At 39.3% G+C, this 139,646-nt stretch overlaps 16 protein-coding genes and 2 pseudogenes across 22 annotated transcripts in view; 11 read left to right on the top strand and 7 right to left on the bottom strand.

Annotated features, from left to right (window-relative positions):
- LOC103421690 (magnesium-chelatase subunit ChlH, chloroplastic-like) overlaps nt 1–1,006 on the top strand; it is a 2,053-nt pseudogene extending 1,047 nt beyond the window's left edge.
- Nucleotides 1,007–27,985: 26,979 nt separating this feature from the next.
- LOC103442949 (glycine-rich protein-like) lies at nt 27,986–28,981 on the bottom strand. Of its 2 annotated transcripts, none has more exons than XM_008381731.4 (2): nt 28,877–28,981; nt 27,986–28,598 (listed from the first exon to the last, which is right to left on the bottom strand). In XM_008381731.4, exons 1-2 carry the CDS (start codon nt 28,953–28,955, stop codon nt 28,336–28,338), a joined length of 342 nt encoding a protein of 113 aa, XP_008379953.2. In that variant the 5' UTR covers nt 28,956–28,981; the 3' UTR covers nt 27,986–28,335. The 2 variants fall into 2 exon arrangements, with proteins under 2 accessions (XP_008379953.2, XP_028963347.1); XM_029107514.2 differs by having other exon boundaries at nt 27,986–28,565; nt 28,877–28,971.
- A 1,718-nt stretch (nt 28,982–30,699) lies between these two features.
- On the top strand, nt 30,700–31,399 carry LOC103442682 (uncharacterized). The gene has a single exon (XM_008381498.4). The coding sequence runs from the start codon at nt 30,779–30,781 to the stop codon at nt 31,190–31,192; it is 414 nt and encodes a 137-aa protein (XP_008379720.1). The 5' UTR covers nt 30,700–30,778; the 3' UTR covers nt 31,193–31,399.
- LOC103442948 (transcription initiation factor TFIID subunit 6-like) lies at nt 31,318–42,278 on the bottom strand. The gene is made up of 13 exons (XM_029108010.2): nt 42,047–42,278; nt 41,739–41,909; nt 41,382–41,468; nt 41,201–41,302; nt 41,006–41,114; nt 35,062–35,165; nt 34,837–34,974; nt 34,649–34,744; nt 33,928–34,052; nt 33,411–33,543; nt 32,693–32,818; nt 32,502–32,613; nt 31,318–31,839 (listed from the first exon to the last, which is right to left on the bottom strand). The coding sequence occupies exons 2-13, from the start codon at nt 41,862–41,864 to the stop codon at nt 31,457–31,459; spliced, it is 1,641 nt and encodes a 546-aa protein (XP_028963843.1). The 5' UTR covers nt 41,865–41,909; nt 42,047–42,278; the 3' UTR covers nt 31,318–31,456.
- A 2,334-nt stretch (nt 42,279–44,612) lies between these two features.
- Nucleotides 44,613–47,215, top strand: LOC103425979 (protein IQ-DOMAIN 33-like). Of its 2 annotated transcripts, XM_070804883.1 has the most exons (7): nt 44,613–44,768; nt 45,013–45,177; nt 45,265–45,579; nt 45,903–46,091; nt 46,174–46,287; nt 46,500–46,874; nt 47,001–47,215. In XM_070804883.1, exons 2-7 carry the CDS (start codon nt 45,106–45,108, stop codon nt 47,094–47,096), a joined length of 1,161 nt encoding a protein of 386 aa, XP_070660984.1. In that variant the 5' UTR covers nt 44,613–44,768; nt 45,013–45,105; the 3' UTR covers nt 47,097–47,215. The 2 variants fall into 2 exon arrangements, with proteins under 2 accessions (XP_070660984.1, XP_028963842.2); XM_029108009.2 differs by lacking the exon at nt 44,613–44,768 and having other exon boundaries at nt 44,770–45,177.
- A 216-nt stretch (nt 47,216–47,431) lies between these two features.
- LOC103425997 (eukaryotic translation initiation factor 1A) lies at nt 47,432–48,296 on the bottom strand. The gene is given in 3 exon segments (XM_070804332.1): nt 47,432–47,718; nt 47,720–48,010; nt 48,231–48,296. Coding segments are annotated over 3 exon segments (552 nt in total). The 3' UTR covers nt 47,432–47,523.
- A 1,383-nt stretch (nt 48,297–49,679) lies between these two features.
- LOC103444625 (putative F-box protein At3g44060) lies at nt 49,680–50,282 on the top strand. The gene has a single exon (XM_029108754.2). It carries the CDS (start codon nt 49,680–49,682, stop codon nt 50,280–50,282), a length of 603 nt encoding a protein of 200 aa, XP_028964587.2.
- Nucleotides 50,283–57,010: 6,728 nt separating this feature from the next.
- Nucleotides 57,011–60,512, top strand: LB (putative BPI/LBP family protein At1g04970). The gene is made up of 6 exons (XM_008381492.4): nt 57,011–57,512; nt 58,323–58,462; nt 59,059–59,434; nt 59,537–59,785; nt 59,880–60,005; nt 60,091–60,512. Exons 1-6 carry the CDS (start codon nt 57,096–57,098, stop codon nt 60,298–60,300), a joined length of 1,518 nt encoding a protein of 505 aa, XP_008379714.3. The 5' UTR covers nt 57,011–57,095; the 3' UTR covers nt 60,301–60,512.
- Nucleotides 60,513–62,141: 1,629 nt separating this feature from the next.
- Nucleotides 62,142–65,639, top strand: LOC103442679 (tRNase Z TRZ2, chloroplastic). The gene is made up of 8 exons (XM_008381493.4): nt 62,142–62,693; nt 63,463–63,625; nt 63,702–63,772; nt 64,154–64,249; nt 64,323–64,436; nt 64,919–64,987; nt 65,143–65,217; nt 65,376–65,639. The coding sequence occupies exons 1-8, from the start codon at nt 62,316–62,318 to the stop codon at nt 65,463–65,465; spliced, it is 1,056 nt and encodes a 351-aa protein (XP_008379715.1). The 5' UTR covers nt 62,142–62,315; the 3' UTR covers nt 65,466–65,639.
- A 2,046-nt stretch (nt 65,640–67,685) lies between these two features.
- LOC103442680 (3-oxoacyl-[acyl-carrier-protein] synthase, mitochondrial) lies at nt 67,686–71,838 on the bottom strand. Its single transcript, XM_029108008.2, has 14 exons — nt 71,671–71,838; nt 71,366–71,595; nt 71,054–71,161; nt 70,911–70,982; nt 70,717–70,803; nt 70,244–70,395; nt 69,953–70,033; nt 69,822–69,855; nt 69,648–69,714; nt 69,485–69,561; nt 69,126–69,186; nt 68,925–69,007; nt 68,722–68,793; nt 67,686–68,411 (listed from the first exon to the last, which is right to left on the bottom strand). The coding sequence occupies exons 1-14, from the start codon at nt 71,798–71,800 to the stop codon at nt 68,247–68,249; spliced, it is 1,419 nt and encodes a 472-aa protein (XP_028963841.2). The 5' UTR covers nt 71,801–71,838; the 3' UTR covers nt 67,686–68,246.
- A 6,822-nt stretch (nt 71,839–78,660) lies between these two features.
- Nucleotides 78,661–82,507, top strand: LOC103442677 (protein-tyrosine-phosphatase IBR5). Of its 2 annotated transcripts, none has more exons than XM_008381491.4 (6): nt 78,661–79,013; nt 79,179–79,464; nt 80,162–80,261; nt 81,322–81,379; nt 81,679–81,785; nt 81,958–82,507. In XM_008381491.4, the coding sequence occupies exons 2-6, from the start codon at nt 79,228–79,230 to the stop codon at nt 82,269–82,271; spliced, it is 816 nt and encodes a 271-aa protein (XP_008379713.3). In that variant the 5' UTR covers nt 78,661–79,013; nt 79,179–79,227; the 3' UTR covers nt 82,272–82,507. The 2 variants fall into 2 exon arrangements, with proteins under 2 accessions (XP_008379713.3, XP_070660719.1); XM_070804618.1 differs by having other exon boundaries at nt 78,663–79,013; nt 79,182–79,464.
- A 180-nt stretch (nt 82,508–82,687) lies between these two features.
- On the bottom strand, nt 82,688–86,800 carry LOC103442675 (uncharacterized). Its single transcript, XM_008381489.4, has 11 exons — nt 86,653–86,800; nt 86,026–86,274; nt 85,494–85,700; nt 85,323–85,403; nt 85,096–85,182; nt 84,903–84,998; nt 84,702–84,755; nt 83,661–84,604; nt 83,358–83,406; nt 83,214–83,253; nt 82,688–83,036 (listed from the first exon to the last, which is right to left on the bottom strand). The coding sequence occupies exons 2-11, from the start codon at nt 86,266–86,268 to the stop codon at nt 82,891–82,893; spliced, it is 1,947 nt and encodes a 648-aa protein (XP_008379711.3). The 5' UTR covers nt 86,269–86,274; nt 86,653–86,800; the 3' UTR covers nt 82,688–82,890.
- Nucleotides 86,801–87,787: 987 nt separating this feature from the next.
- LOC103442674 (mitochondrial pyruvate carrier 4-like) lies at nt 87,788–89,722 on the bottom strand. The gene is made up of 5 exons (XM_008381488.4): nt 89,487–89,722; nt 88,705–88,803; nt 88,362–88,414; nt 88,178–88,251; nt 87,788–88,028 (listed from the first exon to the last, which is right to left on the bottom strand). Exons 1-5 carry the CDS (start codon nt 89,539–89,541, stop codon nt 87,980–87,982), a joined length of 330 nt encoding a protein of 109 aa, XP_008379710.1. The 5' UTR covers nt 89,542–89,722; the 3' UTR covers nt 87,788–87,979.
- A 2,334-nt stretch (nt 89,723–92,056) lies between these two features.
- Nucleotides 92,057–95,442, bottom strand: LOC103442673 (probable lipid-A-disaccharide synthase, mitochondrial). Of its 4 annotated transcripts, XM_008381484.4 has the most exons (10): nt 95,317–95,413; nt 95,128–95,188; nt 94,743–95,011; nt 94,390–94,489; nt 94,165–94,270; nt 93,858–94,081; nt 93,574–93,649; nt 93,049–93,287; nt 92,581–92,807; nt 92,057–92,454 (listed from the first exon to the last, which is right to left on the bottom strand). In XM_008381484.4, exons 3-10 carry the CDS (start codon nt 94,997–94,999, stop codon nt 92,268–92,270), a joined length of 1,416 nt encoding a protein of 471 aa, XP_008379706.3. In that variant the 5' UTR covers nt 95,000–95,011; nt 95,128–95,188; nt 95,317–95,413; the 3' UTR covers nt 92,057–92,267. The 4 variants fall into 4 exon arrangements, with proteins under 4 accessions (XP_008379706.3, XP_008379707.3, XP_008379705.3 ...); XM_008381485.4 differs by lacking the exon at nt 95,128–95,188 and having other exon boundaries at nt 94,743–95,000; nt 95,317–95,442; XM_008381483.4 differs by lacking the exon at nt 95,317–95,413 and having other exon boundaries at nt 95,128–95,302.
- A 1,014-nt stretch (nt 95,443–96,456) lies between these two features.
- LOC103442943 (G-type lectin S-receptor-like serine/threonine-protein kinase At2g19130) lies at nt 96,457–99,224 on the top strand (annotated as a pseudogene).
- A 4,624-nt stretch (nt 99,225–103,848) lies between these two features.
- On the top strand, nt 103,849–106,677 carry LOC103442672 (GDSL esterase/lipase At2g42990-like). The gene is made up of 3 exons (XM_008381480.4): nt 103,849–104,540; nt 104,849–105,341; nt 106,177–106,677. The coding sequence occupies exons 1-3, from the start codon at nt 104,175–104,177 to the stop codon at nt 106,368–106,370; spliced, it is 1,053 nt and encodes a 350-aa protein (XP_008379702.1). The 5' UTR covers nt 103,849–104,174; the 3' UTR covers nt 106,371–106,677.
- A 15,269-nt stretch (nt 106,678–121,946) lies between these two features.
- On the top strand, nt 121,947–124,928 carry LOC103421569 (GDSL esterase/lipase At2g04570-like). The gene is made up of 3 exons (XM_008359614.4): nt 121,947–122,492; nt 123,797–124,286; nt 124,580–124,928. Exons 1-3 carry the CDS (start codon nt 122,127–122,129, stop codon nt 124,771–124,773), a joined length of 1,050 nt encoding a protein of 349 aa, XP_008357836.1. The 5' UTR covers nt 121,947–122,126; the 3' UTR covers nt 124,774–124,928.
- A 13,012-nt stretch (nt 124,929–137,940) lies between these two features.
- LOC103442670 (GDSL esterase/lipase At2g04570) overlaps nt 137,941–139,646 on the top strand; it is a 3,339-nt gene continuing 1,633 nt past the window's right edge. The window contains exons 1-2 of the mRNA XM_008381478.4: nt 137,941–138,527; nt 138,924–139,413. Of these exons, the coding sequence (XP_008379700.2) occupies nt 138,159–138,527; nt 138,924–139,413 (859 nt within the window). The 5' untranslated portion in view covers nt 137,941–138,158. The remainder of the gene's footprint in view (nt 138,528–138,923; nt 139,414–139,646) is intronic.

The raw sequence follows: 139,646 nt of genomic DNA, 5'->3' as shown, positions 1-139,646 counted from the left end.
GGATCATCCGCGGGCCGTTGAAGCTCTGATGAAGCTCGACGTTCCATACATTGTCGCATTGCCCTTGGTGTTCCAGACTACTGAGGAGTGGTTGAATAACACTTTGGGTCTGCACCCAATTCAGGTGGCATTGCAAGTGGCTCTTCCAGAGCTGGATGGAGGCATGGAGCCCATCGTTTTCGCTGGCCGGGATCCTAGAACAGGGAAATCACATGCTCTTCACAAGAGGGTAGAACAGCTCTGCATCAGGGCAATCAGATGGGGTGAATTGAAAAGGAAGGCAAAGGCGGAGAAGAAGGTAGCTATCACGGTGTTTAGTTTCCCTCCAGACAAAGGAAATGTTGGAACAGCTGCATACCTCAATGTTTTTGCCTCAATCTTCTCGGTTTTGCAAGAACTCAAAAGAGATGGTTACAATGTTGAGGACCTTCCAGAGACTTCAGAGGCTTTGATTGAGGATGTAATTCACGACAAAGAGGCTCAATTCAGCAGCCCAAATCTGAATGCCGCATACAAGATGGGGGTCCGTGAATACCAAAGTCTAACTCCATATGCCACTGCATTGGAGGAAAACTGGGGGAAACCTCCCGGTAACCTCAACTCTGATGGAGAGAATCTCTTGGTATAGGGGAAACAGTACGGAAATGTCTTCATTGGTGTTCAGCCCACATTTGGCTATGAGGGTGATCCGATGAGGCTACTGTTCTCTAAATCTGCTAGCCCACATCACGGCTTTGCAGCATACTATTCATTTGTTGAAAAGATATTCCAAGCTGATGCTGTTCTACATTTCGGTACTCATGGTTCACTTGAATTCATGCCTGGAAAACAGGTGGGAATGAGTGACGCCTGTTTCCCGGACAGTCTGATTGGGAACATCCCCAATGTTTATTACTACGCTGCTAACAACCCATCTGAAGCTACCATAGCTAAACGTCGTAGCTATGCCAACACTATCAGCTATCTGACTCCTCTTGCAAAAAAAAAAAAATCCATAAGTAAGTGAAGAAAGATAAAGATCCCATCAAGCTTACCTACTCCATCATGATCTTTGCCTCCGTGGAGTTTGTCCTCTACCATCCCCACCAACTTCAATAACCGCCGTCAAACGACTAGCCGGTAGTGAAGCTCAATGCCTTGCATTCTACCTCAAGCTCCAGCTGCTTCTGCACCTCCGCCATGGCTGCTGCTTTTGAATGTGATTGACAAAACCAAAGTTTGTCAACTCACACCCAAAGACCTTCTCTCACGAAGAACTTCAATAAACCGCCGTCAAACGACTAGCCGGTCATGAAGCCTCGACTGCAGCTCACCGTCCGTCGAGTTCCATCCCTACAAAGCACCATATATAAAGAAAAAAAAAAAAGGTTTTCAAATGGTGACCAGCCACGCTAGCCACCGAAAGCAAAGAAAAGAAGTGATTGACAGGCACCATCCAAAAGGAAAGGATAAAAAAAGAAAAAAACAAGAAAGGCAGGTCATGGTGTATGCTACTATTAGCAAGTATGAATAATTGAAAGGAAGAAAGCAGGGGGAAGACGACGAATTTCCGTATAAAAATAAGGAGTAAAAGAATAGTGCGCATCAGGTACCATCTAAATAAAATAAAATAAAAAGGAGTAACACATCTTAGTCAGATATATGTTTTAGCACAACATATTGAATAAAATAAAGCATGTCCATTGATATCTCAAAAATATTACAAGTGCGTAAAAAAAAAAAAAAAAAAAAAAAAAGTCAAATCAAATTTACAGGAAGGGATCTTCAAGGATGATCAGGTGGCGCCTCATCACTCGGCGGAGCTCCAGAAAGACGAAGCACCAGAGATTGATTATCCGGAGCTTCAACACTTGGTGAAGCGCCAGAGGACGAAGGCAGAAGTTGCCGCTAGAGTAACGTCACAAACCTCTGATGATCACTCTGAATCCGAACTTCGGACTCCTGCAGTTGGTCAAGTTTCCTCTTCATGCTTGTTGAGTAATTAGTTGCGAGCATGTGCAACTCTTTATTCTCATGCCTAAGCACCCTGACCTCTTGCCGAAGACTGGCCACCTCAGCCATCAACGACTCAACCTGACGAGATCGAGCAAGAAGGCGTTGGCCCATGTTTGAAACTGAACCTGCACATCGGACGCTGTAGGCCAGAGAGTCCTGAACAGCCAGCTCGTCGGACCGCCTGGAAAGTATCCTAGTGTTTCTAGGAGTGAGAAGATTTCTGGCCACCACCGAAGCGGTTGTATCGTTCATCATCATAGAATCCCCAACTGTAAGAGGACCATTGGGAGATACGAAGAACGGCTGCCAAATGTTGTTTGAAGAAGATATGTCACTATCTTCCCCGACATTCAAGTTAAGACGACGGTCAGAAGGGCAAGAAATTTTCGAAGGTGTGAAGAAAAAGAAGAGGTCGGACAAATCAAGTTCTTAGAAGTGCAAGTAGGGAGCTTCTACAGGCGGAAAATTCAAGTGTGCTTTGGAATGTGATGCATGCCTCTCTTTTAAAATCAGCACACAACGGAGCTTCAGAAATTGAAGAGGCGAGTTCAGAAATCGAAGACGCAAGCTCAGAGATCGAAGAGACGTTTGCTTTCTCAAAAGCTGGGCTGCTCAGAAACCACGGGCCTATCTCAGATATCGAAGAGGCGCCAGTCTTTTTTTCAGCCTCGTCAGCATCTATCACATGCACACTCAGCTTTGCGAAAATCATGGATAATTTGTTGAAGCGCCGATCTCAGATATCGAAGAGGCGCCAGTCTTTTTCAGCCTCGTCAGCACCTATCACATGCACACTCAGCTTTGCGAAAATCACGGATAATTTGTCGAAGCGCCGATCTCAGATATCGAAGAGGCGCCAGTCTTTTTCAGCCTCGTCAACACCTGTCACATGCACACTTAGCTTTGCGGAAATTACGGGCAATTTGTCGAAGATTTCTGATGAAGAAGAAAGCGCGTGGAGCCATACTGATCAATCACTCAATGGTTGCCAACACGAGTGAAAGAATAGTACCTCTACAGGTATTAAAGAACTTCCTATAACTGTCCACCTTCACCGTCCATAGCAAGGCAAACTTGCAAAATGCCCAACCCTTCCTCATTTCCGAGAGTACACTCTCAGCAAAGCCTCTCGAAATACCCAGTTTTCTTCCTCTCCTGGAGTACCTCTGCAAACAAATGACACCAAAGCAAAAGTATCTCATATCACCAGGGTAGAAAGCAAGAGTATCTCATATCATGCTTTCTCCCTGTCCTTTCCTTTGTCATTGTTCTTACCTGCAAAGAAAAGGATAAAGAAAGCAATATGTCGGAATCTCCACTCAAACTCCGGGCAAAGAACCGACTACCGGGAACCTTTGCCTGGTTGCTTACCTGGCTTTGCTCTTGAGTACTCGTCTTCAGTTGCTGATGTACTTCCGAAGAAGATGCCATATTTTCCCGGAGAACAGATAAGGCAAGTGAAAATGATACCTTGAAGCATGTGGAGACAACGTGCTGATTTCCTTCAAGATCAAGTCTCCCCTTCCTTGCACAATCAACTAACCCAGCAGAAGGAGTCTGAGTTGAATCCAAGAGCTCGAAAAGTTTCAACAAACATATTGGCGGCACCATCGTCGAAAAACAAAGCCTCGCTGTGCAACGCTGTCAAATCGCCACCACTTCTTCGAAAGCAAGAGTATTTCATATCATGCTTTCTCCCTATCTTTTTCTTTGTCCTTGTTTTTTACCTGCGGGACAAGGAGAAAGAAAGCAATCAGACAGCACTTGGTATCAAACTTCCGATCTGGAACCAACTGCTTGGAACCCTTCCCTGATTGCTTACCTAGCACTGCTCTCGAAATACCCATTGTTTCAACATCTTATGCTTCTAGAGAAAATACCACATCTGCCTGAAGAACAGATAAGGCAAGGGAAAATGATACATTGAAGCATGTAGAGACAAGCACAACAAAACACGAGTCGATTCATCCGTTACTTCTTCAAAATCAAAAGTATCTCATATCATTAGGGTTTCAATCACTCTGGGTTTGGTGGACCTGTTTCGACCCTCAAATTCTTGGGTCGACCCGCTAGACGTTGTGAGCTACACGTGCCGATTTACCACCCTTGAATCAAATCCTTAAAGATTAAGTCACCAACTGGAAGAAGCGCCTATCACTTTTGAAGATCATACCGTTGACCAAACTGCTCAGGGTTCATATGAAAATGCTGCGAACTTCCTTGATCTTTCAAAGCATACATGTCCTGAAACTACTCGTGGTCATGTTTAAGTTCGAGATCAAGCCTTGACAGCCTTTAAAGAAATTACAAGTCTGATTCAAGATCAAGTGTCCATCACCCTTGAATCAAATCCAGCTCAAGATTAAGTCTGTGGAAAGTCCCTTGGAGGAAACCAGAAAACCCTCCAACCAAGTTCAAGAATAAGCTGTGGAAAGTCAACAATTGGAGGAAACCAGAAAATCCTCCAACCAGTTCAAGAATAAGCCTGTGGAAAGTCAACAATTGGAGGAAACCAGAAAATCCTCTGAACCAGTTCAAGATCAAAGCTGTGGAAAGTCAACAAGCGCAACAAAATACGTGCCGATTCACCCACTACCAAAGCGAAAGATCATCTACCACATGAAGCTCCTTGTGGTCCAATTTCAACCTTCAAGATCAAGCCTCAACGGCCTTTGAAGAAATTTCAAACAAAGTTCAAGATCAAGCCCCAACGGCCCTTGAAGAAATCACCAACCCAGTTCAAGATCAAGCCTCAACGGCCCTTAGATCAACCTCTGCAGTAAGGGACTTCAAAAACGCATCTTCTACACGTGACAAGCACATGTATACGACGCGCCTTGAAGTGGGGGCATTTGTAGACATCGAAATTTCGGTAAAATAAATGTTGATCAATAACTAAAATTTCAATGTTTATGTGTCACATAAATTTTACACATAGCATGTGACTAAACGAAAAATCAAAATAAATCGAAAAAGTCATCAAACAGGACACGTGTCAACACCTGGCAGAAATGATTTATTTCATCTAATTATTTAAATCCAAAAAAATCAAGTTTTGGAATTCTATAAATAGGAAGCCAAGGCATTCATTTTGGGGGGACCAATTCATAACCAATTCACCTCATACCACAACCTTGAAGCTTTGAAACTCAAAAGCTCCCAAGCAAATCCCGAAGGATCAAGAAAGCTCTCTTCATTCTTCGTCAAATCCTCATTCAAAATCAAGCCCCAACGGCCCTTGAAGAACTTCCGCTGATTCAAGATCAAGCCCCGACGGCCCTTGAAGAAAGTGTCCATCATTCATCATTCGTGCATCCCTAGATCAAGCCCCGACGGCCCTTTGGATCCACGACGTCAACAAATCTACACAACTGTTTATCCCAAGATCAAGCCCCGACGGCCCTTTGGACCAACAACATCAAATCCACCCATTGCAAAGATAGAATCAGAGGCTAAATTTGTAGAAGAGATTGTAACCCCTAAATCATCAATACAAATATTATTTTGTACACGTGTTTCTTGTCTCGTTCATCGCAGGAATTTCCGTGTTTACAATTTGTCTAGGGCCAATTGGATTTGAATGGTCCACTTTACTTTAACAAATATTAATATAATTATCTAGAATTAAATATCGCAATAAGTCATGACTTCAAATGTCATCAAATTGAACCTAAGTTCTTTGACTTAAAAGTAATCTACAACTATGAAGGCATTCGACATGGAAGATTCTTGGCACTTATTTTTTCAAAAAAAAAAAAAAAAAGATTAAAGAAAAAACCAAGCCATTATCCAAATTATGGGGATGAAGATTCAAATTTGAGTTCAAAAAATAGAGTAAAATGCTCTAGCTACTTTAGATAATCTCAAGTCTGCGAGTCAAGCAATTTAGCAATTAGCTTTGCAAGTGGTCGATTGATTTAGATTTAACTGCAATATTAAAAAAGAATTCAAAGCAATCGATCACTTACGACGTCGGTTGGTATATTTTCATTTTCTTCCCTTTAGTTGGCTTGTAAAGTTGATTAACGTTTGTTTACAGTGGTATATTTTCATTTTCTTCCCTTTAGTTGGCTTGTAAAGTTGATTAAAGTTGACTAACGTTTGTTTACGGTGGTATATTTTCATTTTCTTCCCCTTAGTTGGCTTGTAAAGTTGATTAACGTTTGTTTACAGTGGTATATTTTCATTTTCTTCCCTTTAGTTGTCTTGTAAAGTTGATTAACGTTTGTTTACAGAAACAAATTCCATAAAACCTATGGATTCGAGAAGCAAGGGGCGACAAAACAATAGAAAATGTGAGCTCCATGTTAGATATGGGAACTTTCAATGCAAAACTAATCAGCAGTGGATGGACATGCACTGATTTTTCAAACACTGGAAACGACCATATTAGATATGGGAACTTTCGAAATAATTTATAGATTAAAATTGAGATAAATGATATGTAATTAGGATAAAGATAGATGAATACTGTGGATGCAAATTTTCTCCTCTTCGATCTTGGACGATTTTGCACCTACAAAACAACTAGCACTTTAGGTTAAGGCCAAAAGTCTCATGCACTTTAGGTTAGGCTTTGGTCGAAGAACCTCCGATGCCAAAGATAGAATTTTTAGAGAGAAAAAGTGTTTAGAGTGTTTAGCATTTTTTGCAAGAGGATTGGAATGAATTTTTGGTGAGAATAGGTGCCTATTTATAGAGTTAGGGCTTGACCAATTTTGAATAAAAGTAACCAGCCACTAAAGGTTTTTTGTGGGGTTCAATTTCATGTTTAATTAGCCAATTTATTGGCTAATTAAATATGAAAAGAATAAATGGGTGGTTATAAAAATGAATGACTATTTTAATAAGGAAAATGGGAAAGGTGAGGATGGGAATGGTGGTGGCCGGTTTTGACTATCAATTTGGGTGATTTTATTGACTATTAAGGATGATTGTAGGAGATATGGTAGGTATATATTATTTAGCTAATTGATTAGCTAAATAATGAAATAGAAAATACTAGGTTTTGGGAAATACCTTATAGAAAGGATTTGATGAAAGAGGTTTTTAATTGTTACCTTTTTTGGGCACTTTTGACTTGATTGAAAGATGATTGCCCGCTGCTCGCGCGTAGGAATCCTGGTATGCCTCAAGGGTATTTTTGTTCTCTTTTGTCCAAAAGTCCACGTGTCGCCTAGTGAATATTTTTGGCTCCACAAATGCCCCCACACCTGTTGGGCTGCTTGTAGGAAAGAGCAACAGGTGTAGAGATTTTCTTGCTTTAGGAAACTTAAGACTGCTTCCTATTTTGATGTTGATTATCTCTTTAATAGGAAATTAGATCCTTCTAGGAAAAGGAAATAAATTTCTCTCAAAGCCTATTTAAGTCCACCTTAAGTGGGTTATTAAATCAACTTTGGAGAGCGATTTATTCTACCCTACAAGAGAGAGATGGCTTGGAGGATATTTGTTCCCCCTCCTCTAGCAATCTTTTACATCTTGCCCGTGCAAAGGACCGTCTTTCGTTGCTTTCTTCGTCTTCTTCGTGCCGCACCGATGTAAGAAAAATTTAATTTTTCTTGCCTTATTCTTGGATAGTGCTATTGCGGGGTAGCAGTCGGGGTGGTGCGGCACGTCAGCTGGCAGGGGCCAGGAGCTGGCTCGGCATGGACTGAGGAGATGTCGTGGCAGGGACCACTGCTTGGGCAGCTTGGCTTGGCTTGAGCCAAAGGCAGCTTGTGCAGCTGGGGTCGAGGATTGTGTCGCTGAGGCGCAGTGCTAGGCGAGCCGCATGGCTCATGTCCTTTGGGCTCTTGGACCTGACTCGGGCCAGGCTGGCGATTGAGAGAAATGAGGAGATTGCGGGTCTCATGGGCTGCTGGAATGTTGGGCATGCAGGCCTCCTGCTTGCTGGAATGCTGGGTTGAGCTCCCCTACTGAGTACCATGAACGTCGTTGGCTGCTTAGTCCTCTTTGCTGAAAGAAAGGTGAGCTGCTCCAGAAAGAGGAGGTAAAGAGGATCAAGGCGGATGCATTGGCTTGTCTGATCGTTGTCGTGGAGCTTACTATGAATGAAGATGGAAAGAAGAGATCTTCCCCGCCTGCTCATGAGATGCCAGTTAAGAAAAAACTGAAGACTTCTTATGCTGCTCATGATGGTCCACTTCCTACCGAGAGGTATGAAAAATAAGGCTGCTAGATCTGAGCATGTGGCGTCTTCCATGTTGAGAATGGCTAGTACAATTGTGGATAAGATTGCTCAGCGTAAAGGTTTTATCATGCCCCCAGTGCCGAAGTCTGTACCAGGACGTTCTTTGGGAGCTAAGTCCGGTTCACCTTTGTAGAGACTTGCTATTATGAAGAGCGGTAAGGTGGACTCTGCTGCTAAAGTGGCGCCAAAGCCTGCTCCCTTTGCTGCTGAGATTGATTCGCCTCAGATTCAAGATTTTAAGCTTGCAATTTCTGAGCTTCGTTTCGCTGCTTATGCTAAGAAGGGAGTGGATGAGCTTCTCTATTTCTCCGGAAGACTTGCTTGCTTTTACTTTTAAGGCTTCCATTGGTGAAGTAGTTGGAGAAGTTAGTGCCCAGACTGGGGCAGCCGGGGGTGAAGCGCCTGATGATGCTGCTGCTAAGAGCGTTACGGCTGTTGAAGGTGTGGTGACCGAGTAGTCGTGGAATGTCCAAGCTGCTGTAGTGTAGTATTTTAGGTAGCCTTTAGGATTTTCTTTGTTTTTCCTTGTAGCTCTTGTTTTGCTTGAACTCCTTCAGCCTTTGCTAGTTGTTTATAAACATGTTTTCCTTCGTTTTTCTTCATATTCACTTCTTTTGTTCATGCCCTAACCTTTAGACTTGATAGACCAGTGGCAGGCATGCTACTTTTTTTATAAGCAGACAAGCTCGCGTAGCCTATGCAGCCGTAGGTGTTGGTGTAGAACTTTGCAAAGTTGTTAGCCATAGGATTGGCAGCCGGATGCCTTACTTACAGAAGCAGACAAGTCCGCGTAACCACTAGGCTATTAACCTTGACTTTCTTCAATTCCGTAGGTTGCGTAGCAAGTATCACAACACTCTAGGACTTGGTGTAGGTTGTTCTGCGCTTGGCAGAGGTGAAGCTTATTGACTACGTAGCATGTCAACAGTGGATAAAACTTCGTATATGCGCGCTAGCTTGTTTAACCTTTCACAAGAATGTGCGGTTGTATAAGTCTAGCACGACTTTACTGCTTGAAGGGCAAGCCGTAGGCAGTCTTCCGGAATCTGTAGGCTACCTTAGTGCACTCGGTAGCAACTTTAGGATTCCAGGGCAGCCGTCCGTCGGATGTACTGCGTAATGTGCCCTCTCCGTCTCTAGGGCCCGGTTCCCCACGGATTAGGCCAAGAGACCCAAAATCCTTCAGTTAGCTAAACCTTTAAAAAGACCATTGCGGCTACTTCTAGGAATCCCGGCGCAAGCCATCGTGCATCTAGTTATACTAGGGCAGCCAGGCTCATCCACGTCTGGATATTCGGAGTGTAAAGTTTATCCTCCCGTCTTGGAGAGCTGACCCATATGGGTGTCGGGGAATTAGTTTACCCTCTTGCACTGGAGAGCATGGTTGGTCCCTCGGGGGGCGCAATTCCTGCGATGGGTCCCTAAGAAGGGCGCAGTCTTCTTTTGAAGTGCAGGAGTGATCAGTTGTTGTAAGCATGCAGCCGAGCCAAGTTGTGATTACTTCTGAATTCCTCATTGAAAAACGAGTGAAACGAACGAGAACTTAGCTGTAAGGTAGGAACTGCATAACAACTGGATAGTCCTCGACTTGTGAGGTGGTGCCCGTCGAACTTCTTGAGTCTTCGGGCTTTGATGTAGTGGGAGGTCACACATGGTACTTCTTCAGATTGTAGGCGCTCCACTACTTTTCGATCTTTTTATCGTTTCATGGTAGCGGGGGTATAATTACTCTTGCCGCCTATTCTGCTGAGCTTGTACGGACCTTCCTAGATGAGATCCATCTTTTTGGATGTTTCGGCCTGCCTATTGCCTTGAGGATATCTCGGCATGGACATATGCTGCTTGATGCCATATTTTTGGAAGAACTTCGCCAAATCTTTGTCCACGAATTGCAGGCCGTTGTTGGTGACGATGGATTAAGGGATGCCAAATCGGTAAATGATGTTCCTCCATATGAAGCGCTCTATGTCCGTCTGAATCGTGGTCGTCATGGGCTCTGCTTCCATCTATTTGGTGAAGTAGTCGGTTGCCACGAACCACGACTACTCGTGAGCCTTTGTAGTTGGATGCGTCGTTGACATGTGAATGCCAGAAATCTCCATTGAGGGAATATGTGCGGCTAAAGTGTGCTCGACTGCCTTCGGGGTATCGTTGGGCCGAGTTGTTGCGTTCGTCAGAAAACTTTGCATCTGCCAGGGTCTACGCCTTAATCGTCGTCGGTTTGGATTCGACGGAATAGTGCGTCATGATGATGACTGCAGGTAACTATAGAATACAGGTAGTCGGGCCCCCAGCTCTTCTCGCATGATGGTAGAGCTTATTGCTACTTTAGATACCGTCAAACATGTGAATAAGTCCTCCGCTGCTTCTAGGGAGGTGATGTCGGGTACTTTTTCAAGTCCTTAAATGTGCATTGGCGAGCCTCATCCCAAAGTGCATGCTTCTCTGCTAAAGCAAAAGAGTCTGCCAGAGTTAGATCTTCTTTCATGATCAATTTTCCGAATAGCGGGTGGTCTGCTGGAAGTCCTTTTTGGAAGGCTGCTCTAGCTATCGAGTCGTTGCATCCGACTATTTTTGCCTTCTCTATTTTGAACCTCCTCACATAGTCGTGAAACGACTCATTTGGGTTCTTCTTGACGTCGAACAAATGGTCAGACTTCTTTTTGATCGAGCGATAGGATGAATATTCTTTGGTGAAAACCAAAGAAAGTTCGTAGAAATTCCAGATGGATTGTGGCGGCAGGGTGTAGAACCAATCTTGCGCCTCGCCTTGTATAGTGGTGGCGAATATCTTGCACATGAGATCATCGTTGTTTCGATAAAGGATCATTGCGCTTTGGTAACGTTTTAAGTGTCTCTCCGAGTCTTCATCCCATTTGAAAGATGTGAAATGTGGCATGCTGAACTCGCGTGGAGGCTCTACCTCCTCGATCTCCTCCGTGAAGGGTGACCTGCTTATGTTGATTATGTTCCGTCGTAGTGCCTCGTCGGTGACCTCGTTGCGTTGGAAATCATGCAATCGCTTGGTCAAGAGTCTCTCTACTTCTTCCTGAATTTGCCTTTGTTGGGGTAGCGGAGCTCTCGGCTGCCCCCAGTCATGACTTGCTGGTCTAAGCTGCTCTTCCATGTGTTTGGCTCGTCTATGCCGCGGATGCAGTGCATGTGGTGCGTTCCTAGTAGGCGAGCGAGTTCTTCGCAGGCTGCTGGTTGAACTTGAGCTGGATTGAGTGACTGCTTCTCTCCGTCCGTCGTGCTGCCTACTCTGATGTGAGGTGGAGGACGCTCATTGTGGGCTTAGCTGCGAATAGACACTTTGCCCGGAAGGTTGCTCATGTTGACTATCGGAGTATGACCCCAACCGTGAATGTACGCTCATCCGTGGGCCTAGTCGAGAGTGCATGCTCCCTCGCGCTCTAAGACGGGAATGTACACTGCCCAAACGTTCGGCTCGTGGCTGGTCGAGTGGTTGCTTACCGGGACATTGCTGGAAATGTTCGTCTGCCCTTGTCCTACTTCGGGATACCTCGTCCGGGGCACGTTGGATCCCGATACGTTGCAAAAGTTGATTCACCAAGGTTTTCTGTTGTGCAAGGGCGCTCGTCAACTCTATGACTTGTCGAGACAAGTGTTGTTCGCCATTTGGATTGGAAAAGCTTAGAAGGAATGCGCCTCCTTGGGCAGTGGAAAGGTGGTAGACTCCGGGCACGAGATTTGAGTTGGGAAATGTCAAATCTGCGAAAAAATATGGTGAGAATGCCCCCGGCTCGATGGTAGGTCCGGATGGTTGAGATAGTCTTGGGCCGACTTGGGCTGCTTGGAAAGCCATGGGAGCAGGCTGGGCCGTGAAAGTTGGCTGCTCGAAAGAAGCAGGCTGGACCACGGGAGTGGGTTGCTTGTCGGGAGCAGGCTAGGTCACGAGAGCAGACTGCTTGGCAGGAGCAGGCTGGGCCACGGGAGTGGGCTGTTTTGCAGGAGCAGGCTAGGCCACCGGAGTGGGCTGGTCGACGAAAGCAGGCTGGGCCACGGGAGTGGGTTGCTCGTCGGGAGCAGGCTGGGTCACGAGAGCAGGCTGCTTGGCAGGAGCAGGCTGGGCCACGGGAGTTGGCTGCTTGGCAGGAGCAGGCTGGGCCACCGGAGTGGGCTGCTCGTCGGGAGCAGGCTGGGTCACGAGAGCAGGCTGCTCGGCAAGAGCAGGTTGGGCCGTGAGAGTGGGTTGCTTGACGGGAGCAGGCTGGATCACGGAAGCAGGCTGCTCAATGCGCGGTGCATGTGAATGCGAGGCTTGGGCTTGGGTCCACGTAAACTTGGATGGCACAGCTTGGATTGTGGTCTTGGTACCGTGAGCCTTGGATGGCACGGCTCGGGCCGTGGTGAAGGCTCCGTGGACCTCACCACGAGTGGCTACCGAAGTAGCCACCGCGGTGGTTCCCATGGTGGCCGTGGTGAAGGCACCATGGACCTCGCCGCTGGTGGCTACCGAGGTAGCCACCACGGTGGTTCCCATGGTAGAAGCTTGTGGTGATGATGCCGCTCCCCTTATTGTCGCATTTTGCCTCACGGATCTCCGGGCCGTGGTGAAGGCTCCATGGACCTCGCCACGAGTGGCTACCGAAGTAGCCACCGCGGTGGTTCCCACGGTGGCCGTGGTGAAGGCACCATGGACCTCGCCGCGGGTGGCTACCGAGGTAGCCACCACGGTGGTTCCCATGGTGGAAGCTCGTGATGATGATGCCGCTCCCCTTATTGTCGCATTTAGCCTTACGGATCTCCGCAATCCCATTTCTTGAACATTAGAATTTTCACTTGTGGAATTTTCTAAATTTCTAGCCATTATATTTTGCTTATACGTTTTATCAAAGAACCTTTGCAAGTAAAAAATTCTAATAATAAGAACGTATGAAAAATATTCAAATGGACTAGAAAATAAAGAAAAAACCTTTTTGTGCGAGAGTCTTCTACGAGTATGGATTTCAACTCTCAATGAAAGCACCAATTTGTGGATGCAAATTTTCTTCTCTTCGATCTTGGACGATTTTGCACCTACAAAACAACTAGCACCTTAGGTTAAGGCCAAAAGTCTCACGCGCCCACGATAAATGGGGGGGGCTTTGGCCGAAGAACATCCGATGCCAAAGATAGAATTTTTAGAGAGAAAAAGTGTTTAGAGTGTTTAGCATTTTTTGCAAGAGGATTGGAATGAATTTTTGGTGAGAATAGGTGCCTATTTATAGAGTTAGGGCTTGACCAATTTTGAATAAAAGTAACCAGCCACTAAAGGTTTTTTGTGGGGTTCAATTTCATGTTTAATTAGCCAATTTATTGACTAATTAAATATGAAAAGAATAAATGGGTGGTTATAAAAATGAATGACTATTTTAATAAGGAAAATGGGAAAGGTGAGGATGGGAATGGTGGTGGCCAGTTTTGACTATCAATTTGGGTGATTTTATTGACTATTAAGGATGATTTTAGGAGATATGGTAGGTATATATTATTTAGCTAATTGATTAGCTAAATAATGAAATAGAAAATACTAGGTTTTGGGAAATACCTTATAGAAAGGATTTGATGAAAGAGGTTTTTAATTGTTACCTTTTTTGGGCACTTTTGACTTGATTGAAAGATGATTGTCCGCTGCTCGCGCGTAGGAATCCTGGTATGCCTCAAGGGTATTTTTGTTCTCTTTTGTCCAAAAGTCCACGTGTCGCCTAGTGAATATTTTTGGCTCCACAAATACCAGCATTACGAGTGACGTAAATTGAATAAGATTGTAATTTTAACTCTGGCAGGGGCTTCATGTTAAAGCCTATCTCCAGATGACTATCCTTGACTTTTCAAACAAAATAAAAGCATATCCAGGATTATCACATCATGACCAAAGGCCTAGCCTACCTAGGTTTCTTATCTCATCATCATAATTTCATCACCTTTAAACCCATCCATGCATGCATCCTGATCCCCGTCCAAATGAATTCAAATTCATTTTTTTACTAATTATCACCATATTTTTAATGGATAATAATCAGTTCAAAATCCAACCCCATTAGCAGCTTCCAAGTGACGTTCGCAAATAAACAACATTCCAATATCAACTTAATATCATTTTGCAGCATACCACTTGAATCCGTCAGCCAAACCAAACTTATCAAATCCACACGTCAATACACCAGACATCCCAAATCAATTTGAATTGTACGGCTTGCTTGGGGATATAATTTGAATCTCATTTATCCTGTATAAGAAAATGTCAAGATGAATCATATTAAAAGATAATTATTATGATAAAAACCATAATATTACCCTTCAATAATAACAAAATTATCTTCACTTTTTCATCCGACGGTTGAAAGCTGTGCTCACTCAACAACATTGATTGCACGGTGCAATTTTAGATCCAAACACAGCCACTCAATTTCTTTTAAGTTTCGACCCTTAAGCCGAATACTTGAGAAAATTTACATTTAAACGTTCGTAGCTGCCAAATAATTCCGCCAAATACATATTGAGTTGATTCGGCGAAAAGCATACAAAATCTTGAACCAACGCCGACAACAATGGCCTAGTGAAAATCGAGGCCAGAAAATATTGGCCTAATTCTTTTCCACCGAATGACCTCTATTCGGCCAAGTGCAAAGATGATATTATATATATATATATATATATATATATATAATTTGAAGTATATATATAATTGTTATTAGCACTTCAAATTTTTTATATTGAGAAAGAAAATTACATTTGTGAGAAGTGACAAATGAGATTTTTAGAACGCCAATAATAGTTATATATATATATATATATCACACACACAAATGCACCACTACATTATTTTTAAATGGCCAACCAATCAATTGCTAAGGAGCTATTGGCCTTTTCATTGCTGAGCGTTACCTCGACCGAACCTCTCCGGTGATGGCCTCTCGTCGCTCGGCCTTGATTGTAAGACAGCATTCGAGTTTAAGATCCTTAACAAACTCTAACTGACTGCTTTACCAAAGAAGGATATCCCACGTGAAAGCCTACCACTTGAAATAGGTGGCTGTTCATTTATATCATGAACCTGCCCTTATCTCCTTTCAAACTGAAATCATATAATCTTTTGCATGCCATCTTTTTTGGCCATAAAAAAAATATGATTCCACCGAATTTTCTTTTCCTGACAAATGCCATCGAGTGGACCAAATGCTGATGAAAAGATCCTTGGCCGAAAGACAACATCTGGCCGAGACTCTACCTCAAAAACTTGTGAAATTGATGGTACCACTTCACCATTGAACACCACTCTTTGAAGGAATGCCACTGATCGAATCTTGCCATCAAATGCTTTATAAACCACTAAATCACAGACTGTTGCATGAGAAACTGGCCGAGAGACAATAGGTGGCCGAATATACACCTCTTGCGCGCACTTGATTAATCCAAATGGCCATACATTGTCTCACTGAATGGGTCGTCCCAGAACTTTACTAGTTCAAGGCTTATCATCTTTATCAAGAAAATGTACGGGACTCCGCCGGAGACGCCCAAATAATCGAAGACTACTAAAGTTCAACAACACCAAGTGGTTGTTTTATTACTGATAGCAACTTTGTCTCCCCTTGTTGGGCTTCGATCAAGCATGACCAAACCACTGCCGAGTCTGTGTACGCAGTTAGCAAGAACATCCAAAATCTTCTTAAGTGGTCGTCAAGAGCTATCCCTGAACTCAGTAACTGTGTAAACTGTAGCTCGGTAGTGCACCTCCGCAAGTATAAATCATGTCCCAATTGATGGTAAATACTTCCCGACAGAAGAAAATGATGTGGGCACCAATCAAATTCGACCATATATGCACATAAAACATTGGAGAAACTTCTCCACTCATCTATCATAGCCAATATAAATCATGATTCTTGGACCCATATGGCCATTTGAAATTCCACCGACTGTAAAAATTTGAAGTCCATCGAGATAAACTTTGGTCCACCGTCGAAGTCCACCGAGATTTTCAATGCATTGCTCGGCAAAGAATTCGCCGCCAAGCTCAACGAGTACCAAACTTCAAGATCTTTGACCATAAAAAGCTCTCCTTTTTTATGTGTGCATGCCACAGAATGGACTAAAGAAATTGGACTATCATCAAAGCAGCCTTAATGGGCAAAAAGACTTGCAGTGAGCTTTCTTAAGACTTGAGAAATTTCACACTTCTCGGCAAAACTAATAAATTTTTTTTTACCGGTCAAGCTTAGTGACACTCCTGATCCCGATGTCTAAGGGACATTTGGATGACCACGTGTTGGCCGACATCCAAAGGTGATGCAAGCTATTTAATGAATGCATATACAGAGAACATGTAAATCACACATATAAATTTCGCTCGAATTACTAATATAATATAATAAAATAATATTCAACTGCCAACAATGAAAACACATTGATAATGCATGACATGTTCAGAGCATACATCTAATTCAAAGTACAAGCGGAAGATAAAATAGAGAGGTGTTATTACAATAGAAGTCAAGGCCGAGAGGATGACGCAGTATCACTGGTAGGGGAATGCCTCGTATCTCGGATCATATTCCTCGTTCCTATGTCTTGAAGGGGCGCAAAACAAACATGAGTGGACCAAGTTGATATATATAATACTAAAACAGTTATCAACATACTAACCCCCAAAGTTTTACGAAAACTAATAGCAAATTATGTAATAGGTTTCTCAAAAAAACTAACATGCCATAAAACCTTTCATAAAACATATCTCATATATAGTGTGTTAACTAGTGGTATCAGTATCGCCCATATGCACAGAATAGTGCCCTACACATGCCCTCCCGAAGGCAATATAAGTATCATCGCCCGTAGGTAGAACAGTGACCACTAGATACGCACAAAACATTGAATATACTCTTTCCAAACATAAGTACATATAACTCAAAATCATCTTCATAGCATATAGTCATCCATCATACATATTATGAAGAAGTGTAAAGAAAACATGTTCATAAATAGTATATAGTCATCCATCATATATACTACAAAGAACATAAGTTCGATAAAATATGATGTTTCAAAATAGTCGCAATAAAGCATGATATATCATAAGTATAAATTCAATTTACTTATAAAACGTTTCATAAAATGTAACCATTAAATCATGTTTTTCATGTATGCATTTATACTATTAAAACATGCATTTTATAAGAGGTCCACTCACAGATACTCTGTCGTCGAAGAGCCGTACGAAATAGGAATGACGGAATCGCCGCTAATATTTGCACCTAAGCACATAAAAGGTACAATTAATAAAACTATACTCAAACGATTGAATTTCAAAAAATAGACATCATAAATGGGTTCAGGACGTCGAAAAACATAAAAAATGACATCATGTACGGTCACGTGTCACAGCAAGGTGGCGACTCTAGCGGCCACGCGCCGTCGTGGGTCGCCGGAGAATTCGTCAGCGCCGTCGTGGACGATGGCCTGTGTGCTCCATGCATCGGCCACACACAGCTGGGCTACTAGGTTGGACTGGGTTTGGGTTTAGGTTCTAAGGCCCAAGGGCCTGGGGTCCAAGGGTTTTGGTTCAAAGGGTCTGGGCTTGAAAGCTTGGCCCAAAGGTTATAGTATTTCAGAAAGTAAATAAAAATAAATAATTAATTAAATGGGTTTAGGTTTGGGTTTAACGAGCCTAAAGCCCGAGTCCTATACGGCCCAAAGGCCTAACTAACAAGGGTTTTGGTTTTGGGCTTTTGAAAGGTTTGGGCTCCAAGGGTTGGGTCTAGCCGGTCTGCTTCTCGCCAGGGAAGAAGGCCAGAGCCTCCCGAGCTCCGGTAGCCATCGTTTGACCCATAAACCCTACAATCTAACCATAAAAAAGAAGGTAAAGACGAGGGGAAAGGATTTTGTACCTTAACAACGTCGAATGGTGGCCAGATCTTTGCTCGAAGGTCTCGGATTTCGTCGGAGTTTCTTTATGCTTCACCATGTTTCACAGAAACTAGGGAGGGTGAGAGAGAGTCCACAGGGAAGGGTTGGTGGCAGTGGTGAAATCGCTGATGGGTATGGGTGTGTGAATGGATGCGTGAGTGTAGTTCGAGGGGAGAGAGATAGTGAGAGTGAAAGAGAAAGAGAGTTGAGCTAAGAGAGTGAGAACCCGGGGAGAAGAAAGAGAGATAGGGGTGAGTTAGTGGGCTGCCACGTGGCAGCTAAGGAGAATGAGATAATCTAGAAAGAGGATCCGGATTGGGTATAAAGTGAAGGGCTAAATTGTAAATTTAATAAACCTTTTGGGAAAATTGTGAAATTTATAATAATTTAGGGGTGGGGTTTAACACTTAGTATATGAGGGACCACCATCTCAAGAATTGGCCAAAGCCTACCAAATGTTGTGGCCTTGATTCAAGACAACATATGATTTCTTCTCAATTTGGTCAGGTGATTTCTGCTCCTCTTGGAAACACAAACATGGAGGCCTAGCAATTCGCGACACAGAAACAAACAGTGGACACGTTAAGAAGCATGCAGCAATTCACCGAGTCTTTGGTGAAGAAGAAGCTCTTGATGAATCTTGATAAAGCAGAATGTGAAGACCACGATGAAGTGAACAACATATTGAGATAGGATCTAGAAACTTTTCAACGACTTAAAGCTTCGAATCGTCGATTTTCATGACGAAGTTGTTCAAATTGCCGAGCTCAAATCACCGTTTCTAGACTAAAAAAAACGTTGTTGATGCACAAAACCGGGGGGGTTTTGGAACACGTAAATCTGACCATGAATCTACAAGAAAGTAAAGAATAGAAGATGTATTGTGGTTCACCCCAATGTTTGGGCTACGTCCACACTGAGGTTGATATTGTTTCACTCTGAATGGTGAATATATAAGAAGACTAGAGGCAGTGTGCTCTCTAGCCTATTTTCTCTCTAGCCCATTTTCTGTAGCCTAAGCCCTGACCTCAACTCTCATCCCCCAATGAGGAGAGTGATGAGTCCTTTTATAGAATAAGGGCTCCCCACTTATTACATATTTGCCCTTTTATTTATTACATAATTACACTTGAGTCCCCCGAGCATTTATACGAGGTCTAAATACAGAGGCCCTAAGTATTGTACAAACAGTAGTCCCCCAAGTTTTCATTCAAAAGAGTATTTTGGCTGGAGACTTGAAATTCAGTCCATGTGTGGGCCAAAGTAACTAGATGTCGTCTAGAACTGAATACTCTATATGAGGCGGTGCTCAATATGAAATGATGCTCAACTAGAAGTAGCACATGTTGCGAGGCTGCTTGGCTTGTGGCTAATGTTGCTGTGGTTGGCTCGGCTTGTGGCGTTGAAGGTGAGGGAGTCCTTTTTATAGAATAAGAGCTCGTTCCTCAATACATAAATGATGACCTAGAGTTGATGCTTGCAGCAAAGCGGTTGCTCAGCAAGCGGCGATGCTCTTTAATGATGGTGAGGGAGTCCTTTTTATAGAATAAGGGCTCGCTCCTCAATACATAAGTGATGGGCTAAGAGTCTCTCTCTAATGAAGGTGAGTGAGTCCCTTTTATAAAATAAGGGTTGGCTCCTCAATACATAAGTGATGGGTGCTCTCTAATGAAAGTGAGGGAGTCCATTTTATAGAATAAGGGTTCGCTCCTTAGTATATAAATAATGGGCTAAGTCCCCCAAGTATTTTTTATGAGGCCCAGTTGTGGAAACCCAATATATGGTACATAGTATAGTCCCCCAAGTCTTCAGTCAATAGGGTCTGTTAGCTGGAAACTTCAAATTGAATCCATGTATGGGCCGAAGTGGTGGTTGTTCGAAGGCGGTCTTTGTATACCATACACTGAAGCTTTGTAGGTGAAGCTTTGAAAGTGAAGCTTTAAAGCTAGAGCTTTTCTAAATGAAGCTTTTGACGTCGGAGCTTTGTAATGAAGCTTTCGAAGCTGATTGACATGAGTGATGCTCATGCATGTTTATGTTGATTTGACATGAGTGATGCTCATGGATGTTGACATGAGTGTTGACATGAGTGATGGTCATGAATGTTTGTGTATGATTGACATGAATGATGCTCATGAATGTTTACGTATGATTGACATGAGTGATGCTCATGTATAATTTTGGAGTACTAGACGTACTTTTGATCACCTGGTTGGTGATAATAGCGGCAGGCTGCCGAATAATTTTTGGAGTACTGGGTGTACTTTTGATCACCTGGTTAGTGATAATAGCAGCAGGGTGCCGAATAAATTTAAAGTACTGGACGTACTTTTGATCACCTGGTTGGTGATAATAGCGGCAGGGTGCCGAATAATTTTGGCTGAATACTTGAAATTCAGTCCATGTGTGGGCCGAAGTAACTAGATGTCGTCTAGAACTGAATAATCGATATGAGGCGGTGCTTAATGTGAAATGATGCTCAACTAGAAGTAGCACATTTTACGAAGTTGCTCGGCTTGTGGCTTATGTTACCTTAGTTGGCTCGGCTTGTGGCGTTGAAGGTGAGGGAGTCCCTTTTATAGAATAAGGGCTCGTTCCTCAATATATAAATGATGAGCTAGGGTTGATGCTCGCAGCGAGGCGGTTGCTCAGCAGGCGGCGATGCTCTTTAATGATGGTGAGAGAGTCCCTTTTATAGAATAAGGGATCGCTCCTCAATACATAAGTGATGGGCTAAGAGTCTCTCTAATGAAGGTGAGTGAGTCCATTTTATAAAATAAGGGTTAGCTCCTCAATACATAAGTGATGGGTGCTCTCTAATGAAAGTGAGGGAGTCCCTTTTATAGAATAAGGGTTCACTCCTCAATACATAAATGATGGGCTAGAGTTGGTCGTTCTGCAAAAAGATATTGGCAGAGATAGAGCTGCAGCTGTGGCTACAATGGTCATGGCGTTTGAAGCTGACAGACTCATGGCATAGAGAGAGAAAGAGAGAAAAACGTAAGAGATATTGGTGTCACAAGAAAAGAGAAGGCGACGGGAAACACCAGGGCCTGGAGTCAACGCCGGCATTGAGGTTATGAAACGCAACGCAACGAGCGTTGCCATTGCGGGATTTAGTTATGGGAAGCCACGAGTCCCACGGGTTGAGTTTGGTGAGGTGGCTTTTGTGAAACCTTTGGAGAGAGAGAGATTCGTGGTTGGCTTTTGTGATTGAGTATCTAGGTGGATCTGCAGGGAAGCAGTTGTCCACAAAAAGTCACAGCTCTAAATAACAGCGACGAAGTGAAGACATTTGCAGAGAGAGGGAAAAGAGTGCTCTCAGCTTTTGAGACAGCGACTTGTAGACGGAGAACCGCAGAGCGTCGATTGTGATTTTGGGATTATCGATTGTGCACTGAAACTCTCTCTACACAAAACCCAGTAGAGCGTCGATTGTGATTTTGTGATGTCGACGGCCTTGATCCGAACTCAAACATCATGGGCCCCAACATTGGGAAGTTTGAAAGGTTGGATCTTGATATTGTGAACACCAAGAGGCCTAGCATCCATGTTTTCTGGCTCAGCAGCTTTGCCTCCTTTACCTATTTTTTGCTTGCTTTTTTATGTGATTGAAATATTGAGAGTAGATTTCACCCAAAATAAAAGAAGGCAGACATGAAGTAGGTTTCTTTTTTGTTTCTGGGTTTTGCAGATTCATGGTGGACAGTGGTGAGGTTATGAAGGTTTCACGGTGGTGAGATGAAAAATTAAGAGATAACTGACATAGCTTTTTGTGTCGAATCCCACAGACGGCGCCAAATGTTGATGCACAAAATCAGAGGTCTTGGAACAACGTAAATCCGACCGTAAATCTGCAAGTAATGTAAATAACACAAGATGTATCGTGGTTCATCCCAAGGTTTGGGCTACGTCAACACTGATTATGTATTTTTCTGAGAAGTGAGGGAGTGAGGGAGAGAGATTCAGAGCTTTTTGAGGGGAGTGAGGGAGAGAGATTCAGAGCTTTTGAGGGAGAGAGTGAGGCCTATCATGGCCTAGGAAATTGGCCTCCCCTAATTGTGAGGGTGATGAGTCCTTTTATAGAATAAAAGCTCCTCACTTATTACATATTTGCCTCTTCCTTTATTACATAATTACATTTGAGTCCCCCGAGTATTTATACGAGATCTAAATACGAAAGCCCTAAGTATAAACAGGTTGCTTGCCAAAAATGAGGAAACTGCTTAAGTTTGATTTCTCAGCTGCCGTAGATGGAGCAGTCAAGGATGAAGCTGCCAAGATCGGAGTTGCTGAAGATGAAGTGTCGGATGAGCGAACTGTTAAGTGTAAAAGTGGCTGCTACTCCCTAACCATTTATTACTTGATTGATATTTAAGCATTCGATCTTTTGAACTATGTGGTCTTCTCGCATTGGAGAGCTTACCTAGATGGGTGTCAGGGATTTAGTTTACATTCTCGCACTGGAGAGCAATTGGTTTACCCTCTCGCACTGGAGAGCAATTGGTTTACCCTCTCGCACTGAAGAGGAATTAGTTTAACCTCTCGCGCTGGAGAGCAGACCTATATGGGTGTCGGGGAATTGGTTTACCCTCTCGCACTGGAGAGCAATTAGTTTAACCTCTTGTACTAGAGAGCGGACTCTTTTGGGTGTCGGGGAATTGGTTTACCCTCTCGCTCTCACACTGGAGAGCAATTAGTTTAACCTCTCGTATTGGAGAGCAGACCCTTTTAGGTGTCAGGGAATTGGTTTACCCTCTCGCACTGGAAAGCAATTAGTTTAACCTCTTGCACTAGAGAGCAGGCCCTTTTGGGTGTCGGGGATTTGGTTTACCCTCTCGCACTGGAGAGCAATTAGTTTAACTTCTCGCACTGAAGAGCAGACCCATAAAGGATTTTGAGCAGTTGTTGTAGACAGCAGTTGAGCCAGACTTATGAATAACTTCTTGAATCTTCATTGAGAATAAAGAAATAAATCAACTGTGCTGGAAGGTAGAAACTGCATAACAAACTGGATATTCTTCGGCTTATGAAGCCTTGTTCGTCGAGCTGCTTGAGTCTTCGAACTTATTTGGAAAAAGGCCAAACGTGGTTCATGGGGTGACGGGAACTTTCCCTGCTTGTGTAGGCCGTTTTGTTGACCTGTCAAGATACTCATCATATCGGCCTTCATTTGTCAGCTTCTCAAGGTACTGCTTCCACTTCAGGCAGCCGTTGGTAGTGTGGCCTGGTCCTTGATGGAATGCGTAATATTTTGTATGATCCAGCTTGGTAAGATCGCCTTTCATGGGTGACGGCAGTTCGAACCAAGGTTCATTCTTGATCTTGCGAAGAATTTGGTCGATTGGAACTATGAACTTGGTGAATGTTTCAAGCGCTGAGTCTTCTCTGGTCGGGGAACATTCCATGTGCTTCTTTTCCGACTCGTTTTTGTTAGACTGCTTGGCTTCGTCCCATAGTGCATGCTTTTCTGCCAAAGCATACAAAGCTGCTAGGGTCAATTCTTCTCCCATGATCAATTTTTCGAATAAAGGATGTTCGGTGGAAAACCCATTTCTGAATGCTGTCGTTGCTATGTCTTCGTTGCAACCAACAATCTTGGCCTTCTCCACTTTGAACCTCTTGACATAGTCGCGAATTGTCTCTCAAGGGTCTTTTACGATGCTAAAGAGATGGTCGGATGTCCTTTTGATTGAGCGGTTAGACGAATACTCCTTAGTGAAAACAAAGGAAAGTTTGTTAAAACTCTGGATCGACTGCGGCGGTAGAGTGTGAAACCAGTCTTGCGCCTCGCCTTTTAAAGTTGTGGAAAATTTTTTGCACATAAGTGCATTGTTGTTCCTGTAGAGGATCATGGTACTGCGGTAATACTTGAGATGTCGATCCGGATCTTCGTCTCCCTTGTACGGAATGAAGTAAGGCATAGTGAACCCGCGAGGTGGATCTCATTCGTGAATGGTGACATGCTTATGTTGGTCATGTCTCGTCGAAGCGCATCGTCAACAGCCTCGTTTCGTTGGAAATTATGCAGTCGTTCAATTAGAAGCCTATCAACTTCTTCTTGAATTTGCCTTTGCTAGGGCAATGGAATTTTCGACTGCTCCCAGTCATAACCTATGGGTTTGGGCCGCTCTTCCCTATGCTCGACTCTTCCATGTCGCAGCTGCGGTGCATATGGCATGTATATGGCAAGCAAACGGGTCATTCATAGGCTTCCGATTGAACTTGAGTCAGATTAAGTGACTACTTCTCTCCGTTTGCCGTGCTGCCTACTCCAATGTGAGGTGGATAATGCTCCTTACAAGCCTAGTTGTGAATGAACATTTCACCTGGAAGGTTGTCCATGTTGATAATCGGAGTGTGACCTCAACCATGAACGTATGCTCGCCCGTGGGCTTGATTGGGAATGCACGCTCCTCCGCATGCTAAGACGAGAGTATACGCTATCCCAAGGACCTAACCGGGAGCGTAAACTACCAGAATGTTCGGATTGTGGCTGGTTGATAGGCTGCTTGCCGGGACGCTGGTGGAGAGGTTCATATGCCCTTGTCCTACTTAGGGACACCTCGTCTAGGGCACGTTGGATCTCGATGCATTTCAAGAGTTGATACACCAAGGTTGTCTGTTGTGCAAGGGCGCTCGCTAACTCTATGACTTGTCGAGACAAGTTTTGTTCGCCATTTGGATTGGAAGAGCTTGGAAGGAATGTGCCTCTTTGAGCAATGGAAGTATGGTAGACTCTAGGTGCAAGATTTGAATTGGGAAATGTCAAATCCGCGGAGAAATATGGTAAAAATGCCATTGGCTTAATGGTTGCTTCAGATAGTTGAGATATTCTCGGGCCAACTTAAGCTGCTTGGGAAACCATGGGAGGCAGGGCTGCGAGAGCAGTCAGGGCTACAGAAGCAGGCTGGATTACGATAGCAGGCTGGGTCGCGGGAGCAGGCAGGGCTGCAGAAGCAGGTTAGATTATGGAAGCAGGCTGGGTCACGGGAGCAGGCTGCTCAATGCGTGGTGCATGCGAATGCGAGGCTTGGGCTCGAATTGGAAACGCATTGGGCTCACGTTGGGCATGGAGTGACATGGTTCGGGTCGTGGCTTTGGTGGCGTGGGCCTTGGATATCACGGCTTGGGCCGTAGTGGTGGAGCCATGGACCTCGCCGTGGGTGATTGCCATGGTGGTCACCTCGGTGGTTGCCATGGTGGAGCCTTATGGTGGTGGTGCCGCTCCCCCTAAGATCACGTTTAGTCTCGTGGATCGCCATGGTCCCATTTCTTGAATATTGGAATTTTCACTTGTGGAATTTTCTAAATTTCTAGCCATTGTATTTCTCTTTTATGTTTTATCAAAGAATCTTGGCAAATAAAAATTTCTAATAATAAGAACGTACGAAAAATACAGGTGGACTAGAAAATAGAGAAAATAGAGAAAAAAACCTTTTTTGCGCGAGAGTCTTCTACGAGTGTGAATCTCAACTCTCAATGAAAGCACCAATTTGTGGATGCAAATTTCCACCTTCTTCTTCTTGGAAAAAATTGTACCTACAAAACAATTAACACCTTAGGTCAAGGCCAAGAGCCTCACGCGCCCACGATGAATGGGGGGGCTTTGGCCGAAGAACCTCTGATGCCAAAGTTAGAATTTAGAGAGAAAAATATTTGGAGAGTTTTTTGGGATTTTTGCCAAAAGTGTTGGAATGAGTGTTTGGTGAAAATAGGAGCCTATTTATAGGGCTAGGAGTGGCCGGTTTTTCAAGGGATTTTGTGGTTATGGTTTTGGCTTAATTAGCCAATTTAATGAAAGAAGTAAATGGGAGGTTACAAAATTATTTATTTGTATAAATGGGGCAATAAAATGGAGAAAGGTGAGAAAGGTGAGGATGAAAAGGAAGTGCATGGCCCTTTAACAATTTTTAGGTTAAATTGTATAATTTAATAGGTAATTAATGGATTAATTGGGTAATTAATCTATTAATTTACCAATTACTATTATTTTGGAGGTTACTTTGCAAAAAAGGGAATTTGATGAGATGAATATTGAATTGTTATCTCTTTGGAGCATTTTTGAGCTGCTCGCGTGTAGAAATCCCGGTGTGCCTCAAGGGTAGTTTGGTCCTCTTCTACTAAAAAATTCACGTGTCGCCTTATGATTATTTTTGGCTCCACAATTCAAGTTTATTTTCAAGGTATTTTCTATCCATGTTCTTAATAATAATTTGTTTTATGATTATTCATAACTAGTTTCATTTGTTAGGGCGAGGCCATGAGCCTTAGCAAGAATATGTAGTTTCTTTTCAATTTGCTTATGATATTATGCATGCAAGATTTGAATTATTAATCACTTGACTTTAAACTATCTAATTGTCTTGATGATTAGCCACCATTAGGATATTTAGAAAAGTAATTTGATGCAATTTTGGCACAAGGCTGTCCCTGAAATTGACGCTGGCTTCTTGTGGTTAATATGTGTAACTTCTTAGGATGGACAACACGTCTTAAGGGTTATATGGTTTTTCAAAAGGATTTCACAAAACTTAATGAGTCTTGCATGTTCACATTCGATTTGGACGCCACGGACGGGTTGCATGTTAGATATATGTTTTATGTTGGAGGTTCCAAGTAGGGCATATTTTAGGAAAACCTAACTTCAAAATATGCATGTGTAATTCATAAGTAATTGAAAGAATTACGTAGGATTGTTAAGGTGACGGTGGAACCCTAGTGCTCAAATTTATCTTCAAAACTTTTTTTTTTCTTTACTTTCCCAATTTATTTAATTGTTTTTAATTAAATTCGTTTTTAATAATTTAGGTCATTAAATCACCTTTTTCTAAACTTTGTTTTCAAATAATTAATTAAGATTTGGTATTTACATAAATTATTCATTCAATTCATGCGGAGAACGACCTTGCTTGAGCTACTATACTACGATAACCTTGTACTCTTGCAAGTATTTTTAAATGTTTTTATTCCTACCAACCGAGGGCCAAAGGGTCATAGGGCCAAACATAATTTATTATTGAAATTTAAAAACTACAACAACTTAAATATTTAAAATAAATTGTGAAAACACTTACTTCGTTGTAGTAATTGGAGCCACTTTCATGTCTACTTGCGGCTACTAATAGTGCTTGATGCCATTTGTTCAAACTTGGATGAAGATGTTTCTTCCATTTTGAAGAACAATTCTCTTGGAAGATGTTTCTTCCAACTTGGATGAAGATGTCTCCTCCCCATATTGCCAATTGATTTTACGGTGGAACCTCAACTTTCTTCAATATACATATAGCCATCAAAACTTAATCCTACTTGTAAACATAAAAGCTATGTCCGAAAATTCACACACATATTTATATATTTGGTTACAATAAAAATTAGTTTTTATTTATTAATTTATTATATCTTTGAATCTAATGTATGCAGATTGTGTCCTATATATTTACAGTATGGTGATGGTGTGGAGCATGAGTCCGGTGATCTCCTCAGGGATATCTGAAATCCACGATGAACAGAGATCATAATGTTCCTGTATGAGCTAATGAGAGCAGTGTGAGAAGGAGAATCCTCAAAGATTTCCATCTCCTCCTACAATTAGGATATAATTAATTACCTGCCGGAGTTGTATTTGTATTGTTATAAACCAAAGTTTTTTTTTTCTTTTTGAACAAATCTTATAAACCAAGTTACCGTGTATCTTATTAAGCTCTAGGGCTTATGTAAACTGGGCTCATGAAAGTTCCCATAATTTTATTTAATTCTCTAAATTCGGTATTATTCGTCTAGGTCTTTGATGTGCTCTCTCTCTAAACACATAAACCGTCCCACCATAATTTCCCAGCCTATCCCTAAAAATAAAATAAAGTAGAACAAAAGAGACTGAGCAAATTGGATACAAAACGTTACTTGTATATGTCATTGATTTCGTATATCATCAATCGATGACATGCATTACACATGTACTTGAATTTGTTCACGAAATTAATTAAAGAGCACTCAAATCATGAGATTATAACTGAGTACAGATACAATATTCCACCCAGCTAGCACTCGTGATTAACTTTATTTTTGCATGCCTCTCGCTAGTGAAGTTTTATTCGATTCATTCATAGGAATACGATCGAGGGAAGTGCTTCAAGCATGTTAAGCACATGCATTAGAACATAATTAGATAATTAGATAATTAATTAAGCACACTGCATATGCATGGGCATGCAGAAGCCTAATTAATTAATGAACTAGTTGTGAGGTTGTGCATCAACAGCCTGACCAGCATGATTGCAGCACCTTAGGCACTCTCTTCCATTGTAACTCCATCTGCAACAACCATAGTAGCAACGCCCTCCACGGCCTCCTCCTCCATTTCCGCCACGACCAGGGTTACCGCCATATCCCCCACGACTTGGGTTGCCACCATACCCACCTCGCCCAGGATCTCCTTGGTTCCCGCCACCATACTTGGCGTCACCTGCACCATTGAGATTTGTAGTAGTCTCCGCAGCTGAAAGTCATATAAGGAACATACGTTTAAATGAGGTGACAATATTTCATTTATTCAAATCATTGTAATTTTAGAACCTAATTTAATTTTAAGTAGCATGTACTTGTACTAATATCTATTTGGTGAATAAAGTAAAGTACACTAGTATTATGTTGTGGAAAGTACAACAAATTAAGCTCACAAATTGTATTTATAACTTTGCTTAGCAACTTTGGTGACACTAGGTAGCTAGCAATATATAATTTCTACAAAAATTAGAAGGGAAAAGTTAAGCTCACCATTTGCGGCCACTTCAGAGGAAATGAGAAGGACAATGGCAAGCAAAAGACCAAAGTAAATGAAAGTCTTGGAAACCATTTTTGTTCAACTGAAAGGAGAGTAGAATACTTGGGAATTAAGAAGCATTCTTGCTTCTATTTATAGAGAAAAATAGAGGGCAGTGTACAATAAATCTACAAGTTAATCCCATAGGCCACACCACCGTACACGTACAGTGTAGACTGTGTAGTTGGAGGTTGAGGAGTTGCCTTCCCAAGTTTATTAAATTTAAAACACGTATATCTTTTCTTAATTACTGATCAGTGTTCTCATTGCTTCTGATTTTCAGTTTATTTTTCTGATTAATAACAGTGATGAGTACAAGCTGTCTTAACGTTACGAAGCAATTTTGCTAGCTATTAGAAAGATCGAGAAAGTGCGCCAGGATTAATTAGTCTAATTCATTAACTAATCGATTTGTTAAAATGTGAGCGTCCAATGCAACACTAATCGACGGTGGATGGATATGCACTGATTTTTTAAAGACTAGAAAAGACCATATTTGATATGGGAACTTTTGAAATAATTTGTAAATTAGAATCAAGATAAATGATATGTAATTAGGATCAAGATAGATGAATATCGAAGCCATGAATAACGTAAATTGAAAAAGATTGTAATATTGACTCTGGCGGGGGGTTCCATGTTATACACATGCGTTGGACATATGTCAGTGAGAGTCAGAAAGATCATGACAAATTAAGTTGCATGGGGACTACTCTATAAAAATAGTCGTGGGCATACATGCATGCCTGCGTGTCTATCTTCAATGAATAGGTAGCATAGAGGGAGCCTGCAAATTGCAATTTAGACCACTCACTCATCTCATACAGCTTCGACCGACATATAATTAGTAAAAATTGTCTTGAATATATTTTCTAGTTTCATTGAAAGCCCTTTTTGGTAATACTCTCTTGTTGTTTTAAATACAGAAGATATTCAGAAATCTGAATTGAAAATTCGAATAAACGAAAAAGTACTCTTAATCAACTGAACTAAAACGATGCATGCAAAACATTAACCTTTTTATTTTTCGTTCTTTTTCATTGCGAGTGATATTATGGTTCATATTTTGTCTTGAGTGGAAGTGGGAGAAAGAATAACACAGCCACACAGAGAGAAGTGCAAAATCAGTGTGTTTTGTCACCGAAAGGTTATTTTCTGCTCAGTTTGACAACGCGTCCTCTGTGGTCAATTTATTCTGAATTTGACTTTTCAGACTTGTCTAGGGCCAATTGGATTTGAATGGTTCATTTTACTTTAACAAATATTAATATAATATGTTTGTGACTTTCAAATGTCATCAAAGTGAACCCAAGTTATTTGACTTAAAAGTAATCAACTACTATGAACTATGAAGGCATCCGAAGTGGAAGATACTTGGCACTTATTCTTAAAAAAATAAAATAATAATAAATAAATAATTAGATTTAAGAAAAGTACCAAGCCATTCATAGAGTCAAGTATACACTACATTTTTCTAAATTACAGAAACGATGATTCAAACGTAAGTACAAGTCTACAAGCCAAACAATTTAGCAATCAGCGTTACAAATTGTCGATTGATTAGAATTCAACTGCAATATTAAAGAAGAATCCAAAGCAATTGACCACTTATGACGTCGGTTGGTCTATCTTCATTTTATTTCCTTTAGTTGGCTGGTAAAGCTGATTAACGTTTGTTTTCAGAAACAAAGTCCATAAAACCTATGGATTAGAGAAACAAGGGGCCAAAAACAAAATAGTGCCTCATGCATGTGTTTATAAATAACTAACATTTCCACCGCTTATTTAATTTGCAACCAACATACAAATCAATCCTAATTTCCTTGTGATCAATTCCCAAGCTAGCATAAGAGAAGATGAGTGTAGAAGTGTTGGATGGTGCCACCATTGTCAACTTTGTGGAAGATGAAGAAGCATTCAGCTTCTCAATTCGCGACCGTTTTGCTCATCTCGACACCAACCACGATGGTCTGCTTTCTTATGCAGAGATGCTGAAGGAGTTTCAGTCTCTGAGGGTCTTTGAGACCCACTATGGCATTGATGTGAAGCCAGACCCCGAAGAGATTGCTCATGTCTACGACTCGCTGTTCGTGCAGTTTGATCATGACTCGAACGGGGCGGTTGATTTAGAGGAGTTCAAGGCTGAAACCAAGCGGATGATGCTTGCTATGGCCAATGGGATGGGGTTCTTGCCAGTTCAAATGCTGCTGGAAGAAGATAGCTTCCTGAAGAAAGCAGTGGAAAAGGAGTACTCCAGTACCAAAGTTTAAGCAGCTGATTAATTAAGCACTTTTAATAGATTGTACTTTTCCATTTAATTACGAAGAGCCTTCTGCATTGTTGATTTTTATGTTCAAGTTCCATAAAAAATAAATGAGGATGAAGAGATCGAAGATAGCTAAAGTAAATGTTTGTAAAATTCAATTACAATTTTATATAAGTTTCTACTGAATTTATACAAATATTTCATACCGAAATCTCTCGTTCTATTTTTACTTTGTACTCCTAATCATGAGTAAGATTGCTACAAATGGTTACAAAAATAAACACATCTCGGGAGCTGGAACGAAGGAGAGGATGTTTTCACCGAACAACTCAAACAATGAAACCAGGAGATGCCCAGAATTCAAGTCATCCTTCCAAACATGAGTGAGGAGAGCTGATTTCTTTAGAGACAGATCAACAGGCTTGCCCATTCTACTTGTTATGTGTGGAATGCTCTCATTCGGCATCTTCTGAGAAGACGACGAGGGGCCTGCATCAGTATCCCCTGCTGGAGCTGGAGCTGGAGCTGCTGTGTCTACTTCCATGTGAGATGGTGAAGAAGTAGTTGGTGACAAATCCGTTGGCCCATCAGTTGTAATTTTCTTCAGGGGTGGTTGCTCTTCCATGTGCTCCGCACTTTGCTTGCGCTTATCTTGATTATGTAAATAAGAATCAGAGTTAAGACTTAATCTAACTAATAAACCTTGAAAACTAAGGGTTTCTTCTCCTTCCTGGACAAGAAACCCTATTCATCAGCTTTCCAATCACACACATCCAAGGGGGTGCTTCCTTCATTATGCCCAAAGTCTACACATAAGAGCAGAATCCTATACCTGAAAAGGATAGGACGGGGCTATGAAAACGGAAACTCTTTCTTGCACCATTGCATGGCTGATTTGTTACAACCGGACAACATAAAATAGGCTTGTAGCTTAAAGGTACTCAACCCATAGACGTGATAGTGCTTATGCTTCTTGTATACCCGTTTGAGTAGTGGAATCTATTATATTGCAAGAAACTTACAAACCATTCTAGCAATTTAGGGTCACGAGTTCTTATTGTGTGCAAGAGATAGAGGAGAAACACATGGGAGAAAAAGAGGATATGAAGAGTGGAGGAAGGATGGTGGAAAGATGTAGAAGAAAGGTACAAGGAAAATTTTAAAACCAAAAACCCATTTATGCTGGTTCTATGCTTGTATAATACCATTAGGAAATAAGATGCATTCTAAACCAAGCAATATTAGTAGTGTAACTCATTTGAAGTGGTTGAAGTGCCATCATTTAAGAAAACATAAGCCGTTTAATGTCTTACTTGGCAGAGTAATATGGAGTCTCCCCTTGGTGTTCCAGTAAGATTGCGGCGCTGGAGATGGCAAAAGTGGGAACATCTTGAGCCTGTCATATATGCATTGACCTGCTGCATTCTGGAAAAGCGCAAGCTCTCATTAGGAAGCCTTCCTTAAGATTTTCCAACAGTATATATAGGCATGAAAATAGACTCACCAACAAGGCTCCATACACACGCCATGCTTCATGCCGCTTCATCTCATTCTTTTGCTTGTCAAGAAGAAGCTCTGGTTCAAGAAGTCGCAGATATGACTCCAGATTTGGCAGTACAAGAAGGCGAACCTGCAGTGAAAAATAATCACCCAACAGTTAAAAACCCTTACTTCGTGTTCAAAAAAAATATAAATAAATAAAGATTCACATTCCCAGAAAACCAAATCCTTGAAGATGAGTAAAACATGGAAGTAGATTTCTAATGAAAAAAAGATTGACAAATTACTATAGCCTAGAAAATCGAGGTAAATGAATTTTTAGAATAAGAGTTCATATGTTATACGGAGTAAAGGTATTGCAACATCTTCATTTTTCTAGAAACAAGTCATTAGCAAAGGAGAAATTCTTGGAAAAGGTATTGCAAATATCTTCCATTCCACCATATTGAACTTCTAGGACTCAGAATAAAGAGACTAAGAAGATAATGCAGTTGCAGGCAGTGCATAAACTTGCAGGCAAACAGGCCTGGAGCCACCTAGCTTTATTTACCAGTACATAATTCTCTATGAAAATAGACAACAAGAATATGCTAACAGAAACTTATGGGAAGAACACAAGAGATATTACTTCAAGTTGAATTTATATTCCAAAACATTTACTGCTTTTATATAGACTGTCTACTGAACTGATTTTCTTAGTTGCAAGAAGCATGAGGTATTACCACATTGGGCCCCAGAGCAGCTAAACCTTGAATTGCACCATAGTGTTGAGTCAATGTCCGCTTTGGGTCCAAAAATGCATTGACCAAAGTTTTCGTAAGACGCGACTGGAGAGTGTTATATACATGCCCAAACCTGCAACAAATTCAGATATTGAAACTCATAGGTAAGATGACAAATTCATACCAAAATATACGCATGGAATTTGAAAAGAAAATACAAAGCTTCCATGGTAAGGAGATATTTTTAAAACAACAATCATGCTAGGCAGATTGACTCTGCTAGTCCAGTTTCACTTAACTAATGCACAATAAAAACCTACTTTTAGTTGCTTAATACACAAGGATCACAAAAGTGCGAAAATAGGTCTGGATGTGACCAAGGTCAAGTCACAAGAGAAAAGTAGGAGGTGATATCTCAAGATGAGATGTCAGAGAAAGAACAAGAAAAGGGAAGCATGCCAGCTGAAAGATAAGCATGAAGGTAAAAGGAATTTTAACCAAAAATAACAAGCCTAACCTTTTGCAGATTGAAGCAACCAGTGTTGCAGTGAAGTCTCTAAGTTCCCAATGATTGTCAGCAAACCTGTTGCCTAACCTTTTTGCAACAAGGCAAGTGACCACAGATGGCATCAATTGGTGCAGCTGATCAAGAGCAAAAACAATAGACGTCTCAGAATAAAACTCCCATATAAGTAACATATTTTATCCTAATCACCACCTTACATCCTTCAGTCCCGTGATGGACAACTGAGTCCAAACAAGAGAACAACAACAAAGCCTTTTCCCACTAAGTGGGGTCGGCTATATGAATTCTAGAATGCCATTGCGCTCAGTTCTGTGTCTATCACGTATTCCGTTAGATCCAAGTACTCTTAAGTCTTTTCTTAGAGTCTCTTCCAAAGTCTAGTCCAAACAAGAGAACCCTTCAACATAAATAGCATGAGTTCCCAGATGATAATTTTTAGAAAGAAACTGAAAAGGGACAGGAAGAAGGCCATAAAAAGTAAAGGTGATATCCTTTGAAGGCCAATCCACCATATTAATGGGGTTGCATCCACCTAAACATATTTAGGGATACTGCCATCAGCCTACCCAATCGTCTAACCAGAAAATTACAGAATTCAACTAAGACATGACTATACAGATGTGCACATAACCCTATAAATACAATAATAGAAAATTAGTCACATACGGCTTTCCTTTGAAAAAAAGGAAACAAGGAAGAACGAAGCACTTACATAAGGTTCTATGTGTATGTGAGGATTCTGGAGAAGACTCTGAACAACTCGCATCAAAGCGAATAGAAGTGCATAATCATTCAAGCCACGAGCAACCTGATATACATTAAGAACAGTTGGTATAAGTAACCAATGGCTACATATCTTACCCTTCTTGTAGCTATCATTGACGGTTTCAAGAATTATACCTCGTCAGCGATAAAGCATGTGAAATAAGGAACTAATGGATGAAGTCCCGAATCAGTGGCCAAACTCACTAATGCCTCTTTAAACAAAACTAAATCAGACCTACTCACAACAAGCTCAGTGATTTTGTCAAAATATAACTGCAAAGACAACAAAGAGAAGGAATATGTAAACAAGCTGCAAAATGAAGTACTTCCAGTATAGGATCAGACAAGTGAAATATGTACCTGAAGCTCCCTAGATAATACATGCTTAACAGGTAATTTAATGTCAACAGGAAGTCCATCACCCTTTTGTTCATAACTTTTACCATCAGAAGTAGGTGCGAGTACTACAGAAGAAGAACACAAATTACACAAATTCCATAAGTGAGATCCCAAACTTGAGCTAACAAAAGTAAAAAAATGGAGTTAATTCTAGTTCCCCATAATTGTAATAAATATATATATATATATATATATCAGTGGATACAAAGATTGAATTCCAGACAACCAAAAAAGAAGAATGTGACACAAACTGCAGACAACCTTACACTCACAAAATCATGAAAAATGTCTTGTACATAGGAGATACCGAGTAGTTTTTAAGAAAGAAGATATTAGGCATTTCATGCTTCACACAACTTTAAACATTAGATAGTGCTACAAAACCCATAGCATGCTTTACTTTACTTTACTACAGCTAATTCCTAGAATACCAAAGTCTTAACCTTTTCATATTCTGAAGTAATCAAAACTCCTAAATTGGAAGTGTGATTTGTGATCAACAATTATTCGCACAATCTACAAACAACAACAACAACAACAAAGCCTTTTCCCACTAAGTGGGGTCGGCTATATGAATCCTAGAACGCCATTGCGCTCGGTTTTGTGTCATGTCCTCCGTTAGATCCAAGTACTCTAAGTCTTTTCTTAGAGTCTCTTCCAAAGTTTTCCTAGGTCTTCCTCTACCCCTTCGGCCCTGAACCTCTGTCCCATAGTCACATCTTCGAACCGGAGCGTCAGTAGGCCTTCTTTGCACATGTCCAAATCACCGGAACCGATTTTCTCTCATCTTTCCTTCAATTTTGGCTACTCCTACTTTACCTCGGATATCCTCATTCCCAATCTTATCCTTTCTCGTGTGCCCACACATCCAACGAAGCATCCTCATCTCCGCCACACCCATTTTGTGTGCGTGTTGATGCTTCACCGCCCAACATTATGTGCCATACAACATCGCTGGCCTTATTGCCGTCCTATAAAATTTTCCCTTAAGCTTCAGTGGCCTACGACGGTCACACAACACGCCGGATGCACTCTTACACTTCATCCATCCAGCTTGTATTCTATAGTTGAGATATCCATCTAATTCAACGTTCTCTTGCACGATAGATCCTAGGTAGCGAAAACGGTCGCTTTTTGTGATCTTCGCTAGATTGCTCCGGTCATTAGTGTGGATAAGTATATAAATGGATAGAGACAGGAAAGCAAACACAAGATGTACGTGGTTCACCCAGATTGGCTACGTCCACGGAATAGAGAAGTTCTCATTAATTGTGAAGGGTTTACACAAGTACATAGGTTCAAGCTCTCCTTTAGTGAGTACAAGTGAATGATTTAGTACAAATGACATTAGGAAATATTGTGGGAGAATGATCTCGTAATCACGAAACTTCTAAGTATCGGAGTGCGGTATCGTCTTGACTTGCCTTATCTGTCTCATAGGTAGATGTGGCATCTTCTTTGGAAGTACTCTTCCTCCATCTAGGGGTGGTATCTTTAACTGGTGGAGATGCACAAGGTAATGTATCAATTTCACTTGAAGCTTACTTGTAGTTTCAGGCTTGGTTAAGCGCGATACAAACCATGTAGTAGGAGTCCCCCAAGTCGCCGAGCTAGAGGATCTGCTGAAAGAGGTGACAGACAAGGTAAGCAATCAGAGCTCCGGCTGATTGTTCACATTCTCCCTATCTTGCAGGCAGCATGAAGGATAAAGAGAAGAACATGAGAAGAGATGATATGGGATACTTTTGCTTTTGAAGAAGTAACTTTCCACAGGCTTATTCTTGAACTGAGCTGGAGGGTTTTCTGGTTTCCTCCAGAGTATAAGGCCGACTGAAGAATTTGAGGGTCAAAACAAGTTCATCAAATCTAGAGTACGTTCGACCCTGCTGATATGTGATACTTTTGCTTTGACAGAGTAATGGATGTATCGGCACGTATGCTGTTTCGCTTGTCTCCACATGCTTCCTTGTATCCTTCTCCCTTGCCCTATTTGTTCCTCAGGCAGATGCGGTATCTTCCCTGGAAGCATAAGATGTTGAAGATGAGTACTCGAGAGCAATGGCAGGTAAGGGGTTCCAGGCAGTCAGTTCCTGGCTGGAAGCTTGATTCCAAGTGCTGACTGATTGCTCTCTTTCTCCTTGTCTTGCAGATAAGAACAAGGTCAAAGGAAAAGACAGGGAAAAAGCATGATATGGGATACTCTTGCTTTTAACCCTGATGATATGAGATATTCTTGCTCTAGTATAGCTTGTTTGCAGAGATATTATCGGGGGGAAAGAAAGCTGAATATTTCGAAAGGCTTCGTTGGGAGTGCCCTCTCAGATATGAGGAAGGGTTGAGCATTTTTGCAGGTCTGCCTGTCCGTTGGAGATGGAGGTCGACATATATAGGAATCTCCTTAACAAGTAGTAATGCTATTCCTTTACCCTACTTGGTCATAGCACGGTAGTGGGAGCTGCCAGCTTCACATGTTTTAACTCTGTCAGAGCACTTTGAAAAAGTGGTCTGTGGTATCTGGAAAGGTGATGTTGCGTGTGAAGATTACAGACAGCTTTATCCAAGGAGATCCGGCTCTTGAAGTTGGGAAAGTGTTGCCTCTTCGGTTTTCGAACAAGCAATCCTATCGGAGATCTGGCTCTCGAGATTCGGAGAACGATGCCTCTTCGATTTTTGAGAAAGCAATCATGCTGGGGGTCTGGCTCTCGAGATTCGGAGAGCGGTGTCTCTTCGATTTTTGAGAAAGTAATCATGTTGGGAGTCTGGCTCTCGAGATTCGGAGGGCGGTGCCTCTTCGATTTTGGAGCAAGCAAACTTGTTGGGAGTGTTTTCTCGAATGTGAGTAAAGGTTGGGCATGTTTGCTAGTCTACCTTGCCACGAAGCACAGAGGTTGACACATAGGGACTTTCCAATTATCCAGCAATGGTACTTTTCCTTTACCCTCTCTTCGATTTTTGAGAAAGTAGTCATGTTGGGAGTCTGGCTCTCGAGATTCGGAGGACGGTGCCTCTTCGATTTTGGAGCAAGCAATCTTGTTGGAAGTGTTTTCTCGAATGTGAGTAAAGGTTGGGCATGTTTGCTAGTCTACCTTGCCACGAAGCACAGAGGTTGACACACAGGGACTTTCCAATTATCCAGCAGTGGTACTGTTCCTTTACCCTTGTGGGTAATAATATGGTAGCTAGACCTTCAAAATTTATGTGTCTAAACTTTGTTAGTGCTGTTTCTTTGCTATTGTTTTACCCTTCTTGGTCAGAGCGATGTAATGGGAGCTGCAAGCTTCACGTGCTCAACTTTGGCAGAGAACTTTGGCAAAATTATCTGTGGTACCCATGAGCTACTGTTGCGTGTGGGAAGTGGGTGATTGAACAGTAAGACTCATGTGCTTTCTACTTCACCAGAAGTCTTCGACAGAATGCCCATAATTTCCGCAAAGCTGAGTGTGCGTGTGACAGGTGCTGACAAGGCTGGAAAAGTAGGTGCCTCTTCGATTTCTGAGATCAGCCCTCGTGGTCTCTGAGCAGCCCAGCTTTTGAGAAAGCAAGCGCCTCTTCGATTTCTGAGATCGGCCTTCGTGGTCTTTGAGCAACCCAGCTTTTGAGAAAGCAAACGCCTCTTCGATTTCTGAGATCGACCCTCGTGGTCTCTGAGCAGCCCAGCTTTTGAGAAAGCAAACGCCTCTTCGATTTCTGAGCAGGCGCCTCTTCGATTTCTGAAGCTCTGTCGAGTGCAGATTTTTATAGGGGCTGGCATTAAGTTCCAAAGCACACTTGAATCTCCACCAGTAGAAGCTTCATTCTTGCACTTCTAAGATCTTGATTTGTCCGACCTCTTCTCTCTTCACACCTTTGAAAATGTCTGGCCCCTCCGACCGTCGTTTTGACCTGAACATTGTTGAAGAGGCAGCTCCGCCTTCTCCAGACAACATATGGCGCCCATCCTTCGTCTCCCCTACTGGTCCTCTTACCGTTGGGGATTCCGTGATGAAGAATGATATGACCGCTGCGGTGGTGGCCAGGAACCTTCTCACTCCCAAAGATAACAGACTACTTTCCAAACGGTCTGATGAGTTAGCTGTTAAGGATTCTCTGGCTCTCAGTGTTCAGTGTGCAGGTTCTGTGTCTAATATGGCCCAACGCCTATTTGCTCGAACCCGCCAAGTTGAATCATTGGCGGCTGAAGTGATGAATCTCAAACAAGAGATTAGAGGGCTCAAGCATGAGAATAAACAGTTGCACCGGCTCGCACATGACTATGCTACAAACATGAAGAGGAAGCTTGACCAGATGAAGGAATCTGATGGTCAGGTTTTACTTGATCATCAGAGATTTGTGGGTTTATTCCAAAGGCATTTATTGCCTTCGTCTTCTGGGGCTGTACCGCGTGATGAAGCTCCAAATGATCAACCTCTGATGCCTCCTCCTTCTAGGGTTCTGTCCAGTACTGAGGCTCCGAATGATCCCCCTCCGATGCCTTCTCTTTCTGGGGCTCTACCGACTGCTGAGACTTCTCCTAAGCAACCTTTGTGAAGGCTCCCTCTTGTTTGTTTATTTTAACTTATGTATATGTACATATTTGTAGCTTATCGGGGATATCAATAAATAAGCTTTCCTTCATTTCAATGTATTGTGTTAATTACACCAAAGCCTTCTTCGCTAAGTTCTTTGAATTTTCTTTTGTTGAAGCTTTGTGAGTAGAGCATGTAGGTTGAGGTAGTGTTCCCTTAATTTCCTGAGTGAGGAAAACTTCTCGGTTGGAGACTTGGAAAATCCAAGTCACTGAGTGGGATCGGCTATATGAATCTTAGAGCGCCATTGTGCTCGGTCCTGTGTCATGTCCTTCGTTAGATCCAAGTACTCTAAGTCTTTTCTTAGAGTCTCTTCCAAAGTTTTCCTAGGTCTTCCTCTACCCCTTCGGCCCTGAACCTCTGTCCCATAGTCGCATCTTCTAATCGGAGCGTCAGTAGGCCTTCTTTGCACATGTCCAAACCATCGTAACCGATTTTCTCTCATCTTTCCTTCAATTTCGGCTACTCCTACTTTACCCCGGATATCCTCATTCCTAATCTTATCCTTTCTCGTGTGCCCACACATCCAACGAAGCATCCTCATCTCCGCTACACCCATTTTGTGTACGTGTTGATGCTTCACCGCCCAACATTCTGTGCCATACAACATCGCCGGCCTTATTGCCGTCCTATAAAATTTTCCCTTGAGCTTCAGTGGCATACGACGGTCACACAACACGCCGGATGCACTCTTCCACTTCATCCATCCAGCTTGTATTCTATGGTTGAGATCTCCATCTAATTCTCCGTTCTTTTGCAAGATAGATCCTAGGTAACGAAAACGGTCGCTCTTTGGTATTTCTTGATCTCCGATCCTCACCCCTAACTCGTTTTGGCCTCCATTTGCACTGAACTTGCACTCCATATATTCTGTCTTTGATCGGCTTAGACGAAGACCTTTAGATTCCAACACTTCTCTCGAAAGGTTAGAAAAAAAAAAACCTTCTAGAGGAGCATTTTCTGTACGTGTTGATGCTTCACCGCCCAACATTCTGTGCCATACAACATCGCCGGCCTTATTGCCGTCCTATAAAATTTTCCCTTGAGCTTCAGTGGCATACGGCGGTCACACAACACGCCGGATGCACTCTTCCACTTCATCCATCCAGCTTGTATTCTATGGTTGAGATCTCCATCTAATTCTCCGTTCTTTTGCAAGATAGATCCTAGGTAACGAAAACGGTCGCTCTTTGGTATTTCTTGATCTCCGATCCTCACCCCTAACTCGTTTTGGCCTCCATTTGCACTGAACTTGCACTCCATATATTCTGTCTTTGATCGGCTTAGGCGAAGACCTTTAGATTCCAACACTTCTCTCGAAAGGTTAGAAAAAAAAAAACCTTCTAGAGGAGCATTTTCTGGAATTGCAGGTTGTACGCCTTCTATAGCAAGCCAGTGACAAACAATTCCAGTATCAAGCGGTGCTTTTGGTAAAGGAGCTTCAATCACCTACAGTCAAACATAAATGTGAAAGATTAAAAGGAAACATACAAAATCAAGTAGAAAGTGAAATCAGATTACTCAGTAACACATACATCTTTAAAATCCACATCCTTTTCGTCAATGTAATACAAATCCCTGTGCCCAATAGCTCTTTTGAACCGCAAAGGACCTCCGGAAACATAACCATAGATTGGCTGGTGCAATCAAAGGAAGCAAAATGAGATTTCAAAGAATGAACAAAATCGTGCTAAAGAAACATATTCAAAACCTCACCTCTACATTTCTTATGTTGAGTGCACCATCAACGTCGTCAGCTGTCAATCTAGTTCTCCTCGAGTGACGCATGCATTTAATCGCCTCCTGTACTTCCATCACAATGAAATCATACTCAACCCTCCAATGTCTCAAATCCCAATTCACCAAAAAAGCATAACTACATTATCTTTTTCACCGACGAATCAAAACAAAACCACCCCAACTTCCAACTATTCAGTCCCAATCTTACCACATAAACAAGTAAACCCAATTCCCAAATCTTACATATTTTACTAGTTCAACCTTCAACGATCGAAAACGACAACGTCAAAACAAACCCACATTAGAATTAAGCCGGAAAAGTTGAAAATTTACCTGCATGATCTCACGGAGGCGGTATTCGACATCGGGGGCGAGAGCAAGAGCAGCATCTGGAGACAAGTTGTTGATTCCTATGCTCTGTGCAATTACTTCAACATTCTCTTTGGGCACAATGCTCATTATTCTCGACTGCTTCCTACTGAACTCAGTCTCACAGCAGTGTTTCTGAAACAAGCAAGCACGGTAAGCAATTTCCCATCATAAACTTCAACTTGTTTAGTAAAAAGTAAAAACGTAAACATTTTGTGAATCTTGGTGTGTAAGATCTTATGGAATGAATAAAAACGGATTTTCTTTCCTACCCTTTAAATTTTCTGGGTAGCCAAGCAGAACCCTAATACGCACGAATGAAAGCGTCAGCTTGAGCAACAGTGGTTGCAGGCTTCGGTCGTTCACTCGGGAAGGAAGAAGAAGATTCAGTCTGAAAAATAATAATAATAATAATAAGTAAAGGAAGGAGGATTTCGGATAAATACCCGGGTCGGGTTAGAAAGTCAAATATTCGAGTCGGGCCTCAAACTGCTGGTCAAAGAGCTAAACACCACCTTAAGGCCGGTTACTTCTCTAGAAAACGTTTATACAGTCGTGCTTATTTTCACTTTTGTTAAAAGTACTTTTATTAAAATTAAAATTACATTTGTATCGTAAAGTTAGTGCGATTTCTTAAGTTCAATTGTAATTAAAGGCGAATTTTAACCATATTAATGCTAATTCATTGTGAGATTATGCTCACTCTCCTTGTAGGATAAATAATAACGTTTGTTCAAAAAAAATATATGATTTTAAATAAAAAATACTTGAAAGTGATTGCTTACGCTTTTCTTAAACCTAATCCAAAAGCGGTCTCAAACATGTCCAAATAATTGGTTGTGTAGTGGAGCCATAACACCTCTAAAGAGAAATGCAGAATGCTTTCAAATTGGCATTTACATGTTTTGTTAGTTGGAAAACTCTCCAATGAAATAAATATATATCTTCATCGAAATTGTAAATATACATCTTTTTCTATGCTTTAGAAGATGGGCGCAATGAGTTACAGAAAGAAAAATGTAAATATACATCTACATTCACGTTTCATGTCTCCGAGATGCAAATAAGATGTAAATGTGATTTTTATTTCTCAAATTTGCATGTCTTCACTATAGATGCTCTAATCAAGGAGAGTAACAGACTTCTCAAATTGATTCACCATCGCAGTTAAAATTACATCAAACGCATCATAAACTACTTATGTCGGTAGAATACCCCAACTATCGAACTATGGTTCAAGTCTTGATGATTCTAGTGACCTTATAGATCACATATCGGTTTTACGAAAAATACTTCCTTATTTTATTGTCTGTATTCTTCATCCGTCCCTCTTTATTTATCTCCTCATGTATTGATTTTGGTATAAAGTTGTAACATGCAAATGGTTTTTTTTTTTATGAAAATGGGAAGACAGACACCTAAATAAAAGAGTAAATTGCAGCAATAGTTCCTCAACTTTAATCAAATTGAAGCAATGATCTCTCAACTAAAAATCCATTACCATTGGTCCCTCAATTCATCAAAATGTGTAATTATGGTCATTTTCGTCAACTCCGTCAAAATTCAGTCAAAATGAGTTATGTTAGAATAATCATTGCTACAATTGAGTTAACGTTGAGGGACCATTTCTCCAATTGAGTTAAAGTTGAGGAACCATTGCTTCAATTGAGTTAAAGTTGAACGACCATTTCTTCAGTTGAATTAAAGTTAAGGGACAATTGATACAATTTTTCTTATTTGATTTTCCATATTTGCCCTTTGATTTAGCCTCACGTGCATGACATGTAACTCATTTTGACAGAAGTTTTAACGGAGTTAAAAAAATGATCATAGTGGCACGTTTTGATGAGTTGAATGACCAAGGGTAATAAATTTTTAATTGAAGAATTATTGCTATAATTTACTCGGAAAAACTTGATGGTAAAGATTTAAAGGTCAAAAACTGTCCCATCCTAGTCCTAATATCATAAGCATCTCTATCTAAATTACTTAAAAATCCCAAACATTAATCTCCCCAAAAAAAAAAGGAAAGGGAAAAAGCCAATGGTCATTTTCCACTTTCAGCACAGCAACACCCCAAGCAATTAAATTGCTACAGATTGGTGTTGCATTTCACCTTTTCTAAACACATCTTATCTATCCAGCAAATTATAGTACGACCACATTCTTGGATGTTGGCCTCTCAACCAGCGCCTAAAGTTGTCGGCATGATTTTCATTTGGATTAAAATAAAGACCACCTAAGTTACAGTGAGCCACCAAAGTCACGTGAATAATACATATTAATCTTAAGGTATATTTTAAAGTTACGTAACGAGCGAAATAGTATAGTGGAGTTGAACTCACTTACATTTAAATTTTCATTTATTAGAAGACATAATAAATCATGTGAGGAGTGAGATAGAGTAATCCAAAATCATGTAACGAGTGAGATAAGGTGATAGACTCTAGGCGTACTCAAGTTTCTCTTCACTAGGGAATAGAAGAAACCACGTGATGAGTGAGAGAAGGTGATGTGTTAAAGGCAGGTGATTCTTACATTAGATGTCACCTGAAATAAAATGATAAAACTCTGGCCATATACTCAAGTTTCTCTTAATTAGAGAACATAAGAAGTCACATAATGAGTGAGATAAATTAATATGTTAAAGACAATGTGATTTTAACATTAGATGTCACCTAAGTATAGTTTAAAGTCACATGTTGTGTGTGATAGATGAACGTAGATAATTACACCCAATTTTTTTCTTCACAAAAAGAGCAGAAGAGTAACCAGAAAGTAATACATAGCCCTAATAGCAAGTAAGCTTTATATGAGGCCAATGTGCTGAACCCATGTGCAAAAAGTGGATGAAAAAGCAAAGCCACCATGCCCCCCTCATCATCTAATCTTCCACTTTTCATCTTCTATTATTTTTCTGATTAAATTACAGATCCATCCAGCTCTAAAGCCTTCTCTACTCTGCAGATCTTCTAATTTAATCCCATTTAACAAGTAATTTTCTCCTAATTAAATGTACTAGTTTCTAAGAGACGTATTAGAACTCTAAAAAAGTCAATCATGCATTCCTTGTCCGTAAAAAAAATGAGGAAGAGAATGTTGGAATGACTTTTTCGGAGTGCTAATAACAATCCCGGTTTATTTCTTCTCTTTATAAACAATTCTTCACTGAATCTTACCATAGTTAGTAGTATAATTGAGTGAGAATCTCAGTGCACTAATCAACTATTTCCTGAAGCATATATTATGTAGGAGAACTCAGCTACTCTGGATGGTCTCGTTGTAATTGGCAACACTCTTTTGAGCATCTTCTTTGAGCTTCCCAGTTGAGATGGGCATCAATGGAGGTTTGGTCAGGAGTGTTTTCTCGAGACACCGATCTTTCGGGACGTACGAGAGCAACGTGAGTTGCCGCCGTACATGCTGCAACCCTCTCCTGCTAACTGTGCTAAGTATTAATGTGATCTGTGTTTTTGTTTGATGGCATCAGGTGAGGAGCAATGTGACAGAGAGGAAAAGATGGAGCTCTGTTAGATGGTACCTATGTGGGGATGAATATAATTCCGTCACGGCGGAGAATGATTCGGCATCAGTCAAGAGCTCCGTGGCTACTGCCACCACGCAGTTTAATTCAGTTTTAGCCGTTGCAGACGAGGATTCTAGTTCGGTTAGGAGCTCCGAGGCAACTGTCACGCAGCCGATGCCAGAAGATGTGGTAGTGGCAAAGGCTGAGTCTTCGGTCTCCAAAACAATGTCTGAAGAGCATGCAGCAACCATCATCCAGTCAGCATTTAGACGCTTTCGGGTAATTCGACACTATCAGATTATTTCAATTTGCTCATCTTGCAGAAAAATAAGTTTTTAATTCAAAAGAAATTACAAGTATTCAAAGATCTTTGGTAGGATTTACGTTACAATTTTCTTTTGAAAGGACGACATCGGCTCTAGTCAATGTGCCTACACCCGCGATCTGCAGGTTTATGTTACAATTTAAGCTAGAGAGAAAACCGAAGTTATCTTAAAATTGTATCGAAAATGCTAAATCGTTCTTCATTTATTTCTTTGTGAAAATTTGCGTTACTGCACTGGAAGTTCTTGCTAATAGTCATTAGAATGCTTGGATATCAGACTAGGTGTCGAAATGGGGGAACTAAATCAAAGGATGGTGAGCAGGAAAGTCCAAGTAGGGGATCTCTGGGCACGTCGGTTGAAGTTCAAACAGGAAATTCTGTGGAAGTTTACTCGATTCAAGGAGAAAATTCGGCTGCTCACCACCGGGCACAACAGAAAGCTCGAGCTCAGGCGCTAAAACTGAAGGTATACCGCAAACAACTCTTCCATTCAATTCTTACAAGTTACAACTGTGTAATGCTAAAACCACATTCGTTAAAATTTACAGGAAGATTGGGATGACAGCACTGTGAGTAGTAACATATCAAAAATGAGAATGCAGAACAGAATGGAAGCAACAACAAGGCGTCAGAGAGCACTCGCTTACGCCTTTTCACAACAGGTACATCTGAAATTCATTCTATCGTGGAACCGATGATTCAACCTCTCTCTATCTCTATCTCACGCGACGCAAATGATAAGAGAAATCACGCGACTGAGAGATAGAGAGAGAGTGATAAATAACCGACTACACTCAAGATTTTGCCCTGAAAGAGGTCCTAAGACTTCTAGTATGGTTTGGAAACTATTTAACTTGGTATTATTTGTTTAAAGCTAAGGATCTGCTCAAAGAAAAGGCACACCACATCTGATGGCACAGAACAGAACATGGGTTGGAGCTGGCTAGAACGGTGGATGGCAACCCGCCCTACTGAAATCTCCTCCGCGGAAAGTCATATAAGCGACCAGGTTGAACCAATTCACAGCAGCAACCAAAGATTTGTCATGGGAAAGAGACTGTTCGACGGGGCAGGTGAAGAAAAAGAGAGCTGCGGATCTAATGAAGTCGGTGTCCTATTTGATAACTTTCCGGTAACACCAATACAGAGAGATGGCTTCACTCCAACTAAAAACAGGTTCAAGACTACAAGAAGCCTATCGAGGCAAAAATCAATGCCAAGCTATGAGTGGGGGAAGGAGTATCCCAAGGTAAGGACATGTCCATTATTTGAGCTATGATCCGAACTGAGTTTGTCAAAAGAGGATCGACATTTGAAGAACAAAATTACCAAGTTCCAGCGTTTGATTCAATGACTGGCTTCGACATTGATACAGGTAAGCAAGAAGGATTGTTCAAAGGAAGCCGATAAAGATGAAGAGCGCAACAGAAAGCGAACAGAGAGAAGCAAGTGCAGAAACTCTTCGTTCTAAGGAACATAATTCGCAACTAGAATCTCTGTTAAGTAAATAAGATTCTTGTTACTATTTACCATGCACTTTGTATGAGGATTCTAATGGACTTGACCTTTAATATAATCTGATGCTTGATACCTGAGAGTTAAAACCATTCAACTCACAGAACCTCGTCTTCTCCGAGGGACCAACGGAAGTAAAAATACTCGACGAATTAGGTAAAACATCGTCAACAACAAGAAGGCCGTAAAAAAGGGAAGAACCAGCGTGACGAAACCAGTTATTCGAAAAAGAAACAGATGTTAAACATAACCAACTTCCCATCTGGAAATACAGAACCATACAAAACCAACTGCCAATCGAAGTTTAGCTTATACTATTGACAAGTAACTGCCAATCATTAACGGTAAAACATAATATGGAAGTAAAGTTTGGATCTGAAAACCTAAATCTTATCGATATCTTCATCCTCAAACTCAATATAGTCATCAACACCGCCTTCTGTTTCTTCATCATCAATACCCCCAGCAATACCCTCGTTGAGACGTGTATTCTCTGGAAGCTCTCCATATGCCTTGAGGAGCCTAGCCTCATCAGGCATGTACTTGAGGATCACATCAGCTTTGTCGTCCTGACTCCTGATAGTCACGAAGACCGACAAGAATGATATCGCCAGCTGCAATCCAAACCTTCTTGTGCATCTTACCACGGATGTGACAAAGTCGCTTGGTCCCATCTATACACATGGCTTCACACCGACCGTTGCCAAGCATTCGGAGCACTTGGGCATACTCCTGTCCATCTTCCTTAAACACAAGCTCACGCTTTTCGTCATCAGCCTCGTTCTTACCTCTCTTCCTGTTCTTTCCTCCCTTACCCTTGTTCTGCAACCAAAGTAGAATCAGATACTCAAACTCGAAAATCAACTGCTTCTATAAGTTTCATAGATTATTTACAAACTTGATGGTTTACAACATACTCAAACTTCACGAAACCAAAGTTTCATCGGACAAAAACGTGCCATAAAGCAAACAATTTTCGGTTCCACCGCCCAGTTTTCAGGAGATAAAAAACAAAACAAATTTTGGAAAGCAACAAAGACTATCTTCCCAATCTTTTTTTTTATTTAAAAAAAAGGAGATTCGCCACGACAGCAGGGGGGCCAGAAGACTTGCGGCCACCATCGTTAGGCCTGGCAAACAGATCAGTGTTTGTCATGTTCGTGTTATTTTCGTGTAACACTTGTTATCTTAACAGGTCATGTTGTGTCACACCTGTTATCTTAAAGGGTCATCAACGGGTAAAGTGATCCGACCCGTTATGACCCGTTAAGAAAAATATATATTTTTTCTTAAATTTGCACATACCACATATTGCTACATAAGTATTACTTCAAAACATTAAAATACATTTGTCGTTTAAGTCCTACATCTACACTCGAAAATAAGAGTCTAAAAAAATATTAGTCTATTACAAAATATTATATATGCAAGGTTGTCCATAATTTTGCCATTGAAATTGGATATCTCGCACAATTTCTTCCTCAGTGCCATAATTTCTTTTTGGTGCCAAAATTTTTACACAAAATAGACAAAATGCACTATAATTTTCATCTCATCATCATAAAACGAAATCCACCGTCACCCAATTCCATAGACAACCCAACTTGCGAAAAATGACCATAACCTTCAAATACAAGTGTAAAAAGGAAAACCATATCCCTCAAATTTGATAGTAATTCGTATATACTGGAATATGCGAACAATTCGATTTCCAAAAAACAGAATAATCATAAATTGATCGAATCTGGAATTGGAAGAATGCTCAATCTATGTCCGGTTGTTGAGAAAAAAAAAACAATCAGAAAATCCTCCAGGTTTCGTAGAAACGGTGATTCTTAGCAGCCAAACACAAACAAAAATTCAAAACAAATTTAAAAATAAATAAATAAATTAGATGGAATGGTTGAAAGATAAGATCGGAGACAGAGTAGTAAGAAGCATACCAGCGCAAAGCCAATGAAGGACCCTCTTCAACCAACACTAATCTTTCTTAACGAAACTGAGACTCCACGGTTACTGTTCGTTTGCAGCTCCAGTGAGTCGCAAGGAAGAAAATCTTGAAATTCCTTTTTGGCGATACGATGTCGTTTCTCTTAGTGTTTGGTAACTTTAATTTATTTATGGAAAAATTGTTCACTTTTACATATAGGATGGAAATAAAATTACTTGACCCGAATCTTAGCTTTGGAATCGAATCGAGAGCCCTAGCTAGCACGCACAAAAGGTCAGGTGGGCCGAAGTTGGGCCGGGCCGAAATAAAATTACTTTGACCCAAAGTTTAGAGGTTTGGGCTTATTGGAAGAGAGAGAGAGGGTGCGTGACAAAGAAAAAGAGGGCTTAGAATATATTACTTGCTCGGAAAGTGATGCAATTATTTCGGGACATATTACTTGCTCAGCAAGTAATGCAATTACATATAGGATGGAACGTCTACATTTCACAGGTACCCTTACCTGGCATTCACAAATCCGGCTGGATTTCTATCATGTCTACCAAAAACCCTAACACAGATGACCAAAACGCCGACGACGTGGAAACAATGGGGCGGCCGCGGCATCACGTACCCGAAGGTGTTATCCACGGAATCCTCCGACTCCTCCCCACTATCCCTGCGGCTCGCATGAGCTTTCTTTCCAAGCAGTGGGAAGGCCTCAGGTCTTTAGGCTGTGTATTAGATTTCGTGGAGGACAACCTTGATGGCGAACTTGATGATCGACCAAGAAACTTCATCAACACTTGCGACAGGTATTTAGACCAGTTCCGTGAGTGCGACAAGATTTCCATACACAAATTCAGGCTTCACATGAGGTACTCTTCCGAAGACGCTAACATGGTCGATGAGTGGTTGAATTTTGCAGTTGAGAGAGGGGTGAAAGAGTTGGATATCAACCTTCCATCCGGAGGTAAACGGGACAAGAAATATTACTTTCACTTGCAGACCATTGCTAATGCTGCAAAAACTCTAACTAGCTGTAATGTGGAGAATGTCGAGTGTGATCCATATTTTTCTTTTAGAAAAACAATACCATCTACTACCTTTCTGTACTTGAAAAGTTTGTCCCTTAAAAGTGTGAAGTTGTCGTGCTCAACATGTTCTTCCAACGTAAATTCAAGTGCCCTTCCATCGAGTATTTGTCATTAACGTCATTAACGTCATGTGGTTATAACTATTTTTGTTTCTCAAGATCCAGTCTTAAATCCTTGGAAATTATGCTCTGCCCTGATTTGTGGAAGATCGGAGTACTTGATGCTGTAAATCTTGAATCTTTTAAATTTGTTTCAAGTTCGGAATTGGTTGAAGGATACAGCTTGAAACATGTCTTGATCAGTGGAGCTAAGCATCTGAGAAACTTTGAATTATATGGATGCAAAGATAATGTGAAGGCGACAATCATTACTCGGAATATGTCTTTATCTATGAGCGGTTTTCTGAAGTCTAGCTCTTTGGATCCAGAGTTATGGGAGGCTAGAATCACACTTCCAGATACTGAACTACCGGCCTTTGACTGCTCATCTAAACACTTTTCTTCTCTGCGAGATTATCTTGAATGTTTTGATTGCTTCAAAGAAATTACACTGGAAGTTGACGATGCTAAGGTATATAATAATATACATATACATATACATATGCGAGTGTGTGTGTGTGTTTATATATGCAGGCTTGATTGGTTTTGATTCCTTTCCAGTTTGTGTCTTTGATATATATATATATATATAGTGTATATTCCATGTTTTGCGTTTAATCCTTACTGACAATTTCCATCTTCAAATTTTTGTTTGTGTGAATGTCGTAGGCTCTTATCTTTCCAGAAAACTTCAGACAGACCCGCTCTCCACCGTTGCTGAATCTCAACATTCTTGAGGTCACGTCCAAGGTATCTCCACAAACAAGGGGGGACATATCTGTTTGGGTTAAAACTGAACTTTAGGCCCAAAGGTGGAGTCGGCCCAACAGAAGGTCCGGATGAAACTTAGGGAGCAGGAAAAAGGGCCACTTGCTTACCTACCCAAGGACCAAGTGGTGTAGACTGATCAGACTGCACAGCCCATAAAGTACTTTATGGTGGCAGTACATGTAATAAAGCTAATGAGTCATCACCCTCAGACCGCATTCGGGCAAAGTTGTCGCTACAGGAGCCAAACCGAGTTGTCTATAAAAGGAGGAAGAGAAGACAGGATTATGGACACTCAAACAAACAAACAAAAGCACAAACTCTGCTCAAAAAGCCAGATTTGCCTTTCAAAACGAAGCTATAGTCAGCCCAAGCCTTCATCCCCCTCGGGATAATCTTTTCTCCTAAACGTTGTAATAGCTCTGCTACCTTGTTCTAACTTGTTGTAGTATCGATTCACCCTTTTTGTATTCTCCTTTCCCCTTTCCACCTCTAAGCTTTCAGACCTTTGACAGAACCACAAAGACAGGGACCTGCAAGACGATCAGCCTTAATTGATAAGGTTTAATCTTGCCCGACCTGCTTTGCTCTGTCTTTGTCTTCTCTTTCTTTAAAGTCTAGCAATATGTTGTATATTTTTAGTTATATGCAAGTTGTTTCTAGCAAAATCACGATGACAAAGCTTTCTCAATACTTGGATCCGATTTAAATATATCTTCAATGCTTAAATCAGATCCGAGTCCTAAGCCCGCAGGCTATGAATCTGATTAGTTTAAAAGTCCTTGGCCTCAAGGCATAAAAAAGAACTTTATGTGGACTTAACCCATCCACGACAATCCTTGATAAACGAGAAGTCCGAAGTTACTTGGGGCGCAAGTAATCGACCTACCTTCTAGTTTTCTTTCTATTATATCATGATTATCATAGAACGCTTAAGCATGGGATGGACTCTAATGGGAAGCCTCAAGGCCTACACCTAAGGCCTCACAAAGGCATCCATTTGGATTCATCCCATTCAGCGATCTCAAAAGTCTAAGTAAAGAATGAACTCTGATGGGAAGCCTCAAGGCCTACACCTAAGGCCCCACAAAGGCACCAATTTGGGTTCGTTCTATTCCTTAGATTCGGGTAATCAGAAATATAATAGTTAGAAAACTCCTACAATCACGAGAATAAATATGATGCGTTCGAGCACTGGTTTAGTTATTGATGGGAAGCCTCAAGGCCTACAGTTAAGGCCCCACAAAGGCACCTATTATAACTAACACGGTTTCTTGGATACATACATATATACAATGAAAGAACGACAACCATTTTACATCTGCCATGCTAAAGATGGCAGTGGCACGCCTGAGCACCTAAATGTTAACCTTGATTGTGAGCCTCAAGGCCTATACCTAAGGCCCCACAAAGGCACCTCTCAAAGTTAACGTTGTCCTTCTCTTTCAGCCTTGCCCGACGAGTCTTGCCCGACGAGACTTGCCCAACAACGCCTAGAAACGAAGCAGAAGCCCGACAGCAGCCCTCAACCGGCGCCAACCTCCAGGGGAGCTGTGTGCTCGTCGGCCAGGAAACATCCCCAATGGAAATTCCTGCCATGAACAATATCTGCCTTGAGGAACTCCTTGGTTTGGATGGCACCTTCTGCAAAGATACTACTACCAGTACACCGCTGGAACAGAACAAGTAGATATCAATATTAGTTCTCTCTGAAAAAAACTCAATAGAGTTATGTGCGCTTTCTTCTCGATAATTCACAAATGCGGGAGCTAGCAGTTGTTGAAGACTAGTCTCAGTTCATAACTTCAATATGCGCAGACAGTTTCACCTGTTATTTGTTGGCAAAACAATGGTTTTTGTATTCCGTTTCTTAATGTTGTGCGACTTGAGGACGAATTTATGTATTGTATTTTTATAAGTATAAGCTTTTCTTTCCTTCTTTCACAGATAGTCTGCCGTTACGTATACACATACTTTATATAGATTTGTTAGTTTCTAACACCATTCCGTGGCCCTCGAAACTTTCCTCGAGATTTTGGCATAACGCTGTGAATTTGTGCAACAATATGCCAAGTTTTCTGCATGTTTCATTTTCCAGTCTCAAATTCTTTGGAGATTGCACTTTTGCACTAGCGGAGTTTATTAGAGTTAAACTATGTGAATCTTGAATCTTTTACGTTAGTTTGAAGTCCGATCAGAGCTAAGCACTTCGGGCATCTTAAAAACCCTCTGCAGTGCCCTAGTTGGGCGGTCCTCGCTAGCACAAGCATGTTGGAATTCATGTGATTTCATCACATTTTAATTCCAGTGAGTTCATCAAAACTCTGACAGCAAGCTAACTTGTAAATGAGCTATAACTCATTAGAACTTGTAAGGGTTTGTATCCAGACAAACATAATACATAATGGAGGGAAAAATGATATGACCCCATATGTTTGAATTAAGCCATAAGGCAGTTGGTTTGCAATTCGAAAACTAATGGTAACTGCCATGGTAATGGGATGAGGCAGTTACCAAAATTAATGGTGTGGATTGGTCCCTCTTCTCGGTATATAACCTTTGTGTTCATTAAGAAAGGATAAGCCCCATTGTGAATCCTGAACGTACAAGCACTTGTGTACAAGAGAAGAGAAGACGCCATCATAACAGAAAGTATGGCTGCAAAATCAGGTTAGTGCTTCTGGCGCTCAAGCAGTGGAATACCTGAGTTCTGCCGCTCAAGCTGTGGAATAATTATGTTCTGCCGCTCAAGCGGAGGATCCTACAAATGTTAATCTTTTATGCAAGCTAATAGGGTTCATGCAGATTTCTGCATTTAATACAGAAACTTATCAGGATGCATACATGCTATATGTATATATATATTTGATGTTCATGTAGTTTAACAACTTGGTTGATTGGATCCTTTTAGTTAAAGTCTACAAAGCAAACAGATGTATAAAGCGTTGGAGAGCCTTGTAGAGTCGAGTGCAACCCGATTTGTGAAATTGTGGCAGCACTCGAAGGGCTCTCGGCCTGTCAGCCATGAGCTTATCCGCGCGTGACCTTGAGATGTGGATCATAGATTCGGGGGACTGAGGCTTATGTTTTCTATAACACATTGATGCAGTAAATTGAACAATGCCATCACTATTACAAAGATCATTCGACTTTACTTTATACATGTACGACAACCACAAATCGGACTCCCTGTAATTCTCCGTCAGCAGAGAACAAATAAGTCAGAAATTACAGCAAGAATCAATATGAATTATGAAGGGGGCCCTTCATAAAATAAATCACATATGAAGAACACAAACCAAATAAATCATAAATCCGAGCCCATTTTGTCTCGGGTCAAAGAAATCCCAACTGGATATGACCGGTGTATTCTTCTTGTTATTTCTGGAACTTTTTCTCCTGGGAAGATGTTGGGATCATTCCTTTTCTTCATTGTCGGCAAAGAATTGTAGGCCCTAAAGTATTTTTCGAAGTTTAAACATGTTACAAGCAAATAAGAAAAGCATTGTGGAAAAAAGAAGCAAAAGAGGGTCAGTATACCTTGGGTGATTAAGGATTACCATCTGGAAAAGCCAACCACACGGTGGCCAAAAAAATCTGACTTACAGCCAATGTTTCATGCACATTCTCTAATTGTTTCGACACAGTTGTAATAGCATTTGCCATATTCTACCTTGTTACATACATCACATCAGAAAATGACCTGCCCTGTACAATATCACAATATACCCGTAGATCAGCTGATACAATTCCTTACAAGTGCAGAACTAAATAGGATGTGTGTGTGATTCCGACGACAAATTTTCAGAGAGGTACCTTCCACCACATGTAACAATATACCATTGCACCAACAGCAGCAGCTGGAACTAAATATGAAGCATAACTCCCTGCGCTGACATGAAATGCGTGAGCATATCTATCGAAATAAAGTCCCGATGATTCCAGTAAAATAACAAAACTTATACAAAGATTTATGCATCTAGCAAAATACAAAACTATAAAAATTCCAGTAAAATAACCTAGCACCTTCACCGTCAACTTCTAGTGCTCAAAAGAATCATAATTAAGACCTTTACTAATCACCCCCAATCATCTGGGTCTCACCATCTGACAGGAAAAGGAGGAGATAAAGGTCGTACCCAGTGCACAAGTCTCCCGCTTTACGCAGGGTCTGGGAGAGGTGAATGTCGGCTAGCCTTACCTCCATTTATGCTCAAAAGAATGATAAACAAATTTTTACACAATATACTTTTTGGTTAAAGTAGATGCCAATACGGATTGAGCCCTCAAATATTAACACTATTCAAACTGAAGCTAATGAAACTTGTAGCATTTGTCACCTATTGACCGTGACAAAACATCAGTATCTGAGATGATGAATGGTATCTCTACCAAACTTTGAATCATTAAGTATTAAACCTAACTGAACTCAAGACGAAATACCTGAGCTCTGATAACTGCACTATCAAACTTCTCCGGCAAGACATCAGCTTCATTTACACCCTTCAGTATATCCTGAAGCTGTGCAATAAGATCAGACAATCGCCTGCTCCTCAAAACTATCGAACTGGTCAAGCCTAAATCGCAAAAGATCCACTAGTTAGTGGAATATAGTAGTAGATGAAAAGGAACATAAAACTACATACAAACGGTGTTTCATAAACCATACAGTACTTTGGCCATAACCAATTACAAGGATGTACTTCAATGCTTATTCCTTTTCTTTGTTGATTTCTGCGTTGTTTCCGTTTCAGACACTAATCACATTCTTTTTTCCACTCTTTCCAGCTTAAAATTGTCATTAAAATAGAAGGGACTTAAAACTTTCGGAGCAGTAGGATAACTCCTTAAGAAAGGAACAAGAATCCACTTGGTAATCTAAATCTACACCCCCATAAAAGCATACGTGGGTTAGGCCAGTTGGTCAGAGAAGCGTGCCCGCACCATTGCACCAAATTCGAATCCCACCCCCGTATATTAGAAAAGTTTCTAACTTTCTAGTAAAAACAATAAATATCTACAACTCCAGAAGAATGAAAAATAGGTTAAACTCTGAATCTGTGTCCAGCAGCCATAGGCAATCTGCACTAAACTATCACTCAGTTCACCAACTGAACTGCTAACTGTACCTAAACTCACTTGCTACCGGTACAATTTCAGTTCCAATTAGGGTTTATATCCTTCAAATTTCTAGAGTTTTGTTTTTGATCAATCAAATTTCTGAAATTTACATCAAACTGGAAAGAAAACAAAGTGAACAACAAAAGGGTAAAATCCCAGTCTTCAACGTCGTCTTCTGCAATTCAACGCCAAAGCGTAATGTGTTATTCGCGGAAGTGTAGGGCGAAATTCCACTTTAGTCCCTCTACTTCATTAGTCAATTTAGGGAAGCAACGTGGTTTCCCAATTTGATACGATTCAACAACATTTATCTTTTTTCTTAAACTTTTTTGATAATTTCTTTTTAATTTTAAATATATACAATTTAAATTAGATCCCACAATACAATACAATAACAAAGCTTTTTTCTACTAACTGGCCTCGGTTATATGAATTCTAAAACGCAATTGCGCTCGGTTTTGTGTCATGTCTTTTGTTAGATCCAAATACTCTAAGTTCTTTTTAGAGTCTCTTCCTAAGTTTTCCTGATCTTCCTCTACCCCTTCAATCCTGAACCTCTGTTTCGTAGTCGCATCTTCTAACCGGAGCGTCAGTAGACATTCGTTGCACATATTCAAATCACCGTAATCGATTTCCTCTCATCTTTCCTTCAATTTAAAATTAAAAGCAAAATATTTTTTTTTGATAAAATTAGTACAATATTTAACAATTAATAAATCACATAATTTAAATTAAACAACAGAAAGTTTACCCTCTTTTATTTTTAAAATTTCAAAACCACGGACCCACAAAAAAAAACCAGATATGGGGGGTGTTTAGGACATTTCCTACCAAGAGTTTTGTTTAAGTTAGTTGAAGTTTGCGCCCTTTTCCACGTTTCTCCTTGCGCCATAGCCAGAACAAGAAGATAAAAATTTATCTCCTCTTCTCCAGAGACTTCAATGGCGTCACCGACTATTCTCTTCTTCCTCATAGCTTTCTTCTTCCTCGCACCGCCGCCCCACCTGCAAGTTCAAGCCGCTGACCAAGCCTTCACGTCTGTCGTCATCTCCCAAAAGGGTCTCGATTTTCTCAAGGACTTGCTCGTAACTCAGGCCGTTTCCTCCATAATTCCACTCCAGCTCCCCAAGATTTCGAAATCCAAGAGAATCCCGTTTCTCGGAAACGTTAATATGGTGCTCTCCAACATCACAATCTACGGAATCGATGTGGGTCCGTCGCATTTCGTGCTGGGAGACGACGGAATCGCCATTATTGCTTCGGGGGTCACCTGCAATCTAAGCATGAATTGGCACTATTCCTACAGTACTTGGATTGCTCCCGTTGTTGTTTCGGATGAAGGTCGTGCCTCGATTCAGGTATGGCTTAATTTTGCTTTATTAATTTTTTTTGGGGTTAATTTTTGGGTTTTTCTGCAAATTGATAGGTGAAATTTGTATAGTTTTTTATATATGCAATTGGGTTTTTGCTAATAAGTATGATTAATTGTAAATTAAGTTTCTTTATTGTTCTTTGTGTATGAATGGAGTTAGTGGTAGAGATTAGAGAAGAACATAATTGTCTGGTATGATGATGCAGTTGGGGAAGAAATTGATGCTATTACCATTGTATAGCTTGTGCATGTCCAGTTTCGAATAAAGGCGATGCTTTTTTTTTATAGTTTTTGAGTATTAAATGGCCTGTTCAGGCCAGAAAAAGTTGAGAGAGTGAACAGTGTGATTGCTGGTTTAGCTTGTTTGTCTCGTTTATTTGTTTCTTAAGATTTATTGGACTTTGAGAAAGAAAGACTGTATGCGTGTGTGTGCCTGCGCTTACACATATTTATTGATCGAATCATGCAGCTGTTTATTTTGAAACGTAGGAACTGAATTGCATATGAATAATGTTTACTGATAAGGAATTGTATACTTTATTGTTTTTAGTTTTCATCTTGGATATCATTTTTGGAAATATGATCGTTGTAAACCTTCAAAAGTTTGTATGAATGGCTTAATTTCATTTTGGTGTATGTTTCCTCCTTATTTGAATAGTAATTGAACATTAAAGATGTAGTTATGGCATGAAAACTTGCTTCCTTTTCCGGACTTTTTAATGCATATGAGTTCCTTTTTGGGAACTGAAAACTACATGAGATTTTCATATCACTGAACCCATTTCTTCCCTTGAAGGTTGAAGGCTTGGAGGTTGGGCTCTCATTAGGCTTGGGGATCGAGGAGGGAACTTTGAAGCTTACCCTTAAGGATTGTGGTTGTTATGTTAAAGAGATATCCATAAAATTGGATGGAGGAGCCTCTTGGCTTTATCAAGGGTATGCAATTATCTGTTTGGTTGTGGAGAACTGTGTACTCTTGTAATTGTTGTTCCCCTGGCTCCAGCAGTCAAAACTATTATTATGCTGGTGTTCCACAAACATCTAGAAAGAAATTGCCAGGATTTTTATGAGCCATGCTTTTCTTTCCATTCCATCCACCAGAAACGATCTTTTCAATGGCTACCACAAAATTTACAGACTCCGAAATCAATACTGTAATTAAGCAGCCGTTTCTTGCGAGTATCTCTTCCTAAAACATATACTTCTCTGGAACTGATCTTTTTCTGTTGTTTTGGTATTTCTTGAATGGAAAACCTTTTGCTTCTATAAAGCTAGAGTACCAAAGTTTGGTGTGTGCTTAATTGCTCTTTACTATGGACAAGTTTTTAGTAAACCACTTTCCTTGGATGTTTGCCTCATCACTGACTGGTTAATTTTTATGCTTAATGGGTTCAACTAATTGTTTCAAGATTTACCGGTATTTTGGTTTCCTTATCATTGTGTGCTGCCTGACTAATGCCCCTTTTAGTTCAAGAGAAAGATCAGACTTTAATTTACTTCCGTTAATAATCCATCTCCTTGTCATCCTTCAGGATGATTGATGCATTTGAAGAGCAAATAGGATCTGCAGTGGAAACTTCTATGACCAAGGAACTCAAAGATGGCGTTTTAAAGCTCGATTCTTTTATGCAAGCTCTTCCAAAGGAGGTGCCGTTGGATGATAATACTGCTTTGAACATGACTTTTGTGAATGATCCAGTATTGAGCAATTCTTCCATAGGGTTTGAGATTAATGGTTTATTTGGAAGAAGAAATGCTTCAGTCTCTGAGTACCACAATAAGCATTCACTTTCTAAGTACCACAATAAGGATTCACAACCATTAGTTTCCTGCTCAGATCCATCTAAAATGCTCGGAATTTCACTGGATGAGGCAGTGTTCAACTCTGTAGCAGGTGCCTATTTTAATGTAAGTATTGGAAATATTTGTGTATTTTCTTAGAGTTCTCTTGTGTTTATATGCCGATAAGCGTAAAAATGTCTTCATCATTCAGTGTCTATCTTTGGCCAGGCAGAATTTATGCAATGGATTGTAGATAAAATACCAGATCAGTCTTTTTTGAACACTGCCGGATGGAGATTTATTATTCCCCAACTATACAAGAAATACCCCAACCATGATATGGACTTGAACATATCATTATATTCTCCTCCAGTCGTGAGGATTTCAGAGCATAATATTGATGCTACCATTTACTCGGACCTGATAATCGATGTATTGGAAGAAGACAGAGTAATACCGGTTGCATGCATCTCATTGGTAATTATATCACATGATAATCTTTCCTTTGAATACGTAATTTTGCATGATAATTGTGTACAACATACAATAGTAAATTTTGGTGTTCTTTTAGGTCATTCGTGGATCCGGTTCAGTAAAAATCTCAGGCAATAACCTGGCTGGCAGCGTGAAATTGAACGACTTTTCAATGTCGTTGAAGTGGAGCAATATTGGAAATCTTCGGTTGTATCTAGTACAGGTATTCAGGTTTCACAAAAGCTTACTCAAACTAAAGTTAGTTCCTGCATTAAGTTATTAACCGTTGTATATGTCTTACATTGCAGCCAGTAATGTGGACAATTATTCAGACTGTTTTCTTGCCATATGTGAACTCGCATCTCGGAAAGGGATTCCCTTTACCAATCGTTCACGGCTTCACCCTTCAAAACGCTGAACTAGTCTGCTCGAGTTCAAGAGTCATGGTCTGCAGCGATGTAATATATGAGGCATCACATTCACACAATCTTAATTGGCTTCTGCACAGCTTTGTCTAAACGCAAACATCATCCTTGACTTGGTCTTTGCTTATGAGGATCAAGGCCTCAGCATTCCCTCTTTGTATGTCACAGTTTAATGTTCGTATGTAAAGTTCAGAGGGAAGGAGAACCCTTCCGCTCGTTGAATGTGAAATTGTAACATATAACTTGTTCAACGTTTGTAAAAACATCGGTGTACATGTTTTGGTTAGAGAAAACTACTTGCTATATGGCTTTACGCATGCTGCTAGAGAACAACGGAAAGTCTAAAACTTCGTTAAAAGAGAACAGTACTGGGAGTGTTTCGTTAAAACTCCCTTCTCTATTTGTGGTATATTTGCATAGGTGCCATCCAAAGCAAGGAGTCCCTCAACTCGGAATCCTCCTCTTCTGTTGTCGGAGTATCTTGGTGGTGAGCCGGTGACCACCAGAAGCTTGAGATTGCGGAAATTTTTAGTAAGGAATCAACCGCAGAACTTGGAATACATGAAGAAATACACAATGAAGCATGCATATATAGATACGGTTCATTTATACCTTGGCATCTCCAACATATAGGGACGGGGCAATCAAACCTTTCGAGATAATCTCTCAGCGCAGAAAATTGTTCCAATGAGCCTGCAGTAGCCAATTTGATCGAAGAGATTGACTTCATAGAACCACTAAAAGTGAAGCACATTTCGTCCCAAGTACTGACTACAGCCTCCACATGATCTTGGCATCCACATAATACAAAGTTTCTCAGGTGCTTAGCTCCTAAGATGTCTTCTAATCTCATTCTGCAGCTTTGATCCGAACCTGAAACGAATTTAAAAGATTCGAGATACATAGCATTGACTACGATCCCCCTCGCACCAGTGCAATGTATAATTTCCAAGTATTTGAGGCTGTTCCGCGTAACACATGACGTTAATGACAAATGCTCGATGGAAATGCACAAAGCAAAGGTGAAGAAATCGGAGTTTTCTAAATCCACAGTTTCTTGGATTTTTGTCGAGTGTATGATGAATGTTTCCCTCGTCGAAATCTAATACAGGGACTGAGGACTACACATCTTCCCATTGCTTGGAAAGAAAGCTCATTCGGACTGCGGATTCAGTGCGAAGAGAGTTGGAGGATTCGATGGATAACAAGGTCTGGTGATTGAGGCCGCCGTAGTGTGTCCACATCCTTGGTGCTTTGATCATCTTTGTCTTCCTGTATTTCGTCCCGTTTTCGGATCTTCGAACTTTTATCTGTTTAGAGTTCTTTGAGATGTTGCCTCGTGCTTTTCTCTTGGCAGACATAATTGAAATCCAACGGGATTTGAAGAGTTGGAGCTCTGATTATAAGCCTACCGCTACAATAAAGGGATAGGAGCCTTGAACTCCAAGCAATTGGTCATGTTCCACCAAACGCACCCCCGTGTCCCCATGATTGTTTCAAGCCCTCTCACCCTAGTAGCTGTGCCAAAACAAAATTTCACCCCAAGCCCTCGAGATTGAAAGATTCTCTTTTGTAACCAAAACATAGTCATATTGCTCGTTTAATAGATATTTGTCATGTATTTAAAAAGTGAGATGCGCTCATTTAATAGACGCTTGTCACGTGGTGAATCAGTGACAAAAGAGTATACCTCGAAAAATGATGTCAGGGTGTTACATTGAATATGTAAGTGAAGCCTTCGATTCCTAACAAGAAAAGAAGCAATTTCCCCCAAAAAATTTAAAAAATTAAAAAAAAAAAAATGCAAACTTCTCCAAACAAATTCTACTTATCCTTCATACTCGCAGCGAAACGCACCGTTTTGGGGTCCTTCCAAAATTGTGAACCCCGCCATTCAACAGCCAAAACGCACCGTCTGGTGTCTTCTCCCTCGTAAAATTAGATAAAGCTCCCCCAAAATATCTCCAGTTTACCCAGACAGAGCAACAAAATCCACTCTCTCCACTCTCAGAAAAACCTCGCTAAAACCCTCTCTCTCTCTCTCTCTCTCTCTCTCCTCGGTTTTGCTATCTTATGAGCTTCACTCTCACCACAAACCCACAAGAAAGATGCAAATTTCTCTGACCATTTCACCCTCCAAAGCCCCTCTAATTTTCCCCTTCCACCAACCCATCTCCCAAATACCAAAGCCCCAGAGAGCTTCACTGCAAACCCATGCCAATTCCGTAAATTCCCTCAAAGGGTCGCCTTTGCTTCCCGCATTCGGTCGGGCAATCGAGGACGAAGAGTACCGGCTGGCCCGGTCCCAGGTTCTCCGGAAAGGTATGGACTTGGAGGGCTTGAACATTGAGGGTCTCTCAATTGGCGGCCATGAGACCTGCATTATCATCCCGGAGTTCAAGTGCGCTTTCGACATCGGGAGGTGCCCCTCCAGAGCCATTCATCAGAACAATTTGTTCATCACTCATGCCCATCTTGATCATATTGTGAGCTCCTCATGCTTTGCTCTTTTGGGTATCCATTAAGTTGTTTGCTTCAGTTCATTTATACAAGTTAATGGTTGTGTTAATTTCTAGTTAAGTGAAAGTTTAGGACTTTGTTGTTATGAGTTGTGTAAGTTATGGGCTGGTTTATAAATGTTTCTCTGAAAAGCACTTTTACTAGAAACGTTTTTATAGAAGCACGTTCAAATTTTTAATGGAAAATTCAGTGTTTTGAAGTTTTGACACTTCGAAACACAGAAGCACTTAAGCGCTATGCGTCATCTGAAAGTGCTATTAGCCGTATTAAAAGCAACCATCTATGTATCCACAATTTCTTATAAGTCAGTGATTGTGTTAGTTTATAACTATTGAAAATTTGTGACTTTATTGGAAGTTCTGTTAAGTTATGGGCTAGTTTGGAAATTATTCTTTAAGAAGAACTTCTACTAAAAACGCCTTTATCATACAAGTGTTTTTCCATAAAGCACTTGGATACCTAGAAGCACTTTTAAGATTTTTCCATCAAATGTTCATAAGCATTTTTGGTTATGTGAAAGCGAATTTAGCCATTTGCAAAGCACTTCCAAACAGACTCATAGTTTAGGTTGGTGTAAAAGCAAATTTGGTGGCTTCCAAAATCAACCATGCATCCGTGTTCCGATGACTACCAGCATCCACATTTGATTACTTTTAATCTTCTAAGACAGAGCCATTTTGCTTCATTTGGAGGTTGACATGTTAGTATGTGCTTGAACTGTATTTAACGTTTCAGGGTGGGCTGCCGATGTATGTGGCCAGCCGTGGTTTGTACAACTTGAAACCTCCAACGGTATTTGTGCCTCCTTGTATTAAAGAGGATGTGGAGAAGCTAATAGACATTCACAGAACGATGGGTCATGTGGAATTGAATCTTGATTTGGTTGCATTGGATGTTGGTATGTAGCAATAGTTTAGTGGGATTGTTTATATCTCTTCATTCCTGAGGTGATAACATTACACATTTGAATTCAGGTGAAACATATGAATTGCGGAATAACCTTGTTGTCCGGCCATTTAGGACTCAACATGCTATACCTAGCCAGGTGCGTGCTTCATCAAATTATAGTTCATCTACATAGTTTACCAAAATGTTTCTGGAACTACAATGTAAATGCTCAGAATGGTAGGACTAGTTTATTTTTTTAATAGATTCATATGCAACAAATGGGCCATGGCTTCTTTCTTCTGACTATACGATCAGGAATCATTATTTCCATAGTATTGGATTCATGTGGTGGGTCTTGGGAGCATATCCACTACGTCCCAGACTTGTATTATTTGGGGTTATAAAGTCTTTACGAGTGAGGCCTTTCGTTCTTGATGTCGTTGCTTGCTAATATAGATAGTCAAATATAGCAAGTGTATGTAACCTAAAACTCAGAGTTCAGAATATCATGTAACTTCTTTTTATTTTTAATTTTCAGGGTTATGTGATTTACTCGGTTAGAAAAAAGCTGAAGAAGCAGTACATTCATCTAAAAGGGAAGCAGATTGAGAAATTGAAGAAGTCTGGTGTTGAGGTTTGTAATAGCTGCATAACAGTTTTGTGTTTATCTTGATTAATTAGTATTGATTTTGATTTTTTCTTTCTAGATTACAGACGTTATATTGTCACCAGAAGTGGCCTTCACTGGGGATACAACGTCAGATTATATGCTGGATCCACGCAATGCTGATGCCTTGAGGGCAAAGATTCTTATAACTGAGGTGTGAAGAAATCTTATCCTTTAGGAGCGCTTTCTGTTGGATATAAAATGTAGAAATATAATCATCTGCTTTTGATATGATTCAAACACTGCATATTTAGTTCCTTGACGGCTATTTCCGGAGTCGCATCATACATGTTTAGGAGAGTTCACTGACCAACATAATTATAGTTGATTCCATGCATAAATTGCTGGGCATTTTATTATTGGCCCTCAGTAGTAGACCGGGAATTTAATCCCATTAATCATCGTTTAGTGGCAGTCTTTAGATGCATTGTGGAAATTTTCTAGGTTGTGGTTGTATGCATTGGTAATTTTAGGTCTGTTGTGAAGAAGGATATATCGAATATGAATCTTTTCGGAAATGGCTCTACATTATGGTAGAGTGATTTCATATGAACTTATTTTCTGGAAGTGAATATACACAAACACAGTTCCATAATTTGATGAAAAATATGTTTTAACTGACGAGATCTTTGACAGGCAACTTTTCTGGATGAAGGGTGCAGCATTGAGCATGCACGACAACATGGTCATACTCATATAGACGAGGCATGTGATCAATTAGCTTTTTTCTATGGGTTTTTTTATTTATGATTTTTGAGATAGTTTGCTCTGTCCCTGCAGGTTTTGTTATGTTTTGACTAATGACTAGACTGCATCTTTTCACCGAAATTGTAATTGTAAAATTTACTCTGTTAACGCAGATCATTGAGAATGCCCAATGGATAAGAAATAAGTCAGTTCTGTTAACCCATTTCTCCTCCCGCTACCATCTAGAGGTAACCGCTTATCTGAACTATGTCTTCTTGTTTTTGTTTATATTGGTAACATTGAGTAAAAGTGTCCTAGCTTCATGTTGTTGCATATGGATATTCTGCATGTATATCGGATGATCATTTCAGAAATAACTCAATGAATTGTTCTCCTTCAATTGCAGGACATTCGTCAAGCTGTATCAAAGTTGCAGTCCAAGCTGTCAGCAAAAGTGATCCCTCTTACAGAAGGTTTCAAATCTATCCACGCTTAGATTCTTAAAACTTTTAGATCATTTTGTCCATTACTATAAGTAATATGTATAGCGATAGAGAAAAAATGTAATCGGATTTTCGGTAGATCAATTCTAGGCTTCTGTTTGAGTTATATCATTGCTAGGTTGTGATAGTGGACAAGTTTCTTATCAATACAAACCTCCATTCGAAGATCCTCGCACGCTCCTTTGAACTAAATTATAGTAACACCATGATACTTTGTGTGTCCTTGTGTGTGAGAACTCGTTCGCGTTGTATGTGCACGCAAGAAGATTAGGCGTTTAAGAATTGAGGAAGAATTATTTTGCAAGAGAAAATTTGAGCTGAATCTAAAGCAGTCTTCATTTCATTCAAAGTAGAGTTCGAAATCTGAAACCCAACTGTAAAACTATATATCAATCCGGTTCAGACGTCAAATTTCTGAGACTTCATGGAAGGAAACCGGCGCACTGGATATCATCGTGCTCTGTAACTTCAACACTGCATCGAGTTGATCCGGAAAATGATATATCGCCATCTTCCCCAAATTCGGAGCATGTTCGAGAATATACCTTGCAAACTCCGTCTAATTGTAGCGGCACGTAGGAGTCCATCGAGAAAGCCTGAAATGTCAGCAAATAAAACACTGCAGAAAACTGAATTCTGATTCAATTTACTAAATTTGTGAAGTTCAACGTCTACTACCCTGACAATTTCGTCGTTCAGAATAAGAACTCTAACCCGGTGTTCGCAATGAAGAATGCAAAACAAGACATCGAAGTCAACCACTCCACAAGTAGAAGAAATCTCAGCCCTCTCTAAGCCCGCGAGTTTTCCAAGTTCTACGTGAGTGCCGAAATTCCCAAGCCACTGCAGATGTTTAAGATTTGGAGTCGAAAACTCGAAGGATTTCTTGCTGGGATAACAGCTACCAACCAAGTTGATACATACGTTTTCAATTTTGTCACCTGAAATGTTAAGACTGCAGCCGTAGTCACTGAAAGGATCAAGAAACACAAAACTAAACGATTCCAAGTACGAGCTTTCTAAGTTAACGTTCTTTAAGCCGTGAACATGATAAAGATGCGAGTCCTTGAGGCATCGGCAGCAATGTGAAATCCATTTCCAGAACACATCTCCTACTATCACAACACTACTCGAGTTAATGTATTCGAGATTAGACGAAAAATCCAATGAAGCAGCCGCATCGCTGATGTAACACTCCATGTTGATCACAACCAGAGACCTCAAAGATGGGCAAAGAAAGAGCGAAGTAGGAAGCTTTGGATACCAAAAACTTGAAGCAATCCAAAGATCAACCACTTCAACATTGCACCTCACTGCAATCTCGATCCATTTACTCAGTTGAAACTTTTCTTCGTCACAAAAACAGCGTTCAATACGGCCAGCATTCTCATGTGTATCGTGATTTCTCCAAGAAAAATGGAAGCTCAAGAATCTGTCGATAGAATCCAGCACTCCTTTACTCGTGCTGCAGCGCAAACGCACATCAGAAAAATCGTTCAGGTTCAAAAACGGAGTTGACAGACAAAACCCTTGGCTTCTTTTGGACACGGAGCCAACCCGAGTGAGGTCTTTGAATGAGATGAAGGATAGAATATGATGAGCGATTTCTTTCGGAAGATTACTGAATCTGTCTGCCATGCTTTCTTCAGTACAACAAGATCACAGAGAAGAAGCAAAGGGCAAGTCACAGCTTCACAACAGAGGAAAATGCTGGTTTGATTGCCGGCCGAGATTCTTGTTAATGTTGCTCCAAAACACTTGAAAGTCCACTTAAATGGCTTGTCCTAATCTCGAATAGGATAATACTTTCGATCATTTCGAGTGCGAAAACTTTTGTCCCCAACTAATCCACCTGTTAGCCAAGCGGGTGTGAGTTTTTATCACAAAAGACATCGTACATTATAAGTGAAATCAGAATTCCGATGTGATATAACATTGGATTATATGCTGATCTCTACACTCTTATGAGTTAACGACAACGTTAGCAATACAAGGATATATATAGGCCAAGAAAACGTATTTGCAAAAGCTATGACAAGGAAATAGAAAGAGCGGGTGGATGACGAAGTTGATATTTCATCAACATAAATTATGGTACTAAAAAAATGAATACATGTTTTATATAAAAGAAGTGGAATAGTAGAACCACGTCACGGTTGTGTGTGCGCATTTGTATACACAAGAAAATTAGACGTTAGCGATTGGAAGAAGGATTGTCAGTGAGAAAAAAAGCGCTCTCATGATTTCTATGTGCCCGTTATAGCTTATTCAGTTACCCAACAAGTATTAAGGACATGAAATTAAACTCTAAGGGGAGAGAATAATACATGAGAGAAAACACACTAGCCGGCGTAGCCAAGCAGCAAGAGAAAACAACGGTAGTCCGTGGCAGGGGCACGGGGCTACGTCTCCTCCGTCTGGCGGCCGTTTACAGTCAAACCCCCGACATTCTGTTTGTCCGAGCAAAACATTTCACTTATTTCCGTTCATCACAGTTCCTCCTCACTGTCAGTTCTGTTAGTGAAGATATGTTGTCAAGATACTCTACCTAATCTCTAATCAAGCTAACCGTGATTACAGTGTACTACCACTACACTAAACCAGTCCAATTTTCGAAATCAAGGGGGAAAATTCAGAAATACAGCAATGACACTCGGGAATTCCATCGGCTTCAGTTGTACAAGATGGGATTTTGAGTGTTGCAGATTTTTTCCATTCGGAGAACCATCTACATCAAACACAATCTGGACAAGAAGATTTCGCCAACCATTTTGTCAAGGAGCAGATGTAAACAACAGGGATGCATTTGTTCCTCCGAAGCCAAAAGAGTTTGACAAAGCTGCTCTTATTGGCATGGTCTTTGAAGTTGTCAGAGGCATGAAAGCATCCTTAAATACTGGATCTGGTTGTGACAGATTAAGCGTTGGTGGTGCAATTCCCTGCAATAAAACAGGAAAGCAACAAATCAAAAGACGTGTAACAACACAAATCCACTAATATGCTCACATCATATGCAATAACTCAAGTCCACAAACTGTCGACTTTACTATATTATCCAGGTGAGAACACAGGTAATATAATTTTGTCTCGTTTATTTTAAATCGCCCTATTGATTCAGCATGCTAGCCCTACCGGGAAAGGTTAGGTGCATGACTTTGTCATGAATCTTCAAAGAAACTATATATTATCAGTCAGCTACGTTTTCTGCAGATATTTGTTTCCATCTCAATCAGCAAAGGAGCAACTTACATGGTGTATGGCCAAAATAGAAAACATTGCTTCAACAGCTCCAGCCGCACCAAGGAGATGACCAACAGCTCCCTGAAATTTAAATGTATACGAATAAAACAACTATACAACACCACCTAGATACAAGCAACAGGTTCCTAATATTGAACCTCATGAGTTGCGTTATTTTTTTTTGGAAGCTAAGGTACTTGAAAATACTATACCTTGGTGGAGGACAATGCTAAAGCACCTGATGTCACATGGTCAGAGAAAATGGTTTTGATAGCATTGGCTTCTATTGCATCACCTGATTAGTAAATTAAAACAAGATGAGCCACATCCATACTAGTTTTAATACATCCTGAAACTCTAAAGCGAATAGCTGAAAACACTAAGTTGTAGCAACTTCTAAAATAAACACTTACCCAAAGGTGTCGACGTAGCATGTGCATTTACATAATCCACTTGTTTAGGATGAAGGCCTGACTGCGAGTCAAGAGCAGGTGCATTACTATAAACCACAGAAACTTAACTACATGATGAAGAATTTGCACAGGACACCTAATAGATCATACCACAAACAATGAACTTTCTAGGGGCCAAGTTTAGAGCAATCGTACGGTACCTATCAACCTTTTAAAGTTTAATAGTCAAGTAATTTTTACTATCATCATTGGATATAGATTTTCTACTTTTGGAATGACATCCTCGGATATAAATTGTGCGACTCAGATGAAAAAAAAAAAAAGATTTTGAGAATTATATACACCCATCAAGGTTTTACCTGTCTAAGGGCATGTGTCATGGCCAGAATGGCACCTCTTCCATCAGTATGTGGTTGAGTAATATGATACGCATCACCTGTACAGGCTCACTATCTTCAGAAACTAGTAAATTACCGAAGCATTACAAAACATATACAATATATTTAGTTTATGACAAACAACCTGACATGCCATAACCACGAATTTCTGCATATATTTTTGCTCCTCGATTCTTTGCATGCTCAAGCTCCTTCATTGGAAAATATAAACCCAATAGTAAATACACCAACTAAAAACTGAAAGAAACAAGAGAAGACTTTAAAGAACTAATTTTTTAGAAATAGACGTCCAAACTACCTCCAAAACCACAACACCAGAACCTTCACCGATTCTGGGATCATAAGTACAGGTTAGACAACAGTAAGCATGAAGAAACAAAACAGAAACACACAAATCATGCAAACAAACCTTTAAGAATATGTACTTACACAAACCCATCCCGACCACAGTCAAAAGGTCGTGATGCTTCTTGTGGGGAGGAATTGTATTTCGTGGTCAAGGCCCTTGACCTGGAAAACAAGAAGAAAACTCCTTTAAACAAGATAAAAGTATAAACAAAGTACAACGTTTTTAAAAGTGAAGCTACTTTTGTAAGCAGAGCCAAATACGTTACAACAAATGCAGGTTAGAAATTCGGTATCAGAAGATTGTGTACATGTGCAGTACATGGCTAAGTCACATAAAGGCTTATAATATTATATAGCAGTGGAACAACATACTTGCAAAATCCTGCTATTGATAAAGCATCAATGCTAGACTCTGTGCCTCCAGCCACCATAACATCTGAATCTCCAAACTGAATCATCCTTGTGGCATCACCCAGAGAATGTGCTCCAGTAGCACAAGCTGTTACTGCAGCATGATTTGGTCCCTAAGCTTAAAAACAACACCAGATGCAGGCTTTACTACAAGAAAATATGTCTGCATGACCTTCAAACTAAGAAGAGACTTGTCGGTTTGAAAATTGAAAAGAGAAGAATATAATTCATGGCTTAGTGAGGGAAATGAGTTGCAGTCATTTGTGTTCTTGGCACTCTTTTCAACTATACCCTGTTGGTTACTTCAACGGTTAGGTGCCAACTTCAAACTTGAAAAAAGACCAACATGACAGCTAATGACCTACATCTCGGTCCACATTGGTCTTTGAATAATACATCAGAACAGAATGTATCTCAGAAAGTTGTTCACGCACCTGAAATCCATATTTCATGCTGATATGACCAGATGCCATGTTGATTAGTATCCGAGGAATGAAGAAAGGACTAAGACGTCGAATACGCTGGTTACACAATCAGAAACAGTACAAATCAAGGTTGTTCTTTCTACCATTCCCAGATCATTGCATAAATATTATGACAACCCAAAATGCAAAACAATCAAACCAACCTTCTCACAAATCATTTGTGCAGCATCCAATATGTCACTGATACTTCCAGTTCCCCCACCAATTGAGACACCCTGTCATTCTCCAAGTTCAAATATACCTCATTCTTTTTTAAATTTAAACAAACTTAAAAATTTGAAATTACCGTTCTTTCCCTCTCTTCGGGCTCAGTAGGCATCCAATTAGCATCTTTAAGTGCTTCTTCAGCAGCACACATTGCATACCCAATAAATCTAGCCATTGAACGATGATCCTGACAAAATATACACATACATTTCAAACATTTCAGTAAAAGCCTGAAACTTTCTATATTTTTTTATACAATGAGTCGGACATTAAATTGGTATCGAACTCACTATCCAACTAATACCTCCACTTGGAGTGCGAAGAAATATCAGTAAATCGTAGCACTAAATGGCGAAACGTTCAAATTTGATACTAAAATTAAGCAAATTACCTTGGAATTGAGCCACAGTTCCTCGTTGAATTCACCTGGTTCGGTTCCACAGGGTACGATTGCAGCAACTTTGGAGGTGAGCTGGTCGAAGGTGTACGATTGGGTGTCTGAATCAAAGCCGTTCATCTTGATATCTTGATGGGTCAGTGCCCTTATGCCGCACTCGCCTTCTATGAGTCTCTTCCACGTCGTCTCCACTCCGCAGCCCAATGGCGTCACCATGCCCAACCCTGCAAACCAGAGCTCAGCAAGCTAAGATTACAGAGAGAGAGAGAGAGAGAGAGAGAGAGAGAGAGAGAGAGTACCAGTGACGACGACTCTGCGAGAACGAAGAGGAGGAGGGGGGTCGAAGAAAAACGAGGACATGCGACGACTGAAGAGATTGCGCCAAGGGGGAGAGGCCATTGTTTTCTTCAAAGCGCCAACAATGGCCATGGCATTTTCTGTTCAACTCTTTTTGACGACTGTTGCATTGAGACATCTTAATGGGCCGCTTGACTTTGGGCCTTGCACCTAACTCAGGAGAGCTACTCATGTGTACAGTTTCAGTGACGATGTTCTAAAGTCTTGTAGACAAATATTTACATGTCACATGTCACGTTTTTGTGTTATTGATACATGACGTCAGAATAGTTTTAATCAATTATATTTTGATGGTTTCGCGTGAATCGCCTCAACATTGTAATTGAATTCTTAACAAAGAAGATCAGAACCACAGAAGAAAGAAGAAAGAAGAAATATAGAGAATGTAGAAGAAGACCTGGAAATAAAACTAGAAAGAATATGAAAAGTTTTGTATTGATAGAGTGGTTATTTCTTACACACATTAGACTACAATCGGCCTTTTATATCCCTCTAGTAGTCTAACTACCTTGCTTACTGTGTAAGCTACACATAACCCTCCTAACTAACTTTTAACAGAAATATTGATGACATGGCAGATTATGTGGCATTCACTTGAGTCAATATCAGTCAACATCCCCCCTCAATCTCAACTAGGGAAACCAAGTTTGAGATTGAAACAATGACGAGTGAACGACGGACTATGCAATCCTTTAGTAAGAATATCAGCGGTCTGTTCATCAGTTGGTAGATATTCAACCAACAAATCACCATGATGCACCCTTTCACGGACAAAATGATAATCCGTATCAAGGTGTTTGATTCTCGAATGATACACTGGATTAGCACTGAGTGCTATTGCAGATTTATTATCACAAAATATAGTTGGTTGAAAAGGTAATGCAACGCCCAAATCTTTCAAAATGAGCCGAATCCAAGCCACATCTGCTGCAGTATGAGCAAGTGCCTTGTACTCCGCCTCGGTAGAACTTCGAGAGACGGAGGATTGCTTCTTTGACTGCCACGAGATCGGATTCCCACCAAGATAAACCACATAACCAGTCACAGATCGTCTTATGTTTAAATCAGCAGCCCAATCAGCATCAGAGAATGTTGTCAAATGTATGTCAGTATCAGCTGCATATGTAATGCCACACTCTGCAGTGCCTTGAAGATATCGAAGAATTCGTTTGACAGAAATGAGATGTAAATCTGTCGGAGCAGTCATACATTGACACACTGAATTCACAACATACGCTATATCAGGACGTGTAAATGTGAGATATTGCAGGGAACCAACCAAACTTCTGTACAATGTAGAGTCCTGCAATGGTATTCCCTCATGCAAGAGCATTTGATTATGAGGTTTGCATGGTGTATTGGCAGGTTTACAAGATTCCATTCCAGCTTTATGAATAAGATATTTAACATACTTTGATTGATTGACAAATATGTCTCCATTCTCCTTGTAGTGAATCTGAAGTCCCAGGAAGTAAGTAAGTCTGCCCATATCCTTTAAGTCAAAAACACCTGCCAAATCATCAATAACTTGCTGAACTTTGCTAGGATTGGATCCTGTCAAAATGATGTCATCTACATATAGTAAAAGAATCACCACATCCTTGTCATCATTCTTCACAAATAAACTTGTATCCGATGAAGATGGTACAAATCCCAAAGCTGGTAAATAGGTCGTGAACTTTGAATTCCATGCCCGAGGGGCTTGCTTCAACCCATACAACGATTTAATCAACTTACAGACATAATGGGGTTTAGTTTGATTAACAAACTCTTGAGGCTGTTTCATATACACCTCTTCTTGCAAGTCACCATGCAGAAATGCATTTTTGATATCTAACTGCCTCAATTCCCATTTATTGATAGCTGCTAAGGACAAAATGAGTCTTACAGTAGTGTGTCGGACTACGGGACTAAAAGTTTCTGAGTAGTCAATGCCTGGTTCTTGGGAAAAACCTTGAGCCACGAGTCTGGCTTTATACCTCGATACACTGCCATCAGGATTCTTCTTAACCTTATATACCCACTTACTGCCAATAATGGTTCTATTTGGTGGAGAAGGAACCAATTGCCAAGTTCCTTGAGCTTTGAGTGCATTAAACTCTTCTTGCATTGCACTTTGCCAATGTGGACATGTAGAAGCTTTGCGGAATGTTGAGGGTTCCTCCAAATCCTGTATTGCAGCAATAAATGAAAACCCCCCAGTAAAGTCACACTCATTATCCATCTGGAGAGTTTGTAATTCTGGAAATGAACCAATATAACCTGTGTAAGATCTTCGGGAAATGGCACCTGACTTCAACCTGGTGACCATATTGTGAGCTGATTCTTCATTAGTTTCAACCACAGGAGAAGAGATTGGTAGGATTACCTCTAACTGAGAAGGACTATGGACAGGCAACAATGATATTGTACTTGGAGGTGATGTTGAGAGAGTAGGAGAGCTATGAGTATGAGCATTGAGATCCTGAGAAACTTGACTTGATGAGCTTGGAACCTGTAAGCTATCCATTGGTTGATCTTCAATAATATCTGGAGATATGGGATCAGGAGCAAAACATGGTATTTGAACCATGATTGGAAACATTGTTGTACTCTGGACCTTATTGAACTTCCCAGAAGACAACTGCAGTCTTGATTTAAATGGAAATGTAGTCTCATCATGCACCACATGTCTTGACAATACTAGTTTAGTACTACTCAAATCATAACAGACTACACCTTTATATCCAGCCACAAAACCAAGAAAAACACATTGCTTTGACCTAGGTTGCAATTTATGTTTAGTATACGGCCTTAAGAATGGATAAACTGTAGATCCAAATATCTTCAATGTATGCAACACAGGGTCTTGTTTAAACAGAAGCTGATATGGAGACTTCATCCCCAAAACCTTACACGGCATTCTGTTGATCAGAAATGCAGCATGAGTACAAGCATAATTCCAGAACTGTAATGGAACTTCAGCCTCGGTTAAAAGTGTGATAGCAGTCTCTACGATGTGCCTATGTTTCCTCTCAGCAAGACCATTCTGCTGAGGTGTGTAAGGACATGATATGGAATGTGCAGTTCCTTTGAGTGCCAAAAAAGACTGAAATCTGTTACTCATATATTCAGAACCACCATCTGTCTGTAAGCACTTAATTATAGAATTGAACTGAGTTGTAACAAATGCAAAAAACTTAACAAAGACTTGGAAAACCTCAAATTTATTGATAATAGGGAAGATCCATACAAATCTTGAGAACTCATCCACAAAACTTACATAGTATCTAAACCCTTCTAGAGACTTAACTGGAGCAGGCCCCCAAATATCAGAATGTACTTTTTCAAACATAGAACTAGCCCTAGTTTCTCTGACAGGAAATGGTTGTCTACACATTTTTCCAGAAAGACATGAAGAACAAACAGAAGGTGATGAATCTACACTAACAGGCTGTCCAACATTTTGAAGCATAACATCAAGCACTTCGGCAGAAGGATGCCCAAGCCTCTTATGCCAAACAGAAGTCTTTACAGCTTTCCCAAGTAATGCAACAACTTTATTTTGACCAGCAACCAATCTTCTTGAAAACACAGTCACAGGGATCTCATATAGCTCTCCCCTACTCTTGCCGTGGTACAACATCATTCCTGTTGCCTTGTCCTGTATAAAAAAGACACTCTCATCACATATAAACCAGCAATGATTATCTTCACATAATTTCTTAACAGATAAGAGATTAACAGTAATGGTTGGAACATGTAAGACATTCTTGAGAAACAGTAAATGTTGTGGAGTTGAAAGGGTTGTAGAACCAATATGAGTAACAGCCAAACCTTCCCCATTACCAATAGTGATTTTCTCATCACCATTATACTGCACAGGTTGATTGAGATTCCCAAGATTAGATGTCATATGGTGTGAAGCACCAGTGTCCAACACCCATGTATCAGCTGCAGAGAAATGTTGAACATTCTGACCATATTCTGCAGCAGTCATGTGAGATGGAGCTTGAGCAGAAAATGCAGTAAGAGAAGGAGGTGGAGGTGCCCCCTGATAGGAATAGTTATTCCTATGTTTACAATCCAGAGCATGATGACCTTTCTTTCCACAAATTTGGCAGATTAAAACCTGATAACCATCACTCCTATTCGAACAAGTTGCAGCAGTATGACCTCTGCGAGAACAAATCTGACATTCAACTATCGGACCTGTTTTGAAGGTAGTATTACCACTCCAAGAAGACCTATTCCCAGTAGGAGAATTATTATAGTTGTTTCCCCATCTCTGTATATTCCCATTGTAATAAGGCCTTGAATTATTGAAAGACCCATAACCACTTCTGTTATAGTTCTGAGAAGTATTAGACCCCTGAGAATTATTAAACCCATTTCTGTTTTGAAACCTGTTGTTCCCTTGATAGCCTTGAGTATCACCAGTTTGTGAACCAGCATTTGAACTCTCTCCTTGTGAATACCCGGAATTCTGATGACCACCTGTAACTCTATCTCCTTGAACATACATTGCAGCCATGCCACTGGCCAGAGTAGTGACTCTTGCTTCCATAGCAGATTCAACACCAATCAACTGCGCCCTGAAATCTTTCAGTGGAATAGAAGTCTCCCTTGCTAAAACTACAGCCTTGACAATATCAAACTCCGATGGTAATCCAGATAAAGCAGTAATAACAACATCATTATCAGTAATCCTCTCCCCTGCAGACACAAGCTGATCACGAATGGCTTTCAACCGAAGCAAATACTTGTCAATAGAATCACTGCCTTTTTGAATTGTATGAAACTCAATTTTGAGTTGATTAATCCTAGCCCTTGACACGGACGCATATCGGTCTTGTAAGTTTACCCAAGCTTCATGAGACGTTTTACACCCTATGACATATTCCATAGCATCATCCGACAAAGTAGCAATTAACAGACTCAATAGTGCCATATCTTTCTGAACCCAAGATTTATAAGCTGCTGTGATTTCTGTAGTCACTCCACTCTCAGTGTTAATCACAAACTTTGGTGGACAAGGAGACTCACCAGTAAAAAATTCAAAGAAATCATACCCTCGTAAAACAGACTGAAACTGATAATTCCACTTAACAAAATTGTCATCTTGCAACTTCACAGTTAACATACCAAGCAAACTTTCAATGCGTACTGATTTATCAGACATCTTTATCACGTATTACTAACACGCAAACAATCTCAATCACAAATTTGTTTAACTCCAAACTACAACAATGATCACCACTTCAAGATATTTGCACTACTTCTTGGCATCAGCCTTCTATATGTATATACTTCAAAAGCTAAAATTTCAGCAATGTCACAAATGAACAACTTCAACCATATCACACCACAAATATAAATCTGCTATTGTCTGGCATCAGCCTTAATCGAATCCAACAAAGAACCCATATATGAAAAACCACAAGAAACAACCCAAATCGCCATATATCTTCACTGAAGCAAAAACGCAAACACTTGATGTGCAAAGAATAAAGAAAGAAACCAACAACCTGATTGAAAGACCCTCGACCCAAAATTCATCAAGCCAACACCAATCCTCCAAGAACTCCAACAACGCCTTCAACGATCAATCTCCAAGACTTACTCAGCGGAAGAAAATCCCAAAAAAAAAAATCAACCTTGGCTCGATACCATCTTAACAAAGAAGATCAGAACCACAGAAGAAAGAAGAAAGAAGAAATATAGAGAATGTAGAAGAAGACCTGGAAATAAAACTAGAAAGAATATGAAAAGTTTTGTATTGATAGAGTGGTTATTTCTTACACACATTAGACTACAATCGGCCTTTTATATCCCTCTAGTAGTCTAACTACCTTGCTTACTGTGTAAGCTACACATAACCCTCCTAACTAACTTTTAACAGAAATATTGATGACATGGCAGATTATGTGGCATTCACTTGAGTCAATATCAGTCAACATGAATTACACCCTTATTATAAATTGTGTCAGTTTTATGTGTTTAATAGCATTACTCTCTTCATTAAATTAGACTAATATAGATATTGATACTAAACTTATTGAATTGAACAATAATCCGATATACAAAACAAAATAATCTTTTTATGTTAAATTGAACCAAATACTGATACCAATAGTCATAACTCGTATTGTTGTAGTCGGATTATTGTTTAGTTTAACAATAACCCTAAACTCAACACTACAACAATACAACTTGAGTTTTAACACAAAACGATTCAAGCAGAAACAATCGTAAAAGTGTTTTTTTTCTTTGTATTTATGATAAGAGCTCGACTCTCATATTTTCATTTTGTTGAATAAAACTAACTTGCATCATAAATTACAATGCAAGAGAAAAACCGGTAATTACAAGAGAAGTGATGCAGCTAAAGGATTGGAGGCTTGAAGATCTGGGCTTTGGTTGTGGGGAGAAAAAGTCCACCATCGCTGGAGCTTTAGAAGCAACAAAAGAAAGAAAGCAAATTTGACTTGGTGAGAGAACTCACTATTTCTCATTGGAATATTTGAAAAGCTTTGGTTGCGTAAATGTCAAACCGTGAACAATAATTAACTTGACTTTGTTACGGGGAAGTACCTTTGCATGCTTGGAATGTCACAGTGAAAGAATTACTTACCATGCGTAAAGATAAGCATTGAATACAGTTTTGTCACTATGTAAGAAATCAAACACAAATAAATACGTGATTGAGTTGAATTACCACTACCGGAACATCTAATTCCAAGTAAGTTTTTCCTATTATCCATGTGAGTTGTTCATGTCAAAAAAGCAAAGGACAATGAAAACACTGGGAGTTGTCATGAGTCGTGAACGGAACAATCCACATGTCATCGTGTGATTGGAGGAACGTGTAAATGGCTCCCAAACGATATGTGGTCCAAAGGAGCACTATGATTGGGTACTAATGTGGGTGGGGCTTTGGGAGAAATAAACCCTCCTGTGGATTGAATGATCAAGAGAAAAGGAAATCTGGGCTTTTCTGCACGGCCTTCAACAAGAACCAGGAAGAAGCAGAGCATCTAACAAAACCACACCTAAACCAAAATCTCTCTCTCATCTTTCTCTTTCCATTATAAATACGGAATGATATATAATATATGCAATAAGGATAAACACGCACTGCCGTGATCTCTATCTATCTCCTCTTTGCTTTCTTTCTCTTCTACTGTTCTGTCTCCCACCGCAGTAGGACAGCTTTGTCAGTGAGAGACGCCCAAAAGCCAAAAGCCAAAACGCGAATCCTAGTGCTCAATAACCTTCATCAATCTGATAAAATCGACGCTTCCTTGTAACGCCTCCTACTTCTCTTTCTACCCATCTCTCTCTCTCTCTCTCTCTCTCTATAAATCTCGCTCTTTTTTTCCCACTTTAGGCTTTATCAAAGACAATTTTTGGCGAACCCAATTCGATTTCTCCGGTTTTTGATCTGGGTTTTGCTTGTTTTGTGATTTAGAAGTCGTTTTCTCATCTGGGTCGGTGCGAAATCTCGCTGCTACTAGGCTATGAGGAAGAGGGAGAGGGAGAACCCATGTGGGGTTTGTGGGCACTATCACAAATACGAAGAGGGCGAGGTCTGTGGGGTCTGCGGCCATCGAATGCCGGCGGTAGCTGAGAGAACTTCGATCCAAGTTAGTGCTTTTCCGTCTGAGATCTTGCCGGAGTTTCTCTATTTGGGCAGCTACGATAACGCTTCTCGTTCTGAACTTCTCAAGACTCAGGGAATCTCTCGTGTTCTAAATGTAATATTTTGTACCCTTGATTTTTATGCCTTGGTTATAGAATTGTAGATACAAAATGCGTTTCTGGTCCGGTTTTTCTCTTTGGAATGAATCAATTTAGTTCAATGGTTCGATGTTTGTAGCCGAAATCGTTTTTAGTACGTTGGTTGTGCTAATTAGACTTTCATTTGGAGACTGTATTTAGGATGGAAGCTCTGATCTTATATATGATAGGGGATTGATCGAGGGGACTTGCAGTATTCGGAAGTGCATTGTTTATATAAATAATAGGGAAGTCAATGAGATAGCTACAAGATCATCCATTGTTAAATGGAATGGTTGAGATCAAAAGTTATCTTGTCTATTAGATTGAAATGGTTGGCTGTTGAGATAGATAGCAGAACATGAAGAAGCGAATAGTAGCATTCAAGGATATGCTGCTTAGTGGTCATCTGGATGGTTAACTCCTCTGCAGTAGAAAACTGATAATTCCAGATGAGGAGTAAGAAAGGCGGATTAAGGCTGTGTCTAGGGTTATGAATAGATATGGACTTGGATAATGACTTAGTTGTTCACTACTTGACATGAACTGATTTATGATCATTGGGTTGATTTTAATGATTTTTACCTAGTGTTGTGTTGGTTGAAATAGCAATTCAGTCTCCAACATTTGAAGGCTTGACATTCTTGTGTGATGATTTTCTCCTTCTATGTGCAGACGGTTCCTGCTTGTCAAAATCTCTATAAGAATTCGTTCACTTATCACTATCTCCAAGATGACAAAATTTTGCAATTTGAGGATGCAAATCAATTTTTAGGTGTGTACTCTCTTTGTGACCATAATGACACATATGTTGTTCAATCTATTCTAGATTTCAGCTCGTTGTATGGTTTTGATTCTTGGATATTTGACTCATAATATGTTTCACTAATACAGATTTGCCCCTTCAAACTCAGTCTTTATATAAAGCTGTTGGGACCTACTGTTTACATCAGTTACTGACATGCTCACATTTAACATATTGTTCACTGTCGCTTTCATTTTATCCGAGTACATTGGCTACTTCAATTGGTTCCTAGTTTTTCTATAGATTTTTCTCCTGACATAGTATTTAGGTCAAAGAATATACGGAGCCACTGAAACTAGGTTATGGAAACATTAAAATATTTGTGTTGATTGGTTATTCAATGCGGGATCTTCATAACTAAACGGATCGGTTTTTGATGAATAGGATTATTGATAGTTTTTTTATTTTTGGTAATTAGATTATTGATGGTTGAATTTGATATGTTTTGATCATTATGATAGCACGCCACTGAATGGTTTCTTGATTTGCATTTGCCTAATTGCCCCATTTTGCATTCTGGTACCGTCCACTGGTTCAGCGGATTTGCAACTTTATAGGTTTATGTGTCAGCATTCCCAATAGAGAATTAGAATCAAGATATGGACAAAGGGCCATAAATCAATCTTGACTTATGGAGGATTGGAATAACAAGACAGGCTTTTTTCGTACTACCTTTCTGATAATTTGTTGGAAGAAATCTTTCTAGGAATCTTAAATTGATCAATTTTAGATGAGACACATGAACCACACTCTACTAGGTTAAGTTAATACAAAAATTAACTAGTCCACGCTTTGCAGTTGCTGATCTATTGTGAATTTTGGTGGCAAAACATCATTCAAGTGTATTTATAGCATTTAATTACCGTAACTGACCTGAATTTTTTTAATGCTTACTACCGAATGGCTTCACTATTGAATTTCAGAATTGCGATGCTAGCTTGGATATTCTTAGTATAATTAGCAATTCAAAATTTGCATTGTTTGCTTAATTTTCCTACTGAACGAAGTGAAACTGTGCTTAATCTTGCAGAGCAATGTGAAAGGGACAAAGCTCGCGTTTTAGTGCACTGCATGTCTGGGAAAAATAGGTGAACTACTGAAAATCATGTTTTTTCTTTTTAGTTACAAGTGTACATAACAGTGCACTGACATGCACACACATGAACTATAGTGTTTCATAAATAGTGCATCACATAGCCAGTGCAATTAATACGGTGCAGTGCTATCCACACACCCACCCTCTGTTAATTTCTGTCCTTTGATCTTCTTGAATTCATTCGATCTGATGGCTGAAAATTGAGATGGGTGTGTGGAAGGTAAAAAAGGGTGTGTAAATGGCACCACCCTTATATTTTGCTAAACCACCAGTCTATGTTCATTCTTACAGGTCTCCGGCTATTGTAATAGCATATTTGATGAAATCGAGGGGATGGAGACTTGCACCGAGTTACCAGTGGGTGAAAGAACGGAGACCTGCTGTTGAATTAAGTGAAGGTATGCAATGAAGATTTGTTGCAGCATTTCTTAGGAGGAGCAGAAAACAAATGGAATTCCATGATTGTCAAACCTTCTGAATATTACCTAGCAATATTCATGCATAAAGGTAGTGCCCACTTGTTCTGAACAATTATACATCTCTGACTTTCTTTTGTGTTTATGGATGCAGCAAATTACCATCAACTGCAGGAGTACGAGGAAAAGATCTTTGGATCAACCGACAGTAGCAACCCAACCTTGCCAGCCTTTCCACCGGCTGCACCTTCGTTTAGCTTTGGCTTCCCAAGAGCCAATGATCCAGTTCCCCTACCTGCATTTAACAATGATGGTGCTACCTCCATTTTTGCCCGGCCTCCCATAGACATTCCTCCTCAAGACTTTACATTCGGAGCCAGCCAGCCTCAAAATGTCATCTCAGGAAGCGCTTTCAGGGCAAACCTGCAGAATTCAAACCCCAGTGATATTCCAATGGATAGTTCTTGAGTTTCCTGTTTTCTTAAACCCCGTTTGCGGATCAAAGTGTTGGAGCAAAGTATCCTGACTCGGATGAGTTTTATTAATATCTGGATGTAAAGTGGGAGTGACTGCTCATACTTTTTTAGCTTATAAGATTTCACAGGGTGATAAAAGATGGTGTCCTTTTTCTCTCTCTGGTTTCACTTCTGTAAGTTATATTTGTCCATGAACGCGTGATCCAATACAAAAGTTTTCTTTCAGTATATGCACCTTTTTTTTGGGTAGGTTATTTTAAACCCAAATGCAGTTCGAACTTGAGACCTCTTCGAATAAGATAAGTATTACTTCACCAAAAACTAGTTGGTGAGCAACGTTCGAATCTAAAATACAACAGCCGTACTATAATTGAAACGAGGGCGTTGGACCGGCAGTGAGCGGCGGCGGAGTCTAAAACAGCCATTTTTATTTACAATGTTGACCTGACATGATCTTAAGCCAGGTAATCATGTATTCAACAATGTTCAGTTCTACACGGATATGTTACAATGTAAGGCAAAAAGTACAGCCAAGCATGCATTGCAGGGAACACAATACAGTAGAGATCACACACATAGACAGAGCAGACTCTTTGCTTGGAAATGTGTCTTTAGGAAACAAATGTCTCAAGGGTGGACTTGGCAAGCCATAATAAGCCCGGATCATCTCGCTTCAGCACAAGGTAAGTCTCTTGCTTTCCAACTTCATCCACGACGCTTTCGTTGAAGCCAATCAGGAGAAGGAATTCCATGGCAGCTGATATGGCAAAATTGAAAAAGGGTAAAACAAAAACGGTTATCACAAAAGCTCCATCTTTAGATGTACAAGCATGACCGTCCTGTGATTATTATCCAACCCTTCCGGGTTCCATTTAAGGTTTTTCCCAAGCCAGGTCAATAAATACAGAATCTAAATGTACGGGAAGTTGCATACCTTTGTAGAGTGCCACATTCCTCTGGATTGTGGGGTTTGCCTGCAATGTATGTCCATCAGCTATTAGGAGAAATATTTAAGAGGAAACTCCACCTGTTCAAGCTAAATTTAATGAAAGACTATTAATGGTAACAATGTCCGTACCTTGCGAAGTTTCCTGTATTTCATCTCACCTGGGTGTTCAAGCACATTCCTACAAAAAAACGTGTATGGATAAGCCACAATCAACAACTCAATGCATAAAGGTCTACAGATGACCCAGCAATGCATTTCTATCTACTTCAGGTGCTACCTGAGTTCTACATTACTTCAGAGCAACAAGTTCAATATAGCCGTGACCCTATAACATGGTGATTCTAAAAAGATAAAACCAGCTGGTATGCACTGCCTGGAAGTTTTTACGTTTATGGGGAAAGGCTACAAGTTAATCAAATTAGATTACTGAACCTTATTATCTTAAAGAGAGTTTGGAGGACTGTGGTAGCCTGTGTGGGATTAACCTCAGCTTGCAGCATCTTAATGTTCTCCTGCAAGCGTTTACAAAAAATTGTAACAGGGTCTTGAATTCTCTGAAATTCTTGATCATCTGGATCGGGTTCATCAATCTGCATTCTGGATGTATCCTGTGGATGCACCAAATTAGCATCAGGATCAGGATCTGCCTGAGTGACACCATTTGAATGAGAATCATCAGGATCAGGTTCATAATAAGCCTTCCTTGGATTGTCTTCATGTTTGATGGTTTCAGTAACCAAAGAATTGTCGTGTTTAGGTCTTATAATATTTCCATATGAACCATATCCTAAATTATCTGCTTTTGCATCCAAGTCATCAGGATCAGGTTCGTCCACATTATTCCTTGCTTGACCCCTGCTTTCCATAATATCCATATTATCAGGATCTGGTTCTTCACGAGACTCAGTCCCCGCTAACTCAGGTTGACAGATCATAGACTCACTGAAATCTTTTCCAAATAAGGTCCCGCTTCCCGAAAATTGTGAGGATGATTCATTAGTTCCCTGAGAATCATCAGGACTGGGCTCAAACTTGTTCTGATTGTCAGACTGGGCATCAGGATCAGGCTCCATAGCAGGGTTCTTCTGAAGTTTGGATTCTTTTAGCATATCTGACCCGGAATCATCAGGATGTGATTCTTCATGTGCTTCAGAGACACTATCATGAGAAACAGTTGCCATACGGTGATAAGCAGCAACCACTGAAGCTGAACGAGCGCTTGGCAGCCGATTGGATATATTTCCTCCAAGCTTCTGAGAAGAATTACTTCTGTCTCCAACAATGAAGTCTTCTTCATACTGTTCCGGGTACCGCACTCCACTCAGTGTGTGACTTGTTGATCTCGTCCAATCTAAACTCTCAGCTTCTTGGTTCAACTAAACAGAGATAATATTAAATTAAAAAAATGGAGGCAACTACACTGGAACATTACCTTGGAAATTTAAAAGAACATGCATCCACTGTATTTGTTACCTGTTTATCCAAAGCATAAAAGTTCGCATCATGTTCAGAATATACCATGTGAGCCTGAAATAAATAGAAGAGTATAAGGTCCCAAAAACCACAACACCATGTAATGTCATAAACCACAAAAAGCTTCTGCAGACATAATGTACCAACACAAAATGCGCGCGCACACTGAAAATGTAGAGTACATAACTATAAATAGCTTACAAGTTCATGCAGAAGAGTTTTCTTGATACTTTCATATTTCCTGAAACCCTTGAGGTCATCTGTTCGAAGACGCAGAGATATCTCCTCTCCATGGTTCTGCAACAGTAAGCAAGCAACGCCAAGAAATGTAAAGCAAAGAAAATATACTTGTTCTACCATTTTCATAATTTATTATGATGCGTAGAGTGATTACCTTATTGAAGCCGAGGATGCATTTGGGACTTATGCCAACATAACCAACAGGGGCCATTTCAGTCATGATTCCCACATGCCAACGATGCTTTAAAAAGAACAATGCAAAGATAAATTATCAGCGGTGGCATCTGAGTATAAGGGAATTCAATTTATCAATACAGAGCAAATGCACTGCATACTGGACAGTCTGTTTATACGAGTGTGGGAATATGCATTCCACGGTACCTTGTTCATGACAGAAATAATTCCAGGATCTGCAGCAAGCATGTGCATTCTTTTCAACGCCTCTAAAGCCGGAGGGTTCAACTACAGACAATTAACTACTAAGTTGAAGTTCTACGCCTCTTTCAAAAATTGATAAAGCAATAAATTTGGTCATATATAATGTTAGAATACCTCAATTCCTGGAAGTTGAAGTGTCCGGAATTCACAAAAGATATAAGGTCCTTGCGGAAGTTTCAGACTCTGAGGCCTGCCTGTCATCCGCTGCCTCAGTCTCTTTTCCTCTTCATCAAATCCAGCTATCCTTAAGTTTGCCTTTGCATTTTGTAAAACTTCATCAACCTCGTTTTCAGACACTCCCATCATTCTGATGGACTTCCCCTAAAAAAGAACAAATCAATCAGTTAGCATGCAAGAACTCCAAAAGTTCAGTTATAGAAATTTAATCAAACAAAATCACATCCATCTTATCCCCTTTAATACATTCATTGCACATATTCATTAATGAAACTTGAACAGAAATTAGAAGGGTGCTAAAGTTTCCTTGTCGTCTAAGTCGCTGACATAAAACTTCTGATAGGACGGTTATCATGTCTTATAGACAAGTAGAACAACCAAACTCCAAAAGCAGTAGCAATATCTAGGTAACTATTTAATTATTCAGAAGACATGAACCGAATACACAAACACCAACTAAATACGATACCTCAACGATGGAAGCTTCCTGTAAACTCAAGTTCTGATGCCCATCAGAGAAGGGAGACAACATTTTTGAGCTTTTATCCGAGAACTGCGGAACAATTAGCCTCATCGTATCTGCTTTAACATCCGTTAACTTTTGCAGTTCATGCCCGAGATCCTTTACAGTAGCACCCGAACTGATCTCCACATTAAACCTTTTACCTCTCCATATGACCCAAATATTGTGCTCCACTTGTGGATCTTCCATGTTATCCTACAAAGCCAAAAATTTCAACTTTTAATACGTAACAATGTATCCAGAACTACCAATAAACCAAAATTACCAGCCTTTTCAAAGAAATAATCATTTTTTCAGTTCCACCATCAAACTATTGAAATAAAAAACAAAACCCACATCAAGTTTTCAACTTTATCCACTGAAAAAAAAACCCCAACAAAACCCACATACAATTAATATCAAATTTCAACGAAAACCAGCTCAAAGCTAAGAAATTTTAGAAACGGGCACACAGTTTTCACAGAAATGAACGAATTTAATTGAATTGCACATAGATTTTGGAACTAATCATGGAGATTATGGAAGCATAATCCGTAATTGAAGAAACCCAGATCGAGAATTGGGATGACTTACTCAGATTATGATCGAGCTCTCTGGTATTTTGAGAAGCGGATTTTCTGAGAATCAGGTAAAAATGTTTCTGCCGTAAAAAGGTAGAATAATTTGGACGTTCTAAGTACTTATATAGGCAATGGGAGCGTAGGATAAGAGGCGGCGCATTCTAGTATCTGTGATTGGGAATTATGCTAAAATTAACGGCGGTGGGTGGTTGACCGCCTGTTACGTATGTGCTGGCGTATAGCCATAGGGATTATTGAGAAGAGAAAGTTCATCAGATGCTAGTACACTGCAACCCTGTTGACTGAACACATTTCCTAGATTTTCTTTCTATATTTTTCTTTCGTTTTGATCAATTTTTCTAGCATTTTGTTGGGACGTAGGCGTATAGCCCTTAATACTAAACCATCCATATCAACTCTTATATAACGGTTTAGTGATTAAGTTGTCTTTTTCGGAGGATGCTAACAACCTTCTCATTTGAACCTTCTCATTTTACTTTTTTAACGTGTCTCTCTTTCTCATCCTGTAATATTGTACGGTGATCTGAACTATTTATTTTCTAGGCGAGCCTCTAAAGATTATCTATGAAAAAACATAACTAAATTCGTAATTGTTTAGCCATCTTTAAACCGTCAATTGAACGGTTAAACGATTTTTAACTTAGTTAATTTTTTGCAGCGTTAACCTTTAAAAGGTAAACCGAGATGATCTCAGTGAGAAGGTTGTCATCTTCTTCTTCATGATCATCATAAAATTCGACATACAAAAAAAAGAATGTTGGGTTGACCACCTGACAGCCTTCCCCTCCTTATTTGAGTTTGAGACCGACAATGTAAGATAAACTTACATAGGCGGAATAGCAAGTTTCATTCATCCCTAGTTAAGTCAAAATCTACGTGTTTCCAGGAATAGGTTTATGTAATAGGCAGATCATGCTGCAAGACAGCTTACATTGTTTTCCACAGGCATATAACCGTTTTCCACAGGCATATAACCGTTTTTAGTACCTGCATAACTGCAAGTCCAAAGCTATACAAGCGGAGATTCGGCTTTGAGTGTGGGGATAAATACTCCCTACCGCGTAATTAGGCTTCTCTCAGTGGCTAGTAAGCCCGCTGAGTAAATGTGCCGAATGAAGATGTCGCTATTTATAAACAGAATTTATGCTTCAATATATTTTTCATTGGCCTTAATTGAACCATGAGGTTCAAACATAATCCAACGTTAATGCATGAGAACGAATATGTTTTACTGCAATTGTTACAAGATTGAATCGGAATGCTTAACTCGAAATCAGCACGCAAAGTTTAATATGCAGCAAGTGGAATTGAGGTTTTATTCATTCTTCTTCTGCAGCAACTTCTTGGTTTTTGATGGACAAGTCATGCCTGGAAAATATGAAAATTGGTGATAGTCAATTCATTGTAATTACTTACGACTCAAAATAAGACAGATATGAGAGCAGTTAATTGTGCTATAACGATTAATTTGGAATGCTAATAACAATTTTCCAATATGAGGGTACATGGCAACATACTGAATTTTACGCGAAAGTTGATACATAGCGGTTACAGACATAGCGAAATTGACACTCACAAGATTCCAGTTCTTCTGCAATATACCAAAATGGACAACCATGAGAAGGTGAAAATCTATCTCAAACTTATACAGTAAATTATTTGCTATAATTAATGAATAACTTGAGGTTTAGAATCACTTACTGGTATAATTACGGTGCTGTATCTTGCCCATATTAGTCCACTGCATGCAAGGACTGGAGATCATCCAATGTGGACGCCAAAAGTTTCTATCAGTAATCAATTAATGAAATAATCACCAACCAGTAAGTAAAATTTTCGACAAAATTGGCAAGACGGGAGGTTCTTGACTTCCTCGGAGATATATCTATCTCTTTCTTCTTATATTGCTCAACACTCTCATTACGTGACAGTGGCTAAGTCATGTGATAAGATATATAAAAAAAAACAGAGAATATATCTCCAACGGTATGTTAGAATCCGGGAAGACGGAGGCCATCAAACAAATTAGGGAGTCATGGCCAACCTGACTGCTGAGGATAGGATAGTTTCTCTGGTGGTGTTGCTGAGTCAAGAATATTTGCAATGGTTAGACCCCATTTAAATGTTGGGGCCCAGAAATGGACTGCAAAATTAGAACAAATAGCAAACCTTTTAATATAAAGAGTTTTAACAAAAAGCTTCGGTACTGTTCATTTTAATAGACTGAAAAATCATATTTTTACACTAAAAAGTCAATCATTGTACTATTCATTTTACCTTTTATTTTATCCTTATCGTTAAAACTCAAAATTTTCAAATCATTTTCATTAGTTTTTCTTTTAATATATATGAGAAAATGGTATATCAGGTACCAAGTTATAGTGTTAATTGAGTGTTTAATTTTTTATGAAACGAAATAACTTCATCATCAGATAAACTTCAACTTTACATCGAAGTTAGGTACTAGATAAGACAACACATACAAAATTAGAGCGGGCAAACGCTACACAAACAACTAAACAGCCTACGGCACCATCAAATCATTGAGTTTCATCTTCAAAATTATAAGTAACAGGCTTAATGATGTCATAATATTCTGAAGGCAGATATTTGCTCAATTTTCTGTAAAATTTTAGTTTTCATCTAAGAAATCAATAATCTCGATAATATGTTGTTTAATCTCAATAACTTTGATGCTAATCAAGAACAACCTATCGGATTAAGATTAACTCTACCAACAATATTCTATTGAGAAGTTGAGAACAATATAAGTAAATAACCAACAGAAAATTAACATGTATAAACTTATGGAGTAAGTAAACAAACTCGTTTTGGGGCCAGCTGGGTGGTTCCAAAATGCTTGCAGCTTGGAATTTGCCATGAAATGATACTCGGATTCCTTCTGGAGATCTGATTGAGCATACAGCAAAACTAAGGAAGAAGAAGATAAGAACTTATATATAAAATCATTATTATAGTGGTCCTTCCAATAATTTGGGGTTGAATTCAAAGAAAGTGACTGTATAAATATATAAGCAAAGGCGTCTTTTGCAAGAAAAAGAAATAATCTAAGCAAAGGTATTCGACAACAAAGATATTTTAAAGGATAATGCTAGAAAAATCATTTGTTTAAAGCATATTTTGTAAATCATATGACGTGGTTATTGATTATTGAATTATTTTTTAAGTGTTGATTAACGTTTTCTTATAGGTGACATCTCATACAGTTATATACGTGATCTGAAAAGTTTGTTTACCGTATTGTTTTATTTTAAAGTAATTAAGAGAATAAAATAAAACGCAACCTCAATACTATTGGACACAGCTTTTAAACATTTGTATATCCATTTGTGAACAATGCATAAAGACCCTTTCAACCACATTTGTTGACCGTCATCCATTAGAGAATCACTTTCTTTTGCCAACACAAATTGAAATATTGCAGATTGAAATTTTGAAAACTAGAAGCAAATGAGGCTGCATTATTCGTTGGAGATATGATATGTAACACAAAAATGGGTTATTTAACTGCAAGAACATATGATCACTTTGATCATCTGTAACATCAAGAAACATGCCAACTTGTCTAGATATGCACCAAAAATCTTCATCTTCCAAGAAGAGTCTGACTCCGACCATTGCGGCATCGTTGTTCAGGTTCACATCCCCTCCGATATGAATTTACCATCTGTCTGTAGCAGTTTTCCGGATGCTTGAAGCTGCATCCAGGTATGCCATCTCTTAAAGTAACTCCATAGCCAATAATCCTCATGGCATCTACTTCTACTTCAACAAAAATTGCAGACATGAGGAGAGTGCCAAGGAACAAAACAGTAATTGCCTCGGACACGTTCATTTTTGCATTTGCATAGGGTGAGTTTTCTGGAATTTTTATAGGGAGAGAACTGCGCGTGTGCAAAAATATGGTGGAAGGAATTGATTGATCTTAATTTTATTCTAATTACCTGTGATTAAGCTGATTAATTGATTAGGCTTGTAATTGCTTTGATTGCTGCACTAAGAGAGAACTTTTTTGTGGGGATTGATAATTGAAATCAATCACTAATATGTGAATTAACTTACATACTGAGAGAGTTAAAAAGGTTATCGTTAGTTATTTGTACCATATTTACTGACAATATTAGTGACCGTGTCTCTGTTTGAGATGAGATCTACGTATACAAATGAGTCTCATCTCTATTACACAAGTGACGGGTGAGATTAAATGGGAAATGTAATTCAAATAGCGTGACTTGATCTAACGAGAAATAACTTGCACCTTAGACCAAGTATACATATGTGATCACAAGAATTGGAGCTACTTCACCTTGAGTTGAAGAATGACGTAACCAACAAGCGACCAAAAAAGAAATTTTTTATGACAGTGGACTCATCTCATATTTGTTTAATTAAAACCAGCTCTTGAACAAGAAAAGAAAACGCACTGCTAAAACAAGAAATATACGAAAGAAATGAAACAAATGCGAAAAAGATAACCCTGCAGAGCACTGCTGTAACCCTAGCTAGCTAGCTAGATTATATCAGTGTCCCATTACAATGACATGACTCGATTCATTGTCTTCAGTTTCATCTGCGTCTGGTAATTCGTCTGCATCTGGCTCAACTTCGCCGGTTCTGGCCGATAAAGTCACTGCAACCTTGTTCACAATCTTGTATGTGTCATCCACATCATCATCCCCGACTGCATCAGTCTCATCCTCCCGGCATTGGTCCCCATTATTCGGGTCACTGTGGCAGTCGCCATGGTTCTCATGAGCCTCAGCCACCTTGAGCAAGAACACACTGGCCAAGAGTGTCCCCAGGCAAAGCAAGAGCAGTCTTCTTGATACAGCCATTATAGTGACGAAACGGGATCTTTCGAGCTTTTTCGCAAGAGATTGCTCGTGGAAAATTCGGATTTTAGGGTTTGTGTGGAGTTTGATAGCGTGAAGTGTGATTGAAAGGAGTTGTGGGGATTTTAAAGTGAGTGTTGTTTACTATAATAAGAAGTGGGTTTTGTTTGTGGCCTTGAGGAGTTTGTAAGGAGTTGAGCTAGTCTTATGGCTTCGATGTGGAAGAATGCCCTATATGTCAGCCTTGTTATTCGAATCTGCGTTACCATTGTCTTAGATTTTGTGTTTCGTAGGTGTGATTTGGTCCAAATTCGTTATCTTACCAAATCAAACCGGACTCCAAATTAATCGGGTTGATGATAATCGATTCGACTTAAAATTGCGTACATGTCAGAGGACTTCAAGTTTTTGTATGAACTAGAAATATACCTGTTTATTTACTTGTACAAGTTCAAGCAAGCAAAGAAATTAGAGCTTATGTTCACGACATTTTTTCGAACATAGGTCAATCTCATCCATGACGGATCTGTTTAGATAAAACGATTGTCAAAAGAAAAACCGATCAACATAGGGTTGCTTATTAAATTTTGGAATTTTGATGTTACATTGTCAGTATTCATACACCTCCAATCGAGTGAAGAACGGAAACAAAACTCACCGCCTTCAATCTGAATCAAGTTAAAGGATTCATCGGTGAGATACAAACATTTGGATAACATTTTGTGCATAAATAATGACATCCCACAGATAACAATTATGGCTTTGCATGGTGCAGTATTGCAGTTGCTGCTATCACACTTGGTGTGTTATGGGGAAACCTCCCTCCTTGATGCTGCTCTACCAACTCATCTGAATTTCTGGCCGGAGTGCAAAGAAGTCTGATAACCTTGCCAGCGGCAACAATCTGCTTTTCTCGGAGGCCATCGTCATGTATCAAACCCCTGCGGTGGATCAAATATACTTGATTTATGTGCGAACTAGGGAAATATCAGGCTTTGTACTTATAATATTCGGTATGCCAGTAAGCACGCTAAAAATTGAAGAGATCATGCTTAAATGAAACTTACAAAATCAATGATGCTAGGTTTGTCGGAGTGCACGCTTGAAAGAGAGCTTCGGGTATAATAGGTGAATCCATGAGAATATTTGGGAGAGAGACGTAAGGTATCTTGGCCTTATAACGAATAATCCACTCAGTTAGGAAATGAGCTCGATAAGCGACTACACATGGTAGCCGTGCAAGCTGCATCTCCAAGGCAACTGTTCCAGAAGCACATAATGCAACACTACTTGCCTGCAAGTTAATATAAGTAACAAGTTTGAGCAAGAACAGACATATTCAAATATGCTCAGATATGAACATCCGAAAACTTGGTTTCAGATATGCTCAGATTCATGCTCTGTTAGATGGCGATGTTAAGTGCATCACCGCTATCAAACGAGGAGACAAATTTCACTGTGTAGGAGGTAAAAGGATACACAAGCAAACACAATTTATAGCATCCACAGTACTCTTTTAGGTTTTTTTCACTCACACTGAATGCATCATATTTTTGGTGCAGGGATCCTCCTGGAATCAATATAGAGGGCACAGGCCACTTGTTAGCGATTCCGGCAACATAGTTCTTCACATGCTGATTTGGAGCAACGTGGATGACTGTTACTAACTCAGGAAAGGACACTTTTAATAATCCCATAGCGTTTGCGAAGATAGAAAGCATTCTGGTGACCTCTTGTAATCTGCTTCCAGGAAGCAAGGAAATGACTTTTGCTCCTTTGCAAAATAAAAATCACAGAATATTAAATGAACGCTCCAATTTTGATAGAGAAAGAAATGTGTGCACACACAGAAAGGAGCGCCTTGGCAATGATATGGAGCTTGGAATAAATTTATTTAAAAAAGGAGAAGAAAGGGGAAGAAATAATCAATTGATGGAGCAAGAAGATTTCAGAAATGGTTTCATTGTGGAACCTCGATTCTTAGGCCACTATAACAGAATTATTCTTAGGTACTGCCAAGGATAATCAAATAAATATTACGAATGAAGATTAAATTTCACCTGCTGGTATTGCATATCTCCTTCGGAAATCTTCACAGTTTCCTTCTATCTTCCATTCATGGGGTGAAGTGTCCTTCTAGAAACAAAATTGTGTATTAGTACTTGAAACTTAAAAACAAAAGTCGATTTTAAAAGCATCAAATGGTTCTGAACTATGTTTGTATTATTTTCAACTGTTTAAAAGAACGAACATGAAGCTAAAGATTCAAGAAATCTTAAAGTATGATCTGTAATGACAATTATCAAGTACTTCTATTCCATAAAGGAGAACAAAAAAATCATACCGATTTCAGCTCCAAAACATCCTCCAAAATGGGGTGGCCCACAAAGGTCGCAGCCAGTCCATTTGATCTGCAAACTTCTTCTTCATTTGGAAGTATACACAAGACATGATCCACAAATCCAGCCAGGCCTCGGAGTCTTGCTTCACCCCCTTTCCAAGCCCAGAATGACGGTGCTACATAGTGGAAGTGTACTGGAGCATCGACTCGCTGCTGATTGTATCTAGCTGCAAAAAGCATGTCCCCATTTTCCAACACCATACGTATCACTAAAGTCTGATTATAACACCAAGAAGGTGGTGCATATTACCCCGTAGCTGTTTTAAGAGGCGGAAAGAGAAACCCTTTGAATCCACTGTCACAACAACATGAGGTTGAAACAGAAGAGCAGCCTCTAGTGTCTCCAGCAGCTTCACCTGACACAATACAATAACCAGATGCCAGAATGTAAAAACGTTTTTTCCCTTGTACTAAAAGATGAAACACTATTTGTCGTCGAATTTGTTCAGTAAAGTCTTATATAGCTCAAACTCACTCTGATCCTATTCAGATGAGGCAATAACTCCAATAATCCCATCACCGCAATATCCTCCATCGGAAACAGCGACTTTAATCCTTGCTTGGACATCATCAACCTAAACACATTATAGACACAAAACAAACACCTCCTGTTTAACCAATATCATTCAAACAACAAACTTCAAAAACCACAGTTTTGTCCAAAGCGTCTAAAATGTTATCCATGTGAAGATTGTATTCTCTTAAGAAAAGCAAGATAACCCAATTACTTAAATGCACAGACAGAGGCTGCTAACATAAACCTATGTAAAAGGACATCCGCAAAGAATTACAGTTTCCAATAAAACCGCAGGGAACGTAAAAGATTACCCTCCAACACCGGCAAAACGGACAGGAACAGGACAGAGATTCTTCAGAGACGCCATGAGACGAGAGCCAATGGTGTCTCCGGAAACCTCTCCAGAGACTATGAAAACCCTCAGCTCCCCATCTCTAACAGCCATGTCTATCACACTTGTGCTTGAAACTGATGCATATCTTCTGATTAGCCTTGAAAACCCCACAAAATTCTCACCATCCACATTCCTTAATTTTCTGAACCACATTCCTGAATATCTCCTGAGCATCCTGGTTCATGTCTACAAGAAAATAAGTATTTCAAAAATCTTGGGCAATGAAAAAATTAGAGATATCTCATAAATTAACATACACAATAAACCCCAAGATCAAAAGTGAGTGTGAAAATGAAACTTACCGAATTCAAAACCCCATGTAAGTGAAAGCAGCCATTAGAACTGAAGAAAATAATTGCTTTTCTACGACATTCAATGGAAAAAAGAAAAGGAAAATGCCCAGTAAATTGTTGGTTATGGAATATAAACACACAGCAATTTGAAATATTGAAACAATAAATGAGAAAAACAGTTGGAAAGGAAGAACTTACAGTTGAGCAGCCGAGGCAAAGCAGTAGGAAGAAAGCAAAAAGGGTTTCTTCAGAAAACTGCTGCAATTTTTGGGTGTACAGATCCTGGCTAAATTTGTGCAAGGCCCATATATTGATTTCTTTCTTCTCAAAGGCCCGTATATACCACACCAGAGTGACCCAATAGGCTAAGAACAGCAAAAAGAAATTGAAGAATCTCAGCAAAAGTACAAAAATAAAATAATTCATGCTTTCCACCACATCTTTGCATTGCATATCATGCCCTTGTCTCACAAAGGTGAGGTCATGGGAGGTCCAACGCGGTTTTACCCATTACATTAGAGGGAGTAGGATTCTTTTTCCTCTTATTACCATTCTCTTCCATCATTTCCTCTCACACTCTTCTTTTTGTCTTATTCTTTATATAAAAAATTCAAAACAAGATGTAGACATGACGTAATTGTAATCGTTTAAATAGGAGGGGATGAAAATAGAGAGAGATTAGGGGGTGTATTCAAATGAGAATTGAGGAGATTTTAAAGGATTTATGAATCCATGGATTTTTATGGAGTTTAATTGATTTGTAGAGATTCTATGTAAAATTTTGATTCAATTCCCTTGACATCTCATGGGGGAGAGGGGAGATTTGTAAATGCTTAAAACATACTACAAAATCTCTCAAATTTCATCTAATTCCTCAACTTTTTGAAATTCTTTAAAATCAAATTCTAATTGAATACACCTGGAATGCTATAAACTTCTTTAAAATCCTAATTGAATACATATAGATTTATAAGGATTTTAATCAACTATCTTAAAATTCTGATTGAATACACATTGAATTTCAGATAATCACTTAAAATCCTGATTGAATATTCCTAGATTTATTAAAAGAAATAAAATCTCTCAAAATCTCAATCGAATACAGGAGAGAATCCTACTTCTACAGTGAGGCTCAGTTTGTGTGTTGTCGGACAACCACCAGGTTTGCCGGTTTGCTTTACAATTTTCCCATGGGTAGGAGCAAAACTTACATATACATTTCACATGTGAACGGTTCAGATTTAGCGCATTGATTCATGAAAAAAAAATGTACAAGAGAATTTCAATGCATTTCATATATTTTGCAACAGGGATACTTGCATTGCAATGCCATGTATAAAATGATCTTTGTCTGGTGTGTTGGTTGACTTGGTAGACTTGCAACTTCCAACTAGTCAAAAAATTCATACTGGTGTAATCTACCGTAATTCTGGTTAAGCTCCATTCAAAGCAAGTTTGGCATCAGCTTGCAGAAAATCCGACTCTTTGAAGAGATGGATATCAGTAGCAACAATAACTTCATTTCTCGGTCTGTTATTCTACTTCTGTTATGTTTTACCTTCAATGGAACTTCCATGGCATCTGACACCGTCTATGCAGGCCGCTCTCTTTCGGGGAGCCAGACAATCACCTCTGCAGGTGGCATATTTGAGCTGGGTTTCTTCACACCAGGTAACTCTCGAAACTATTACGTAGGCATTTGGTACAAAACTCTCCGCCCTCGAACTGTAGTTTGGGTAGCAAACCGAAACCAGCCTGCTTCTGGTTCATCTCCTTTGACATTGCAACTCTTCCGAAATGGAAGCTTAGCGTTGCTGGAGCAAACGAAATATACAATTTGGTCAACTCATTCTATGTCAGCGGTTTCTAATTCCACCATGGCAGTGCTGCTTGACAACGGGAACCTTGTCATCAGAGATGAATTCGATTCATCCGCTGTTTTATGGCAGAGTTTCGATCACCCAACTGACACTTGGCTTCCAGGTGCCAAGCTTGGATATAATAAGCTTACCAAGGGAAAACTATTTCTTACTCCCTGGAGAAACACACAAAATCCAGCCCCTGGAATATTTTCTTTTGAGATAGTACAAGCTAGAACAAGTTATTCCTTATTTCGAAATGGTTCTGCGGCTTCTGCCTTTGGTGATTGGCCTAATGCAGGGGACATTTCTCTTCTTACTTTTTCTATTGATGGTATTGATAAGAATGGAAACTACATTCCTCTAGTAAATTTAACTTCTGTTGCAAATGAGAATGGAAGCCACCTATCCTCATTCATTTGTGAGATACAAACTTTTGATCAATGGTCGACTCAAGTTGTATGCCGGGGGTGAGACAAGAGACTCTTGGGGTGGTCAGCTTGGACAATGTACTGACGATGCTTCATGTGGTGCTTTTAGTATCTGCGACTCTCAGAATTTGCCTCGTTGTCGATGCTTGGAAGGATTTGAACCCAAAATCCCAGAAGATTGGGATTTTGGAGGTTATTCTTATGGTTGTGTGAGGAAAACTCCTTTTCAGTGCAGTGATGTAGGAAATTACAAATTTTTGGGAGTGCCTGACGTTTATTATTCGCAATATTCTGAGTCTTTAAAGGTCAAAAGCATTGAGGAATGCATATTGGCATGCTCAAGAGATTGCTCTATCACCGCCTTTGCTTACGATAATGACTGTAAGATTTGGAAAGGGGATATATTCAATCTGGTTCAAGTACCATCTTCCCTGACTAAACTAATGGATGACAGAAAAATGCATATACGAGTTGCAGATTCTACCAACAAGGTAAAGAGAAAGACTACTTGGATTGCTATTGGAGTACTTGGGGGGTTCCTTTCAATCTCAACCATTCTCATGGTGTTTCTCAAAAGGAAGCGGTCAAAAGGAGCATCGCCAATAGTTCAGGATTCCTTGGTGCTGTTCAAGTATAAAGATTTGAGAATAGCAACAGAGAACTTCTTAGAAAAACTTGGGGAAGGAGGTTTTGGTTCTGTTTTCAAGGGGATATTGCGCAATTCAACTGATATAGCAGTGAAAGAACTTAAATATCTGGAGCAGGGAGAGAAACAATTTCGTGCTGAAGTGGGAACCATTGGTGCTATCTACCACATTAATGTTGTTCGCCCTTGGGGTTTTCGCACAGAAACTTCAAAACGACTTTTGGTCTATGAGTACATGCCAAATGGTTCTCTGCAATCTCTTTTTCATCAAGAGAATGCACTAATGTTAGATTGGAATGCCAGATATCATATTGCAGTAGGGACTGCCAGAGGATTGGCTTACCTACATGAGGAGTGCCGAGACTGCATAATACACTGTGATATTAAGCCCGACAACATTTTGTTGGATGCAGAATACAGTCCAAAACTGGCTGATTTTGGTCTTGCAAAACTTGTCGGAAGACACCATAGCCGCGTTCTAACAACCATGAGGGGAACTGTAGGTTATCTTGCACCAGAATGGTTTTCAGGTGAAGCCATCACACCAAAAGCTGACGTCTTTAGCTATGGCATGTTGCTGATTGAGGTTATAACAGGAAGGAGAAATAGAGAAGGGTTAGATGAGGGGTTAGAAAACTACCGTCCTCTCATGGTTGCCAATGTAGTTAATAAGGGAGAAGATGTTGGTGCGTTGTTGGATTACAGGTTGGAAGGCCATGCTGACAAAGATGAACTTGCTAAAGCATGCAAAGTCGCATGTTGGTGCATTCAAGAAGATGAGAAGGATAGGCCAACAATGAGGCAGGTTGTTCAAATTCTTGAGGGAGTTTCAGATGTCAACATACCCCCAATCCCACAGTTCCTCCAGCGCCTTGTACAAAGTCCATTAGAAGACATTAATCACTTCAGGACTACTAGCAGTTCAGGCTCGTGGTCATGCTCTGATGATCAAAGTGCATTTCAAGCCAAAATCAACAACGGTGAAACGAATATTCACGAGGATGCACCTGAAGGGGAACATAGTCCATCTCTTTGTACGCGTTAAGATCGCATTTCCTTCTATAATTAGAAGCTCACAGACTCATAGAGTCGCTTGTTGAAGTGAGCACGATAAGCACTTTGTATGTACTATTGAAGAAAAACCTCTTCTTCTAAATAAGATCAGTTGTTTTTTAAGTTTTTTTTTTTACAGCATTCGATATATGTAGGACTAGACTAGACTAGCTAAATGACTAGATTTCATGTGCAATCAAAGAAGAATACGGATATTGTCTTCTAACTTGAAGGATTAAGACGGACAATTTGTACGAGATAAAAATACACATTTAACATTACAAACTAATAAACTTGATAAAGCTCAAGAATTAAAATGTGAGTAAATGAAGCAGCCATTAGAACGGAAGAAAAATAATTGCTTTATCTTCAAGAAATAAGCAGAACACAGAGAATCTAATAGCACCATTCAAAGAAAAAATGCCCGGTAAAGTGTTCCTTAATACATAGCAATTCGAAACATTAAAAGCAGTGGAGGAAAAAGCAGTAGGGTTTCTTCTGAACACACTGCTTCAATTTTTGGGTAATTTTTCACTTGATTTCGTGAAAATTTCAATTGGGGTTTAGGGTCTCTGTTTTAACCTAGAAATAACCTTTAATTTGTATGATTCAGGATTTAAACTTTGGGGGTCTCTGTTTTAAAGGTTTAAGCTTTTTAGATAAAGCAGAGCGGTGTGCACAAAAAAAAATTCAGTTTTTTATTAAGGCATTTCGTTGAACACTTAGTGAACTTGTTGTCATTAGCCGAACCATGTTGTGCACATGCCAACAAGTATTGACATGTCGGAACAATCTGATGAGTGTTATTGAGAGAATTGGTGGGCACAAAAATGACGCGTACCAAACATTCAAGGATCATCGAAAGACCTTCACATGTATATTTCTTAGACTCCAGGTGATGTCGAGACCAGTTTGGTTCCAATATGCATCCGCCACTTATCTGTATGCATCCAATGGGTAACTTGTGCTCCCCTAAACACTTTGATTTTATTTCATTGAGATGTTCATTCCCTAGTTTTCTAATTCTGTTTTTGGTCCGAAAAATGTTAAGGACATCACATTTAAAAAGACTTATACCATTTGTTTAATAAAAATGGGACCTACTTTTATTAATGAACCCTATCTCAATAGAAAAGTTGTTCACTGTTATATGTCAAACATCACTCAATAATTAAGCGAAAATTATACATGCATTGGAATTTATAGATGTGTATCTACAGCTACAACATTCATTATATGACAATGATACGTTGTTAATTCCCGATCCAGTTTCACGGTCTATAACTGTAACCCTCTCACGCAACCAATAATATATCGGAGGTGTCACATATGCTCAAATATTGATACACATCACTCTTTTTCCTTCTTTTTTTCTTTTTATTTTTCAAACACTAATATACATCATGCCACACATTATTTTCGACTCATTACACAACCAGAGACAGAGCAAGGGCGGACCCGCCTTGGGATAAGGTTCCTAAGATTAGAAATCTTCTATGGAAGAGTTGGGTGTTATCTTTTTAAAATTTGAGATGCCCTTAAAAGTTGCCCTCTAACTGATTGACGAATTGTCTGTATGGACACTGGGCAGGGAATCTACTAGCCTCATGCCATTATATGTGTTGGTACGGGTATCTGCCGATAGACTCACTCGGCATGCTCGCTCAAAAGCTATTGACATTTGTCGACATCATCACTCGTAAGTTGTTGGCATTTGTCGACAAGTGTGCAATATCACTTGGCAAATAACCTCATATCTACCAAAGATCGATGACATGCTAATTTGCACGCTATTCCGTTCACAAAGTTTTGCACCCTAATCGTGCTATTCTTGCTAACCACCTCTTCAAATAATATTTTTTGGATCCGCCACTAATAACGTAACCATGAATTTTTTCTCGGATGGCTGCAACTCTAATCTACCAATAACTTGTAACCCACGGGCCACGACCAATAGTGGATCCAAGAATGGAAGTGGTAATTTAAGTGAGTAGCGTGAAGTGAACGTTGCAACACAACGTGATGCCATGGCTTGGATCAAGAACATAGAGGTGGCATTTTTTCGAGCACATTGTTCGCGCTGTCGAGTTTCTGCCCGTGCCTACCGACTGATGTGCGCATGGCATGCCAAAAGTTGTCTACAGATGCGCCCCTGCGCAGGGGATCACAACTCACAAGAGCTGCCGACGTCTGTTCAGAATTTGCTCCATTCCATTTATATGCAAACATTCATTACAAAACCTAAATCATGTTTTCCAACATTTGGAGGTTAATGATCAACTATGTGTCTGTGTCTTACACCATCGCTATTCCGATTTCTGCGTGGTATAGAAAATATATGATTGATGCTTTCACAGAAAGGGTTTTGTAATTAGTCTTACTACTCTGATGTAACAACAAATATGCCCTTGAGTATTGGATTAACTAAGAATTTAATTATTGATTTATGTACAAGAGGTTTGATTCTGTAACTAACAAAGTTTATACCACTACCCACGAGATTTGTGTTCGATTTCTCTCTCAATATCGTTTGTATTAAAAAAAAAATGTTACGTACTAATTTTTTTTGAGAAACTTCCGCAATGCGAGAAATTTTTTATTGATAACGAAAAAAAAATGTTATACCTCATCAGGAAGACATAAATTTTACCTCTCATAATACAAAAATATAAAAAATACGTGAAAAAGAAGGGGGACAAATTTTTTACCCTTTTAGAAATGAAAACAAGAAAGATATAAGGAAAGGGGAGACATAAAACCTAATCCCTCTAAAACAAAACCCAAAAGATATAGTAACCTGCAAAACAAACAATCAAGAAGATTAGGCAAAAATAAAAATAAAAAAAAATCATCAAGGGAGACAAATCTGTATAGGTCGGGATGCCCAAAAAATTCGTGTGCAGAAAAGGGGGAGTCTCCAAAGATGGAATCGCATGCCACAAATGGAAAACTAAAGCAGCCCTAAATTTGCCAATTTATCAACGACCTTACTCCTTTTTGGAAAAATATGAGAGCAAAAAAAACCATATGCTTCAAGGGGGAAAGGCAGATTTTCCAATGAACATGAAGATGCCGAGGAGAACAAAAAAAAAAAAAAGTCAAGATATCACACTGGAAGAGTTGCTTTTGAGCCATAAATTTCACCAACTCCACATGTAAGCCAACTTCACAACAAGGATGACAGCATGAAGCTCAACATAAAAGGAAGGTATGTTACCCCAAACTCTAAGAGAAACCACCAGGAATAAGCGGCTGTGCTGTGAGAATAAGCGGCTGTAAAATAAAGCCAGTAGAGTGTTTGGTAAACTTTTTTGTAAAAGTGCTTTTGGAAAAAAAAGCAGGATGATAGTGTGTCTTTTCATTAAAGGAGCACTGTAGCTCCGTGTGCTTTGAAAAAACTGGCTTTTTTTCAAAGCAGCAAATAGCAGCTTCAGCTTTTCCTTTGATTTTCAGCTTATTCTCACAGCACCTTCCAAAATAAGCCCTTTTTTTTCAGTTTACCAAACACAAAAATGACCCTCAGCTTTTTTTCACAGTGGCTTTTTTTAAAATCACCTCAATCCCAAACGGGGCCGAAATACTTTACCACAAGTCACAGGACTTGGGTTACCCTTAGCAAGCCCATCTATATTCACATTAAGCCAATTATATGGAGGAGGATGCCAAAGAATGTGAATAATAGAAGGAGCATTACCTACCTTAGCGGGAATCTCAAAAGAGACTAAAATTTGCTCCTCTAAAATCCGTGGACATGGCAAAAATAGAAAAGCTTCAAACTGCCTAATCCAAGTCAAAGTACAACAACAAAAGCAGATATAAAAAATATATTTGTTAATCATGAAACAAATTTGTTTCATATATTTGTTAATCATGTATGATTGGAGTATCCTGATCACAGACATAAAAAATGAAGAGTCATTTATGTTCATATCTTTTCCAAGAGCAAGCAAATTTCTCACAGTTCATTGTGTCAATTTTCATCACCCCTTCGCATGTAACATTTTCATGTAAAGAGTGCTTCCAGTTTTTTCAGTAAAATGCAAATCGAATCAAACTCCCAACCATTTTTTCACCTCTGACAAAGTCTCACCCGCAACATGTGTTCAAACTTGATCAATCCCATCCAAACAAAAAGAAACTCACAAACTATAGAAAACTGGTTTACGATTTACAGAATCCTTGTAAATTGTAGCACCAATTCACAGCAGAAAACGTCAATAAATGAGCATCAAAAGAAAGCCAGCTTTGTTTTAGGGTTTCAGAACAATTTTCAGGTCACTTAACTAGGACCTGTCTTAACTAGGACCTGTCACTTTCTCAGCCCCATTAAATGTATTACAACCACCACCTCTATTTCTTAAAAAGTTATTTTTGATCAACAATCTCTCACCAATTATATAAACTCAAAATTAGTTGGGAATTTATATTTAGTTGCCTTCCTAACAATAAGGACCACATCGCTTGTTATTAATTCGTGTATTCATTTTTATACTATAGATTGCTTTTATATATCAACTTTGACATTCTTTGAAATTGTAAGTTATAAATTATTAGTAATACCACATGACAATTTGACGCTTATACTACAAAATTGTTGCACACTCTTGGTCTATTGAGTTTTGACCCAAAAAAAAAGAGCCTTGATTGGTACAAAACGTTGAATTTATTAACGTGTTTACTGAATCTAAAACGTTGTTTAAAATCGATTATAATTACCATCGCCTAAGTCTAGATTGTTCTTAACATATAGGAATAGGAGACCGTGCAAGGGTGTGGTGCTGCTCCACATCAACCTATAAATAGTGCCCTCTTGGAGCCTTCTGGGATGGGTAATTGTCTGAAATCTTAAACCACCAAGGTTAACCAAACATAACTGACATTATTGAATACTGTTCTGCAGACTCATGGCCTTGCAGCTTGCTTGCTTCTAGGTTTTGATTGCTTCCACAAATCCCACCAATTTCTCACGTTAGTATATTTATTACAATCCCATCTCTAAAACCATCTCAAATATCTTCCAACTTTTGCCAGCCACTAGCCACTGACACAAAAAGTAGCTAGCTAGCCATGGCATTCGTATACATTTCATGGTTTCTTTTAACTCAAATCCTGCTTCAAGTTGCAAAACATGAGGCTAAAGTTCCAGCAGTTATTGTGTTTGGGGACTCAACTGTGGACTCTGGGAACAACAATGGGATTTCCACACTTCTGAAGAGCAACTTCAAGCCGTATGGCCGTGACTTTGACGGTGGTCAGCCGACAGGGAGGTTCTCCAATGGCCGAGTTCCACCGGATTTTGTTTCCGAGGCTTTCGGGCTCAAAACTTCGGTTCCTGCATACTTGGACCCCAAGTTTGGGATTTCAGATTTTGTCAATGGTGTTTGCTTTGCTTCTGCTGGAACTGGCTATGATAATGCAACTTCTGATGTACTAGTAAGTCCCCTCTCTAACTGTATCATAATTTGGATTTGTCGAGTCATAGTCATGCATGCATGCACATATAATGGCCATGTATTCTTATATTTTGCTCAATATGTAGTACGTTATTTTATCAGACTATCAATCAAATTTCTTTGAAATCCTAAATTCATGATTCATACAATATAAATAACACAGTGCGTTCTGTTACCAACTTTCAATAATCTGTACAAGTTTTACCTGTTTGACGCTTCAGAATTTGAAGCAACTTATGTAGTTAAAGAAAATATACAATAAAAGAACTAAGTATGCCATATATGCAGAATGTGATACCTCTGTGGAAAGAAGTGGAGTACTACAAGGAGTACCAGAACAAACTCAAAGCCTATGTTGGCCATGACAAGGCAAAAGAGATTCTGACAGAGGCTTTATACTTGATAAGCTTAGGAACAAACGACTTCCTCGAGAACTACTACGTATTGCCCCGCCGGCGAATGCAATTCACAGTCCGGCAGTACGAGGATTTCCTCGTTGGACTTTCCGAAAACTTCATTAGGGAAATCTACAGTCTAGGGGTCAGGAAAATATCCCTAACCGGGCTTCCTCCGATGGGGTGTTTGCCATTAGAGAGAGCCACTAATTTCATGGCAAATAATGATTGTATGCAGGAATACAACAATGTGGCTGTGGAATTTAATGGGAAATTGAAAAATATGGTGGCAAAGCTGAATCAAGAGCTTCCAGGGCTTAGAATCCTATTGACAGAAAAATTATATCCGCTGTTCTACCAAATCATCAAAAGACCTTCATCATATGGTAAGTTTTATAGTAAATATTTGTATTTATCAACTATTGATCCACATAGATGCTTATAGAACTGCAATGATGCATTAGCAATATCTTGGCTTGCCTTAATTGTGTATTAACCGTAAGTCATGACAGCATCTTTCTACTTTGGCAAAGTTCCATTCAGGGCAAACTCATTGGAAGTTTTGTTGCCACACTTTCTCTGTGGAAATATCAGATCTTTGGTTTGGAACTTGTGGATATATACATGACACATCACATTATCATTTGTATTATATCTCCTGAACTTTTTAGAAGAAAAACTACGCGTCGCATAAAACAGGCATCTCACATTAGCACTTGACTTGAAGGTGTGAAGTCATCCAAGAGCAAAAAAATCCAGAACTTACTAGCAGTAGATGTGTGGTTATAAAAATTTAAAGATGTCCTCAATTTTTTATTTATTTATTGTTGAAATTTGAAACTCAATATATACTTTTTCACTTAATATTACAGCAGATTAAACTGTGATATATGGGATTATAAATAATCCTGATACTAACCAGATTTACCAGAAACTGGTAACAAAGGGGAGCTATTGGTGAAAGCATATATGCATGAACTAGACATGGAAGTAGTTGAAAATGTTTGGTGGGAAACTTTAATATGGGATTTTAAATAAGCATGCAACCAATTAATCAAATCTAGCTTGGTACACATGGCTTCTGTTTTTGTTGCAGATGGCAGAGTCTGATTTTTCTGGAATTATCAACTTCCCTTTTTAACAAAACATTTCCTATTAGTTCTAAATTAAATTAATTAATAATTTAATTATGATGTATTGTTTGTTGTTATTGATTGGCAGGATTTGAGTATGCTGAGAAGGCATGTTGTGCCACTGGGACATTCGAGATGAGTTACCTCTGTAATCAGGACAACCCATATACGTGCGCAGATGCAAATAAGTTCATATTTTGGGATGCCTTCCATCCAACGGAGAAAACAAATAAGATACTCGCAGACCATGTAATTGGCGATCTTTTAGACACCTTTAATTGATTTATTATTGGAAAACAAACAAAAAGGCCAAGTGGCACACGCGTGAACGAGCTTTCTTTTTGAAGAAAAATCATTTCTTCGCTGTGGTAAAATAGTAATGCGTGTGGTTTCTAAGGGTAGCAGTCTAGTAAAGTTTACGGTAGATCATCCATCTATAACCACTATCGTTACTATTTCATCTGAATTAATTATATCTCATAAATTATGTGATGATCTTTGATTGTATTGTATTAGTGTATATTTCATTGAGTTTTCAAATGGTAATGTATGAACTAATATTTTTGTGGTGTGTTTTATTTGTAAGCAATCATGTCTTGTAAATTAGATATTCACCATAAGAAAACAAGGTTTATGTGGCGATAGTGATTCGTCGTTAAATATGAAGATTCATCATATTTGATTTTATGTGACGAATTTTCAATGTAGTGGCTGCACCAAATCAAGTCTCACTCATTAGGGTTGCAGGTGCAGCTAGGACTTTAAATCAGCAGTGGAGGCAAAGTATAAACATGAAAGCTATAGCTAAAATCTATTGTTGTTTCCCTTAACAAACATGCTTAGTGCGAGTCATTGTCGTTCCCTAAACAAACATTCTTAGTGCGAGTCATTGTTCGGATAAAAATGTTGAAATATCTCACATTTACCGTATCTTTGAGAAAATAAGAGTTTAAATATCTTAACTACACTCCAACTAATACCAAGGTCTTTTGAGATAAAACCACACACATGCCGGACTGTGCAGATGGTAATTAACAAGTTGGGGACACTATCAGTGTTGTTGGAAGTGGGTCTTCGGCCCGTCTCTCTGATAATTCTATATGGTATCAGAGTTATGGAGTGGGCTCGTACTGCCATGTGATGGGTTGGGTTGGGTCTTCGGTCCATCTCTTTGATAATTTTACATGGTATCAGAGATAGGGAGCGGGCTCAAACTGCCACGTAATGGGTTGGGTTAGGTCCCACGTGAGGGGGCGTTTTGAAATTATCAAAGTCAAGGAGCGGGCCCGTATTGCCATGTGATGGGTTGGGTTGGATTCCACATGAGGGCGTGTGTTGAAATATCCCATATCGACCGTATATTTGATAAAAGATGAGTTTAAATATCATAACCTTACTCTAACTAATACCAAGGTTTTTTGTGATAAAAACCCCACACCTGATGGATTGTGCAAGTGGTAGTGGGTCTTCGGTCTGTCTCTCTGATAATTCTACATGGTACCAGAGCCAGGGAGCGGGTCCGTACTGTTATGTGATGGGTTTGTCCCCTTGGCCCTGCGTGTAGTGTGAGTCCCCTTAGCTCCACATGGTTGTCGATGTGCAGATCTCCCACATGTGACCCATTAATTTGATTTTTTGTAGCGAATTTCCAGTGTAGTGGCTGCACCAAATCAAGTCTCACTATCATTAAGGTTGTAGGGTGCAGCCAGGACTTTAAATCAGCAGTGGAGGCAAAATATAAACATGAAAGTTATAACTAAAATCTATTGTTGTTTTCCTTTACAAATATGCTTAATGTAAGTCATTGTCGTTTCCTTAAAAAGCATTCTTAGTGCGAGTTGTTGTTCATATAAAATTGTTAAAATATCCCATATTTACCATATCTCTGAGAAAAGAAGAGTTTAAATATCCTAATTTGCCTCAAACTAATACCGAGGCCTTTTGAGATAAAACTCCACACCTGTCGGACTGTGCATGAGATAAAACCTCATACTTGCCAGACTGTGCACACTTGCCGAACTGTGTTGCTGGAAGTGGGTCTTCGGCCCGACAGCTACTAAACTGCGCAAGTGGTAGTTTATAAGTTGGGGATAATATTAGTCCTATTGGAAGTGGGTTTTCAGCCCGTATTTGTGATAATTCTATACGCTATTAGAGCTAAAGAGAGGGGCCTGTACTGCCACGTGATGGGTTAATTGGGTTTTCGGCCCGTCTCTCTGATAGTTCTACATGGTATCAGAGCCAGAAGCAGGCCCGAACTACCACGTGAATGATTGGGTTGGGTCCCACGTTATGGGGTGTGCCTGTATTGCCATGTGATGGATTAAGTTAGATCCCACATGAGGGCGCGTGTTGAAATATCCCATATTGACCATATCTCAAGTTAAGGATATTATCAGTGTTGTTGGAAGTGGGTTTTCAGCCAGTCTTTCTGATAATTCTATATGTTATTAAAGCTAGGGAGCGGGCCTGTACTGCTACGTGATGGGTTGGGTTGGGTCTTTGGCCCGTCTCTATGATAATTCTACATAGTATCAGAGCCAGGGAGCGGGCCCAAACTGCCATGTGAAGGGTTGGGTTGGGTCCCACATAAGGGGCGTGCCCGTATTGCCACGTGATGGGTTGGGTTGGGTTCTACGTGAGGGTGCGTGTTGAAATATCCCACATCGACCATATCTCAAGTTGGGGATAATATTGGTGTTGTTGGAAGTAGGTCTTCGGCCCATCTCTATGATAATTCTATATGTTATTAGTCTGGAAGCAGGCTCGTACTGCCACATGATGGGTTGGGTTGAGTCTTCAGCCTGTCTTTCTGATAATTCTACATGGTATCCGAGTCATAGAGCGGGCCCATATTGCCACGTGAAGGGTTGGGTTGGGTCCCACCTGAGGGGGCATGCCCGTATTGCCGCGTGATGGGTTGTGTTGGGTCCCACGTTAGGGCGCGTGTTGAAATATCCCACATCGATCATATCTCTGAGAAAATAAGAGTTTAAATATCTTAACCTCACTCCAACTAATACTGGGACCCTTTAATTACCAAGTTAAGGGCCTCCATACCTGATGGATTATGCAGGTGGTAATTACCAAGTTAAAGACAATATCAGTGTTAAGGACAATATAAGGACCCATATACCTGCATCCCAACCCCACTCCAACTAATACCGAGGCTTTTTAATTACCAAGTGAATGACCCTATACCTGATGAATTATGCAGGTGGTAATCACTACTACAATATTAGCTTTAGGTGTCGGACGATCCTGGCAGTTAATTAGTCATTGTGACGGATAAAAGATTTCCGACACATAATTTATTTACTGTCGGATTAAAGTTACTTTCTGTCGGATTTTTCCTGGCGGATTTAACCGCCATAAAATTATTTTAACCCTCAGTATTTTTGAATTCTTTTTTTTTTTAATATTTTTACATATTCTGGCAGTTTCTAAGTTAATTGTGGTGATTATAACCGACATAAATTAACTATTTTATTATTTTAGATTCTGGCAGTTATTATTTTAGTATTCTACCGGTTATAACCGACATAAATTGACTATTTTATTATTTTAAAATGTTACATTGATTAAAAATAAATAAACAAATGGTGTAAATATTTGTTTTCACTCACGGTCCCATTACCTAATCTCTTAATGTATTTTTTGTTTGCGATTTTTTACACATGCTATCTTGGAGTATATACAAATATATTTGATGGTTGAATCGTTGAAACTAGTTTTGTAGAATGCATACCTATCAAATTGATAGATTTAACAAACACTGAAAGAGTTAATGTTATACTTCCATTAAGTATAAAAAATTATCCACTAGTGGAAATATTTTAAATTGAAGATCGAATTCGTTCAATGCATTCTTATAGGGTCGAGGAGTGTAGCTGTAAAAAATCATCAAAATCGAAGTTAAAATAACCGTTAAATTGTGATTTTTTGTTTATAACCATCGAAAATTTTAATTTCGTTACCTAATCTCTGAATGTTTGTTTTTTCACAATTTTGTACGTATGCAATCTCGGAGTATGTAAAAATAAGTTTGACGGTTGGATCGTTGAAAAAAGTTTCATAGAATGCATATTGCATCAAAACTGTAGATTAAACAAATACTAGCTAATATTATACTTCTATTAAGTATAAAATAAGATTTTGTGGTATCCACTAGTGTAAATATTTTTAATTGAAGATCAAATTTATTCATTACATTCTTATAGGGTTGAGGAGTGTAGCTGTAAAAAAATCATCAAAATCGGAGCTAAAATAACCGTTAAATTGTTTTCTTTTATAACCGTCGAAAACTTTTGTTCCGTTACCTAATCTCTGAATGTTTATTTTTTACGATTTTTTACATATAAAATCTTGGAGTGTGTATAAATAAGTTTGACGGTTGGATCGTTGAAAAAAGTTTTGTAGAATGGATATTGCGTCAAAACAGTAGATTAAACAAACACTTAGAGTTAATACTATACTTCTATTAAGTATAAAATAAGATTTGTAGTATCCACTAGTGTAAATATTTTAAATTAAAGATCAAATTTATTCATTACATTCTTATAGGGTGGAGGAGTGAAGCTGTAAAAAATCATCAAAATCGGAGCTAAAATAACCGTTAAATTGTGATTTTTCGTTTATAACTGTCAAAAACTTTTGTTCCGTTACGTAATCTCTGAATGTTTGTTTTTTACAATTTTTTACATATTCAATCTCGGAGTGTGTACAAATAAGTTTGACGGTTGGATCGTTGAAAAAAGTTTCGTAAAATGGATATTGCGTCAAAACGGTAGATTAAACAAACACTTAGAGTTAATACTATACTTCTATTAAGTATAAAATAAGATTTGTGGTATCCACTAGTGTAAATATTTTAAATTAAAGATCGAATTTATTCATTACATTCTTATAGGGTGGAGGAGTGAAACTGTAAAAAATCATCAAAATCGGAGCTAAAATAACCGTTAAATTGTGATTTTTCGTTTATAACCGTCGAAAACTTTTGTTCCGTTACGTAATCTCTTAATGTTTGTTTTTTACAATTTTTTACGTATGTAATCTCGGAGTGTGTACAAATAAGTTTGATGGTTGGATCGTTGAAAAATTTTTCGTAGAATGGATATTGTGTCAAAATGGTAGATTAAAAACACTTAGAGTTAATATTGTACTTCTATTAAGTATAAAATAAGATTTTGTGGTATCCACTAGTGTAAATATTTTAAATTAAAGATCGAATTTATTCATTACATTCTTATAGGGTCGAGGAGTGAAGCTGTAAAAAATCATCAAAATCGGAGCTAAAATAACCGTTAAATTGTGATTTTTCGTTTATAACCGTCGAAAACTTTTGTTCCGTTACGTAATCTCCGAATGTTTGTTTTTTACGATTTTTTACATATGCGATCTTGTAGTATCTACAAACAAGTTTGACGGTTAGATCCTGAAAACTAATTTCGTAGAATGCATAAATTTGCCAAAATTTTGAAGTGGGAAAAGTAATTTGTGCTAAATTTTTATTTATGTTTTTCAAGTATTGATTAGATAATATTTAGTTTGTGTGAAGATATTTTCATTGTACAATTCTCTTTTTGTTTCTTTATCGCATATTTTACATGGATTATTATCTATTAAACCAAAAATGTAAAAATTATCTATTAAACCAAAAATGTAAAAATTATCTATTAAACCAAACAATTATTTATTTAATTTTTAAAAACATATTCTATTTAAATACATATTATTTATTTATTTATTAAACCAAACAATTATTATTTTATTTTTTAAAATCGTAACAAGTTTGGGGAGGGGGGAATTTTAAAATTTGGGGGAAGTTCAAAATTTTCAGAGGGAACTTTGGGGGGGGGGGGGATTTTTGCCGCCATTTTTTGCTGTCGGTTATAACCGACATTAATGAAAAGTTTATGTCGGTTTTTATTTAAAAAAAAAAGTTCTGTCGGTTTTAACCGACAGTAATGAACATTTCCACATTATAACCCCTTCATCCCTTCTTTGCGCTGGTGCTTCTCCCTTCCCCATTTTCTCCTCTCCTCGTTTCCTTCTCATTCTCTTCTCTCATTTCCTCATTTACTTCCAGTTCGAACACTTGCAACCAAAGTTCAATAGCGAATATGGCGAAGAAGAAGGTAACACTCTCCTTCTCGCTCTCTCTCTCTCTCTCTCTCTCTCTCCTACATCGAGGTAAACGGTTCAAACAATTTCTTGACATTGCAGATTTTAGAACACTAACACAGAGACTGGAACATTGGAAAATAGCTTCACAATAATCTCTTCATTTCCTTGTTGCCAGGTCCAATGTTGAAAGCATTGATGATGATCAACAAAAGGTGGATAAGCTATCCTTGAAGAAAAAAGGTAAAACATGCACTCACTCTTTTAGATCTGAAAAACCCAAGCTTGGTTTTCCCTGGTTTGAATTTGTGGAAGTGGATGAACATGCAACAAAATAATCAGTTTTCAGCTTCTTAGTCTGGATTTTTCCCATCCATGATCCTCCAACCGGCCTGCAAAATAACCTTGGTACAGATGATCCATCCAAGTTATTGAACTTTCAAGCCCCGGTGCTGTTTGCACCCGATCTTTAGTCAAATAAATCAGCTCCACAAAACCAAGCTAGCCAAATGCAGCAGCCGAATGTGACATGGGCCCAATAGCAGCAGCTGCAGCAATTGATGCATAGTCCTATGAGCCAACAACAGCAAAGTAACCCCCAACAGCAGCAGCTGCATCAATTATTGAATTCTTTAGCGAACCAACATTAGCAAAATCACCCCCAGCAGCAGCTCTAGAATTACTCCCTGGAAACCTACTGCAGCATCAACAGCTGCACCAGGATTTCTATCGGTTTTTTGTTATTATTAATATTTTTTTTATTATTAATATATTTTCTGTCGGTTTAATCTGACAAGAATGATTTTATTTATTTTTATAATAAATTATCTGTCGGATTTTATTTATTTTCTGTCGGTTTTTTTCGACAGAAATTTTAATAAATAAATATATTTTCTGTCGGATATAACCGACAGTATTTCTGTCGGTTTTAGAGTATTTTCTGTCGGAAAATTTATTTTCTGTCGCTTATTATATCCGTCACTACATCCATTTTCTGTCGGATTTTGCTTAAAATCCGACAGTAATATACGTTTTTTGTCGATTTTTGAACCGCCAGTTATAGTTAATTTTGTAGTAGTGAATTACCAAGTTAAGGACAATATTAGTGTTAAGGACTGTTTGTACCATATTTGACCAATCCCGAAACTACTGAGCACCGGTCAACGTTATACCATCAAGGACCCAAAAGAGTTTCCCTCCAACCAGGAGGCCAATCACACCGCGACACGTGTCGACATCAGAAGCCAATCATAGCGCGACACGTGTTAACATCAGAAGCCAATCACAACACGACACGTGTCAATGTCAGAATAAAACTAGAAACTCTCTTCTATAAATAGAGATCATTCTCTCACAATATTTCCTAATGTCATTTGTACTAAATTATTCACTAGTACTCACTAAGGGATAGCTTGAACCTATGTACTTGTGTAAACCCTTCATAATTAATGAGAACTCCTTTACTCTGTGGATGTAGCCAATCTGGGTGAACCACATACATCTTGTGTTTGCTTCCCTGTCTCTATCCATTTACATACTTATCCACACCAGTGACCGGAGCAATCAAGCGAAGGTCACAAACTTAACATTTTCTGTTGTACTAAAGTCCCCACTGATTTTGTGCATCAACATTTGGCGCCGTCTGTGGGAAACGACACTTATTCCCACTTTCTTCAGCTTTGTCAAGGTGGTTTCCACCATTCATACACTCTCTTTTGACTAGGCATCCCTCTCCAACATGGGGAGCGAAAGAAGCCACAACACACAGAATGACACCCTTTTTGCACCTAGTGCGAAGTAACAAAAGAATGAAGGAAAGAAGGTTGCTCTTCAAGCTAAAGTCGATGAGCTAGAAACTCAGAATAATAAGATAACAATGAAGAATGAGGTCCTCTAGGAGCAGTGTGAGAAGCTCTTTGAGACGTTCCACAAAACTAGGCGTACTCAAACACGCGAGCTCGTTGCCCATGTGGACATCAACCATCATCTGGGTGCCCCCAACAGGGAGGGTTGCCTCACTTTGACATGGGTATCCCTGATGAGAAGTGAGCTAATCATCAAAACATTGATCAACATGAGACTTCTCTCAACCTAGATGCTTCGGCCCGAAGTAGGAGAAGTGGATGAAGAAACCTCCTTGCAGAAGGGTTGGAATGATCGAAAGCTGTTTATCGCGATTGCCGAGGCTTTTTAAAGCAACGTCGAGAGAATCCCTTCCACATATGCTCAAAGATCAATGACCCAAGGGTTTCTGAAAGACTCAAGTCTCATCCCACGACCCAGGCCAGCTGTCAATCTAGAGAAGGAACGTCAGGTCCCAGATGAACATGAAGGTACATGGGACGCTGAGGTATTCCAACAGACTCGCCCTAGAAGTCAGTACGGCGAGTCTAAGGAAAAACCACACGCTCTTGCTCAAACTTTCCTACTTCCAAGAGGTGATGGAGACTTACGAAAAAAAATTCTAGTGGTACATGACTCCACTCAGGACTCTATTGTCTTACATTTCATTGAGGAAGTAAACAAGATGAAGGTCGAACGTCAGGCTGAGATACCTAACTGGAACCAACCTAGGCCTGGCCCTCTCACAATGAGGATCCTCGACACCCCCCTTCAAGCGAAGACAAAACAAAAGCTTGGTTTACACCTCTATACTGGAAGGGAGCACCCAATTGAACACCTTAACCTCTTTGAGTCCACCATGGCATATCGGATGCACACCGACGAAGAGCGATGTCTTCTCTTCCCCTCCACCCTCTCTAGATGAGCTATAAACTGATGACTTATACACTATTCACCAGAAGCCGGACGAGTCACTACGAGAGTATACCGGTCGCTTCAGCCATGAGTATTCTCGCTGCGCTGAGGCAGATGACAAGACCACCCTCAAGGCTTTCACGGCAGGCCTACGTGATTGTTTCTTCAAGTACATGATCAATGCCAATACTTGGAAGACTTACTCTGAGGTGATGGCGTAGGCTTACAACCACGCCACCGCCGAAGCAAGGACATACCAAGGGAACCCTCATATGGTTAACCTTTATCAACAAGTGGGAAGTGGAAGTCAAGTTCTACCAAGTGAGGAGATTTTGGCCATTCAGACACCCATTGCATCATCTCCTGCCTCATTTAGCTACTCGCTAAGTCACCAAACGTATCTGTTTCTTGGTAAGAGGAATGATTTTTACTCTCAGCAAGTCCATTACAACAAGAGGGATAAAAGTTCGTATCAAGACAACCAAGGGTGAACATACCGTCGACTATTATGACTACGGGGCCAAGCCTCACTCTTTCAAAGTGGAGGACTAGGTACTGAAAGAAATGCTATTATAAGAAGGCATACACATTACAAATATTTTGACTCTTAACCGCTTGAGATCTTTTGTCACACAAGCCATTCGGCAAATATTTAAAGAAAAGGGAATTCAGACAACTTCTTCTGAGTCTTTTGCATTCCTAGCACTGGAACATTTGGTCTACGCTGACCTACCCTTATACTCCAACTCAGAGCTTCAACATGCGTACTTTGACACAAAGTATGTGATACTAAGGGTTACAATCAACATGGTTCACATATCAAAAGCATGGATCCCTTTATGCATAGCAAAACATTCATAAGCATCACTCATATCAATCAACATAAACATCATACATTCCAACACATTCATACATAAACATCATACATTCTAACACATCCATACATAAGCCAACTGTGCTTCGAAAGGGTTCAAAATACTTTGTCATTCGACACTTGCTACAATGTGCCTAGACACCTTGCCCTTATTCTCACCAACCAGGTGATGAAATGTACAACCTGTACTCTCTTTCATGCCACCAACCAGGTAATGAAATGTACAACCCGTACTCTAATATCATTTGGCAACTTGCCACTCATGCCGCCAACCAGATGAAGAAGGAACTCATCTTCATGCCACCAACCAGGTGATGAAATGTACAACCCGTACTCTCCTTCATGCCACCACCCAGGTGATGAAATGTACAACCCGTACTCTAATATCATTTGGCAACTTGCCATTCATGCCACCAACCAGGTGATGAAATGTACAACCCATACTCTCATTCATGCCACCAACCAGGTGATGAAATGTACAACCCATACTCTAATATCATTTGGCAACTTGCCACTCATGCCACCAACCAGGTGAAGAAGGAGCTCATCTTTAGGCCACCAACCAGGTGATGAAATGTACAACCCATACTCTCCTTCATGCCACCAATTAGATGATGAAATGTACAACCCGTACTCTAATATCATTTGGCAACTTGCCATTCATGCCACCAACAAGATTGCTTTCTCAAAAATCGAAAAGGCACAGTTCTCTAAATCTCGAGAGCCAGATCTCCGACATGATTGCTTGTTCGAAAACTGAAGAGGCACCGCACTTCGAACTTCGAGAGCCAGATTTCCTTGGATAAAGCTTATCTGCAATCTTCACACGCAACATCAGCTTTCCAGATACCACAGACCATTTTTTCAAAGTGCTCTAACAAAGTTAAAACACGTGAAGCTTGCAGCTCCCACTACATTGCTATGACCAAGAAGGGTAAAGGAATAACACTACTACTTGTTGTTAGGGAGACTCTTATATATGTCGACCTTCATCCTTCACAGCCAGGCAGACCTGTAAATAAAAAAAAATGCTCAACTTTTCTTCACATCCGAGAGGGCACTCTCAGCAGAGTCTCTCGAAATACTCAGCTTCTTTTCCTCTCGATAATACCTCTGCAAATAAGCCACACCAGAGCAAGAGTATCCTATATTATCAGGGTTAAAAGCAAGAGTATCTCATATCATGCTTTTTCCCTGTCTTTTCCTTTGGCCTTGTTCTTACCTGCAAGACAAGAAGAAAGAGAGCAATCATTCAGCACTTGGAATCAAGCTTCTAGTCAAGAATTGAGTGCCTATAACCCCTTGCCTGATTACTTACCTGACATTGCTCTCGAGTACTCATCTTCAACATCTTATAATTTTAGAGAAGATACTACATCTGCCTGAGGAACAGATAGGGCAAGTGAGAATGATACAAGGAAACATATGGAGACAAGCGTAACAGAACACGTGCCGATACATCCACTACTTTGTCAACAACAAAAGTATCTGATATCATCAGGGTCGAACGTACTCTAGATTTGATGGAATTGTTTTGACCCTCAAATTCTTGAATCGGCCTTATACTCTGGAGGAAACCAGAAAACCTTCCAGCCCAGTTCAAGAATAAGCCTGTGGAAAGTTACTTCTTCAAAAACAAAAGTATCTCATATCATCTTTTCTCCATTTGCTTCTCCTTATCCTTGGTGCTATTTACGACACATGGAGAAGGAGAACAATCAACTGGAAGCCGAAGTCGAACCTCCGATCCAAGTTGCTTGCTTGGAAGTTTGATTGCTTACCTTGTCTGTTACCTCATTCGGCAAATCTCCTAGCTCGGCAACTTGGGGGACTCCTACTATAGGGTTTGTATTGCACTTAACCAAGCCCGAAACTACAAGTAAGCTTCAAGTGAAATTGATACATTACCTTGTGCATCTTCATCGGTTAAAAATACCACCCCTGGATGAAGGAAAAGTACTTCCAGAGAAGATGCCACATCTACGTATGAGACAGATAAGGCAAGTGAAAATGATACCACACTTCGGTACTTAGAAGTTTCGTGATTACTCAATGGCTTGGATCTTGCAAGTCCCCATCCGAGGAGCTTCCTTCACTCAGGAACTTAGGAGAGCACTATTTGTACCATACTTGACCAATCCCGAAACTACTGAGCATCGGTCAACATTATACCGTCAAGGACCCAGAAGAGTTTCCCTCTAACCAGGAGGCCAATCACAGCGCGACACGTGTCAACATCAGAAGCCAATCATAGCGCGACACGTGTTAACATCAAAAGCCAATCACAACACGACACGTGTCAATGTCAGAATGAAACTAGAAACTCTCTTCTATAAATAAAGATCATTCTCTCACAATATTTTCTAATGTCATTTGTACTAAATCATTCACTAGTACTCACTAAAGGAGAACTTGAATCTATGTACTTGTGTAAACCCTTCACAATTAATGAGAACTCCTCTACTCTGTGGACGTAGCCAATCTGGGTGAACCACGTACATCTTGGGTGTGCTTGCCTGTCTCTATCCATTTACATACTTATCCACACCAGTGACCGGAGCAATCAAGCGAAGGTCACAAACTTAACACTTTCTGTTGTACCAAAGTCCCCACTTATTTTGTGCATCAACAAGGACAATATCAGTGTTGTTGGTAGTGGACTTCTGGCCCGTCTTTGATAATCTACAAAAGTTGTTTCAGGCCAACTCTACTACTTAATAAGTTAGGATTAAAGAGATTCGTAACTAAATTCACATCTTCAATTCATAACTCTATACATATAACTATATACATATGGTACTCCCTTTAATTTGTTTACCCTGTGCATTTTGGTTTGATTGTTTCACATTTTAACGGTTTTAATTAGGAGGAAGCTCATCTCCCTCTCGTTAATGTAGATAATATCATTTGTTCACAATTAGGAAAAAGCTTGTTCTTCTGCTGTAGCATTAGCATTATAATTAAGATATAAAAGGTTGGTCACTTAGCGTTTTTATACATTTAGATAGGTTAATTAGTTTGATTTTATTTTAATTTTTTCCAGTAGAATTTTGGGACATTTTTCAGCATTGATCCACAGACTAATTAATGTTGTGAAAATAATAAGCTGCCAGATTTGTTGGTCTATGACAGTTACATAAAAGGATTGAGATCAAAGAATATCTTTGGGTGATCCAATATCGTTTTAGATCTGTGAAATTACATTATTGCCCATCTTTTTGTTTGATAGAAGACTAAGTTGTCTTTTCATCATCTTTTGGTTGACAAAAAGGATTTCATTAATTAGTAGAGATTAGTAGAGATATGTGAGGATTAATTGATAACGATAACTGTCCAAATCTTCTGTATTTTTTGGACAAAGATGAACCATTCATAAGGGCAAAGCCCAGCAGCCAAGCCGCAATACAAGGAAAGGAAAAAAACAACAGGAACCGAACAGCATAAAAAAGAGATAGAGTCAACAAGGACTCACCCTAGAGTTAAGACTAGGAGGAAACAGAGCACGACCTAAAAGCGGGGCTAAGGTCCAATCTGTACGTCTCCACAGTCTCAACTCCAGGAGAATTAAGGAGGGCAGGGGAGACCATCTTTGGACAAAATATGAACTAGAGAGGATGGGGGTCGTATGACCTAAACATCAGAACACATCCCTCTTTTACAATGCGATGCAACCCAATAGGCTGCACTATTCGCTTGACGAGGAACCCACCGCCAGTTGAGCGAGCGAAACTGAGAAGATAGGTTTCGAATTTGGATGAGCAAGGGAAAAATGGTCCAATTGGCTTTCTTGAAATCATTTTTAAGCTTCTGTTAAGCTCCAACGAGTCGGATTCAAAAACCACATCGCTAAAGTTGCTATCCTTTGCTGAACGGACGGCAAGAAGAGCTGCCTTGGCCTCAGTTTGAAGAGCGGATGAAGATAGGCAAGGGGTGGAAACTCCATTAATAATAGACCCGTTGGATGAGCGGAAGACAACTCCCAATCCAGACTGAAGAGTATTGCTTGACCAAGCACCATCAAAATTTGCCTTGATAACTCCAATAGGGGGGGGCTCCCAAAAATGGGGATGAGAGACAACCAAATTCGAAAAAGGAGTACTGGAACCCTCTTGAGATCCATTTACCTTGAAAAACTCCGCCGCAGCCCAAGAAGCTTTCTCGGCCGTATACTCCGGAGAAGGAACTGAACCATGAAAAATACAATTACATCTAGATTTCCAAATCTCCCAACATATGAAGGATGCTGCGGTATAAACCCAAATTAACATATCTCACAGATGAAGCTCAGGCAAAAGCACTTATACAACACTGCACATCAAACATGTATGGCCAAAAATAAACCCTAATAATGATAAGTTTATCGCTTTAAAAGACACATAAATGATGTATTTAATAATCAAGCTTAGCACCTCCATTTCTGTTGGGAATGCTTCAGAAAACTAAACCCTAGGCCATTTTCAATGGAACTAGTCACTTTCATGTGAGGTAGCAACCACATGGTTTTTAACTCTAACTCTCTCTCTCTCCCCACATTTGGCTGTATTTTTGGTGTAGTAGTTGTAAAGGCCAGCGTAATCGTTAAAGTGAGTGACATGAAAAAAAGTTAGGTTTCCATTTAATTGGCAATTGGAAGTGGCCCAACTCACTTATAAGTTCATGCAAGATCATTCTTTCCATTATTGTGAGTGATGGGAAGCACGTGTAACCGTTGGCTTCTAACGTGGGATAATCTGCTTTGATAGATTAAAGAAGTTGAAACTCTACTATAAAACCAATTAACAAGATGTTGATTAATTCAATCTCTTATAAATCCTTGCATGGTTTAGTGTGTGGAATTTCGCCCTCACATTCTCACATCATTAATGATTTCTTAATCGAAATATTCATATGATCTTTTGATACATGCCTGCCATGATACTGTGCGATCAACATGATATTTTGAAAACTCGGCGCCTATTGAGAGAACTTTCTTCGTTACAATAATTTACAACTTCGTACTTACATGGTTTACGCGTTTGCATGGTTAATTGCATTTGGTAGATGTCATTCAATTCAACGTATCTTTACCCAAAGTCTAACCTCGTGAATGGAAAAAGAAGAGACGACATCAATCGTTGCAACATTTATTGGTACAACAATGAGGTCCCTCTGTGCTACGTTGCTTGCAAGACGACTCGTAAATGTATGTAGTACAAATATCACGTTATTGAAACAATAAAATTAATAAGGGTTCTGTTCACTAGACAAGATCTAGGTTTGAATTTTGTTGTCAGTTATTCTTTTTGTGGGCGATCTATAAAAATTGAAAAAGAGACTAAAACCCCTGTGTAAGCTCTCAAAGAGATTTGTGATACGATTTGCCCTGGGATATAGAGTAGTTTCCCCTCTCCTTGAACTTTTTCACTCACCTGAGAAAGTTAATAAGGGGAAAATCTTGAGAAATATTCTTTTTGGACTCGAACATCATCAAACTAAAATATTTTTATTTATAATTTTTAGCTTTTACATTTTGTGTTTGAAATATGGGAGAAATGAGAGACGAATAAGAGTTGAGGAAGGAATGTAGGAGGAAAGGTACACAAAATGAAAACTTAAGGAAATTATTATTGGCAGTTTGAAAATCTAATTATGCACAATTATTAGCTCCCAAACTTGAAAACAATATCTGTTTTAAGTTGTTTTCAATTTCAGGAATTTGATTTCATTCACTCATCTTTATTTCTTCACCTCCCCTCCCACCAACATTCTTCATCCATCCTTTCTCTCTATATCTCTAGCACCAAAGATGAAAGTTAAAAACTAAAACCGATATGGTTATCAAATTAACATCCGTCTAAACATACATTGTACTAGAAGCTTGGTCGTCTACAACAAATATAATAGAAAATATAGGTAGCCACCTGCCTTTTCTACCCTGTTTGAATTAATTGATTGTCTCAGCACCCTGCAGAAATATATATTGCTTTAAATATATTCTAGAAGCAATTTGACAATTTGTATTTTAGATTATATAGGACAGTGCGTTCAGTGGTTCAATTAATGGTACATCCATAGCTCTTGTAAAACAAAGATTTTGTTTTTTTTTTCCATTCTAGAAAATTAGATATCTCCTTGCAGACCAATCAGAGTGTAGTACTAGCGACAAATTTAAACTTCCAACCACTTCTCCACTCCGACGCCTATAATTTCGAACTTGTATTTATGTTCCAAACAAGGTTATTTATACACGAGAAGCTCCCCTCCTCATTCCATGTAATTCTTAATAGGCAAAGCAGCTGATCATGGCATACATGCACATTTCATGGCTTCTTCTAATTCAATGCCTACTTCTGGTCACCAGAATTGGTGCCAAAGTTCCAGCAATCATTGTGTTCGGAGACTCATCGGTCGATGCTGGGAACAACAACCAGATTCCCACAATTGCCAGGAGCAACTTTCCGCCTTATGGCCGTGACTTTGCCGGTGGCAAGCCTACTGGGAGATTCTCTAATGGCAGAGTTCCCACGGACTTCATCTCCGAAGCTTTTGGACTCAAACCATTCGTACCTGCCTACTTGGATCCTACTTATAACATATCAGATTTTGCAACTGGAGTCACCTTTGCTTCTGCTGGCACTGGCTACGACACAGCAACTTCAGATGTGCTAGTACGTGCCATATATTTAGTATAAAGATTCCTCGTATAGTTATTTATTTGTTCATCCTCTAAACATCTAGAGAATATTTTCTGGAAAATTTGTCCTATATCACCAATGGCTACCATAATGTGTCTATTACTCTCGTCACATTACTAGTCATATATGTGATTGGTTACTGACAACAGAGATAAACACATGGTTGTATACAACTGGTGACATCAAAAAATCTCTTCTATTGATTGTCTGGTACAAAATTAAAGTTATGTCTACTTGTAAAAGATTGTTTGGTATTGAGTGTCAATCTACAATATGTTATTACATTATCGGTATTAGTCAATATATTTTTTGTCAATACTCTATTTATTTGGTAATTAATAGCAACAAAAAATTAATGGTACCCGATACCAGTCAATCAATGGCCATCAACAGACTACGAACGAGGCAAAATATATATGATGTTCAAACTAGATTTTAATCATTAAATAAGATGAAATTTAGAAAAATGTCTTATACAAGATTAAAAATTAATTTTAGTCTCTATACTCTATTTAATGTCAGCATATTAGATGTTTCTCTTTTTTATTTATAATTTTATGGTGTTCATAAATTAAATTTTATGAAAATATTATAAATTTTAATTCTCATTATAATAAGTATCTTATATAAGAAAATATTTTCGTAAAGATTTTCTTGTACACATGTTTTTGCATATTTTCTTATGTGCCACTAATTCATTACAATATATTTAGATACAAACATTTCGGTATACTAGGTTAGTATAATATGTTTAGATACGAACATTTCAGTACACTAGTTTATTATAATATATTTAGGTACCGACATTTCGGTACATTAGTTTAGTAGCATATATTTAGGTACGGAATTTTTCGGTACACTTATGTTCTTGCATATCTTTTTATTCCACTAATTCACTACAATATATTCAGGTACGGATATTCCGGTACACTAATTTAGTAAAATTTATTATGATACGGACGTTTATGTACTCTAATTAGAGGAAGTAAAATAAATATAATGAATTAAAATGTGTATAATAAGAAATAATTTTAATTTTAATGTAATGACATTAATAAGATATCTATTAAATATTAAAACAAAAATATAATATAAGTTTGAATTAAGTACAACTAAAATCAATATCCAATCGAACACCAGGTTTTTATTGAATTTTAATCTTCTTCAAGGATTGAAGTTCAAAACCCCCAAAAAATTATTTCAAAATCTGAATTCATCATTGTAGGCCTTGTAATTCAACATGATAATGGTTTTGCACCTCCTACCCCTGTTCGCAGTCTGTGATACCACTATGGAAGCAAGTGCAGTACTACAAGGAATACCAGAGCAAACTGAGACTTCATCTAGGAGGAAACAAAGCAAAGCAAACAATCCATGAAGCTTTGCACATGACAAGCTTAGGAACCAATGATTTCCTTGAAAACTACTACTCATACCCCGGCCGGTCGAATCAATACTCTATCGAACTATACCAAGATTTTCTCATTGGAATTGCAGGAAATTTCATCAAACAACTCTACGGTCTCGGAGCTCGGAAAATATCCTTAGGAGGCCTACCTCCGATGGGGTGCTTGCCATTGGAGAGAACCACCAATATGATGGGTGGAAATGACTGCATTTCAAGTTACAACAATGTGGCCTTGGAGTTCAATGGCAAGTTGAAGACCTTGACTACAAGCCTCAATAAAGAGCTTACTGGGATCAAATTGGTTTTTTCAAACCCATACGATATTTTCATGCAGATTATAAGAAGGCCTTCTTCGTATGGTAAGTGACTAGTGACTTATGAAGTGTGCTGTGCTTACGGGAAACATCAATAATATGAATTTCACCCAACCACTAGACCAAAACTTTAGAGCCCCATTTTTCTCACTTTAGCATTTAAGTTGTCACATATTAATTATATTCTTTGGGTGGCGGACATCATGTGATAGTTAATTTTTATGTACTTTTATTTAACAATTCGACACGTATAAATAATTGTAAATATAATATATTATAATTTGTCTAAAAGAATGAATGACCATCTTTGGTTATTAAATATTCTTCGCGATTGACAGGATTCGAGGTGGCTGCGGTGGCTTGCTGTGCTACTGGGATGTTTGAAATGGGCTACGCATGCAATCGAAACAACCCGTTCACCTGTACGGATGCAAGCAAATACATATTCTGGGATTCCTTTCATCCAACTGAGAAAGCAAACCATATAATCTCTGATTATGTGGTGAAAAATGTATTAGCCCAGTTTCTTTAATTCTCTTTAAATTCAAGAGCACTGTACACCTCATATGCTTAATTAGTGATCATATATATGTTCTACAAAACACTCGGTTTAGTCACACATGCAGTTACTTGGTACACGTGTATTGATGTATTTATTAAATTATATCTTGGTCCTTAATTTATCAATCTTATTGTTTTTTTTTTTTTTTTGTCAAATATCAATCTTATTGTTTACTTACACCATTATAGGACATGTATTCGTAAGGCGCCATGTTAATTTTAACATGATGTTAAGTCTTAATTACAAAAAATGTAAGATTACATTATAATTATTGGTTTATTGTCCAATGTCACGTTACATAATAATAGTAAAATTATGAAATAATATTTTGTATTACATTACACGATACTCGTTGTTACATAATAATGTGCAACCTTCATGTTAAGATTGTTACAACGTGACATTAAGTTTCAACGTTTAAATTACAAGAAACATAAAGTTATATCATACTCATCAAACTTTACTTTCCAAGGTTCAAGGATGACGGTGTGGTTACATAATGTCGACATTGTTATATTATTGTAACAACATTAGTTCTTGCGCCGTGGATTACTACACTATCAACGTAGGCATAATGATGGTGAAATGATAGAATAATATTGTTATGATATTAATTATGTTGTTACGTAATAGCAAAGCAGCTTTCATATTAAGTTTCAATGTCTAAATTACAAGAAATCTTACTTTCCATGAACCGGGCCTGAGTTTTTGGGTGCCCAGTGCGAAAACTCAAAATGTGCCCTTTTTTAATACAGAAACATATGTTTAAAAAAATATTTTACGAAGGCTGGAACACAGTAGAAGCTAGGGGGCTAGGCCCTCACGCCCAAATTATATTACTTGAGAAAGTATACAATGGGGGGACATAGTATCTAAACCCCGACAATAAAAAATACAATCATATACAACCGTTCCTAGCAAAGCTCCTTGAAATTTCAACCTTTAAGAAATTGTCTTCTGACATTTTTTGAAGCAAAATCATCAATTATATCATCATACTCCAAGTCTTCAATCTCATCATTTTCAATGCATAAGATTACTAATCCATTTAGCCTATCTTGAGTCATAGTGGCTAATATGGCTTGTCTTCGTGTTCCATCGGCACCAACGATGATTGTGCGGCACTCATCATTTGCATAGCTTGTCTTGTTCCATTTATTGGTGTGCGGTCCTCCTCCTGTGCCATTAGAGTAACCAGATCTATAGTTGTGATCATAATCGGCCATTATTCAGCCCAAATTAAACTATATGATTTACTTGGATCTCTAGGACTTCTTTCTCACTTGCAACATTTGAAGCTTCTTTTTGTTTATATAGAAGGTACAATTATTTTACCTTTATATCACATATGCTTCTCTCTTTCTGATGCATTCCAAGATTCCTTTCAGGTTCTTCCATTACGAAAACAGTTGAAAGAATCATATTCCAGCCAATCCATGGATTTTGACCTCCATCATCTTCCCTTCCATTGACTGAAATATTTTCTTCCGTTAAGGAATTGAGTATTGAGAGAGAAGAAAAGGGAGTCAGGGTAGGACTGGGATGGCAGGACAGTGGGGGAAGTGGGGTGGGGAATCAGGGAAGGGTGAATGTATTTGTTGAAAGTTAGGGTTAATGGGACCGAGTGGTCCCTGTTATGATATTTTTTTTTTTTGTAATGCCCAAAACCTGGGCCCTTTTTTCATCTTTTGTCAAACTTAGGCTTTGCCCTCTAGCCCCTATTAGGGCTCTAGTCATTATTTTTTACTTTTATACCTATTTACTTGGTTTTTTTTTTTTTGGTGCCTTTTTCATTTTTGGGCCATTGACAGTTGCCCTGGTGGCATTAGGCCTGGGCCGGGGCACCATGATTCAAGGATAATGGTGAGGTTACAAAAAGTCGACGTTGTTATAAAACTGTAATAACGTTAGCGATTACGTCCTAGATTATTACATTTTGTCAAATGTAGGGCCTATGCATGGATGCGATGGCATTACAGACGAATCATGGTTCAAATCTCGTAGATTATTACACTATCAAAGTGACTAGTTGTTCCTTTAACTACATTTAAATGAAAGTGACTAGTTGTTGACCTATGTGTAACAATTAAACGAACACACACACACACACATATATATATATATATATATGTGTGTCAAAATCCAGCCATTTTATCCACTGAACTAGCTCGAAGCTATTATTTGGGGTCAAAGCACTAAAAGAAAAGGACCATAAAACGTGGCGGCATTGGAACCACAAGACCCCTTACTAGTAAAGGGAAAACGGAAGTGCACTCTTGTGCACCAGCCGATAAAGCTCATTTTCTTTAGTGCAAGCATTTAGTAAGCAAGTTAACTGCAGAAGTCAAGGGTTTTAATCAACTTGATGCCAACATTGGCGGAACCAACAAGGAGACATTGGATGCAATTGACCCCAACAATTTCAAATATCTCCCTTTTAAATTTTTATATGACCTTTGTAATAGTTAAGGCAAACAAAATAATAAGTTTATAATTGAAACATACCAAAACTGTTACTTTTTCAAAGCAGGGAGAGCTTTTCCAGTTATCAATATGTGGAAGAACATCCTATAAAAATTAATGGTCAAATGATAATTTAGTTATATACAATGAGAAATATATTTAATTGTATTGGTAATGATGTTGTGGTATGGTGTTTTTAAAATATGAGAACATGTCATAGACAATAAATGAAATGAAAGTATGATTAATTTTTGGAAGCTTCTTGTTTATGACCCCATTGTTGTAAATTCCGAGCTCTGTCGCTGGAAGCCGACCTTCGTGCATGATTTCTTTGTGAAGATGACAAATTCCCATGGTTTCACATAGAGGAGAGATGAGACTTTTTATCAAGCATTACCGTTGTGGATGCAAATTTCTTCCTCCTTATTCTTGGACAAAATTGCACCTACAAAACAAATAACACCTTAGGTCAAGGCCAAGAGCCTCATGCGCCCACGATGAATGGGGGGGGTTTGGTTGAAGAATCTCTGATGCTAAAGTTAGAATTTTGAGAGAAAAGTGTTTGGAGAATTTTGAGAATTTAGCAAGAGAATTGGAATTGAGTTTTGGAGAGAGTGATGGGGTTTTTATAGGGGTGTGGCCGACCCCCTTGGGAGAGGGAGAACCGGCCACTTGGATGAATTTGTGGGCTAGGTTCATGATTTGCGTTTAATTAGCTAATTAATTAATTGAATAATTTACCAATTAATTTAGGGGTTACCTTGTGGAGAAGATTTGATGAGGATGGATGCAATATGTTTAAAAATAAATACCTATTTGGGCACTTTTGACTTGATTGAGGGAGGATTGTCCACTGCTCGCGTGTAGGAATTCCGGTATACCTCAAGGATAATTTTGTTATTTTTACCCAAAAATCCACGCGTCGCCTCTTGATTATTTTGGCTCCACAAATGCCCCCACACCTGCTGGGATACTCACAGGAAAGGGCAGCAGGTGTAAAGATCTCCAACTTTGATGCAGATTGTCACTTGGACTTGGAATTAGATTCTTTTAGGAAAGGGCAATAAATCGCCTCCAAAGCCTATTTAAGCCTACCTTAAGTAGGGGATTAAATCAACTTTGGAGGGTAATTATTTATCCCTACAAGAAAGAGAGAAAGCTAGAGGATATTTGTTCCCCCTCCCCTAGCACTCTTCTTTGTTTGCCCGTGCAAAGAACCGTCTTCCGTTGATTTCTTTGTCTTCTCTGCACCGTACCGATGTAAGAAAAACTTAATTTTGCTTGTCTTCTTCTTGGGTGGTGATGCCACAGAGCAGCCGTCAGAGTGGTGTGGTACGTCTAGGGGTGGGTTCAAAAAATCGAAAACCAAATCGAACCGAAGCAAAAAAAAATGAACCTAAAAAAATCGAATTGAAACTGTTAAACCAAACCGAACTGAATCTAGGTTGGTTCGGTTTGGTTTCTAGGGTTCAGAAACCGAACCAAAGTTTTATAATTAATTATAAATTAATATTTTTATTAGTAAAACGGTGTCGTTCTCCTTTCAGTTTGAAAGGTAACCCTTACTCTTCCCTTACTCTGTATTCTGAAAGGTAACCCTGATCCTTACCAAGTTCCTAGTTCCTATTTCAGAAAGCATCAATCTTATTTGTTTAACTTAAGGCTTCAACACCATTACAATTAACATGTGCATGAATGTATAAGCACCTTTGCTACTGCAATGTAAATTTATGAGGCAAGAATAAATTCGTGCACAAGAGAAGGGAATAAGGTTTGTCTCACAAGTTAAACAAGAAAACTCTTTTACAGGAATGTCTAAGGTGCCAGATTAAGGTCCTGGTCTGTAAGCATTCTTAAAAAAGATATACAACTCTTATACAAGAACAAGTTTCTCAACTGTTTAATGTTTTGTTTATTTTAGGAGTGGAAGACTTAAAGTGTGATTGTGTTGGAGATGTTAAAATTTCAATTTTCATTTTTTTGAAAGAAAAAAAAACCAAAACCGAACTAAAAAAAAAATGAACTGAACCGTTTTGAACCAAACCCAGGCCTAGGTACGTCGGCTGGCAGGGCCAGGAGTCGGCTTAACATGGGCCAAGAAAGAGGTGTGGCAGGGGCCATGTACTTGTGTTGCTCGGCCTGACTGAAGCTAATGACTGGGTCGTCTGGGTTGCTTGCTGAAAATGAGGAAACTGTTTGAATTTGATTTCTCAGCTGCCATAGATAGAGCAGTTAAGGATTTAGTTGCTAAGATCGAAGCTGCTGAAGATGAAGTGACGAATGAGTGAACTGTTGAGTGCAAAGTGGTTGCTGCCTCCTGTCATTCGTTGCCTAATTAGTCTTCAAGCATTCAATCTTTTAAGCTATGTAGTCTTCTCGCACTTGAGAGCTTACCTAGATAGGTGTCAGGGAACTAGTTTACCTTTTCGTACTGGAAAGCAATTAGTTTACCCTCTCGCACTAGAGAACTATTAGTTTACCCTCTCGCACTGGAAAACAATTAGTTTACCCTTTCGCACTGGAGAGCAATTAGTTTACCCTCTCGCATTGGAGAGCTATTAGTTTACCCTCTCGCATTGAAGAGCAATTAGTTTACCCTCTCGCACTGGAGTGTATGGAAGTCGTTGTCGTGAGTGCAACTGAGGAAAGCTGGATTGTTGGACAACTGAAATAATCTTCAGCTTGCGAGGTCTTGTTTGGTGATCTACTTGAGACTTTGAACTACTTGTAGAACCCTCGTAAGGGTGTAAGTGAAGTGAGCTGCTCCTAGAATTATTGCGCCATCATTAGGTGTTTCGTTGTGTGCCCTTTTGAGGCTTGGTTGGTGTGAGCCACAGGACAAGATCAGCACGGCTGGGAGTCGTGGTGCAAGATTGGCACAATTATGAGCCATGGTGATAGATCAATGACTGCCAAGAGCCATGGAGCAGGTAGACACAGTTGTGAAAACAGGGTTTGGGCCAGGTTGTGCTCATAAGGAGAAATTGGACCACTAGGTCCGTGATGCTCGGCTACTGATGATGTGCTGGTTCATTATTTAATCGTCTGAAATGTTGAGAACAAGGCCTACCCTCGGTTCTTAGTAATTGGGTTGGTGTGTCATTCTAGTACTCGTTTGCCCCCATCGCGCCATTAGGCTGAGCTGTTGCGTTTGTCGGAACAGAAATAGTCTTTGTATCTAGTAATCTATATGGGGTAGTCCCGTTTGCTCAATCTTGTCATTGAAAGATGACTCGTTTATGTTGGTCATGTCTTATCGAAGCGCCTTGTTAGTAGCTTCATTGTGCGGGAAATTGATCAATCGCTCGGTCAAGAATATTTCTTCTTTTTCATGAATTTACCTTTGTTAGGGGTGGTAGAGCTCTCGACTGCCCCCGGTCGGGACCTGCTGGTCTAGGTTACTCTTCCATATGTTTGGCTCGTCTATGTCGCGGCTGCGGTGCATGTGGCATGTTCCTAGCAGGCGAGCGGGTAACTCGCAGGCTGTGGTTGAACTTGAGCCGGATTGAGTGACTATTTTTCTAATAAAAAGGGGTAAAGTAAAGTCTAAGCGCATATGGCACGAAAAGGAAATCCGATTTCGGTAAGACTTGATCTTAATCGTAGTTTAGATTCAAGTTCTGATAGGTGCACCTGACATGGCATTTCCACGATTAAATAATATTTCATTCTGGTTGTTACCACCTAGTCTCTTGCTCCTATTAAGCTCAGCCTTAGTAGAAGTGGGTAGCGAAAAATTTCTAAAGAACAAGGGCATGTGCCTTCATTTTCTTTTTTATTTCTCATCAAACGAATGGCATCTTCTTTGGAAATCCTAGCTATTCTTAGCAAGCCGTTGTGCTACCTACTCTGATATAAGGTGGATGATGCTCCTTGCGGGACTTGCCGCGAATGAACACTTCTCCTGGAAGGTTGCTTATGTTGATTATCGGAGTGTGGCCCCAACCGTGAGTGTATTTTCGTTTGTTGGCCTAACTGAGAGTGCATGCTCTTCCACACGCTAAGACCGGAGTATACTACATTAATACGCTCAGTTTGTGACTGGTTAAGTAGCTGCTTGTTGGGTTGCTACTGGATTGGTTCTTCGTCTGCTTTTGTCTTACTTCGGGACACCTCATTAGGGGCACGTTGCATCTCTGTGTGCTACAATAGCTAATTCACCAAGGTCGTCTGCTGTGCGAAGGTATTCGTCAACTCTATAACTTGTCGAAACAACTGTTGTTCTTCATATGGGTTAGAAAAGCTTGGACTAAATGCGTCTTCTTGAGTAGCGGAAGTGTAGTAGACTCCAGGTGCGAGATTTGAGTTGGGAAAATTCAAATCTGCGAAGAAATGGGGTGAAAATGCCCCACGTTCAATCGTTGGCCCATAAATTTGGAACTGAGTGTTGAAGATATGCCCTGAAAGTCAATCTTTGGAAGAAACCTTTCAGGACAATGAATGTGTGTATAGATGATTCTTATACATCAAAAGGCAAAGATACTAATTAGGACTATCTCAATAAACGATATATGTCCTAAATAGTGAATCCATGGATAATGGATCGATGGAATAAGTAATCTAATGATGTTAGACTATAGAGACCTTCTTCACATAACCATCATGTCCAAAAGGTTCCTGGTCATAGGATTGTCAGAGGGATATTGACAATGCATAGACTAGTACATACTATGTCCCCTTCAATTGGAAGGATGGAAAGTCTCATCCCATTCGTGTAGTGACACTAAGACAGGTATGTAGGTGCTCATTAAGGGAATGAGTTCACTGAACACAATCGAACGAGAGTACTTGCATGGAGGTCTACTCACATGTCAAGCAAGTAACTCTAATGGTTGGAATAATGTAAGTAATCTTTTGACCTGAGACATCATAGTTGTCTTGGGGATACGTTGCTGATCATTTTGATAATGAGATGTGACCACACCTCATCTTGGGTGTGTTCTATGCATTGTTGGGGTCAGTGATTTATTCTCAGAGGCATGTGAATGATCAAGAAGGGATCTTTAATCCTCGTTATGAGAGGATGAATACTCTAAGATATGATTCGGGAATCTTCGGTCGAAGTATCGTGGGTCATAAAGGAAAGCGTTCCTATACGACTCAATTGAATCATATAACATGGAATAATCATATTAGGGGTTTGACATTAAATATCCATACCCTAGTAATATGATTGTGAGTATTGTTTTAGAGAATGATCGAATTACATTGTAATTCCAACTGAATAGGTTCTCCGAACAAATTCTACATTAGCCTGGGTAGCCATGATATATGGTTAGATGTCACTCATGACTTGTGAGTTCTTCTAAATGATTAAATAAGTAGTCGTCAAAGAAGAAGGAGAATTAAAAGTAAGTTTTAATTCACTAAGTGATTGGATTAAATATAATCAATTGGATTGGTGTCAATCACCTCACTGCCTTACTAATTAGAACCTAAAATGATTGTACACCGATACACTCTTGTAGTGAGACAACTAAAGGATGATGGAATAAATTAATTGGATTAATTAAGTGTTAAGATTAATTAGAAAGTCTAAAGAAATCATAGAAACGATGAAAGATCGTTTTTGGACTTAAAGAAAAGTTCGGGTTAATATGGGCCCATTAAGCCCAAACCCATTGGGCTTTTATTTAAGCATAGGTTGACTTGAAATGATAAAAGCCCAAAGCTCAAACAACACAAAAGGGGCCGGCCATTGAAGAGAGAGAGAGAGAGAGAGTCAAGTTGTTGATTCATTTCTTAGACATTTATAAAGGACTTTTAGTGAAAAGTTTCATTAGGGTTTTGTGTGCTCATTTTTCACAAAAGAAGAAAAAACATATATCTCTCTAAAACACACACAAGGCCGGCCACCAAAGGAAAGAGTAGCTAATCATCTTCTTTCCTTTTGGTTATGCCCTTATCCATCTCACTACACTAGTGGGTGTGGATCTTTAGAGGTCTTCAACCTTGGAGACTAAAGGAGAACTAAGGAGCACTTACTCTAGCAAGGTGGAGGAAGCAAGGAGGGAAGCTAGGCTCAAGGAGTTCCAAGAACAAAGAGCTTGGAGGTGGTCCATCCTTGGTCTCAAGTCTAGATCAAGAGGTATAAAACTATACCTTCACTTTGTTCTTCAATAATTTCTTAGATGCATCAAATATGGACCTATGCTTCTTGAAGGGGATTTGCATGACTATAGCTTTGATATTATGTGATAACATGCTTCCGTTGCTTATGTATATAAATTTTGAATTGTATATGCATGCTAGTCACTAGAAATCCCACATAAATCTCATTATTTCCCTTCATTGAGATGGTTGAACCGGTCTTAGACTGCTTGAGACACCACGGGAGTGGGCTGTGGCGCCTGTGCATGTTGGGTCTGGGCTCGACTCGGGAGAGCGCTGGACTTGCGCTAGCCTTGGGCATGCGAGCGCTGGGCTGCTTCTCTTGCCACAGCTGCTTGGGTTTGCGCTGCTGAGGTAGTGGCTTGGGTCGGTCCACGCTAGACCTAGCTCGGCTGCCTTGCAGCGTGGGCTTGCTGCTGCAAAGTGGCATAGGCCTAGGCTTATGATTGCCCTACTGCTCGCTGCTCACCGTGGGCTTGCTGCCATGGAGCTGGCCCACTCCCCACTGCCACGATGGTCTCCATGGCTGCCATGGTGGTGGTGCTCCGTGGTGGCAAAGTTGAGCATCTTGCCATCTTTTTGAGCTTCGTGGATCGTCGTGGTAGGGCTATGTCTCATCCTCCATCATTTGATCAAGATCTTTGGAACGTAGGAAGTTTCGTTCGTCATGGTTTTCGAATTTCCCGTCATTGTATTTTTTTTCCTCACCTCTATTCAAAGAATTAAAAAATTCTAGGAATAAGAAAGTATGAAAAATTTACGAACGAACGAGAAACTTTGAATGCGAGAGTCTTCTTCGAGCGTGTGAATTAAACTCACAATGAAAGCACTAATTTGTCGATGCAAATTTCCACCGTCTTCAGTCTTGACGAAAATGCACTTGCAAAACAATCGACACCTTTGATCAAAGATCTAAGCCTCACGCGCCCACGAGGTGGGGGGTTAGGTCAATGGATCTCCGATGCCTAAGTTAGTTTCTCTGAGAGAGTAAAGTGTTTAAGGCTTTTTAGGGTTGCAAAAGCTCTGAAAATTTGGTAGAATATGGGGTATTTATAGGGATAGGGCCGGCCATATAGTGTTTAATGAAGAGATATTCTCTAAATATTCCCAAGATATTTAATAGGAAATAATATTTTGAGAGAATGAAGTAATTATCGCTAATTGATTTAAATTAGGATTACTTACTTGATTGGAGTCAATCTTCAATTGGGAATGTATTAAAGATAGTATTTGGGTAATTAATCCTTATCTTTAATTCCTTATCAAGGGCAGGTGAGTTGTGGGTAGTTGTATTAAGCTGCTGAGTCCTCCAGGGATGTGAGCTGCGCGTGAGAGCATCTGAGAAGTCTGCCCATTTATCGAGGACAATCTTGTCTTTCTTGAATAAAAGTTCATGTGTCGCATTTAGAATTTTTGGGATTATTTTTGGCTCTACAACCGTCACCAAAAAGCTGTTACTTATGTGAAACCAAGGTACCACACAACCCTAGCTAGCTTTGTGGCTTTACGCGGATCTTACTATTTACTACTAGAAAACCGAAGGAGCAAACAATGTAAACGAAGGGACTCACCAAGCGACCACTACTTTGTTGTGTAGGCAGAATCTAGTTTCAAATCATCAGATGACGAAGTGACTGCACCAACGAATCAAGCTGATGAACACTTGTTTGTTTGGTTGTAAAAATATTTATCAACCAAAACCTAAAATTTCCCAACTTTGGGGTTTTTGCATATTTTCTTTTTCTTCACTATAAATTTGGAGTATCGATTTTGTTATAGATAATACCTGTAATCAGATTTTTATAACTATGAATTTGAAACCAAACAGTATTTACTTATTTAATTTAAAGAACGACTAAACCTATTGTTCTGTACAAACTCTTTTATTAACGAAACTGACTGTACATAAATAAATAAGTAAACTCTTTTATTAACGAAACTGCATATAATTCAATATAAAAAAAGCCATTAAATATAGTTGGGGAAGGATTACTGTGCTAAACTTTAGCAAGAGAAACAGATTAACTCATCTCTCTTTTATGAAAAAAAAAACAAGCCACAGCTTGCAAATCTGTCCCTAAATGAAGAGTCCCAAAAAAGGGTTTTTCTTGTGGTGTTGCTAAAATTAAGTCAACATAATATACCAGATGAAACTCAAACCTATTTGTTTCAACAAAAAAAAAAAAAAAGACTAAAACCTATTTATATAATAATAGACTAATATATATATAGTGGAACCAGAAGTTAATTTTAGGGGACAATGCAACTCGTTTTCTAAGAACACAAACGTTGAATGTATTTAATCATCTAGCTTAGCGCCTCCATTTCTGTTGGAAAAGCTTCTAGAATTAAACCCTCTAGGTCCATTTTCAAAGGAACAACTAGTCACTTTCATAGGAGGCGGTAGCAACCACATGCTGTTCAATTACATTAAATTCAGCCTCTCTCTCAATTACCACATTTGGCTGTATTTTCGGTGCAGTAGCTGCAAGGCCATTGATAAGTGAATTTTATATTATATATTTAACCCTATTCTTAGTATATTTTGGTTAATATTTTGGAATCTTTTGATACTTTGAATTGTATTTTCAATATAGAACTTTCAACTTCCTTTGGAGCAAAACATGAACAAATGGACGAATTTTGGAGTAATTCCAGTTGGAGGACATTTGTGAGTCACTTAGCTTGGTCGTATCAAAATTTGGGATTTTTCCATCAAGTGGTTATTTTCTGGCGATAAAATAAAGGAGCGATGCGCGGTGCTGGAAAATGACGTTTTTGGGCTTAAATTGCGTTTTTTGAGCCCAAGATGACATCGGATGGTTTCGTGGCCTTCTGGAGATGTGTTCGCAAGGTCCTTATCTTTAAAACAAGCTATCTTGGGCCGGTTTTGGAGGAGATCTGAGGCTAAAACATGACTGGACAAGTACTTGGCAGATTCTCCTAGTTTAATTAGGGTTTTATTTTCTAAGATATTTTATTATTTTTCTTAGTTTCCTAGTTGGAATAAGAAACCTATGTCTTAGGGTTTGTGAGGGCTGAGCAAATATATTGCTTTGGCCGTCTACAATTTTTCGGTATGCTTATTATTATTCAACGTCAGAGACAAAGAACTTGGCTAGGGTTCTTGGAGATTTTATACTTGTGTTTTCATCCATTTTCTTCGTAATAATATTTTCTATGATTTCAATTATGAATATGCATAACTAATTCCGTTTGCTAGGGCGAAACCTTGAGCCTTAGCATGAATATGTAATTTTTATTTAATTGCTTATGATTGATTGCATGCACACTTTGAATTATTGATCACTGTTTTAAACTATATAATTATCTTGATGATTAGCCACCATTAGGATGTTTAGACAAGTAATTGGATGCAATTCGGTCGGAATATCACCGGAGGATTGAGTATTGCTTCTTGTGATTGATAATTGTAATTCCATCTAAGGCGAATATCACGTTCTTAGGGATTGCATGGTTCTTCAAAAGATTTTCATAAAACTTAATGAGTCTTGCATGTTCATATTTGATCTGAATATCACAGACGGATTGCATGTTAGATATATGTTCTTGCTTGAATATCACGAGGAGAATATATATTAGGAAAACCTAACCTTCGAAGTAGCATGTGTAAATCGTAAGTAATTGGTAGAAATTCATAAGATTGCTAGGTGATGGTGGAACCCTAGTGCCTTTATAAATTGGTATTTAAAAATCTTTTCTTCGATTATATTAGTTTTTAATTAAAATTCGTTTTTAATTTACCCAATCTCAAACTCTATTTTCTCAAGTTTTAATTCTAAGTATTTTGATTAGGAATTGTTTCTACATAAATTATCCAAATAGTCCTTGAGGAAAACGACCTTGCATGAGCATCTATACTACAATATCCTTGTATTCTTGCAACTATTTCATGTGATTTTTGACCCTATTTGCATAGATGTTAAAAATCCTATCAGCCATCGTAGTCGATCGTAGTTTCTCTCAGCTTCAACTTCAAAGTTGATCGGGGGCATATCTAAAGATTTGTTAATTGAAATATTATGATCTTCTTTGGCATGTGAAATTGTCTTCCGGCCGTGATACGGACTAAGATAATTGTGGTCACCCATTGTTCGATCTTAATCCATTGGTATGTGGGTATTTATTTTTTGTGTACTTTCTCCTCCACCGTTAGATTAAGATTGAATGGAGATCGAGGATACTTTTTCTGGTCTAGCAACGGGACTCGATACCATCCTATCAAAATGATATTTAGAAGATTCAGTGGCAATTGAGTGAACTTGGATTTCAATAAGTTGCCACTATGTACGTGGTTTATGCGTTTGTGTCCTACATGTAATATACCAAATGTATATTGGTACAACAATGTAGGTCACTCTGTTCAACTGACTTCGGCTACTTCTACATTTTATGGGTCAAATCATGATTTTAGTTTTTGTGGTTTCAACTTTTGCCATTTGAGGCTAGCTAGCTTGTAATTTACTAGGGTAATTTTAGAGAGAATAATTTTTAAGATCAAATTTTGTAAATTATATAATATGTCATCAACATAAAATAAACATGTTAATCAATAGTATTTAATGTCTTCATTTTGTCAAACTTTTCAGAAATGGCATATGAATGTATTTATGTTCCAACAACTTCTCTACTCCAATTTCCTATAATTCAGACTTGTATTTATGTTCCAACCAATATTATTTATACATGAGAATCCCCCTCCCCCCTACTCTCACCACTCGTCCAAGGTTCTTTTGCTATAACAAGAAAAACAGCTGATCATGGCATACCTGCACATTTCATGGCTTCTTCTAGCTCAATGCCTCCTACTACTAGTCACAAGAATTGTTGCCAAAGTTCCGGCAGTCGTGGTGTTCGGGGACTCGTCGGTGGATGCTGGGAACAACAACCAGATTCAAACAGTTTTGAAGAGCAATTTCCAGCCCTATGGTCGTGACTTTGAAGGTGGCAAGCCAACTGGGAGGTTCTCCAATGGCAGAGTGCCTACGGACTTCATCTCCAACGCTTTTGGACTTAGATCATCCGTACCTGCCTACTTGGATCCTGCTTATAACATATCAGATTTTGCAGTCGGAGTTACTTTTGCTTCTGCTGGCACTGGCTATGACACTGCAACTTCAGATGTGCTAGTATGTCCCAAATATTTATTATAAAGCTTCTCTCTCCACAGATAAATATAGTTACTATTAACTTGATCGATTAATTGGTTCACTTTCTATTGAGTTATAATGATTGTCTAATATGATATTAGATATCTAGCTAGTGTTGCACCGGCCCATTTACTTCACTTTATACCAACAAGGGAAAATAATAGTGTTTGATGCCAAGTACCAATTTACAATATCTATTACATTTTTTATAATTAGTCAATATTTTATCACAATTTATTTTACAGTATTTATTAATAAAAAAAATGTAGTAGGTATTGTATATTGATACTCGATATCAGTTCATGATTCTAATTAAGCCTTGTACTAATTCAGTATATATATCATACTAATGGACTGTACTACCTTACTTTGTAGTCAGTGATACCACTATGGAAGCAGTTGCAGTACTACAAAGAATTTCAGAACAAGTTGAGACTTTATATGGGAGGAAACAAAGCAGACCAAACCATCCATGAAGCTTTGCACATGATGAGCTTAGGAACCAATGACTTCCTTGAAAACTACTACACATACCCCGGCCGGTCGAATCAATACTCTATCGAACAATACCAAGATTTTCTCATTGGAATTGCAGGAAATTTCATCAAACAACTCTACGATCTCGGAGCTCGGAAAATATCCTTAGGAGGCCTACCTCCAATGGGGTGCTTGCCACTGGAGAGAACCACAAATTTCATGGGTGGAAATGACTGCATTTCAGATTACAACAATGTGGCTTTAGAGTTCAATGGCAAGCTGAAGACCTTGACTACAAATCTGAATAAACAGCTTCCTGGGATCAAATTGGTTTTTTCAAACCCATATTACATTTTCCTGCATATGATAAGAAGGCCTTCTTTTTATGGTAAGTCAGTTGACTTGTTAAGTGTTCATTGTTACCATGGTTTGCTTCTTTCATGCTTACATGTAAAATCATTAATGAATTTCACCCAACAACTAAACCAAAACTTTCTCACTTTAGCATTTAAGCAGTCACAATATCTAGGTGGTGGATATTAAGTGATATTAATTTCTATTACTTTTATATTGTTTACCAATATTTTTTTGGAAGACTTTGGATGCCGTCTCCATCTATCA

This window comes from Malus domestica, chromosome 09, assembly GCF_042453785.1.
Source record: "Malus domestica chromosome 09, GDT2T_hap1".
Classification (NCBI taxonomy): domain Eukaryota; kingdom Viridiplantae; phylum Streptophyta; class Magnoliopsida; order Rosales; family Rosaceae; genus Malus; species Malus domestica.
Note: the sequence above shows the minus strand (reverse complement) of the source record. Positions and strands in the feature narration are given on the sequence as shown.

Coding starts and splice junctions, on each gene's coding strand:
- LOC103442949 (XM_008381731.4), bottom strand. CDS start 28,955: ATGGTTTCCAAGACTTTCATTTACTTTGGTCTTTTGCTTGCCATTGTC. Junction 28,599..28,876: donor CTCTGAAGTGGCCGCAAATG/GTGAGCTTAACT, acceptor TATGACTTTCAG/CTGCGGAGACTACTACAAAT.
- LOC103442682 (XM_008381498.4), top strand. CDS start 30,779: ATGAGTGTAGAAGTGTTGGATGGTGCCACCATTGTCAACTTTGTGGAA.
- LOC103442948 (XM_029108010.2), bottom strand. CDS start 41,864: ATGAGCATTGTGCCCAAAGAGAATGTTGAAGTAATTGCACAGAGCATA. Junction 34,745..34,836: donor CATGCTTTATCGCTGACGAG/GTATAATTCTTG, acceptor AATGTATATCAG/GTTGCTCGTGGCTTGAATGA. Junction 34,053..34,648: donor ACATACACATAGAACCTTAT/GTAAGTGCTTCG, acceptor GCTCTTGATCAG/CTGCACCAATTGATGCCATC.
- LOC103425979 (XM_070804883.1), top strand. CDS start 45,106: ATGGGCATCAATGGAGGTTTGGTCAGGAGTGTTTTCTCGAGACACCGA. Junction 46,288..46,499: donor CTTACGCCTTTTCACAACAG/GTACATCTGAAA, acceptor ATTTGTTTAAAG/CTAAGGATCTGCTCAAAGAA. Junction 46,875..47,000: donor GGGGGAAGGAGTATCCCAAG/GTAAGGACATGT, acceptor ACATTGATACAG/GTAAGCAAGAAGGATTGTTC.
- LOC103444625 (XM_029108754.2), top strand. CDS start 49,680: ATGGGGCGGCCGCGGCATCACGTACCCGAAGGTGTTATCCACGGAATC.
- LB (XM_008381492.4), top strand. CDS start 57,096: ATGGCGTCACCGACTATTCTCTTCTTCCTCATAGCTTTCTTCTTCCTC. Junction 59,435..59,536: donor TAGCAGGTGCCTATTTTAAT/GTAAGTATTGGA, acceptor ATCTTTGGCCAG/GCAGAATTTATGCAATGGAT. Junction 60,006..60,090: donor TTCGGTTGTATCTAGTACAG/GTATTCAGGTTT, acceptor CTTACATTGCAG/CCAGTAATGTGGACAATTAT.
- LOC103442679 (XM_008381493.4), top strand. CDS start 62,316: ATGCAAATTTCTCTGACCATTTCACCCTCCAAAGCCCCTCTAATTTTC. Junction 63,626..63,701: donor TTTGGTTGCATTGGATGTTG/GTATGTAGCAAT, acceptor ATTTGAATTCAG/GTGAAACATATGAATTGCGG. Junction 63,773..64,153: donor AACATGCTATACCTAGCCAG/GTGCGTGCTTCA, acceptor TTTAATTTTCAG/GGTTATGTGATTTACTCGGT.
- LOC103442680 (XM_029108008.2), bottom strand. CDS start 71,800: ATGGCCATTGTTGGCGCTTTGAAGAAAACAATGGCCTCTCCCCCTTGG. Junction 70,804..70,910: donor CACAAATGATTTGTGAGAAG/GTTGGTTTGATT, acceptor TTGTGTAACCAG/CGTATTCGACGTCTTAGTCC. Junction 68,794..68,924: donor TAGCATTGTCCTCCACCAAG/GTATAGTATTTT, acceptor TTTAAATTTCAG/GGAGCTGTTGGTCATCTCCT.
- LOC103442677 (XM_008381491.4), top strand. CDS start 79,228: ATGAGGAAGAGGGAGAGGGAGAACCCATGTGGGGTTTGTGGGCACTAT. Junction 79,465..80,161: donor GAATCTCTCGTGTTCTAAAT/GTAATATTTTGT, acceptor TTCTATGTGCAG/ACGGTTCCTGCTTGTCAAAA. Junction 81,786..81,957: donor TGCTGTTGAATTAAGTGAAG/GTATGCAATGAA, acceptor TTATGGATGCAG/CAAATTACCATCAACTGCAG.
- LOC103442675 (XM_008381489.4), bottom strand. CDS start 86,268: ATGGAAGATCCACAAGTGGAGCACAATATTTGGGTCATATGGAGAGGT. Junction 85,404..85,493: donor TTCAACTTCCAGGAATTGAG/GTATTCTAACAT, acceptor AATTGTCTGTAG/TTGAACCCTCCGGCTTTAGA. Junction 83,254..83,357: donor AATACAGGAAACTTCGCAAG/GTACGGACATTG, acceptor CATACATTGCAG/GCAAACCCCACAATCCAGAG.
- LOC103442674 (XM_008381488.4), bottom strand. CDS start 89,541: ATGGCAAATTCCAAGCTGCAAGCATTTTGGAACCACCCAGCTGGCCCC. Junction 88,804..89,486: donor CCCAGCTGGCCCCAAAACGA/GTTTGTTTACTT, acceptor CTAATTTTGCAG/TCCATTTCTGGGCCCCAACA. Junction 88,252..88,361: donor ACAGCACCGTAATTATACCA/GTAAGTGATTCT, acceptor GGTATATTGCAG/AAGAACTGGAATCTTGTGAG.
- LOC103442673 (XM_008381485.4), bottom strand. CDS start 94,999: ATGCTCAGGAGATATTCAGGAATGTGGTTCAGAAAATTAAGGAATGTG. Junction 94,490..94,742: donor CGTTTTGCCGGTGTTGGAGG/GTAATCTTTTAC, acceptor TAATGTGTTTAG/GTTGATGATGTCCAAGCAAG. Junction 92,455..92,580: donor AACCTAGCATCATTGATTTT/GTAAGTTTCATT, acceptor GATCCACCGCAG/GGGTTTGATACATGACGATG.
- LOC103442672 (XM_008381480.4), top strand. CDS start 104,175: ATGGCATTCGTATACATTTCATGGTTTCTTTTAACTCAAATCCTGCTT. Junction 104,541..104,848: donor ATGCAACTTCTGATGTACTA/GTAAGTCCCCTC, acceptor CCATATATGCAG/AATGTGATACCTCTGTGGAA. Junction 105,342..106,176: donor CAAAAGACCTTCATCATATG/GTAAGTTTTATA, acceptor ATTGATTGGCAG/GATTTGAGTATGCTGAGAAG.
- LOC103421569 (XM_008359614.4), top strand. CDS start 122,127: ATGGCATACATGCACATTTCATGGCTTCTTCTAATTCAATGCCTACTT. Junction 122,493..123,796: donor CAGCAACTTCAGATGTGCTA/GTACGTGCCATA, acceptor CCCTGTTCGCAG/TCTGTGATACCACTATGGAA. Junction 124,287..124,579: donor AAGAAGGCCTTCTTCGTATG/GTAAGTGACTAG, acceptor CGCGATTGACAG/GATTCGAGGTGGCTGCGGTG.